General features: G+C 51.2%; 1 protein-coding gene across 1 annotated transcript; it reads left to right on the plus strand.

The window, feature by feature from the left end:
* Nucleotides 1-25,645: 25,645 nt before the first annotated feature.
* On the plus strand, nucleotides 25,646-110,071 carry AGPAT3 (1-acylglycerol-3-phosphate O-acyltransferase 3). The gene is made up of 10 exons (XM_055414879.2): nucleotides 25,646-25,802; nucleotides 46,101-46,162; nucleotides 91,006-91,232; nucleotides 97,192-97,361; nucleotides 97,956-98,117; nucleotides 98,967-99,120; nucleotides 99,599-99,701; nucleotides 102,320-102,395; nucleotides 107,130-107,328; nucleotides 107,927-110,071. The coding sequence occupies exons 3-10, from the start codon at nucleotides 91,055-91,057 to the stop codon at nucleotides 108,013-108,015; spliced, it is 1,131 nt and encodes a 376-aa protein (XP_055270854.1). The 5' UTR covers nucleotides 25,646-25,802; nucleotides 46,101-46,162; nucleotides 91,006-91,054; the 3' UTR covers nucleotides 108,016-110,071.
* The last annotated feature ends 29,441 nt before the right edge of the window (nucleotides 110,072-139,512 follow it).

Consider the following 139,512-nt stretch of genomic DNA (forward strand, 5'->3'; position numbering starts at 1 on the left):
GCCTGCTGGAGCAGGTACTGTTCACAGCTGCCTTTTCAGATAAGGATAAAAATTAAAGCTTGGATTTAAATAGCACCTTCCCAGCTTCCCTTGAAGGAGCATCACATGGAATTAACAAACTAGTTAAACTTTTCTAAGCTGCACAGGAATTTGGGGGAACAGCTTAGAATCATCCCCATGTTTCTGACATATGATCTTCCAAATAGCTGCCCTTTTATAGGAGATGGAATAAAAATGGAAGGTCTGGGTTAAAGAATCCACCAAATCTCTTCTATCCACCAGGATCATCCCAATGTCACTTGAACCTCAGGAGAGCCTACAGACCCCTAGCCAACACAGGAGTGAAGTTCCCCCGTGGGATCTCCCAGGACAGAGAGCAGTGCCCAGTGCCTTATGGTTTGTTCTGAGTCAGGCGCCTTGGGAAGGGCCTGGCCTGGACTCTGGCCCTCAGTCAGGACCGCAGTTGAGGGAGAGACGGAACGTCACAGTGCATCTGAAGAGCTTGTCATCTGTCCCTGGCGGGGTCTTGGTAGACCTCCAGCTGACCTGTCCGTCTGCTGCTGCCAAGGGCTGGCAGCTACTGTGGGCTCAGGGCTGGGATGAGGACATAATGGCTGGTCTGATCTGTCCCTCTGCTTGTCACTTCTTATGGGCTGGAGTTAGGACACGTGATTCAGGAAGCCACTTCGGGGGTAAAAGAAGCAAGTGGAGGCTTCAAGGCCTATGGCTCAGACCACCGTGCCTGGCTCTGCACAGCCCAGTCTCGTAGTGTCCTGTGGACATGAGGACCCAGGCACTCCAGTGCTGAGCCCCAGCTGGAGGGGCCCAGCAGACCTTCTGCAAAGGCCCTGGGCAGTCACCTCCAGAGGCTGGATGGACCTGCACCCCCAATTCAGTTCTGAGGTGGAGACTAGAGATGCCACAGCTGCATCTGAGGTGGGGAAGTTTCATTCCTCACATGCTAGGGCTTCGTTCCTTAAAGGACCAGGTTTTCTGAGCAGAACAGAGCAGGCTCCTTAGCTGGTAGGAACACAGCTCAGAGCCAGGAAGGCGCTGGCTGGGGTTTACTGCAGGTGACGGTGGGGCTGGGGGAGGTCCTGCTTGTGTGTGGACAGGGGCTTGCATGATTTCTATCTCTTGCGTGCAGGGAGAGAGCCCCTGCTTGCCCAGACGTGGGGCCTCCAGGGCAGAGGAGGGGTAGGTGTGGACACCAGCCACAGCCGGAGCCCAGGGACTGTGGCTTGGCCCTGTAGGATCTGAGGGATCGGTTTCCCTTATGTGTTTCAGGCCAAACCATTCACTTCCTGCTGTCTCATTTCCTTTTTAAAGATCTTTCGAAACATGTTAGCAGAAATGAATCACAGTTCCTGTGGGAAACAGTATGGCAGTTCAAAAAAATTAAACATAGAAATACCATGTGATCCAGCAATTCCACTTCTGGGCAGAACCCAGAAGTGAGAGTGGAGCCTCAAACAGATATTTGTATACCCATGCACATAGCAGCCCTACTTTCAACAGCCAAGCAGGGGGCACAGCCCAGCGTCCATCAAGGGACAGATGGACAGAGAGATGTGGTCCACCTTCACAAGGGAACAGTCTCCACTGTAAAAAGGAAGGAGGTTCTGACACGTGCTATGACAAGGGTGAACCTTGAGGACACAATGCTCAGTGACATAGGCCAGACACAAAAGGACAAATACTGTGTGATCCACTTACCTGAGGTCCCTGGAGGAGTCAGATTCATAGAGACAGGAAGCAGGACGGTGGGTGCCAGGGGCTGGGGTGGGGTGGGATGGGGAATCATTGTTTCATGGGGGCAGAGTGTCTGTTGGGGAAGAGGTGGACAGTGGTGATGGTCACATGACAATGTAAATGGAGTTAATGCCGCTGGCCTGGACACACCTCTGAGCAGATAGAATGGTAAAAGTCATGTTAAAGTTGTTTTAACACAGTAATAAAGGAGAAACAAACCCAAACAGAAAGTGTGGGGAAGGGTTTCAGACTTTCAGGGCTGTAGGGTTTATTACCGTCCCCACCCCTACGTTGGGGAGGTCTGGGAGCCCCGACTCCTGCCCTTGGTCACACTAGCCAAGGAGATGACGCCAGGCTTCAGATGCAGGCTGTCTGAGGAAGAAGAGGTCAAAGTGCAGACTTGTACCCTGGCCCTGCCAGCAGGACCGTAGTGTCCTTTGGATGGAATTGACTCTGGGACCCCCTGGAATTGGCTTCCTGGGGTGGAACCAATCAGAGTCCCATTTGGATTGCAACCAAGGTGTAGAGACTGACTCTTGCCTAAACAGTGGCAGAGAAAACAGAACTCCTTTTTAAAAATATCATTTTTTTCCTGTTGTCCTGCTATAATTTTGGCAAGGAGGGAGCTGCACCTTGACTCATGTGGGATCTTATTTCCCAGACCATGGATTGAACCTGCATCCCTTGCAGTGCAAGTGCAAAGTCTTAAAACACTGGACCACCAGGAAAGTTCTGAAAGTAGAACTTTCTCACAGCTGTGCCTCCACTCCATCGTTTAATTTAAGGTTCAGTAGGTGCTTTCCCGCCTGGCACCAGCCCTTCTTACCTTCTTACCTGTCCCCAGACCCTGAGGACACAGCCCCCTGTGCTTGAACCTTCCTGGCCATGAGTGACACGCAGCCCCTGAAGTTTTGGGCAGGAGGAAGGCAGCCACTGGCTGCCTTCTCACCCAGAGCCTGGCCTTCTTCCCAGTTCTCATGGCTGCTGAGGAATTCAGCTCCTCTCGGGCTGGCTGTCGAGTTCTCTACCGAGTGATCCTCTCCCTTCAAAGACAGACGCAGAGCATCTGGCCCTCCTCAAACCCCGCTCACTTGTCCATCTCTACTCCTCTGCTCTGGCCTCTGCATCCAGATTCAAAGGCCTTGAGCTCAGGTCAGGCCCACTGGGTGGATAAACCGTCTCCCACCTTACATCCCCGGATGTCAGGTGGGCAGGCTGGGGTCCCTGGATGTGAGATGGCAGAGGCCCCAGGCTGGGGCTCCTTGGCTCCTAGTACCAGAAGTCCCGGTGCATTCAGATGCAGCTGGTTTGAGGTAGGACCCGGGCATTGGTACCCAGGAAATCCTCAGGGGCCCCAAGAGCCATGCTGGCATTGAGGACTGTGGAAATGAAACAGACAGGTAAGCACATCAGCTGGCCGTGGTTGCTGCAGTGGAGCACACAGCCGGGCAGCTGTAACAGTGGATGCTTATTTCTCACAGTCCCAGAGGCCAGAAGTCCAAGATCAGGGCTGTGCCTGGTAGGTGACCGACTTCTGTCTTTTCACTGGAGGAAGGGGCAGGGACCTCTTGGGGTCTCTTTTATAAGGGCCCATTCCTGAGAGCTCCACCCTCCTGACCTGGTTACCCCCAGAGGGCCCACTGTGACACCATCACCCCGGACCTTGGGGTTAGCCTGTGAATCTGGGGGAGCACAGACCTCCAGCCTGCAGCCCTGCCCAGGAGAGGAGAGCGCGGGAGAGGTGGCTTGTCTCAGTGCTCTGGTCCATCGGGGGCTTTTCAAGAGGACTGGGTATGGGGTCTGTGAGACGCTGCCTTCCCAGCTTAGACAGGGGTCTGAGACGTGCAGGACCTGGGCTGGGGGCTCCTGAAAATGACTGGACTCAGGGCGGCAGTCATTGGGGCTCGATAATTCAGAGCAGGAGGAGGTTACCTCGGGGCTTCTGTGGGGCCGTGGAATCAGGTTTATTTTTATTTTTTTATTTTTAAAAACATTTGTTCATTTGATTGTGCCACGCGGGATCTTCAGTTTCTGCATGTGGGGTCTTAGTTCCCGCACCAGGGATGGAACCCACGTCCCCTGCACTGAGAGCATGAAGTCTTAGCCACTGGCACCAGGGAGGCCCCAGAATCAAGGTTTAAATGCCCTTATCCTTGACCTGAAAATTCTAGAAGACTTGGTGGTGTTGGGAGCCACAAAAGCGAGTGCTGAGAGACATGGATGGGTGTCTGACCGTCCCCATCAGAAGGAAGGTGGACCTTCCTCGTGTTGTCGCCAACCCTCCACTGGACACGCCCAAGATCCCAGGGCTTTGTCAGCCCAGAGGTCAGTCCTGTCCCCAACATCGTCATGACACTTGTGGTCAGACAAGATCCCACATGGTCTCTGGGTGTTTGCCCCACAACTGAGCCCCTCGGCTCTGGTGTCAGCACCGGCCAGTCTCGGGTTAGCTCTGCAGACATCCGGGCATCAGTCCAAGTGCCACGTGCCCTGTGTGCTCCCAGCCAGCAGCCTTGCCAGGACCACACAGGCATCGGACCAGCTTAGCAGCAGTGACCCCCGAGGGGAACCAAGGGGTACATGGTGTAGCCCAGACTCTGCCCTGCCGCAGCCTCTCTGACCCAGGAGCGATGAACCTGCCCTGTCCGGCTCATTCCCTGGACGGACTCTGCTGCCCCTGGGCCCAGGCTCTCCTGCGTCCTCTTGCAGGCTAGGAAGGCCTTTTCCCTGAGAGGAGGTACCTGGCTCCACCTTCCAGAGAACGGCTGATTTTTCTCTGTAAAAGTTTCAGCCACGTGGGCAGAACCACAGCAAACCAGTGAGTCTCCATTCACAGGACTTGGTCCATATCATGGGGTATCCAGACAGGAATATTCCTTGCTGGCCACAGGCATTGCTATGGAAAATCCACAGGGTATTGTCAAACCTACACACAAATCCTGGAGGTTCCAGAACACAATAGCACACGCAAAACTTCACTTAAAAGGTCCGAGGGCTCAGTATCAAGATTAAATTTTATATTGGTCATATTTAGGGGCTGATTTTGGGGTGATTCATGTTATTTTACAAAATTCTACCTTCCTAGAGTTGAGAGCGGTAAGAACTCTTGGCAAGAGCCATCCACTCAAACCGGGTGCTAAGCGCTCTTGCCCCTGCTTATGGCCGCATCCAGGACTGCCACCCCACCCTCCGCAACTCCTGCAACTTGGCTTTGATGAAAGCTCATGGGGTCCTTGCATTTCTTTCTCCCTAAGAAAAAGCCGCCCCAGAGACCTCACCCAGCCTTTGCACCTGAGAACCTTCCCCGTGGGTGTGGACTCGCTCTTGGAGGATTCTGCCCTCAGCTGCCCCCAGGGCTGTCTCTGGAACGCAGAAGGTCTTCTTCCTTCACCTGCGGGATGCTGGTCGCTGGTGTGGACCGCCCCCCGTGAACTGGCCCCGGTCTAGACACAGCCGTGAGGACCTGCCTTCCTGCATCTCCAGTCTGATGGAGGTGGGGTGGCCATGGGGGGAGGTTGACCCCCAGGAGCTGCATGTTTACAAGTGCCCCAAGAACACAGGAGAGAGGCATGTGGGTGTGTGTACTTGTGGAAAATGTACTCTGGGAAGAGCACAGAGCCCTGGCATCAGAGGCCTGGGTTCAAAGGATCCCCGTGTTGGCACTTACTAGCTTCAAGAGGTTAGGCAAGTTATGTCCATGCTTTGGCCTCCGTTTTCTCAGCTGTCAGAAGGGAGTATGAGAGTAATAACTAAGTAATAGCTACTCACAGAGCTTCTGTGAGGGGTGTGTGCTCACGTCCACCCTGCTTGGTGTGTCTGGATCTACGGTCCTGTCCTCACATGTGGCAGGCCCTGAGCTGTGGGAGGGACCCCAGGACCCCTCCCCAGCCTCCTGCTGTCACAGGTTAGAGCACGTGGGGCCCAGGGAGCAGCTTGTCACAGGCACCGGTGGAGGGGGGTCCTCAGCATGTAGTACAGGCGGGACTGAGGTCCCCCTGCGTCACATCCATCTTTCCTCCAAGGACCCTCAAGATAAATTCCTGCTGTTTCAATTCCAGGAAAGAAATTTTTCTCATTAGATGTACCTTTTTCCCTTATGAAGTTAAGAAGCAGAATCCATGCAGCTGTTGGTGTTTCTCTTTCTGTCTTAGCTGCCAGGAAAGGCCCAGCCAAGGAAAATGCCCAATTACTTTAGCTCAGGTCTAGTCTTACTAGAAACACTTCCTTTACATACTTTTTCTTACACTTTTTCTTTTCATTTTTACAGTTGTTGGAGCATTTTCACTGTTGGAAATGATGTGACTTTTTCAAAAAAAGTGATTTTTTTATTACCCAAGTGGTACAGAAATTTGTTCTCCTTGTAAAAGTTTACAAGTGAACAATGACAGATCAGGGAAAGGCACAGAACTCCACACTCAGGGCACTCAGACCTCGTCCTGCGTGCCTTTTCATCTGACTATTCCTTTGTGCCCTTTTAATAAGGTTACAATGAAGGCTGAGTGCCGAAGAACTGATGGTTTGAAGTGTGGTGTTGGAGAAGACTCTTGAGAGTCCCTTGGACTGCAAGGAGTTCAAACCAGTCCATCCTAAAGGAGATCAATCCCGAATATTCAATGGAAGGACTGATGCTGAAGGTGAAGGCTCCAATATTTTGGCCACCTGATGTGAAGAGCTGACTCATTGGACAAGACTCTGATGCTGGGAAAGACTGAAGGTGGGAGGAAAAGGGGGCAGCAGAGGATGAGGTGGTTGGATGGCATCACTGACTCAATGCACAAGAATCTGAGCAAACTCCTGGAGATGGTGACGGATTGGGGAGCCTGGCATGCTGTAGTCCATGAGCTCACAAAGCATCAGACACAACTTAGCAACTGAACAGCAACAACAATAAAGTGAGCAAGATGAAAAAAACCCCGACAGTTACAAAGCAGAGTTCTAGTTCTTCTGTCGCCCCCCAATCCTGGTCTCTCCACTCCATTATTTGAGAGCTTGGGTGTATGTTTCCAGGTCTTTCTCTCAGAACTGATGTAAAGATGGATATGTGGAGTACATACAGTATTCTGCAAGCTGACTTTTCCACCCATAAATGGCATTGTATAACACCTATCATTTGGATATTTGTGGGTTTTTTTTTTCCATTTAACTCCGTGCTTGGAGATCTCTTAAACTGTCAAATTCCAAATGATATCTGAAGTGATGCCAACAGATTCAGCCCAGAGTCAAGCTCCCTTCTGACTTCCTGCTGCTCCATCCCTGCACACATGCTTGGATGCATCTCTAGGGTGATGTCACCCAGCCAGCGTTTCTGTTTTGCCTGTTGCCCTGTGTGCATTCCTGTGGGATCGTACTCTGAGGGCCAGCACTGTGCCTAAATATAACAGCTTTCCTTGAACCTAAAAGAGACGTTCGAGGGAAACAAGATGTTTGGGAGGAGGGCGACGTGCTCGGTGAACTTTAAGCTGAATTTGAGGGCCTCTGTGGTTCCCGAGGAGTGAACACGTGTCCTCAACCAGCTGCGGGGGTCCCTCCTGGGGCCCCGAGTCAGGTGCTCTCGGGCGAGCGCCTGCTGGCCAGCTCTGTGCACCTCACCTGTGTCTCAGCGTGACCCGGGAGGCCCAGACTCCAGGGACTGTGAGCAGACAGGCAGTGCCCAGGGATTGACACTCACCATGGTGGGGACCTGGGGGCTGGAGTCAGAGACCCAGTGGCTGAGGAGCCCTCTGAGAGTGTAGGACGCAGGTGAGGGGGCTGGACCAGGAGAGGGCAGGGGGGAGCCTCTCACCCCAGGGGGACAGTGCTGGGGGAGGTCAGCGGGGATAAGAGGAAGAGTCTGGGACTGGGTGTGACAACCACTCTCTCCAGGGACGCTCAGCACACCCCGTCCTGGGAGCCGGCGGCCTGTGTGTCTTTACTCTGCATCCCTGCGCTGGGACACGCGGAGAAGGGTCTGAATCGCTGGGCCACAGCCAGCCCTGCCCCCGGCTGAGGATTGCTTCAGGTGCTTGGCCAGACATCTGGGCCAGAGGGACTACTGACTAATGACCTCACTGGTTGTCAACCTCGGGCTCTGTGTTCCGTGTGTGCTTGTTGTCACCTATGAGCACAGATGTGCCCTGGAGGCCCTGGAAGCCTAGGCCTGGGGTGAGGCTCACGTGAAGTGCTGAAGGTTGAACTGTGTGCCTGAGAAGGTGGGTCCTGACCTCTGTCCCCATGCCTGTGGCCTTATTTGGAAACTGGGTCATCGCAGGCATGTTAGCTAAGATAAAGGGGGACAGGGTGGGCCCTGATCCAAGACGGACCTCCTTAAAGGGTCGTGAGAAGACGTGGACCCAGGGGGAGGCCACGTGATGATGCGGGTGAACCTGGGAGTGATGCAGCCATGAGCCACGGGATGCCTGGAGCCCCCACACTTGGAGGGCCCCTGGTGGATTTCAGCCCTATGACACGGTGGCTCCAAACTTTGGTTCCAGAACTGGGCAGAATGACCCTAAGCCCCAGCTACTGGTTTTTGCTGCAGCTTCCCCAGGGGATTCAGACCTCAGGTGATCAGCCTCATGGGAAAGGCTTTTCTGGCATTTCCTGAGCTGTCCCCGGGCCCTGAACATTCCTGGGAATGTTGAAGCACCTGATGGGCTTATCCTGTGCAAGCCTGTCCTGTTACCTCAAGGACACCGGAGTTGGAAGAGGCTGAACTGGAGACAGCCAAGGAAACAGGCAGCCAGCGGTGTAGACTTGGACTCATGTCCAAAAGAACCTGCCTGCAGAGGCCTCCTTCCTGCCTTGCCAGCTAGGCTCCACTGGGCCCCTGGTTGGCGACCTTCTCCATCCTCAGCGGGCCTGGGCCCCGCAGACTCAGGGCCCCTATTTCCGCTGCCTTCAGGCTGGTGCCATATGGCTGAGTCTAGCGGAGGGGACAAGCCCTTTGTCTACACGGTGAGGGGGTGGGTCCTGACCCCCAGCACCAAGCTGGGTCACAGGTGTTTTGTCAGGAAACTCTCCTTGGCCTTGAGGGGAGTGTGCTTTCGGCCCATGTCACCCCAAATTGGCTGAGGACTGCAGAGATGAGGGATCTGAGGGCACAAGTGGACTGCCAGTGGGGGAGGGGAGGCAGCATCCACTTGGAGCTGAGACAAGGGGGCCTCTTCCAGGAGCCGCATCCTAGTTGAGGGGGTACCCTGGCCCTGGACGGGGAAGGGGTTTACTTACTGTCTCCCTTGTGAGCCTGGAGCCCTGCCTCTTCCTTTCTGACGCAGACCACATGTGCAACACACAACTCAACTCCCCTCGGGGCTTAGGTGGGACCAGAGGACCATGACCTCAACATGGTCCCGGGATATCTGAGCCGCTCTGACCTTGAACGGGCATCGGGCCAGTCACCCTAGGACTTGAGTCCTCACTCCCTCCAGAGACTGTCCTTCCAGCAGCTCATGTCCACAGATGCCCTGGTGCACACACACACACATATGCACGCACACACACATACACACATGAACGCCCCCCCACATGGACACACACAGACACACAGACACACACACACGGAGGTGAGATCCTGTCCTCTTTATCCAGCTTGAATGTGGTGCAGCTGTAGAGAACTTTTGCACCACAACCTCTCTGTATCAAGTCCTTCTCTGGTTTCACAAGCGGCATTAATTAAACACAAGGGTGTTTGTGAGAGCAGGTATCTAGCAGAGATCTGTCATTTTACTTAGTTAAAAGCCATTTGTAAGTTGTTTGTGTTGTAAGTTCTATAAAATAAACACTATTTCCATGTCGGATTCTGTAATAAAACGAGATAAACACCTCCACAGGCGACACCCACGTGAAGCTTTGAGGCAAGAAGCTGGGGCAGATCAGCGCTGGCTCAGGGAACAGCCCGCGGTGCAAGTGGGCGGGCGAGCTGTGCGCTGCTCACAGGAGGACCAGGTGCGCACTGAGCTCAGGTCGCTCTCAGGTGGCGTGCCTGCGCAGGGCCAGGGTGGGCTTCAAGCCCAGCTTGGGCCCCAGACCCAGGAGTGAAGCCCTTTCTCAACGGGCAGCTCCTCATACTCATCTCCAGGGGCAGAAAGTCTAAACGAGCAGCCTCTGATCCCTCCTGCCAATCAGAATCCTGGAAACTCGATCGTAAAATAATAGACACCTGTGCGTGGTCTCCATCTCAACACCAGTCTGAAGGGTGGTTTCTACTGGGAGTTATTGGCTGAACTGTGTCCTCTGACAACTCACATGCTAGAGTTCTGACTCCCAGACCTCACAAGGGGACCTTTGGAAATAGAGTCATTGCAGATGTAAGGAGTTAATGTGAGGTCAGGCTGGGGTAGGTGACGCTGATCCAACATGACTGGTATCTTTATAAAAGAGGGGAATTTGGACAGAGATAGGAGTGCACACACAGACAAGCCAAGGAACGCCAAGAATTGCCAGCAACCTCCAGAAGCTAAGAGAGCTTGGGAGAGGTCCTTCCCCAGAAATTCCAGAGGGAGCCAACCCTGCTGACACCTTGACCTGGGACTCCAGCGTGCAGACTGTGAGAATAACCTTCTGCTGTCTCTGGGCCCTGTCTAGGGAACTCGGACAGGGCCACCGCAAGACACGTACCCTGGGCTGGGGGCTTGGGCTCAGAGTGAGGCTGAGTGTGGGTGTCTGTGATAATATAGAAATCATCATGTTTAGTGTAGGAAGAGAAAGGACAGACATGTCTGTTTTCTTGTGTGACCTAGGTTATTGAATTCATTTCTATTTACTTTTGAATATACAGCCTTAATAGCAGCAGCTCTCAGAACTTAGGCTTGACCCAGATTCCGTGGAAGACTTGTTGGAACACAGATGGCAAGGCCCCACCCCAGAGTCTCTGCTTCAGTGTGGCTGGGACCACGTCAGAAACTTGCTTAGTGCCCCAGTCTTGCTGTCAGGGCTGGGGCCCAGGGTCCACCTTTTCAGAATGATCAATGCACAAATTATTCAAATCATAAAAATAAGCTCTGGGGGCTTCCCTGGTGGCTCAGAGGTTAAGAATCTGTCGCCAATGCAGGGGACATGGGTTTGATCCCTGATCTGGGACAGTCCCACATGCTGCAGAGCAACCAAGCCAGTGTACAACTTCTGAGCCCGTGCTCTAGAGCCTGCAAGCCTCAACTACTGAGTCCGTGTGCTGAAACTGCTGGAGCCCATGTGCCTAGAGTCTCTGCTCCACAACAAGAGCAGCCACTGCAGTGAGAAGCCCAAGCACCACAATTAAACAAGAGCCCCTCCCTTGTCACAACTAGAGAAAAGCCCACAAAGCAACGAAGACCCAGTGCGGCCAAAAATAAATAAATAAATATTTTTAAAGTGACCCAGGAACTTTCCATAATGAATGGAGGTGGGAAGGGCAGATACGGCTATCAGCCCCACCCCGAGCCTGGTCCACACAGCTAACTTTGTGCAGCACTTACGCCACACCAGGCACTGTGCAAGGCCCTATTGCCTGAAGTCTTCTCACCTTTGCAACGTTCCTACCGGGCTGGTACTTTTATTATCTCCATCTGAAATGAGAACACTAAGGCACAGAGAGTTTAAGAAACCCGCCTAAGGTCACATAGCTGTAAGTTACCACATCAGGACGCAGACCCAAGAAACTGGTCCAGACAAGGCAGAAGCAGGTTGTTCAAGCTCTTGGGAGCACATTTCAGAGATGGTGTGAGTTAATTCTCCCTGGAGCCAGGAGGGAGGAGAGGACGGAGGGCAGAGGTAGCTGGGAGGGGCGGGAAGCAGCCTGTCTGAGTTTGAGGCCAGCTCACCCCTTGGCCGGGTGGCTGGAGAGTGCCATGTTCTTTTTCCAGAGGCCAGGAGAAACTCAGACCAGTATAATAGTGTTGATTATCTTAGTAAATAGATCATAATTATTTATAATTAGCATTTAAATTTCTGTGAGATTGCTTCTAAATTGCTTCAAAATAGTCCTTGAATATTTTAAACATTCCCTCAGCAGTTTTATTTACTCTATTAATCTGTTAATTTGCAGTACTCTGCAACAAGTACATAAAAGTGTGTATAAAGTAGAAGTAATTAGCCCAGTACCCCCAGCGAATGATGACAAGACCCCAAGTCTTCAACCTGGACCATTGGCGTTGGGCTGTAACATGAACAGGAAAGGGCTGGGCTCAGCAGCTGGGGGGCATTTGGGGTTGAGCCATGGGTCAGCGGGTAAACAGTGCGCCTGCAATGCAGGAGACACAGGAGGCGCTGGTTTGATCCCTGGGTTGGGAAGATCCGCTGGAGCAGGAAATGGCAACCCACTCCAATATTATTGCCTGGGAAATCCCACGGACAGAGGAGCCTGGTGGGCTACAGTCCAAAATGTCGCAGAGTCAGACACAACTGAGCGACTTAGTGCATAGCATTTAGGTCACAGAACGAGGATCAGGGAGCGCAGGCCTGGGTCTGTCCCTCTGCCTACCCTGTCCTGGGGTTCTGGCCTTACCTGCTCAACCCCTGCACAGGGACCAGTCCACTGTGGGTGCTCAGCAGAGAAGTGAGGAGGCAGGCCGAGGGCATTGCCCACTGACCACAGTGAGGGGCAGCAGGCTGCCTGCCAGGCTGGGGGCAGGGAGGGTGTGGAGGCGGTCTGCCTGGCCAAGGACCACAGGCTGGGGACTAAGACAGTTAACACTTATTCTCTCATAGTCTGGAGGCTGGAAGAGTGAGATCCAGGGGTTGCAGGGTTGGTTCCCTTGAAGCCTCTCTCCTGGCTGCATGAATGGCCATCCCCTCTCTGTGTCCTGGCACGGTCATCCCTCTGTATGCCTGGGTCCCTGTTTCCTCTTGTCCCCAATCTGGGCCAGGCTGGCCATGCTCACCCCTAATGCCACAGGCCAGGGGCCACTGAGGGCTTTTGTGCATGGAGGGAACCAGCCTTCACCTTGTGAAGATGAACCCAGCAGCAGTGAACTGGCTGAAATGGAAGCTACAAGAGGCCCCATGACCATTACAGGACCAGGCAGGAGCGACAGCAGCAAGAGGGGACGGGGGAAAGTGGGGACGACACTCTGGAGGGAAGTGTCCTGTGATGAATCTGAAGCAGACCCAAGGGGTGCATTTAACTCAGAGCCACTTCCAGCTGGGCTGCCCGGCCGTCCTTGTGGGCCATGCCCTATCTGCCCAAGTCCTCTGTGGCAGAAAACATGTTCGCTGTGTCTTGAGAAGAAGTGATTAGCCCAGTGAGAGCTTATCTGTGGATACAATTCAAGCAGATCAAAGTGCTCACGATTCCCCTCCTTGTCAGCAGCAGCTTTACATTTGAATCTGGCTTTGACTGTAGTGCCCACGTGATGGGAGACGTAGGGTGGCCCTGTGGTCTGTGGGTGGCTCCTGGAGCCACGCTCCATTGTGGGTCCTTCTCAGGGGAGGTGCCTGGCCTCCTCCATCCCAGGCTCCCAGGTGTCAAGTTCTGTGTGGTCCAAGCATGGAGCCCTGCCTGCCAGGGGAGGCTGGTTCAAGCCATGATGGCCGTGGGACTCAGGCCGATCTCCTGAAGCCCGAGAGGATCACGTGAGCCACATGGGAAGCAGATGGCAGCCCTGGCTCTCTTTCATTCCTAAGGGGTTGGCCCAGCAGGTGGGGGCAAGCCCCCTCCTGCAGACATCCCCCCTTCCCAGGAATGAAGGGGATGGACGTGTCCTTGGCTCAGAGCTGAGCCTGAGATTTCAGATGCAAAACAGAGGCTGCAGTTTGTATGAAACATCTGGAATAGGCAAATCTATGGAGCCGGAAAGTGGGTGAAAGTTTGCCCAGGCAGTGGTGGCCGCGGGGAACCAACATGGTCGATAACCAGTGGGCAAGAAGGACGCTCCTGGGGTGGGACAGTTACACACCTCGCTTGAGAAGGTCACCTGCCTCGGGAGATTTATTAAAAAACCACTGAGTTACATATTTGAAATGGGGAAAATTGTATGATACATCACATATGTTTTAAATTTATAATTTTAATAAAATTATAAATAATTTAAAAAATGAGGCTCGTCAGTGCCATCTTTGTAGATTCCATGTATGTGTTAATACACAGTATTGTCTTCCTCTTTCTGACTTACTTCACGCTGCATAAGCAGCTCTAGGTTCACTCACTTCACTAGGCCTCACTCAGATGTGCTCTTTTTTATAGCTGAGTACTATCCCATTGTATGCAGGTACCACGATTTCTGTATCTACTCATCTGTCAGGGGACGTCTAGGCTGTTTCCATGTCCTAGCTGTTGTAAAAAGTGCTGCAATGAGCACTGGGGTCCATGCGTCTTTTTAAATGATGGCCCTGTGCAACCTAGAGGGGTGAGATGCGGGAAGATGGGAGAGGGTTCAGGGTGTGGGGGATACATGTATGCCTGTGGCTGATTCAGGTTGATGTATGGCAGAAACCATCACAATACTGTAAAGCAATTATCCTCCAATATTAAGAAAATCAGACAACAAAAATGAGGCCACAGGCTTCAGTTCCAAACTCTCAGTCACAGGGGCTGGACTCAGGGGGACAATGTTTCCTCTACTTCCTTCTTCATCTCGGTGTTGGCTCCACGTGAAGCCTCACACCCAGTTCTTTAGCTGTAAGGACAGGAGCCTGCCTGTCAGCCTCTGCTGCTCTTAAACTTTCCTCACCTGGGAAAGGGGATTAGTGACACGGTCCTCATGGTCTCATGAAAGTGGACATAATGCAGGCAGTGCAGGGCTGGCCTGGCCCCCAGGACCCGACACAGTCTCAGCACCTCCGGGAACAGCTATTGCTGGTGGTGTGAGCATCAGTGTGGTGGGAGGAGCCCACCTGGACGGGGTCTGGGGCTCTGGTTCCTTGGATGTCCCTGGTCCCCACTGCGAGAGCGGCGTGTGAGTGTGCGGGGGAGGTGTACGTGCATAAGGGAGGCCAGACAGCTGGGGCTGGGGTGATGGACAGGCCCTGAGTTGGCCATCCTTCCCTTTGCTCCTGGCTTACTTCCAACCATCCTTCACGGCCCTCTTACAGGCCACCTTCCCAACAAGACAAGACCTTCTCTGCCCTGTGGACAGTGTCCACCTCTCCCTGCCCTGCTCTGCCACTTCTCTGTGCCCCCTTCTCCACACTTCCTGTATGGATGGATGGTGCATGTGCCCTGGATGGGATCGCACCCTCCATGGGGCAGAAAGCGGATTGAGTTTGCCTCTTACAATTCCTGGCTCAGTGCTGGGTAGCCAGCACACGACCACTGAGGGAGTGCTCCATCCATCTCACTGAGCGGGGGCTGTGTTGGCAGGATTCTGTCTCCCGCCAGTGGGGGTGGAGGCAGTGTGAGCTGGCAGGGACTCTGGGGCCCAGCTACTTTTACAGGAACTAGAAACCCCACCCCGATTCCCCATGTTATTCTCACTGGTACACTGCTGTAAGGGAGTTATGGTCATTTAGTTCCGTGAGTTCTGAAAATCTAGCCCAGTTGGGTCTTTCTAACATTATCTTCCATAAAATTGCGATCCTCAAAGTGAGGATTCAGGCAGCCTCCCTGTGGAGTTAAGATAAATGAACACCACTGGTTTTCATGTCCTTTTAGATCAACATCGTGGGAGCTCCGATGCTTAGAACTCTTTGAAATACTTCAGCTCATCACAGCTGTAAAGTAACAAGGAAACATAAGCAGTAGCTATATCTTCTCCATGGATTTTGGAAGGAGAGTGTGCTGAGACCTCTCTGGTGTGAGCTAGTAGAAATAGGGTGATAAGCTGGTTGTTGATTAGCTACAGCCGTGTAACAAGCCACCACAAAATTTCACAGCTTAACCATTTATTTAGCTCATGATTCTGTGGGTTGGCAGTTAGTCTAGGCTCAGCTGGGCGGTTCTCCTGCCGGTTTTGGCTGAGTTTCACCAGCATCTGAAGTCAGCTGATGGCCAGTGGCCTTGTGACTGGTGGTTGGCTGGTGGTCACCTGGGGGGATGGGAGTGATTTGGTTGCATGTATCTCAGCACCCACAGGTCAGCCGTTTATGTCATGAGATCACAGAGATGCCAAGAGAAGCAAGATAGCCAGCCCCATGTGCAGGTCCTCTTAAAGCCACTTTAAAAAATTTTATTCATTTTCAGTTGTGGTAAAACACACAGGACATCAATTTTATTTTGGCCTCTTTAAGTCTTAGTTCAGTGGTGTTGTTTAGAGACAGTGACCTCACATGCCTTTGCTGTAGTCCTGCTGCCAAAGCAGATCTCAAGAGCAACCCAGGTTTAAGGTCGTGAGGTCATGGAAGGGCTATTGGTGCTAAGGGCCACGGTGGGGCCACAGCAGTGCTAAGTGGAGCAGGGCAGCCAGTTCCCAAGGGGGTGGGTGGGCCAGGGAGCTGAGGGTTGCTTTTGAGGAAAGGTGGCTCAGCATGGCTCTTGTGTCAGGGCAACAGGGGCCCTGGGGAGTGGCAGTAGATGGCAGGCACTTGGCTCCAGTGGCTGGAGGCGTGGACACTGGTCCAGTGTCCTGGGAAGTAGGCCTAGCGAGGCAGGTGGTCAGGGTGCCACTGGCTGGCCTGACACTGGCAGGGTACTGCAGCCTGGCTGTGAGTAGTGGCTTTGTAGGCACTTGGTGAATACCAGCCACAGAGTAGGGCAAAGCCCCCACGTGCTGGGGTGGATGGGAGGGGAGGGGGCAGAGGCAGCCACCGGGCAGAGACCCACCAGGGCGCCCAGGCAGGCGTCAGAGTGTGGGATGGGGGCAGGAGTCCTACCTCGTTGGAAGGCTCTGTGTTCCCTGGTCTGGGGGAGCCGGCAGATGCACAGGCATTTGGTGAGTGCAGGCAGCTGGGCCACAAGAGGGTCTTACACTCCAGACCTAAACTTCATGAAGGCCACCCCCACCCTGCCCCCACCCCCCACACAGGCTGTAGCACAAAGGACCGCAGGGCTTGCTGAGAGATGGCCGGACTCTTAGTTGGTGTTGACGTGGCCCTGGCTGGGTTCGCGCTCACAGTGACAGTCATCCACGCCTGGGGACTGCTGGGCTCCCAAGGGTCTGCCTCTGCAGACAGCCCAGGTGGGGTAGGGCTATTTGCTGGGGTTTCTGGGCAGTGACAGCACAGGATGCTTCCAGTGTTTTTCACCCTCATGACCACTCTGACCCTGCGTTCCCCCAGAGGTCAAACACGCCCAGCTGTGAAACGGGGGTCCTGGCATGGGGGGACGGGCAGAGACCTGTGCCTTGGAGAGACAGGGGTGACAGATCCATACCCCAAACCCGCAGGCATCCTGCTTGCCGACCAAGCCCCAGCTCTGTCTGGAGCCGTGGGGCTGAGAGGGCCGTCGAGACATCCAGGCTGACCCCCACCCCCCAGCGGCTGGGGCTTTTATTCCTGCCCGCTCTGCTTCTCTGTCTGAAGTCTCTGTGACCAGCGAGTGGCCGGCCAGCTCTAACTAGGGGACGTTTTTCTGTCAAAGGGTGGAGGTTCTGTCCCTTCTCCTTTCATTCAAATTATCCACCAGGGGTTGAGCAAACAAGCTCTCCAGCCAAGGGGACTGGTTTTGACACTAGCAGCTGTGTGACCTCAGGCAAGTTACTCAGCCGATCTGCGCCTCACTGTCCTCACATGCAAACAGAGAACGACAATAGTCCCTGCCTCATAGTGATGTTGGGGACAAAGGGAGAGCATCTAGCGCAGTGCTGCACGCGAAGCCTGCCGTCAGCATCAGCGTTGCTATCCTGACACAGCTCTGATTCCTCTCGGCCCCGTCTCTGACTAGCTGGGCCGGAGGGGCCAGGACTCCTCCTGTTGAGGGTGATCCCTGGAGAGTGTTGGAGTAATGCCTTTGGCCTCAAACCATCTTTACTCACGTTCCTGTCTTCTCTTTCCTTCCAGATTCCAAACTCCCTCCAGATTCTGTTCCCCAGAGGGTAGCAGCCCCAGCTGAGTCTGGCTGCAGTGGACCGTGGGGAGGCCATGATGGAGTGGAGGCAAGACTTGACCCGGCTGCAAGCATCTCTGTTTCTCCTGGAGAGCTGCTTCTGCTTTCACAACACCGGCAACAGATCCAGCTTATCTCCTCCAGGCATCTCTGATCGGGTGAGACGTGGGTTACTTTCAAATGCCTTTCAGCATTATATAAGTGATACATGTTTATTGCAGAAAATAAAATTAAAGTGAGAGAGGACATTTATATTTTGGGCTGAGTGTTTGAGAGGGCTATGTCATCCCCAAATTCATACATTAAAGGCATGTATTCAACGCATGCTGAATGTGACAGTCTGGGATCTCTGAAGGGGTGATTCAGGCACAAAGAGGTCAGGAGGGTGGGCCTTATCCAGTACGACAGGGGTCCCATGAGGATAGGAGAGGAGGACGCAACCTGCATGGAGGGACGACCCCGTGGGACCCGGGGTGGAAACAGCCGTCCACATGACAAGGAGACAGGCCTCGGGAGGAACCGGCCTGCCCACACCTGACCTCCAGCCTCTCATTTATGAATTCTGAGACAACACATTTCTGTCGTTTGCGCCGCCAAGGCTGTGCTGTGTCGCTGCAGCGCTAACAAACCCAGGCGAGATGTGAAGTGAACAGAGAGTTGTCCCCATGGACCCCCATCCTGAGGTCTCCGGAGAGGGCCTGCTGCGTGGCCACCCAAGCATGAAGCAGGTTTGCAGCTGTTCACACAGACCAGGCCCAGATGGTGGCTGGAGCTGGGCCCTGTTCCCCAGCTGAGCCGTCCCTGTGACAGCAGACTCAAGGTCCTCCCGGGACCACCACGCCCCTCCCACTGGTTCTGACAGGGCCACTCCATTTTACAGGGCAGGACACCTGAGGACTCAGTGCCCCCCCGCCCTGCCCCCCACCACCTAAAGCCTCCCATCCCTGAAGCCAAAGAACATGAACTGATGGATTTTGCAACTACTCGGTTCCCAGGCTACAACAACCCATTCTGATGCAAAGAGTGGGCTTATTTTTTTTTTTTTTAAGTTTCTTTTTTAGTGTGGGGGGGATGTGGACCATTTTCAAATTCTTTATTGAATTTGTTACAATATTGCTTTTGTTTTATGTTTCATATTTTGGTCTCAAAGTATGTAGATCTTAACTTTCTCCTCGGGGATCTAACCTACACTCCCTGCGTTGGAAGGTGAGGTCTTAGCTGCTGGACCCCAGGGAAGTCCCTGCACTTATTTTTTGCTGAGATGTCGTGACCAATGATGTTAGCAAGTCAGCCGAAAGGGCACTTCCTCCCATGCGTTTCCAGGAAGCTTCCCTGAATTTGTCCTCAAAGCGCTGGGTGCTGCAGAGACCAGCTCCTTTCCTGGGGCCTAGGGCACTATCCGCCTCTCTTCTTATTTCCAGAAATGACTCTTTTGTTATTCTGAATATCTGGGTTTTTAGACTGTTTTGTTCCCAGTCAAGTCATGCCATAATCTTACTTCTGTGCCTAAACCTCTGTGCAGAAGGCATTCCACCCCGGCAAACCCACCCAGGTTTCCCTCCCCTATATGAAGACAGTGGATGGCTTTTTTTGGAACCATTTCCTTGAACCCACTCAAAACATTACTCAAGTGGCCCAGTCCCCCACTTCTCAGGAATCAGGTGCATACTGGGCCTGTGAGATGAATTAGTTTCCCTGTGTATGTTAGAAAACAACCAGTCTGAATAGGTGAATATTTAGAAACAGCATGAACTTAAAAAAAACAAAACAAAACCAAACCTCAGAGAAAAAAATGGAAAACAATTTGATGCACAGAAAAAAATGAGAGTTTTTGATTGAGGGTGTGTATCTGGGTGAGGGTGGGTGTGAGGGGCAGACTGACCTTCCTTGGAGAGGCCCTGCCCACCCACTGTGTGGTCAAACCTGCCCAAGGCAGCAGCTCCCACCTTCACAAGGAGCCCCCAGCTCTGTGTGGATCTGGAGGCCCGTGGCTGCAGGTCAGGAGGATGTGAGTGTGCACAGGATGTTCCCTTTGTCTTGGTCTCAAAAGAAAAATCAATAATCTGTGTGGCCAATAGGCACATCCATGTCACTAATTATTAGAGAAATGAAAATTAAAACGGCAGTGAGGTACCACCTCACACAGGTCAGAATGGCCATCATCAAAATGTCTGCAAACAACAAATGCTGGAGAGGGTGTGGAGAAAAGGAAACCCTCCCGCACTGTTGGTGGGAATGTAAATTAGTGCAGCCTCTATGGAGATCAGCGTAGAGGTTCCTTAAAAAACTAAAAACAGAGCTACCATTTGATTCTGCAATCCCACTCCTGGGCATATATCCAGAGAAAACAAAAATTTGAAAAGATATATGCAACCCAACGTTCATAGAAGCACTATTTACAATAGCCAAGACACAGGGTAGCTCAGACGGTAAAGAGATTACCTGTAATGCAGGAGACCCGGGTTTGATCCCTGAGTCAGGAAGATCCCCTGGAGAAGGAAATGGCAACCCAGTCCAGTATTCTTGCCTGGAAAATCCCATGGACGGAGGAGCCTGGCCAACTACAATCCATGGGTCGCAAAGAGTCAGACACAACTGAGCGACTTCACTTTCACTTTCAAGACACAGAAGCAACCTAAGTGTCCATCAACAGATGAATGGATAAAGAAGATGTGGTGTGTATATGCAGTGGAATATTACTCAGCCATAAAAAAGAATGAAGTAATGTCATTTCCAGCAACAGGGATGGACCTAGAGATTATTATACTAAGCAAAGTCGGACAGAATAAGACAAATATATGATATCGCTTTTATGTAAAACCTAAAAATAATACAAGTGAATCTATATACAAAACAGAAACAGACTCACAGGCATGGAAAACAAACTTATTACTGAAGGGGAAAGAGGGGGAGGGATAAATTAGGAGCATGGGAGGAACACAAATACACTAAGTATATAAAATAGATAAGCAGTCAGGATTTCCTGTATAGCACACAGAATTCTGCTCAGTATCTTGTAATAAGCTATAATGGGAAAGAGTCTTGAAAAGCATAAAGATATTCTTATGTGTGTGTGTCTGAATATCTGAATTACTTTGCTGTACACCTGAAACAAACATAATATTGTAAATCAGCTACAGTTCAATAAAATTAAAAAATAATAAAAATAAATGATAGCTACACAAAAATAAGAAGTCTATAATAAGAAAGGAAGAGAGTTTTATTCAAGTCAGGAATTCTAACCTGGGAGTGTAGTAACCTCCACCGAGGAAGAAAGCATAGCTTCAGGGCTTCCTGTTGGTCCAGTGGCTAAGATTCTGTGCTCCCAATGCAAAGGTCCTGGGTTCAATCACTGGTCAGGGAACTAGATGCCACATGCTGCAACTAAGAGATCCTGTGTGCCAAAATAAATAAATAAATATATATATATAAAAGCATGGTCTTTAGCAGCATTAGATTTTGTAAGAACAGAGAACACACATCAAACATGACAGGGATGGCTTAGTGGTAAAGAATCTGCCTGCCAATGCAGGAGACACAGGTTTGATCCCTGGTCCAGGATATACTCCTTGACATGACAGGAATATACTTTTTCAAGGTTTCAAAGGAGACACATTAGCATATACAGAGCAAGTCAGTACAGCCTTGGCATCTGAGTGGGAACCTTATCTTTAAATGAGGACCAGATTTTATCCCCATCTTCAAAGTGGATATTCTTACTTCTAGGTAATGCGTTGTTTTCTTTAATGGTTAAGGCAGGTGTAAGGCAGGTTGGACAGGTCATAGACAGGTGTTTCAGCACACGTAAAGTCCAGGCCAAGTTCTGTATCAGCCAGATGGCTCCCCCACCCCCCAATCAGTCTGCAGAGCTGGAGTGCACGCCCCGGGGGTGCCCCAGGAAGAAGCACTTCTAAGCAAAATGTGCAGGCAAGGTCTACGCATCGGGTGGAGCCTCCAAGCAAAACACAGAGTAGGGTTAGGGTGCAAGGGGCTTGGGGGCCATTGTAATATCTGTAAAAAGGGGATGGAGCCTCAGACATCAGAGCTGCTGACTGAGGCTTGGATGGCCTGTTTGGGGTGTCTGGCCACCGGCAGACCTGCCCCAGCACCCCGGCTGCTCCCACTGACTCTCTGGTCCAGCTGCCCTGCGCCTGGTCCCCTGACTCTCCCGTGGGACTTGCTACAAGGATGCCCATGACAGTCCATGGCAGGCAGCTCAGCAGGCCCTGTGCTCAAGTCACAGAACCTCAGTCCCCAGGACAGAACGACCACACACAGCAGCCAGTCGGCCCCACTTGGCTGAGCGGCTAGTAGAAGGTGGGACCAGATTCAACGCTGAGGCTTCACCACTGCAGCCAGCTTCCCCGTATGCTGGAGGTTTGCCTGAGGTCTGCCTGGGCTGGGCACTGGCTTCACCACTCTTGTGACCTCGACTTTGACTTGCGGGCTGATCAGGCCAGGTTTCTCCCTGGAGCCCTCTGCATTGTGTTCCCCACTTGTCAACACTCTTTATTTTTTTTATTATTTATTTTTGACTGTGCTGGGTCTTCATTGCTTCACAGACGTTTCTCTAGTTGCAGCGAGCAGGGGCTGCTCTTCGTTGCCATGATCAGGATACTCACTGTAGCGGTTTCTCGTTGCGGAGTATGGACTGCGGGGCATGCAAGTTTCAGTAGTTACGGCACATGGGCTCAATAGTTGGGGTACATGGCCTCTAGAGCACAAGTTCAGTGGTTGTGGTACATGGGCTTACTTGCTCCATGGCAGGTGAGATCTTCCTACACCAGGGATCAAACCTGTGTCTTCTGCAGGCAGATTCTTTACCACTGAGCCACCAGGGAAGCCCAAATACTCTTCTTTAATATTTATGTTTAATTTTATTTATTCAGCTGCACTGGATCTGAGTTGCGGCATGTGGGATCTAGTCCCTCAACCAGGAATTGAACCCAGGACCCCTGTGTTGAGAGCTCTGAGTCTTAGCCACCGAACCACCAGGGAAGTCCTTTGCCTTACAGACTTTCAAAAGTGCGTGAATTAGCCCCAGGGCTTGTGGCTCTCCTGGCACACTGTTGGGATGATGGGAGTCCTGGTGTGGATCTCCTGGTTTTACAGAAAAAGAATACTAAGAGTCTAAACCTCAACTCAGTTCCCCGGCAGTTTGTCCAGCTACTTTAGGAGACACCTGTCAGGGGCTATGGCCCATCTCCAGGCCCGCCTGGCCCCTCACCTTTGCTCCCGGCTCCTGAGCTGGGCTTGACAGGAAGGGTCCCAGTGAGACTGTCTCAGAGCTGGAAAGATCCCTTCTGGGCTTGGGGTGAGCAGCTGTCTGCCATTTGATTTGGGAATCACCTCTCAGGTTCTAGTTTCCTTTTCTGTGACATGGTATGCCAGCAAGTTCGTCCTAAGAATTAGAGCAGATAATGACCAGGACAGTCCTTCTCCCAGAGCCTGGCTCATACCCATTTTCAGTGCTCGGCCCCCACTTTCTTTTGGCTTATTCATGGCAAAAATCCACCCCCCTCTCGCTACATACCTGTGCCAAATAATATTCTAGGTGAGACTTATCCTTTCCCCATTTTAATTCAGTAGGCCAGGGACCTGAGTTTCTTTCCAAGCAAGATAGCATCCTTACTGCGCTCTTGAGAAGCTCCATCCCTGTGGGTGGGTTGGGGCCTGGAGCCAGGCTGCTGGCTCTGCTGCCGGCTGTGCACCTATGGAAAAGCTGTGCAGCTTTGCTGGGCCTCAGTTTTGTGACTGTAAAATGGGATGATAACAGTGGCCTTGTGATAAGGAGGTGAAATAACGGCTCTCAGTAAAAGCGTTGACCACATCTCCCAGTAACGCAAGCAGGAGCTCAGGTCTGCTCCGCTCACTTTCAAGTTCCTTTTCCATGTTTACTTTGTTCATGTGTTCAGCCAAGCTTTTCCAGAGGCAAATTTCTGCTCAGCTGGGGTCTGAGTGATCATAGATTCCCACTGAATATAGATTAGATTGCTGACAATTTATGCTGTTGAGAAAAATACGGTGTTTTGAGTTGATCTAAAATCTCAGAGTAACTATTAAGGGGGCATTAAATGTCTAAGGGCTTCCCAGGTGGCCCTAGTGGTAAAGAACCTGCCTGCCAATGCAGGAGACATAAGACATGCAGCTTTGATCCCTGGGTCGGGAAGATCCCCTGGAGGAGGGCATAGCAACCCACTCCAGTATTCTTGCCTGGAGAATCCCATGAACAGCAGAGCCTGGCGGGCTACGGTCCATAGGGTTTACACGTGACTGAAGCAACTTAGCACACATATGCACAAATGTCCAAATGATGAGGTACATTTTATTCAGTTTTTAAAAAGTAATTATAAAGTGTGTGGGTATGATATATTTAAACTTCACTACCTAGTTCACTGCAGCAGAGCTGACAGTCTGTTTATCCTTCCAGAAGTTTTCTGGATGTGTATATTCAGCTATTGCATTTGATACAGAAAAGGGATGGTCAGATACTCAGTGCTCTGTATCTTCCCTAAATCTCAGAGATTATGTACTATCAGCAGGTATAGAATCGCTGTTACAGTTTTAATGTTTTAAAATAAAAATAGTGCTAAACGAACATTTCAGAGTTTTTTAAATGAGGTGTCTTGTTGGTTGTTTCAGGTTTATTATTAATTTTTTTGTAAATATATGCTGTGTCACAACCTCCTGGGCACACATCTGCAGGTGCCTATGGGGCTTCAACTGCAGCATCCATGTGGCAGGGCAAGGACCCAGGCTTCACAGGTATTAAATTCAAATGAACATTGCAAACATGTCTTCTTTTTCAAGGCTAAGGGACTGTGAGTAGAACAGGTGCAGGTCTGTTTATTTTATTTTAGTTGGTGTTTTCTGAAATAATTTGAGGAGGCTTAAAATAAGGCACAGCGGACAGCAAGAGCACCTGGTATTGTAAGCGGTTTTCAAATGGAGCTCCTCCAAGCTCAGGAGGTCCGCCTTGGACACGGGGACTCAAGCAGAGGGCAGGCCACATGGAGGGACGGAGCGGGGAGGGCACAGCGGTAACGACCCTCTGCCTCTCTGCGGCCTGGCCGCTCCCTTGGGCCAGGTGCCTGAGGGGACGCGGGCAGCCCAGTCCAACTGCTCCGGCGGCTCTCCTCCCGGGAGAGGACAGGGTCAGTGAGCACAGGGGAGGGCTTGGGCTGGCAAGGCCGGTCCGAGGCCCCCCTGGCAAACCCCACCCCCTTTCAGGGAAGCTTCCTCCATTGTCAAAAGCGGATTCAAGGATACAACGTTGCCAGCCGGGAGCCAACTGTCAATAAGTCAAAGGGGCTCCACTTGGGTCTGAAACCAGAGGGAGCGGCGGCTCCCAGGACGTTCCCCACCGCAGCCCCCGTGAGAGGGGGCGGGGGAGTTCATTCTCGGTCACACCCCCGCCGGGCCCTGGGGGAGGGGGCGTCCGCGCGGCCAGCACTGTCCGAGGTGCTGCCCCCCACCCCGTGTGCCCCGCCCCCGCCGCGCAGTCCCCCGCCCCGAGGCCCACCCCGCACGCATGCCCTGTGTGCCCCCCGCGGCTCCCCTCCCTCCACCCCCAGTCCCGCCCTCCGCCCAGCTCGCCGGGTCCGCACCCACGTGCTCCGCCGCCCCGAGGCCGCCGGGTCCTCCAGCCGCGTCCGTTACTGGACCCCGGCCGTCCCTTCACAGCCGGCGCCCGGCCAGGCCGCAGACCCCACGTCCGCCGGCCTCCCTCTGCGTCCCGTGTTCCCCGCGCTGTCCCCTGTGCCCCCCGTCCCCTTGGCTCACCGCCCCCAGTCCCTCCCGCGTGTCCCCGCTCCCTCCCCCCGTATTCCCGCCCCGCCGTCCCTAGTGCTCCCGCGCCCCCCGGGCCGGGCTCCGCCCTGTGTCCCCTCCGCGGGCCCCATGTCCCCTCCCCGCGTGTCCCCCCCGCGTGTCCCCGCGCCCCGCGCGCCGGCGGAACTGTGGGATCGCCGCGCACAGGAAGTGGCGGGGCGGCGCGGCCGAGGGCGGAGGGCGGCGGGCCGGGCGGGGCGGGATGGGGGCCGGGGGCGGCGGGCGCCGCACTCGCTGAGGCCCGACGCAGGGCCGGGCGCGCCCAGGGCCGGAGCGCAGCGACCGAGCGGCCCGGAGCGGAGGCGACGCCGCGGCCACGCGCGCGAGGAGCAGGTGGCGGCGGCTGCAGGTGAGCGGCGCGGCCCCCGAGGTCGGTCCCCTCCCGGCCGCCCGAGATCGGCCCCCCTTGCCTCCCTAGGTCGTCCCCACCCGGGCCCCGCGGCGCAGCAGGCCGGCTGCGCTCCGCCGGGCGCGGGGCCTGCGGGAGGATTGGAGGACCGGGACTGGGGCCGGCGGGCCGTGGGTTCCCTCCCAGCCTCCGGGGCCTCGGCCGGCCAGGCCCAAGCCTGTCCCCGTCGTCGCCGGCCGGCCTGGGGCGCTGCAGCCGGGCGCGCTGGTCGGGGTGGGCGGCGCGCGGCCGGGGCCGGGGCGTCCTAGGAGGGGCGGGCGGGCGGCCGGCCGGGCTGGGCGAGGGAACGACACCACTGCCCCTCGCCCCGCGGACTTCCTTGGGTCCCTCTGCTCCGGGTGGACGCCACGCACCCGCGCCGGGTTTCGGGGAGCTGGCAACCGGGACCCCGCGCGCGCCCCCGACCCTGTGCGCTGCGGCCACGGGTTAGTTTCACTTTTTGCTCGGCCCGGAGGGAGGGCTGCAGGTGGGACCGCGTGGCAGTGGTGGGGCTGAGCTTTCGGATTTGACTTTGGCGTTTGGACCAAAGGCTGACTGTGAATTTCCACGGTTCCAGTCAGGTGATGGGGCCGGTCAATGATCCAAGATCCGTTTGGGAGGAAAACCACCTTCACCCCCAGGGCTGGCCGGAGGGCCCAGGGACGCCTGATACTGCCCTCCCAGGGTCTCAGGAAGGGAGGATGACTAGCAAATGAAGCTGCCTGCAAATAAAGTGCAGGTCCTCTCTGCCTCTCCTTCTTCTCTTTTCCTTTCTTTCAACTTTGAAAGAAGTTGGGTGAAATAGGGAAAATGAATTTATAAATGGCTCCCCAGACTTTTTTTAGGCACAATATAAAACCTCCTCTCAGAGAATACTGGAGCACTTAGCTTCCTTTCTGTAGGAAATTCGATCTTACCAGAAGGAAAAATGACGGCTAGCTGTTGGCCTTGTGACTGACTAGAATGAGAACTGACACCCATATTAAGGCTGGAATCACCAGGAGACCCCAGATTCCGAGGGGTGTGTGGCGGCTGTGTGCTGTGGGAGAGGCCAGGGGACCCCAGGGGCTCTAAATGACAGCTCTGCAGGCTGGTTGTAGTCATTCCCAGGCTGATAATCAACTTCCTCTGCTGTTGAAAAGCTTCCTGGGGGTCTCAGGGAGACTCTGAACTTTTTCTAATTGGATCGTTTCCCCCTTTCTAGACCATCCTGACTCAAATCCTCCTCTCCCTCAAAGTTTCAAAGTTGGCCTGTTACAACTCACTTCTGCATCCTTTCCTCGGTCCTGAGGGAACCTTCTTGATTACACTGTATAGAAAAAGAGGACATGTGATGAGGTTCATACACACCATGTGGCTGACATCCACAGTGCACGCAAGTGTGACTGAGATTCAGCATGTGCAGGCCTCGTGGCCCTCGTGGCCTTGGAGTGGGGCAGGTGCCTGCATGTTCCCTGTGCGTGCAGACTGGCTGTGTTGGGCCCTGCTCAGGCGTCTCTGTCCAGAGGTTTGAGGCTGAGCAGTGTGGCCTGGAGAAAAGTGCGGGAGCAGGTAAAGTGGCAGGAGGTGAAGGAAGAGGCCCCGGGGACACTTGAGTTGCCAGGGTGTGGGTTCTAGGAGCTGCCTCCGGCAAGTACTCTGCACTGCCTGGGCGGGCCAGCTGACTTTCTGTGTGTCTGTCACGAGTCTGGGTGCCAGGGCCAGGGAAGCTAACTAAACATAGTTTATTTTGGAAGTTAGAAAAAGTGTATCCACCAAAGTGATTTTTAAAAACTATTTATTTGTTTATGTGTGATCCGACTGCATCGGATCCTAGTTGTGACACATGGACTACACTGCTCCACGACATCTTAGTGGGATCTCAGTGCCCGACCAGCCATCGAAGCAGAGGCCCCTGTGTTGCAAGGCAGACTTTTAACCACCAGACCAGCAGGGAAGGCCCTGGTCTGTCCGCTTTTACTTCTGCTTCCCATGTTTGCTAGCGTGGCTCCTGATATGCAGGATCAGGCCTTTACATGTGACACCCCTGAATTGCACTTCAGCCTTGGAGAAGAGTGCTCTGGGAAAAGCCCGAGGTTTTGTTACCTTCTGAAGGGTGGGTCACAGATCGGCATGACCAGAATCTAAACTGAGATCCTTGGATGCCCGTCTTCTCAGCCCCATCAGTCTGCTAAACATCTGTGAACACTTTTATCTCTAGTCACATCAGAGATGGGAGGGAAATGTTGAAATCCCTATAAACAGGGAAATGAAAACCAGAAACTGTGTTTGAGAAGAGCTGAATTTACTGGGTTTTCTGGAGTGGGGAGGGTGTTGTTGACATGTCCAATCACATTTGACTCCAAACCACACACCTTCCACCAGCCTTCGGCCTGACCCAGCGGAGCAGACTCAGAGATCAGCTTCAGCGGAGGTTAGTACTCCAACCCCTGCTGTCAGCAGTGAGGCCCTGACTCCATCAGAGTCCACCTGAGGCTTCTGCTTCTGTCTTTTTCTCTCCTCTCTTGGGCCTCATCAAAAACTCTACTATCTCACAAGTTGTGGCTGATTAATATTTATAGAGCAAAGCACTGGATGCAGTTGGCTGCATTTTTCTTTTCCTTTCTTAATGATTTGTACTGTATGACGTGGAATCTTTACTCAGTCTTCTCATAGAGACATGTACAGTTACAGGAAGGTTGGCTGAATTTCGTAAAACAATTGCTTGGAAGTTTCATAGATTTTACTTTTGGTTAACCAAGGAATGCTTGAGGTTTTAAATAAGTTGCTTCATGTTGTAAAGTGAAATGACTTGGACTTAGTCTGTTGTTTCTGAAACCACTTCCTAATAATCTGAAAAGTAATCCTAAATTGTTGCTGTTGTTGTTTAGTTGCTCAGTCATGCTGACTCTTTGTGACCCCATGGACTGTATGTAGCCCGCCAGGCTCCTCTGTCTATGGGATTTTCCAGGCAGGAATACTGGAGTGGGGTGACATTTCCTTCTCCAGGGGATCTTTCTGACCTAGAGACTGAACCTATGTCTCTTGCATTGCCTGTGGATTCTTCACCTCTGAGCCACCTAAGAAGCCCTAAATTGCTCATTTCAAAATGCTGGATTTTAGGCAAACACAGTACTGGTTCAGCCTCCTACAGACTCTTAACTTAGTTATTTAGAAGAATTCACCATGCCCTGATTATCTGTGTCGAGCAAAGTGCCAGAAACTGAAACACAGATAATCTCGCGGTCGTGCCTGTGTTTCTCTTTGGAGGTGGAGAAGCAGATCCCCAGGGAAAGTTGGCCCAAGTTCCCGCTGCAGGGCTGCGGCCTTTGGCCCTGGACGCTGTGCTTTAATTGGCCACATCTTTTCCCAAGCGCAGCTAGAAGGTCATGGATAGGATACACTGTAGATGCTGGTGTTAGCAAATTGAAAGAAATGTTTCCTTTGATAATGTGACAGGCAGAAGTCTTCTTCCAGGCAGGAGAACTTAGCATCACACAGGACTAAAAACTGAAGCTGGGCATTCATGGTAGGGGCTGTCCGCCAGCAGCCTAGAGGCCTGTCCCCAGGTGGCCCAGGGAGGCCATGCATCATTGATGTGGCTCCTTGGTTCGTTTCTGAAAGTGGGCGGGGAATGAAATCAGCAAGAAGAAGGTTAGTAGTGAGTTCTACTGGGAGCAGCAGTAAAAGCAGCAGGAACACCTTTGTCGGTTCTGCTCTCCTGAGGCCTGTGAGGCCATGGGTGCACCCCAGGGTAGGGGAGTGGCCTGTGAGCCCATGGGTGTTGACCCTCAATGTGGAGAATGTGTCGGTGATTGCGTTAATGCTTTTCATACTTTGGTTTCTAAAAGACCGTCATTCCGGGCTAACTGGAGTGATTGGTTGAGTGAATTAATGAATGAATGCACCTTTTCTTAGGAGGATACGTGTAATCTAATCCTTAGGTTCAGAGAGAAAGTAATCATTGGTATACCTTGCAAAATACGATTCACTAGCAGCAATTTTTGCCAAACTAACACAAATCAGATTGTTGGATGAAGACTTCACCTGTCCGGGTTCCGTGAGAGGAGGATGCCAAGATGGGACGTGCAGGAGGTTTGTGGGGGGGCTGCTGTGGCAGCTGTAAGGAGGGGAGGAGGGGTGATCCTGCTCCTGGCCTGTGTGGGGTGGGGTGGGAGACAGGGCAGAGGACTGGGAGGATGGGCCTCAGACGCAGCTCTGAGAAGGTCAGCCTGGGGTCCTCAGCCCCACCCTGTGTCGTGCAGCCAGGAATGGCAGGCACCCCTCCCTCGTACCCCGGGCAGCAGGTTCTCTCTTGAGGGCCGTCTGTGTGTCAGAGCGCCGTTACAGCCTCAGAGACAAAGTTTAGTGACTTGGACTCCACAGAAGTAGAAGGACAGTAAAAATGATCCCTTGGCCCGGGCAAAGTTTTGGTTTAGTTTTAGGAAAAGCCCTGCAGTCTGGTAGGTTCCCTTGAGCTTTTATTTTGGCTCCTTTACTATAAGTAGTGTTGTTGTTGATCAGCAGCTAAATTGTGTCCAACTCTTTATGACCCCATGAACTGCAGCATACCAGGCCCCTGTCCTACACCATCTCTAGGAGTTTGCACAAATTCATGTCTGTTGAGTCAGTGATGCCATTCAACCATCTCACCCTCTGTCATCCCTTTCTCCTCCTGCCTTCGATCTTTCCCAGCATCAGGGTCTTTTCCAATGAGTTGGCTCTTTGAATCAGGTGGCCAAAGTATTGGAGCCTTCACCTTCAGCATCAGTCCTTCTAATGAATATTCAGGACTGATTTCCTTTAGTTTGATCTGGTTTGATCTCCTTGCAGTCCAAGGGACTCTCAAGAGTCTTCTCCAGCACCACAGTTCAAAAGCATCAATTCTTCGGTGCTCAGCCTTCTTTATGGTCCAGCTCTCACATCCATACATGACTGCTGTGTTGAACTGGTACAAAAAGGGAGTGTCCAGCGATGAGAGGAAGCTGACGCTTGCAGATAGATGACAAAGGTCAGAGCACACATGTGAGCATGGGGCAGTGTGTTCAGTTTCCTAAATTGGGCACTTACTAGTGTTACTCAAGTTCTAGAACATTTGGTAGAAAGTGGATCGGTGGCCTGAGGCTCGGTTCCAAGCTCCAAGGCAGCAGGGTGTTTTCCTGGAGCCCCAAGTGCTCTGTACCTGGCATTTTTCTTCTTTAAATTTTAATGAGTTATTGGGTATGTGCTGTGCTTAGTCGCTCAGTCATGTCTGACTCTTTGCAACCCCGTGGACCTCCAGGCTCCTCTGCCCATGGGGAGAACACTGGAGTGGGTTGCCATGCCCTGCTTCAGGGCATCTTGCCAACCCAGGCGTCAAACCCAAGTCTCCTGCATTGCAGGCCGATTCTTTACCATCTGAGCCACCAGGGAAGCCTGTTATCAGGTATAAATGTTTCTATTTTGGTAAGCAAAGCTATATGTGAAAATTCTAAACAGAGATGAGACAAGTGCTAGGCCAGGGTGGCCACGCAAATATGAATGATGACTGTACGCTTCTCTCAGATGTGTCTTGCCTGACCCCCAGCCACTGACCCCATTGACCTCCAGCCAGAGACCTCTAGCCTCTGACTCTCTGTCACGGACCCCCAGCAGACATGCCATACAGCTATGGTACCCAAGTCACTAGCTCTTTGGCTGCTGAAACCAGCCAGAAACCTAGATCTTTATATGCAATTATTTATTTTTAACAAGCTGTGCAGGCAAATGGAAAATGTTCCTGCCTGAATTTAGACTGTGGGCCACTATTTTTACAACCTCTTGTCTAAAATATTTGTGTGATTTTCAAAATAAAGTCAGTGAGCCAATTAAATGAGGACAAAATGCATGCAAAAGACGCAAACAAACAAAAAGATGAATAACAAAACCCCAGGATTTCATGTCCAGATGAAAAGCAAAAGAATTGTCTTTCCTATCTCAAGCATGGCTGCCGGAAACAGGATGGGGGTCCCTGAGGATGGGTGGAGGGAAGGAGGAGCTGGTACCCAGAGAGGTGTCAGTCAGGGAACAAAGGAGCTCTGTGTGTCTCTGGGTGCCTGTTGGAGGCCTCCCAAGGTCCATGTAAAGATGAAGTCTGCAAAACATAATGTTTACTGATACCAAATGCATTTAGTGGAAGGCGCTTCCCATCTTGCTCTATGAAAGTGTTGAAAGTGAAAGTTGCTCAGTTGTGGCCGACTCTTTGCAACCCCATGGATTATGCAGTCCATGGAATTCTCCAGGCCAGAATACTGGAGTGGGTAGCCTTTGCCTTCTCCACGGGATCTTTCCAATCCAGGAATCGAACCCAGGTCTCCCACATTGCAGGCGGATTCTTTACCAGCTGAGCCACAAGGGCAGCCCAAGAATACTGGAGTGGGTAGCCTGTCCCTTCTCCAGCGTATCTTCCCCACCCAGGAATTGGACTGGGGTCTCTTGCTTTGCAGGCAGATTCTTTACCAACTGAGCTATGATCCCCTAAGTATAATCTTGCTCTATGCTTTGATAGGATGTTCTGTGTCCACACGTTTTGGTTATACGTGTGGAGCCATGCAGCCCTCTAGCGTTCTCTGAAGGGGACCACTGGGCGGGGAAGTCCGGGCAGTGATGCCTACACTAGGCTGTTTGCAGAGAGATAGGAGAGGCTCTGACTGCACAGCCACCCACAGGGTGTGCAGTGGCCCCAGCTGCTCTTCAGCACCTGGTGTCGTCGTTAAGTTTTGCAAGTGGAGGGACTTCCCTGGTGGTCCAGTGGCTAAGACTTGGCGGTCCCAATGCAGGGAACCCGTTTCCATCCCTGGTCAAGGAACTAGATCCTGCATGCCCTGACTAAAGATCCCATGTGCCAAATAAGTATGTTTTTTAAAAGTTTTACCAATAGGTTGGACACAGAATGTGACTAGTGGTGGCCTGGATTTGTTTCCTGGTGGATGGAGTTGAGCATCTCCCTGCACTTGCTGCTAGATGCGTTTCCTCCTCTGTGGATTTCTTTACCTGTTTTCCTGCTGGGCGATAGGTTTTCCTTGTGTATTCCTTGCATATGCTTCTGTATGAGGTATTTCCTTGTGTATTGAGGATAATAATCTTTTGTCCTAATGTGTGCTTCAGGTGTCTTGCTTAGCTGGGTCTGGTCTTTTTACTTTGTTTTGATGAATAGAAATTCTTAATGTAATGTAGAGTTTATCCACCTTTTCGGATTTTCGAATGCAGTTGAGAAGTCCTGGGGTCACTTGGGTGTTCTCCTGTGTTTTCTTATGGAAGTTGGACTGTTTGCATCCCATGCTGAAGCCCTCCGTTCCTCGGGAGTGGCTTCTGGGTGGTGGCAGGTGGGGGCTCTGTCCCATGCAGAGTACAGTTGTCCTGATACCCGCTTCTGCCGGCAGTTCTCTTTCCCTGCTGACCCGCGGGGCCACTGCAGCCACGTGTCCAGTTCCCTCCGCTGGGTTCTCTGCCCCTCTGGTCGATGTGTCTGCATAGGTGGCCCCTCAACCTGCCCCTCTTGCTCTCTGGGCATGTGCCCCACTACCCCTGCCACCCGGGGTCTCTAGAGCACCTGGCTGATCTTGCTCTTTGTTTTCCTGTGTATGTGTTAAAAGCAGTATGTCAGGTTTCCTGGAAAACTTTGTCAGGGATTTAGATCAAAACTGCACCAATTCTGTAGATCAGCGGGGGGGTGGGTTTCATCTCTACGGTATGAAGTCTTCCTGCCGTAGAGGTGGTGTGTCTCCATTAATGTCAGTCTTCTTACATGGTTTTTACTGGGGCTCTCTACATACTATTCTGCACACTATCTTATACTTTGTGGTTAAATTTTTTCCCAGATGTCTTTATTTTTGTTACTTTTATAAGTGGTGTTTTCACATTTTATTTATTTACTTAAAAAAATTCTAACTCTTGTTGGTGTTGAGCAGAAAGGGAGTGGATTTTGGATATTGATTGCTATCCAGGCACCTTGCCAATCTCTTTTTCTTATAAAGTATTTGCAGAGGTGGGGATTTTCTGCATGGACAGATATTGTTTGTTTCTTCCTTACACCTTTAGCATTTTCCCATCCTGTTTTGCTGCCTGGGCCAGGGCTGTCAGGACTGTACTGCATGCAAGTGTGATGGGGCATTTTGGTCATTATTCCTGGTTTTCAGGGAACCTGCTCAGTTTTCCCGTTTGGTGTTGGTACAAATATGGAGGCTGCTTAGTTTCGAATCTTCCTGTTGCTCCTTCTGGGAACAAAGGAGCTAACAGATGGAAGGAAATAAAGAGGTGAAGAGATTCGAGACTCACCTTCGCTGGTTATCAGGGAGATGTAAAAATAACGGCTTGGTGAGATGCCGGCCTGCTCCACCGGGGTGGCCAAAATGTAGAGAGAGTGCCTGGGCCAGGTGTGGGCGCAGATGTGAGCCAAGGTGCGCTGGTGTGAGTGTGAGCTGGGGGGGCGTTGGAGAAGCACGCCATGTCGGCAGAGCGGCTTCCACATCTCGGCGCACTTGGTGTGTGGTCCCACATGGGCAGGACGGCCGCAGTGGCAGGCGTGCTCTCTGTGTCCCAGGGACACTGCTGGGGAGAGAGCAGGGTTTAGGGCCACTCATATGGAATGGGCAGGGGGGGTAAGAACCCCTTCCCAGATTTCTTGTAGTGTTGGAGTGAGGACAAACTGGGAAGAGACTCAAGGCTTGGTCAGTGGTTACTTCTTACAGGGGTGGGATAGTATAGCTGGGAGGAGTTACAATGTGTTACTGTATCTCCTCAATTACCTTACCCATTTAAAACAAGTTACAAAAATAAAAATAAAAGCTAGAATGCTTATTTTTCTGTAGATTCCCCTTTCCAGTTAAAAGAGTTGTCTTGTTTATGCAAATATTTGACTTTTTTCTGAAATATACGGACCATACATACTTTTCCCCTTGCTTTCTTCTTAAAATGTCTTGGAGTGTAGCTGATCTACAATGCTCTGTTAGTTTCAGGTGCAGCAAAGTGGGTCAGTTATGCACACACGTAGCACCACACTGTTTAAGCTTCTTCCCCATGCAGGCCGCTACAGGATATAGAGTGGAGTTCCTTGTTCTGTATAGTAGGTGTTATTAGTTATCTATTTTATTAATATATATAATAGTTCATATATGTAAATTCCAATCTTCCAGTTTATCTCGTTACCCCCGGTAAACATATGTTTTCTACATCTGTAACTCTGTTTCTGTTTTGTAAATAAGTTCATTTGTACCATTTTTAAAGATTCCACATGCAGGCGGTATCATATGGTATTTGTCTCTCTCTGACTTACTTCAGTAAGTATGGCAGTCCCTAGGTCTGTCCATGTGGCTACAAATAGCCTTATTTCATTCTTTTTATGGCTGAGTGCTATTCCACTGTATACGTGTACCGCATCTTCTTTATCTGTTCCTCTGTTGATGGATATTTAGGTTGCTTCCGTGTCCTGGCTGTTGTGAACAGTGCTGCTGTGAACATTGAGATGCTTGTGTGTTTTTGAATTATGGTTTTCTCCAGATAGCTGTTGTGAATATTTGACTGAAGATGTTGCTTTATCAAAGACTTTTTTCCGTGTGTGTTGAGTTGATCATATTAAATTTTCTCCTTTTATCAGTTAATGTGGTAAAAGTACATGAGTAGATTTTCCTGCTTTTTAGGAAAATACCATACCCATCTCAACCATGATGTATTTTACTGTATTACTGTACTTGGTAAGATTGAGATTTTGTTTAGAGATTTTGTTTGTTGAGATTTTGTTTAGAATTTGTTGCACCTTTGTTTAGAAGTGTGCTTGACTTGTAACTGTCCTCTGTTGTACTGTCTCAGTGGGTTTGGGGCCGGGTTACACTCATCTCATCATCCAAGTGGGCAGGATTACCTCCCATGTGAGTTTGAGCTGATGTGTTTCTTATGTAGTTTCTTGGCCTGGGCCTGGCTTTTGTGTAGACAGATTTTTACATTTTGATTGATTCCTTTACAGTGTTCTTGCCTGGAGAATCCCAGGGGTGGGGAAGCCTGGTGGGCTTCCATCTATGGGGTCACACAGAGTCGGACACGACTGAAGTGACAGCAGCAGCAGCTACCGATCTGTTCAGCTTTTCTAATCTTTTTGCAATAAGATTTGGTGTTATTTTTCTAAGGAGTGACCTGTATTGTTGCTATGTAACAAGTGACCCCAACACTTCCTGGCTCTCAATAACACTTTCCATCTCACCGTTTCTGTGGTCCAGGAATCCAGGCTTGGCTTAGCTGGCTCCTCAGGCCCAGGTCTCTCATGGGCTGTGACCAGGTGTCCCCGAGGCTGCTGCTGCTGCTAAGTCCCTTCAGTTGTGTCCAACTCTGTGCAACCCCATAGACTGCAGTCTTATCTAAAAGCGAGACAGGGCGAGGGTCCTTCTTTAAGTTCATTCATGCTGTCAACAGGATTCAGGTCTTTGCCAGTTGTTCTGTCCAGCCTGGCAGTTTGTCCGTCAGAGCAAGAGTGGGAGAGAGTGTAAGCCAGCCGAAGACTCAGCATGGTAAACCCCATCTTGGAGGCCGCCTTCCACCACTTTTCTCGCTCTTTTTGTTGAAAGCCAGTCACTGGGTCCAGCCCGCACTCACGGGTGTGAACCCTGGAGTTCTTAGACCTTTCCAGTCCAGGGTCCATGTCAATAACATCGTTAGTTTCTTGGTAAAAAGGTCTTAATATTTTCTTAATTTTTAATCTCCATGGTATCTGACATTAAGCTCCGCCTTTCATTCCTAGAATTGTTTTTGTTTTTCTTTTTTCTCAATTTATCTCAGCAGAGGTTTATCTGTTTCCTTGCTGCTCACAAAGAGCCGACTCTCAGCCAACTCCCATGTCCATCACATTTTTGGTTCTCCTGTCATTAATTTATCCTTCTATTGTCATCATTTCTTTCTACCCTTTCAGGGTTTTTTTCCTGGTGATCTCTTTACAGGTTATTGAGTTGAAAGCTTAACTTCTTTTTTTGTAAGCATAGTTTCTTAATTTTCAAGCTTTATCTCTATCGTAAGAATTTAAAGTTAAACGCTTCTTCCTGGTTCTGTAGTCCTGTGTCTGGTATATTTTGGAGCTTAGCAGTATCATTGGTTTCCCTGGTGGCTCAGAGGGTAAAGCGTCTGCCTGCAATGCAGGAGACCTGGGTTCGATCCCTGGGTCTGGAAGATCCCCTGGAGAAGGAAATGGCAACCCACTCCAGTACTCTTGCCTGGAAAATTCCACGGACAGAGGAGCCTAGTCGGCTACAGTCCATGAGGCCGCAAAGAGTCGTACACAACTGAGCAACTTCACTTTAGTATCATTGTTCAGTTCTTGGGCATTTTTGTTGTTCAGTTGCTAAGTCATGTCTGACTCTTTGTGACCCCATGGACTGCAGCATGCAAGGCCTCCCTGTTCCTCACTGTCTCCTGGAATTTGCCCAAGTTCATGTCCATTGAATCGGTAATGCTATCAACCATCCCATCCTCTGCCAGCCTCTTCTCCTCCTTTGAGCATTTAAATATCTGTTATTACTCTTCTGTGACCAGTGAATGATATGGAAGGTACTTTTATTTTCTAAGTGCATGGGGACTTTAGGTTATATGTTTATTATTGATTTCAGCTCAGAAGGCTTGTGGGCAGGGGCACAGCCGTGGATTGTACCCTGTCACCCGCTGCTGTCTCCAGGGGTCATCTGGTGGCCCCCCTGCCCCTCCTGTGTGGGTGACGTTCCCTCTCCACGGTGTTTGCAGTCCCTTTGCATCCAGTGTTCTGTTTTCATGGTGGCATCTCTAGGGTGGGTTTCTTGTCATTTATCATGCTTTGGAGTCAGTGTTCTTCCTGAGGATAAAGACCACCTCCAGTCCTGCTCCCATCAGATTCCTTCTGTGTGGCCGTCGAGGTTCTGTCTCAGTGGCCCCAGTTCTGTTCCTGTCCTTGCCCGCCCCAGCCGCTGCTGATGGTGGTGACGCTCAGAGGATGCCATCTCCACCGCCTGGCCCTCACTGTCCCCCCTACACCCGGTCTCAGCTTCTCCCCCGAGGCTGAGCCCTGGACCTTTGCCTGGTAGATTCTTGCTCATCCTCCAGCTGTCAGTGTGCCAGGACACCTTCCCCAGCCCGAGACCCAGCTGGGATGCACACGCATGCACTCAGATGCTCACATGTGTGCACACACACACACACACATACACAAGTACACACACCACATCGTGCAGGCTGTCTTTCTGGGCTTCTTTCCTCACTTCACTGCTGACCTTTACCATCTGCCTGCCCCGTCCCTGGGTAGAGACCACAGGGCTGCACTTGGCTCTGTGGTGTGGACAGTGAGGTCAGCAGCCAGCCCTGGAGCTTTTTCCGTTCCCTGTGGTGAGTCCTGTGGACACCACCCTCCCCTGGGTGGCTCGCTGAGCACATCCTGCCCGTCCCAGCACTGCAGACCCACATGGAAGACTTACCATGAAGAGACCTCACCTGTCTCCATACCCACCAGTAATAATGGAGAGAACAACACCATTTTGGGTGCCTGATAGTCTTTTGTTTCCGCTTTATTTCTGGTTTTGAAATCCAGCAAGGAGAGGCTTTGTCCCTGTTCTACGACGAACCTCGGTAGCATCATAACCCACACTGTCCCCTGTTTGTTAACGTCCGCAGTGCGAACTGGGGCTTCCCTGGTGGCTCAGACAGTAAAGAATCTGCCTGCAATGCAGGAGACCCAGGTTCAGTCCCTGGATCAGGAAGATCCCCTGGAGAAGAGAATAGCAACCTACTCCAGTATTCTTGCCTGGAGAATCCCATGGGCAGAGGAGCCTGGAGGGAACAGTTCATGGGGTCGCAAAGAGTTGGACAAGACTGAGCATTTAACACACACAAACATGCGCACACACACAGTGGAAATTGGTGGCAGGTAGATTTTCCCCGTGGAGGTGTGGGATGGGCCACAGGCTTAGGTGACCTCAGCCAGTGACTTCACACTTGCAGGAGTGGCCCTCTGCTCCTCTCTGCTCCCCCGGGGGCTCATGAGGGTTAGAAAACATCACGTGTGAAGACAGTTTGTAAAGTGGTGTCACACGTGAGGTACCACATGTGTGTCAGAGCAGCAATGCCTCATGAGGAGGTGATGGTGAGTTCTGGCGGGGCTGCCGGGGATGACAGCCCGTGGACAAGAGACCCAGGGCCGTGAGTCATGCAGGGAGTACTGAGATGGACACAGCTGAGCCCCACGCCAGCTCCTCCCCAAGCCGGTGCACGCATCCTTGGGTGGCTGACAAGGGTCCCAACCATCTCTCAACCGACGCTTCTCCCCTCTGCCCCTCAGGTGCCAAGCAAGAGGCTGGTGGGTCTTGTTACTGCCGAAGCCACGTCCTGCTGTGTTCAGCCCTTTTCTGGAACATGGGAGAGGCTGCTGCCCACCAGCCTGTGGCCAGCTCGGGTGCCAGTCTGTCCATCTCAGAAGTGCTGGCTTCCGTGCCAGCTTGACAACCCCCCTCACCCTGGTGCTGAATCTTTTCATGGCTCAGCACGTTGCAAGGAGCTTTGTTGCCCTCTAAAGCACCCCCGAGGGCATCAGAGGTGCTGGCGGCCTGCCCCAGGGAGGCACCTGCTGGCTGTGCACCCGGAGCAGACGGGGCGCCTCGTCCATCCATCCTTGTGCAGCTCCGAGGCTGCTCCGCAGGGCGCCAAGTTGTGTTTATGAGTCTTGGGGAGAAGACCAAGCGGGGGCTTTGCAGGGACCCCCCACTGTTTATGCCACGAGTTCAGTCTCTGAGCCACAAGGGAAGCCCAAGAATACTGGAGTGGGTAGCCTATCCATTCTCCGGCGGATCTTCCTGACCTGGAATCAAACCGGGGTCTCCTTCTTTGCAGGCGGATTCTTTACCAACTGAGCTGTCTATGCCGTGGGTTCAGTTTCTGGTTTTGGGTAAACTGGGCCTGTCCTGCTTTGTTCTCAGAGACTGTAGTTGGCTCAGAAGGGATCATCTCCCTGTCTCCGTGGTTTCATTTATTGCTGTGTGTGTGTGTGTGTGACACACGTGCCTGTGGCTGGGCTGAGCTCTGGGGCATCCAGGGCTAACCTTGAGTGCTGGCCTGGCCTGGATCGGCAGCAGCTGCTGGTTGTCCATTTTGGCTTTTGTTCCTCCCCCGGCTCCCCTGTGCCCCTTAACAATTGGCTACAATGATGCCCTGTGTTTCCTTCACAAACATAACCTTCAGCCCCAGACACCTTGTTGGAATGGGAGCTTTGGTCTTCAGATCAAGGATTTGTCCTGACCCGGTTCTGGGCGTGGAAGCGGGACTGGGGTCTGGAGAGTGTCCCCCAGCACCCCCGCAGAGGGGCCCCCATGGGGTGGGGCTCAGACCCAAGCAGGAGCTTCCAGTGTCCGGACACCACGTTCACGCACAGCCCGCTCCCAGTGTCCACTGCACTCAGGTTACCTCTCTGAGTTCACACTTGGTTCTCGAGTAAACGCTTTCAGTTAAATGTCTTCTCCACTTGTGGTGGCCAGTTTCTCACACAAGCCAATTTGAGACAGCTCCAACCAGCCCAGCCCAGGGGTGCTGGGCATCTGCGAGGGTGGCGGTTCCCCCAGGTGAGGGCACAGGCAGGGGCCCTGGTGTCCAGGGTTCCCGGGCTGGCTTGTGACTAATGCTTCAGGGGTATGAAGATTATGGTGCGCTTTGGCTTTTCTGTAGCTCCTTCAGTATTTGGTGGTCAGTTGTTCTAGGAATCCGTCCCGTTAGCTGTGTTTACACATCTGTTGCTTGGAAGCTGCTCCTGATTCCCTCTGGAAGAATCCCGCAGCATCTGCTTGTGCCTCCCCCTCCCTCCTGACGCTGCCCACACGGTCTCTCATTGTGTTCTCATTCTCTTGCCAGAACAGCCAGTTTTATTCATCCTTTCAAAGACCCGTGAAAGGGTCATCTTTCAAAGACCCACTTTTGTGGGTTTCTGCATGTTTTTCATTTCATTAATTTCTGCTTTCTAAGTTATTTCCTTCCTTCCTCTTAATTTACTTTGTTTTTCTAACATGTTTTATGTCATTTGTTTTCAGCCTTCTGAAAATTTCTCCCCCACACTAAAGTATAACCTTTGATCCCTTTAAGAACTTTTAGCTGCAGCCTAAAGTTGCGAAATGGCATGTTTTTGCTACTGTTTCATTCAACAGATTTTTCTAGTATAATATCTTAATTGTTTTTTGATTGTTAATAACTTTTTTAAAATTAATTTTTGTTGGAGTACAATTGCTTTACAATGTTGTATTAGCATCTGCTGTACAGCAAAGCAAACCAGTTATACGTATACACATATCCCCTCTTTTTTGGGTTTCCTTCCCATTTAGGTCACCACAGAGCACTGAGTGGAGTTCCCAGGGCTTAACAGTAGGTTCTCATGGGTGATCTGTTTTACACATAATATCAGTAGTGTATGTATGTCACTCCCAATCTCCCAGTTCCTCCCACCCCCGCTTTCCTTCCTTGGTATCCATACGTCCATATGCAACCATTCTCTACATCTGAATCTCTATTTCTGCTTTGCAAAAAAGTTCATCAGTATCGTTTTTCTAAGTGCTGAAAGCGATATGATATGTTTTTCTCTTTCTGACTTCCTTCACTCGAACAGTCTCTAGGTCCATCCACGCCTCTTCAGGTTGTACAGTTCTGTTCCTTCTTGCGGCTGAGACCCCATCGTGTGTCGGCACCGCGTCTTCTTTATCCCTCTTCTGTCGATGGACGGTCTAAGTGGAGGAGAATTTTCCCACTGTCTTTTTTTGTTGCCTTTTTCTTTTGCATCAGTAAATTTTGGTCAAGGAATATATTATGATTGATGCCTGTCTTTTGAAATTTGTTAAGACCTGTTTTATGGCTAGCATTGTGGTCACATTTTAGAAATGCTCTGTGCATCTTTGAAAAGACTGTATTCTGTGGTTGGTGAGATTAGTTTTGGAAGGTTCATTAATCATGTTGTTTAAACCTTCTATATTAGGTCTTGGCAAAAGTATAGCCCGTAGGCCTAATCTGACTTGCCACCTATTTCTAGAAATAAATTCTTTTTTTTTTTTTTTTTATTTTTTGGTCATGCCATATGGCATGTGGGATCATGGTTCCCTAATTACCAGGAATCAAACCTGCGGCCTCTGCAAAGCACAGAGTCTCAACTACTGGCCTTACAGGGTAGTCCCTAGAGACAAGTTCTTATGGGATCACATCCACACCCATTGGTTTATGTATTGCTCTAGCTGTTTTTGCATTATGACTTGGTTGAGTAGCTTAAATAGACCATTTGCCCTGAACAATCTAAAATATTTACTCTTTGGCCCTTTCCAGAAAAGGTTTGCCAACTCTTGTATCTTCAGTCATTTATTTTGTCTGTTTTATCAAATACAGAGTGAGGGTCTGTTAGAATCTTCAGTGATCACTGTGGCTTTGCCTACTAATTCTTGCATTTCTATCAGTTTTTGTTTTCTATGTTTGGGGCTGTGTTATTACTGATACAGTTTAAAATTGTGGTATCTTCTTCATGCGTGACATGTCTGTCATGTGATGTAATCGTCTGTCTCCACGAGTGTGTCTTGCCTGTAAGTCGGCTTTGTCTGAGATTTGTGAAGCTGAACCTCTGGGTAGTATTTGCCTTGTGTACTCCTTCTATTCTTTTATTTTTAAGTCTTACATGTACCTTGAAACATATACATGTTGGGTCAGTCAGAAAGTTCATTTGGGTTTTTATGTAATATCTTACGGAAAAACCCAAACAAACTTTCTGGCCAACCCAATATAATTAAAAGTGTTTTTTTGTTTTTTTTTTAACATGGTATTTTAAATTGAAGTTTGATATTCTTTTTTAAAAATTCTGACAATTAAGAATTTTTTAACCAGAGCCTGTGTAAATGTAATTACAGATAGACTTGAGTTTAAATCCACCATCTTATATTTTACTATGTTATCTGTGCTATGTTTCTGTTTTCTTTCCTTCTCCTTTCTTTTTTGAGTTGGTTATTAATCCATTCTTTGTTTTGTTTTTTCACCTCTACCACTAGGAAGTTATAGACTTTTTCTGCACCTTTGATGGTTTTCCAGAAATTGCAACATTCTTTCTTATCAAACATCTAAAACTACTTGTACTTTACTCTTGGGGGGAACCCAAGGACCTGAGATCACCCCACTACCCCTTCCGAGTGTTATTCTATATTTAACTTTTTTATCCTCAATATTAGTCTTGTTTAGATTTGTAGATGTAGCTGCCTCTTTCTTTGCTCTTTATTCTTTTTGCATCTCTGACGTTCCATCTGAGCTCACTTCTTCCTGTTCAAGTGTCCATGCATTACACATTCCTTTCACTAGGTTCTGAAGTGGCATGCTTTCTCCACTTTTGTCTGGGTTTCCCTGCTGCTCTGGAGCTGGGCTTGCCGGCTGTAGAATCCAGGTTGGCTGTTGGATCCTTTCAGTACAACATTGTGTACTGAAAGGACACATGGCCTCTGAGATCCTCTGTTTGCTAACAAACCATTGTCAGGCTATTTCTTCTTTGCAGGTAATCTGATTTTTTCTCTGGGTTTTAACATCAAAATTAAAAGTCTTTGTGCTTCAAAGGATGCCATCAAGAAAGTGAAAAGACAACCCACACAATTGAGAGAAAATATGCAGATAACTCATTTGACTAGGGGCCTGTACTAGAAGGTAGAAAGGGCTCTGACGAGGCTTTACAGCCAGTACCTGAGTGCCAGTGGTTCTCTCGAGAAGGGGCAGTGAGTGGGGAGGTCTTACCACCTACCGCTGGTTCTGACTGCACCCTCCTGCCTGTGCTGCCACCCAACCTGGACCACCCCTCCGTCCGCCTGTGTGCAGGAGAATTGCTGGTCATCTCTCCAGACGTCATGAGTGTCACCGTTCTATACAGCTGCAGCCTCTGCCTCCAATATGATCAGCGCAGTGCAGTGGTGCCCACTTGAATGAGCTGAGAAATGGAATGAAAATGCAGGATCCCAACATCCACTTCTAGCCATGATGGGTTGACCCAGACCAGATCTCATATCCCGCGTTGAACAGCAGGAAAAACCAAACAGAAGCATGTGAGGTTGCGACGTCAAACACCACATGGCAGGAGTGCTGGACAGTGACCCCACAGGAGGGGCGCCCCCTTCAGCTCATCCCCTACAGCTGCCAGCTGAGCCCAGGGAGGGCGGTGGAGGCGGAGCCTGGCGACGAGGGCTCTGGGAGGCTGGACTCCATGGGGGAAATGCTAGAGAGGATAGGAGTGCATGAATCAGAAGCTCTACGGAACTGAGCACAGAACCCCACCCCACGCTTAGACTGTGTTGACCATCACACGTGTTGGGGACGCCCTCAAGGTCAGGGGACTTGGCAGGGTGTGGGTGTCACTGTTTCCTCAGTTCACATGGGCTGTGAGGAAGTCGCATACTCAGCAGCCAGGCGAAAAGACCTCACAGTTCAGAGGGCGTTGCGTGGGGTTCTCAAAGGCCGGAGTCTCCTCCCCAGGTGTGAGCCTGCTCAGGACCCATAGACACAAAGCTTGAAGGAAGCCTGGAGAGAGGTGAACAACTCTTAAGTAAGTTAACGACATCCACTAATGAGGCCTGACAATATTTGAGGGATGACAACAAACTCACCCCCAGCACACTGCGTTCACAGTGTCCAGGAGCCAGGCAGGAATTGTTCATCATGCAAACAATGGGAAAATGTAACCCAGAAGTTGAGAAAAATCAATCAGAAACAGATCCAGGTGGATCCACGCTATCCAGATGGTAGAATTAGGATAGAAGGATGTTAAAAATGTCGGTTACAAATACAGCCCATGTGTTCAATGACACAGAGAAGCTATGCACAAGATGAGGAGAAAATGAATGGTGTAAAAAAAGACCCAAGTCTCCTAGAGAGGAAAGCCCCGCGCTGGAGGGTTCACAGCGGGTCAGACACTGCAGACACAAGATCAGTATTGTTGAAGACATAGCACCAGAAACTTTCTAAAATGAAACACAGGAAAGAGGCAGGAAAAAACCCCAACATCATCAGTGTAACCATAAAGAGGGATAATAAATAGGAAATTGAAAAGGATGTATGATGGAAAATATTTTTTTATAAATGGCTAAAATTTTGCAAATTTGATGAAAACTGATTTTCAAGAAGATCAAATCCCAAGCAGAAGAAAACTATGCCACTGCAGTATTCTTGCCTGGAGAATCTGATGGACAGAGGAGCCTGGTGGGCTACTGTCCTTGAGGCTGCAAAGAGTCGGACACGACTAAAGCAGCTTAGCATAAAACAAAATTCTGACACATGCTACAGCATGAATGAGCCTTGAGGACAGAATGCTCCATGACATAAGTCAGACACAAAAGGACAAACACTGGAGTGATCCACTTACGTGAGGTCCCTAGAGGAGTCGAGTCCCAGGGACAGAACGCAGGATGGCGGGGGCTGGGGAGGGGGAGGGGAGTGAGTGAGTGGCGGGGCTGAGGTTCAGTGTGGGAAGATGGACAAGGTCTGTGAATGGACGGTGGTGACAGCAGCTCTACAGTGTGAACACTCTTAAGGCCACCTAGCTGGACACGGCAAAATGATTTAAATGGTTTACACCATTTAATGGTTTACAAAATGATTTACACCATTCATTTTCTCCTCATCTTGTGCATAGCTTCTCTGTGTCATTGAACACATGGGCCATATTTATAACAGACATTTTTAACACACAAATCAAGGACTAAACCTAGCCAGTAGGCCTGGTTTTGGCTTCCTTTATCACGAGCTAAGCCGTACTGGAGGAGGGCGGGGCTGACCTGGAGACTAGACCGCCTGCACAGTTAGTGGGTTCGGAGGAAGGTGAGAGCTGCTGAAGTCAGCACAGTCATTGTCCTGGGAGCCGGAGCCTCGTTGCCCAGAGGCCAGAGACCTGAGGCTGTTCTGCTCCTCTTCCGAGGCAGGAGGTAGCCCACCTTCAGCTGCTCCTGCTAAGCCCCCCACGGAAGTTGAAATTGCTTTGCAGCCATTCCTGGGGTGTGCCCTCTGCCTCTTTCTGGGTATGTTCATTTACGGGCCATCTGTCAGGCCTCCTTAGAAGGCAGAGGGCGGTAGCAGCTCTCAGAAAGGCCCCGCGAGGCTGTGTCCCTGGTGTTTGCCTCAGTTAGCGGACTGTTCAGTTCATCAGGAAATCAGGTTCAATCATAACCGTCCGCCTCCCCGACGTGCAGACATTTTTGATTTCAGGGTAACGGCATGTAGTTCATTCGCTGGGTATTTTTCCAGTCCTGCCTAACTACACTGTGTTGTATCTTTCACTTTCAGGCCTTGAAGTTAGAAACCTCCGGGGACGATTCTCCCGCTGACCCTGCTGCCCGTGGGCCTCGGTGAGTCCAGAGAGGAAGGTGCCTGATGCTTTCGCTGCATGTGTGTGCGCGTGTGCGGCTGTGTGTGTGCTTGTGTTTATTTCTGTCCCCTGGAGCAGTCCCAGCCAGACAGGGTCCCACCCCAGTCCTCTGGACCTGGCTCCGTTGGCAGACACAGAAGTTCCTCGCTTGGAGATGCAGGCTCGCTGGCCCAGCCTCGGTGACACTGAAGGGACTGAGTGGGCACAGTTGGGCCTTAATGCATTGCTGGTTGATTTTCCTAAAGGAGTCCAGCAGGGCTGTGGGAGCACCAAGAGCCTTCTGATCAGTGAAGCACATTGCTCTGTGCACGGCAGCCATGTGTCGTCAGCACTGCTCTGTTTCTGGAGGAGAGTGGCCAAGGGCACCGGGCATTAGCCAGGCCTTTCCCAGAAGGACAGAACTGGGGAGGTCAGAGATGGAAGTCAGTTTGGTCTCCCTCTTTCTGGGTACGGGGCCTCAAGTTCTGTAGCCCCTGAGGGCTGGGAACAGGAGTGGGAAGAGGAGCAGCCAGTCAGAGACTCGGTGCTCTTCAGCTACTGGACAGTTCCCAGATCAGACTGATAATCAAGCACGCAGCAAGATTAACTCAACGTTTACAAAAAGAAACGACTTTCAGTTACCTGTATACAACTTAACAGTTTTTAGAGACAGGAAAGATATAGCAACCCCCTCCACTACCACCACCACCACAATAAGCTAGTAGTCATCAGTATTGAAAGTTAAAGCAAATCGTTTGTTTATGACTCGAACCGGCACCTCTCAAAAGATGCCCAAGTGTCTAATAACAATAAACATCTGAAGAGATGTGCGACTTAGTCATCAGAGAAATGGAAGTTACAGACCACAGTGTGCTGGCGTGATGAGTGGAGAGAGGAGGCAGGTGGACAAAGGTGGGAGCAGGGGCTCATCAGTCACTCTTACCTCTGTGTCTCTGCAAGTCGGCTCCTAGCTGAGCACTTAAAAACCCTCATCATTCAATTCTCTTCCCGTCTGCAAACAGCGCGTCTTACCTGTGTTTTTCTGAGGAGGACACAGGCTCACGATGATCTCTTTGCCCTGAGGGCAGGGTTGTGTGGTCCTGTCCCTGCCGCTCCTGCCCCTGTGCCCTGGTGGACTCTGGTGCTGGTCATGGCGTCCTGCCCCAGCCCTGTAGGAAGCCGGGAGCACGCTCAGACCTTGGCTGCGTGAATTCTGGGGCCCTGGGGCCTGAGTGCTCCTGAGAGGCACCCCGCCTGCCACATGGCCCCGGGCACAATGATGGTCACTGGCTCTGCGCCCCCCTCCCCCGCTGATGAATGGTAAAACAAACAAAACGTCTCTCCTACGTAGCTTACAGCAATTTTAGCTCATACAAGTTTTCCGTTAGCTTTTCTTACAAGTTTTAAGGTGATTAGAAGGTTTTCCTTAGTCTTTCTTAGGCACTGATGCTGAAGCAGTGCCGTTCCCTGCTGCTCCCATGACCCACATGGACCTCAGAACTCAGTCCGGGGTGGGGGGTTGGGGTGCAGAGGGGCCTGTGAGGGCAGATAAGGCGGGAGGCCCCCCGCTCGGCCATGTTTGCGGACGGGTCCTCTTTGTTCCAAAGGTGACACGAGGGGACTCTCAAGGGGCTCAGACCTTGACCGCCAAGTTGTGTCTGGAGGAGGCTGGTGTCCTGCAGGGCAAGCTTTTTCCTTTAAACACAATCTTATCCGGGTTCAGCCTAATTGATTAGGCCTTGTAATGGTTGCAAAGACAGAAGATTGGAACTTTATAAGCCAGCAGGTAATTTTTTGTTAATATTTACCTTTTAATTAAAGAAGTGATGTATGCTTGTAAAAATTAAACACAGAACCAAATCTAATAAGTAATCAAAATTTCATTCTTTCCTCCATCCCAAATCCCACCCTTTTTTTCTGGAGAGAATCGCCACTGTAAATGGTTTGTGGTTTATCCTTCCAGAACTTGTCAAAATACACATGAGAACATTCATGCAGTTTCTGAAAATGTTTATGTGTCGTGACGTCTGTCTGTGGGACTTGATTTTAACCTGCTTGGGGTCTTTTAGCATACACAGACCTACCTTGTTTAAAAAGACGTTGCTTCCTCTTTTATGTATGTTCTAAAGAGCATGATTGGACTTACATACACACATGCATACACGCACACACAAGCTTTGTAAGAAGTCTGGCTGATAATTCCAGAGCATGGTACCTGGTTCTGGTTTTCAGTTTCTTGGAACCAGAGTGTGCTTTCCAGACTTGAGATATGTGTGTCTTCTCAGAAAATGTAACTGGCACACTCATCCTCCTGTTCAGGGGCTGGGTGGAGGGGGTCTGGTGAGCGCAGTGGGGACAATTGGCAGAGAGCAAAGCTCACTCTCAGACACTGCGTTAGTGTGAGCGGCCCTGCCCGGCCCAGGTCTCCCACCTGCTAGGAGGTAGACTTTGCTCCCTGCCCATGTAGAGCCCCTGGATGGTGCAGTTTGTAGTTTGGGGGTGGGGTGGGGTAGGCTCTACAAGAACAGTGGCCTGGGCCGGATTGCCTTGCCACCTAGGAGCGCCTGTTTTCTGGAACATTCCACACTGTGTTCCTCTTGTTGGGACACATGTAAGGGTATGTGCACACGTGGTTACGTTCACCTGGTCACCAAAGTTCAGTAACAGAGCCATGTCCTTCAAGCACATAAAGAGCAAGCACAGCAGAGGCACAAGCAGGGGGGCCTTGGTCTGACTCTGCTCGGCCACGAGGCCCCATGTCCCTGAGACACCGTCTGCCTGACGGCCCCTTGTCTCCTGGTGAACAGAGCCAAGGCTGGAGAGTCCTCTGGAGTCCTCACGGAGCCTGGGCACCCGCATGGCTCACTCTGCTCCAAGGAGTCTGGCTGCCCTAGGGACGGGCGTCTGGTCTGGAGCCGCCTTCCCACACTCGGTTCTGGCCTGCCTGAAGTGGTCTCCCGCTGGCTTGCACGTTAATTTACATTCAGGAGCATGTCCGTGGAAGCACAGGGACCCCAGGGCCGAGCCAGGTGGGTGCTAGAAAGAGGCTGGCCTGTGAGTGCCTGTCGCATCGTCCACGTGTGGCTCCTCAGCTTCAGCGCCACTTTGCTGTCCTCCTGGCCCCCCAGCAAGGTGACCTTCTCTCAAGGGAACCACTGGCCGGGAGGGGGCCCGGGAGGAGGGAGGCCCTGCCCAGCTGCCCTCGCTGTCACCGATAACTTGCCTTAAGAGCGTCTTGGCTTTTGTAGACAATCATATCACCTGCGGCTTATGATTGTCTAAAAGGAAGGAAAGCTGGCTTCCTTCTTTTTCACCCTGATTTCTGTTATTTCTTTCCCTTTCTCATCACTGAGGCTGCAGTGAGCTCTCTGGGGCTTCAGGGCCTCAAGGGTGGACGTCCCTAAACAGTCATGGATGGAGCTGAGTGTCATCAGCTGCTTTTCCTGAATCTCATGGCATAGTCATGTTTTTTTTCTTTTTTAGTCTCTATTGACAGTTGTTACTTCAATTGAATTTCTATGGTAGACCGTTCCTGTGTCCTGCCATAAACCAAATTTGGTCCTGATGTTTTGTTTTCGTTAACTATGTGGTGAAATTGCACATGTCCAGTCTGTGCTCACACATCTGATTGACCTGTTAAGTAACAGGCCATGGATAGAGGAGCCTGGTAGGCTACAGTCCATGGGGCTGCAAAGAGTCTGACACAGCTTAGCAACAAAACAACGAGAGCAAACCATCAAGCCATCCTTGCATTCATGGAGCAGACCCCTCTTGGTCCTGCTGCACTGTCTGTTTAATGTGCTGTTAGATTCTTTGCTCATTTTTAAAGGAAGTTTTGTATTTATTTTCATAAGTAAAGAGCAATGGTTCTCAAAGTTTTGGTCTCTTTACACTCTTAAAAAATTATTGGGGACCGTATAAAGCTTTTGCTTTTGTGAGGTATAGCTTCCCTTGTTCTCAGCTGAGGGTGATCCTTGCTCTACACAGGGGTACATTTGATGATGTCAGGAGAGGCTTTTGGTTGACACAGCTGGTGTGTTGGGTGTTTCTACGGGTATCTAGTGGGTAGAAGGCAGGTGTCCTGTGAGGCACAGAACAGCTCCACAGCAGCCCCACGACAGAGGCCCTAGATGTCAACAGTGCCACAGTAGCACAGAACATTTAAAACTTTTATTTAATGATTCACTTAAAAGAGCAGCAATAAACCCATTACATGTTCAGTTCAGTTCAGTTCAGTCGCTCAGTCGTGTCCAACTCTCTGCGACCCCATGAATCACAGCACGCCAGGCCTCCCTGTCCATCACCAACTCCCGGAGTTCACTTAAACTCATGTCCACAGAGTCGGTGATGCCATCCAGCCATCTCATTCTCTGTCGTCCCCTTCTCCTCCTACCCCCAATCCTTCCCAGCATCAGAGTCTTTTCCAGTGAGTCAACTCTTCGCATGAGGTGGCCAAAGTATTGGAGTTTCAGCTTTAGCATCAGTCCTTCCAATGAACACCCAGGATTGATCTCCTTTAGAATGGACTGGTTGGATCTCCTTGCAGTCCAAGGGACTCTCAAGAGTCTTCTCCAGCACCACAGTTCTAAAGCATCAATTCTTCGGCGATCAGCTTTCTTTACAGTCCAACTTTCACACCCATACATGACCACTGGAAAAAGATAAAGAATATTTTTTAATAAAAACTATGTTTGAGCAAACTCCAGGAGATAGTGAAGGACAAAGAAACCTGGGTATGCTGCAATCTATGGGATCTCAAAGAGTTGGACACTGAAAAAACAACAACATTTTCCAAAACTGAAAAAAAAATATGAGAGAGACATTATTTTATATATTCCTTGTTGTTGGTGTTGTTCAGTCACTAAGTTGTATCTGACTCTCTGTGACCCCGTGGACTGCAGCACGCCAGGCTCCTGTGTCCTCTGCTATCTCCTGGAGCTTGCTCAAACTCATGTCCATTGAGTCGGTGATGCAATCCAGCCATCTCATCCTCTGTTGGCCCTTTCTCCTCCTGCCCTCAGTCTTTCCCGGCATCAGGGTCTTTTCCAGTGAGTCAACTCTGCATCAGGTGGCCAAAGTATTACAGCTTCTGCATCAATCCTTCTAATGAATATTCAGGGTTGATTTCCTTCAGGATTGACTGGTTTGATTTCTTTGCAGTACAGGGAACTCTCAAGAGTCTTCTCCAGCACCACAATTTGAATGCATCAATTCTTCAGCACTCAGCCTTCTTTATGATCCAACTCTCACATCCATACATGACTACTGGAAAACCATAACTTTGACTATATGGACTTTTGTCGGCAAAGCAATATCTCTGTTTTCTAATATGCTGTCTAGGTTTGTCATAGCTTTTCTTCCAAGGAGCAAGGGTCTTCTAATTTCATGGCCGCAGTGACTGTTCACAGTGATTTTGGAGCCCAAGAAAATAAAATCTTGTCACTGCTTCCACTTTTTCCCCCTTCTCTTTGCCATGAAGTGATGGGACTGGATGCCATGATCTCTGTTTTTTGAATGTTAGATTTTAAGCCAGTATTTTTCACTCTCCTCTTTCACTTTCATCAATAGGCTCTTTAGTCCCTCTTCACTTTGTGCCATTCAGTTCAGTTCAGTTCAGTTCAGTCGCTCAGTCGTGTCCGACTCTCCGCAACCCCATGAATCACAGCACGCCAGGCCTCCCTGTCCATCACCAACTCCCGGAGTACACTCAAACTCATGTCCACAGAGTCGGTGATGCCATCCAGCCATCTCATTCTCCGTCGTCCCCTTCTCCTCCCGCCCCCAACCTTTCCCAGCATCAGAGTCTTTTCCAGTGAGTCAACTAGAGTGGTATTATCTACATATCTTAAGTTGTTGATATTTCCCCCAGCAATCTTGATTCCAGCTTGGGATTCATCCAGCCTGGCATTTCACATGATGTACTCTGCATAGAAGTTAGATAACAGGGTGACAACATACAGCCTTGATGTATTCCTCTCCCAATTTTGAACCAGTCCGTTATAACATGTCTGGTTCTAAGTGTTGCTTCTTGACCTGCGTACAGGTTTCTCAGGACACAGGTAAAGGGGAGTTGCTCAGTTAGCGTCTGCCTACAGTGCAGGAGACCTGGGTTCGATCCCTGGGTCAGGAAGATCCTCTGGAGAAGGAAATGGCAACCCACTCCAGTACTCTTGCCTGGGAAATCCCATGGACTGAGGAGCATAGTAGGCTACAGTCCATGGGGTCGCAAAGAGTCAGACATGACTGAGCGACTTCACTTCACTTCTTCGTGACCCCATGGACTGTAGCCTGCCAGTCTTCTCCCATGGAATTTTCCAGGCAAGAATACTGGAGTGGGTTGCCATTTCCTTCTCCAGGGGCTCTTCCGGACCCAGGGATCGAACCCAAGTCACCCGCATTGCAGGCAGATTCTTTACAGTCTGAGCCACCAGGGAAGCCCCTTTACTTTAAAATTTTTCTACAGTTTGTTATGATCCACACAGTCAGAGGCTTTAGCACAATCAATGAAGCAGAAGTAGATGTTTTTCTGGAACTCTCTTGCTTTTTCAATGATCCAACAGATGTTGGCAATTTGATCTCTGGTTTCTCTGCCTTTTCTAAATCCAGCTTGACCACCTGGAAGTTCTTGTTTCTCATACTGTTGAAGCCTGGCATAGAGAATTTTGAGTATTACTTTGCTAGCGTGTGAAATGAGCACAATTATATGGTACTTGAACATTCTTTGGCATTGCCCTTCTTTAAGATTGGAATGAAAACCGACCTCTTCCAATCCTGTAGCCACTGCTGAGTTTTCCAAATTTGCTGGCATATTGAGTGCAACACTTTCACACCATCATCTTTCAGGATTTGAAATAGCTTAGCCGGAATTCCATCACCTCCACTAGCTTTGTTCGTAGTGTTGCTTTCTAAGGTCCGCTTGACTTTGCACTCCAGGATGTCTGGCTCTAGGTGAGTGATCACACCGTCGTGGTTATTTGGGTCATGAAGACCTTTTTTGTATAGTTCTTCTGTGTATTTTTCCCACCTCTTCTTAACCTCTTCTGCCCCCATTAGGTCCTCACTGTTCCTGTCCTTTATCAGGCCCATCCTTGAATGAAATGTTCCCTTGTTACCTCGTTTTCTTGAAGAGATCTCTAGTCTTTCCCATTCTATTTTCTCCTTTTTGGCATTTTTCATTGAAGAAGGCCTTTTTATCTCTCCTTGCTGTTCTCTGGAACTCTGTGTTCAGCTGGGTATACCTTTGCTCTACTCTTGCTCCTTTGCCTTTTGCTTCTCTTCTTTCTTCAGCTATTTGTAAATTTATATTACTACAATGTAGTAAATCTCTCAAACATATGACCCAATAGGAGACCCCTGAAGTGTCTGCAGATGTTGAAGGACACGGAGCCCTGGTGTGCTGCTCTCCATGGAGTTGCAGAGAGTCAGACAGGACTGAGCTATCTGCGTCTGCATTCGGTTTGCTTTACTGTGCAGTTTGGTGGAGCTAGTGATGAAAACGCTGCTTTACCAAGGATGTGCTTGGAAAACAGATGAGTCTGATCCCACGACAGGGTCTGAGGGTCCCCTGGGCTTTTCAAATCACTCCTGAGAACCGTTGGTTTAGACAAATTCCCTTTTCTCTGTGTTCATTCTCACTGTGAATTCAGCGTCACGCTTCCTTCAGAAAAAGGCACTCGGAAATTTCCTTCCTTCTCTGTGTTCTGGAGAAGGTTAAATTATGTTAAGACAATCTGATCTTATAGGGTTGGTGGAATTCTCTTGTGAGTCACCAGGGTATGGTATCTTTCATTAATTTTTAATTCTATAAATTAGGTCTGCTCAGACTTTCTATTTTTTCTGTGGTCACTGTTTTTATAAAAAAAAATTTTTTTTCTCTTAGGGAATTCTCTATTTCATCCAAGTTTTCAAGTTTATTTTCTCAGAGATGTACAATTATTTCCATGATTTTTTAAAAAAACTTTATTTTCCTTGGACGGTTATTCTCTCACACTGTGTATTCTTTGTGTATTCTGCCTCTCCTTCATGTATTTTTCTTGCTATAGGGAACTGGCCTGTTTCATTGATTTTTCCAACACCAGTTTTAAGCTTCAGTCATTCAGTAGAACGCTTTCTTCCTAACTCATTTTTGCTTTTGCTTCTACTAGTTCCTTCGGTTCCTTGTTAGTTTTCTTCTCACTTTCTGAATTGGAGACTTAACTCTCATTTTCATGTTCTCGTTTCTAAAGATTTAAAGTATTTAATGTGATAAAGTTTCCTCTAAGCCCTGCTTTTGGTTTCATTGTGTTTTCTAGGAGTTTTGCAGTTTGGGTCTCTACTTTCCCTGGAGAAGAACGTGTCGGGGGAGAACACTGACGTTTGGGGGCAAGGGAGCAGGCCTTTCCTGTTTCCTGATCTTGTTATTCATTTCTAGGCAATATTGTTTGCATCTTACTTCCTGTTTAGGATTTGTTCAAAATTTCTTTGTTGCTTAATTCATGGGCACTGTTTGTGAGTGCTTCTGTGAGCAGCGGAGAGAAAGTGCGTCCTGTCTTATCAAGTACAGGCCTGCCTGCTGGTCCTCCAGCTGCACTTCAGCAGACGGCATAGTCTGAGGTCTCTCTTAGTTCTGGACCACTGTTCTTTCCTGGATTCAGAGCCATGCACTGACATCTCCTATTACTAGGAGATGCTTTGATTTGTTTCTGTGGTATCCCCGTGATTTCTGCTTCTTGAAACGTGAAGCTGCATTGCTTGGTCTGTATATCTAAACTTAATCTTCCTTGAGAATTTTAGTTTCTAGCATTATAAATAGTCCTGCTTTGTGTCATTTAATTTCACTTGCCTGACACTTTCTTCTCTGATGTCAAGATTTGGACCCTATTTTTTGAGCATTCCTCGTGTATATTTGTTCATTGTTTTCAATCCTGCTGAACTGTTTTGGTTGCGCTATCCTCTAATACCTAGCAGAGCTGAATTTTTGAAAATTTTTATTTTAATTGGAGAATAATTTCAATGTTGTGTCAGCATGAGTCAGCCATAGGTGTATGTATGTCTCCTCCCTCTTGAGCCCCCTCCCCATCCCACTCCTCTAAACTGTCCCAGGGCACCAGATTTGGGTTCTCTGCTTCATACAGCGAATTCCCACTGGCTACCTGTTTTACATATGGTAGTGTGTATGATTCAGTGCTACTCACGAATCAGTGTGAAAATGCGTCCCTCTGGTTACCTGATCTTCGTCCGTCTGTACTGGCCTGATCTGGGTGTTTGGATTCATGCTGTCAGTACTCTGTGTCTTTGGGGGTAAACACAGATAGAACGGTCCCCATACCCAGACTCACTCACCTGTTCTGTCTGTGGTGTCTGCTCCTGGCCTTTCTGGCGTCTTGTTTTGTGTTTGGTGATGCTGACCCGACAGTCCGGAAAGTGTGCTTGGCCTCAGTGGTTACCTAGTATGAGTAGATTTATGTCAGATCCTCAGTCCCCTCCTTTCAGATAATGTCCATTGTTTTTCTCCTAAGAGCGGCAGTAAGATGCCCTGTGGCCTCCCTCCCCGTGCTGTTCCCTTCCCTGGCACCTGCTCCTGACCGCCCTGCACACCCGGGCCCCCTTGGTGTACCTGCTGCTGCTCGTGGAGTGATGGGGTCACCCTGCTTCCACCACGCCTCCTCCACACCCTCCCCTGCCCTGCCTGGTTGTTGAGCGCACAGCATGTCTTGTTGGGCCAGCCCCCTGTGCTTGGGCTCCTCTGTCCCCTGCAGCACATCAGAGCTCCTCACTGGGCCTTCTGGTGGCCCGGGCATGTCCTCCAGTCCTGTCACAGGCACGAGTTTGGGCACAGAGCCACTTGTCCCCACGTACCAACCCTCTTCATGACTCCAGGACCTCTCGGCTCCAAGTCCGTGTCTCGATCTTACTCTGTTAGGCCAGCATTCTTCCTGTGGGTGGGTGTGTGTCTTTCCTTTGCCTGCAGTTTCTGTCTTTCTGTGGTACTGTGCCTTAGCTTTGCTTATCTCCTGTGGTCTGGCACGCGACTGGACCTGTAGACTGCTGTGTATGCTTGTCACGATCACTGACGAGCTTGTACCTCCTGCTTGTAATCATCTCGTTACCATCCTTCTTCTCCTTTGCTTTCCCGTCTGCTCTTGAATTTAGCGTGTTGATCCTGTGCACTCACTCCTCCCTGTGGTACCCACCCTTCTGACTGTGGGATGCCTGCCACGGAGACAGGGTGTATTCATGTCTCAAATAATGTGAAAACCTGAGGGCCAGGGTTTGGGCACACGGTGTGTTCACGCCCTGCTCTCTGGCACGTGCAGTACCATGCCGGGTGTTTGCCCTGTGCTCTCTCAGAGTCCCTGCTGTGACCAGACAGGCTCTGGGCATCATCTGCAAATGAGGGACAGGGAGCCCCGAGGGTGACACTGGAGTGGGCAGCAGGACACGTGGGCCCCAGCTGTGTCGCTTCCCACCTGCTCCTCACTCGCCACCCCTGCCCTCCCAGGACCGTCAGCTGGCGTTTTTATCCCCTTCCTTCTCTGCCACAGATGCTGACAGTTCATATCGCAGCAGCCCAGTGGGTGCTGAAGTCCATGCTGGTCACCGGCCGCAGCCCCCATACTCCTGCCTCCCACACCCCCGAGCACAGGGCCCTTCGTGGGGCAGCTCCTGCAGTGGCTTATGCGTGCGTGTGTGTGTGTGTCTTCCTCTGTGAGGGTGGGGCTCAGGGATGCTGGGGACACCAGGAATCTGGCTTAATCGGGGCGGCGAAGGACCTTGGAGCAGCTCCACTATTTGGCTGTTTGGCAGCTTGTTTTCAGTTGTTGGTTGTGCTTCTGTTTATCAGTAACCGGCCCCAGGTGGTTGATTCTCTGAGTGAGTCTCCAGGGATCTTGCCTATCATCTCCCGACCTCTGGAGTCTCAGGATGGGCCAGTGGGTGTCGGGGGAGGTGGGCGTGTCCCACAGCTACAGTGCTGGGTGGATGTGGTGGGGAGCATCCCGGGAGCGCGGGGCGGGGTGGGGGGCATCTTGGTAGGTCAGCAGAAGGTGCAGGTGTGGGGACGCCTCTGTGTCTCGATGCCGCTCTCGTGAAGGTTTAATGAACACTCGATGGGTCATTGTGAGAAAGTAGTCTTCTTTGTTTGGGGTGAAACGAGAATCCTTCCCCCAGGATCTGGGTGTGAGGAGCTGAAGCCTGAGGAAGGAGGGTGCATTGATGGCTGGTGCCAGTGAGCTGGGAGTCAGGGAGGACCATTTGGATGTTTTCTCTCTGCTGTAGAGACTTCGTGTCATACTCAGTAGAAAAATGCTGTAACCAGAGACACATGTTGTCTATCTTAGAAGTCAGGTTGCTTATAAAGAACCTGCCTCTCAGTGGCTGTGGTCCAGGCCCTGGTCCGGGCTCCTGTGGCTGCTGGGAGGGTCTGCTGCTCTGTGGGTATGGGCCCTCGGTGTCCACTGGGGTTTGTCGGCTTGGAGAGGACCTGGCCACCACGACCGTGGACCTGCCCACCACGACCGTGGACCTGCCCAGGCCGGGCCGTCCCAGCCGGAAGTCAGGTGCCCAGAGGGCATGGTGAAGCACTAAGCCTGGAAACAGGGTCGGCTAAGACGTTATTCGCCAGTCGTTAACTGCACTGAAGCGCCAGCCGCGTCCCGTGTGCGGCTCAGGTTCAGGGGTGGGCGAGCGGCCTGCAGACCTCAGTGTTTGGCGAGGGCAGAGGCTCCTGGGGGCTCAGGAGCTCCTGGGGGGGTCAGAGGCTCCTGGGAGAAACATGAAACATGCTAAACACCCACGTTCAGACCCTCTGTCCTTTGTCAATTTCTAGAGGCCCTTCCTGGCCTCCAGGGCTGCATTCCAGTGGGCAGTGGTGGGATGGGGGCTGAGGCGACAGTAATAAACAGCTGAACACCAAAATGCCAGGTGACAGTTCCTGACAGGAGCCTGACTGGGGGTGTGGCTGGTGGCAGGTGGGGTGATGCTGCGGGAGAACAGAGAGCCCCTCCCAGGGGGTCAGCAGGGGAGAGTGGGCCCCAGCAGGAGTGGGCTGGAGGAGGGTCAGACGGACAGAGGGACAGCTGGGTGGATGTAGTGCAGCTGGTGGGGAGCAGGGGGTGCGTGGACGGCAGGCCCAGCAGCCAGGGGCCGGGGGATTTGTTCTCAGTTCAGCAGGGCCCCCAGCAGATGCCCAGCATGGTCACGGCCTTTGCTGCACATGGAGGCCCCAGCTGACTCAGGCTGGCGGGGGACTCGAGTGAAGGTCGGGAGAGGGGTAGGCTGGGCGGAGAGCAGGGGGTGAGTGTGTGCATGTGTGGTGCACACACGTGTGTGGGGTGCATGTGTGTGTGTGGGGGGATGCACGTGGTTCAAGCATGTGTGCGATGCATCTGTGGGTGTGCTTGTGGTACACACACGTGTGGGGGAGGCAGGTGTGCGGCACGTCAGCCCCATCCCCAGCTGAGTGCCGCGGGAGGTGTGGGGAGGGCACTGTGCCAATCCTGCCTTGTGCTCCAAGCTGGAATGTGTGGGAACATTCCTGGTGCCAGGAGGGTGGCCCAGGGTGGTTGCGTTTCACCAGGATTGGGTTTGGCCTGGCAGGAACCTGTGTAGGAGTGAGAGGCTGGGGGCCTTTTCTCTCAACCCTATCTTCAGACACCACCTGTGATCCTGGTGGGGGGTGTCACAGGCTCTGGGGTCAGGGCCTCGGGGGCGCCCACACCAGCCAGCCATCCTTCTGCAGGTGAGGAGCCGGCGGCTGGGTGTGCGTGTCTGTGTGTGCACGCGTGTCTGCATGTGCGCATGTGTCTGTGTGTGTGGTAGCCTGTCCGAGGCTGACAGTTTGTCTCCTTGGAGCTGCCCTTTGGGATTTGGGGTCTGTCTCAGACCCCACACTGCTTCCTGGCAATGTGGGGACAAGGGTGTCTGAGACGTTGTTTTCTTGCATTTGACTTTTTAGAATCAAAAATCTGTGCAAGTGGTAGAAGTTGTAAAGTGTTGCCCAGAGACTGTAGCTGGGGGCTCCTGTCATTGGGAGTGGGGTTTCAGGGTGAAGGGTAGCCCTGGGGCTCCAGTGAGGGGATAGGGAGACAGTTTCTTGGGTGATCAGTTTCCAACTGTGCATGGATCCCAGGCCTGGTTGGCATGATTGGGACCAGGGTGCTGTGTGCCCACCTGGGCCCTGGTGGGTGAGCTCATCTGTTCCAACCACAAGCCTCTGCTCTCCTCCTAACACTGTGGGGACATCAGGACCCATGATGCAACTGTCCCTGAGAGGATCAGCTGTCATTGGGCATTTATGCTGCGAAAGGACAAGTGAGGCCAGGAGAACACGGGTGTGTGCGCTCGGAAGGGTAGGGTTGAGAACCCGGTGAATGCTGGGCATGGCCTCCACAGCTCCCTGTTCCAGTGTAGACAGGATTGAAATGGGAACGCAGAAGCCAGAGCCACATTTATGAACCTGGAGAGTCATAAACCGCTCAGGTTAATTTGTGACAGTTTCAAGATCTGCCCATTAATCACAGACTTCCACATCTGCTGGGAGCAGGTTCAGCCCCTGTGCAGGTGCTCTAAGAAATCAGCACAGGTCCGTGTTTCTCCTGTTAACAGTAAGACAGTCCACAGCAGGGGTGGTAGCTCCATGGAGCCACAGGGACTCAGGACTCTGACTCCTCAGTCCACAGCTTCTGCCCTCCTGGTTGTGACCTGGTGGTCTCAGGAAGGCTGCTCCCTCCTTGCCATTTCATCTTCATTCCAGGTAGGAAGGAAGAGTGCATATCTGGGCCATTTCCTTTTAAAGGGCTCTCCCCAAGTTTCCTTCAGTGGCCTCTGCCTCCCTCTTCCTGGCCAGACACGGGGTTCCCACTGGTCCCCTCTCCTTCCTGGCTGGGCCTGGGCCTGTGGACAGGATATCTGTCCAGTTGGTACAGAAGCAGCTCCTTCTGCCACTTGGCAGAGTAGTCATTTTCCAGGAACTGTGTGTGTCCTTGACCCTTGGCCTGAATTTGGCTTCTTTATCCTCCCTCCTCACTGCTGTCTGCGTGGGTGGCTCTTGACTGCGGACTTGCACTTCTTTCAGTGTGGGGGCTGGTCAAGTCCCAGCTTCCAGTCTCTGAAATTAAGAAAAAGAAGGAGGCAGCCACAGTCTCTGGCTCCTCTCCACACTTGGGGCCAGGCCAGCAGCCGTGGGTAGCAGGGCACTCTCCCCGGGGCCCTGCAGCAGCCACCCCAGGCCACTCTCCTGGCTGCTTCTGCCTTCCTGGCTCGCACAGAGTCTGAGTCATGGGTGAAAAGCCCCCATCTCCGGGCACAAGCAGGGGGCAGGATCCTTTTTCCCATCCTCCTAGGAGCTCCTGCCTCACCAATGGGGCGGGGCTGAGGGCAGGATAAAAGCCACCTCGTGGGACTTCAGGGCCTTTGGGACTTGTCCTACAAGCTGGCGCCCAGAGCCCAGGTAAGGGTGGCTGAGAGCTGCTCCCCACAGGGCCTCCCTCCTTCCCTCTGGAAGAGGCGCCACGTCCTCCTGGGGAGAGGGGACAGGAGGTCAGGGCCTCGCATCTCAGGTCTCCGAGTCTGCACCCTCTCTGGGCTCACCTCTCCCTGAGCTCCGGCTGAAGGATATGGGGGTGGGTTAGTGGTCTATCCAGTGGCCCTCCCTGCCTCTGCTCGCCTCCAATTTTGAGAACTTGCTCCTCTTTAATGTGCGGAAATTTTTTGTAGTTTGTCTGTCCTCACCCTGAGCTTCAAAAGACAGGCAAGGACTAGGGACCCAGAGGTCTTGTGTTCACCCATCCTGTGCCCACCTCCAGCGCACCGCACTTGCCCCTGCTTCCATCAGGCTGTCACGGCTGAGTGATTCCTGGGTCTGTAGTGTCTCCCAGTCAGGGTGATCAGAAGCTTTCATCTGCCGCAAACATTACGTGAGTAACCGAACGGCAGAGCTGACAGTCCAACGTGCGATGCCTCAGACCTTGAAAACTAAGTAGCCATGAACGCTAAAAACACACAGACTTCAAAGACTTGGATGAAGGGGTAATATAGAACATCTCATTATTGCCTTCTTAATATTGATTGCCTGTTAAAATGATGACATTTTTACTATACTGGGTTAAATAAAATATATCACTAAAGTGAATTTTACCTTTAGCTTTTTAAATGCAGTTTAAGATCCCCCCACCAGGCTCATGGTATCACACTGGGCCAGCCTGCTGGGGTGCCGCCTCCCCGATTTGCCTGGGATGGACTGACTCCAAGTCTGCAGGGGAGGGCCGGGTTGGAGTTGGGGGGGCAGTGATTGGCTGTCACTTCTGCCTTTGCTTTCTCCATGGCCATTTCTTGGGGATTATGTCAGGTTAACATGCAAGTGCTTGGAGAAGGAAATGGCAACCCACTCCAGTGTTCTTGCCTGGAGAATCCCAGGGACGGGGGAGCCTGGTGGGCTTCCGTCTATGGGGTCACACAGAGCTGGACACGACTGAAGTGACTTAGCAACATGCAAGTGCTGGAGGCTGAAGAGTGAGGGTGTGTTCATGCCCCTGGCAGAACCAGGGGTGTGAAGCAGGCAGATGCCAGAGGGTGGTTCCCTGTGCAGGGGCTAGGGTGTGGAGAGGATAAACCTGGACCAGTAAGTACTTAGGTGTGGTGGGTTTTGTGCTACAAAAGAAGCACAGAGACAGTTGAGAGAAGCATTCCCTGTGGTCTCGCTGGTGGCTGAGTTTCCCTGGAGCTGAAATTGGTCGGTGGACAGGGTGGAGGTGAGCATTGGGCGGGGCATCTTGTCGTCCACCCATATGAACTCCCCCTGGCCTCAGTGCCCATGACTTTCTGATCTGATAGTTTCAAGGAGTAGTCAGCTCTTCCAGGTACCCAGCGTCTCTAGGTGCCAGCCGTGGGGAGGGCCAAGGCCTGGGCTGTGGAGGTGCCCCTGGAGGCCCACACTCCCGGATGCAGAAACAGCATGAGTCCCCGTCGAGGTCAGGGTCACTTGAGAAGTCTGCCACTAAGCGCGTGAAGTGTGCGTTTGGAGTCAGATCTTTCTCCTGGTGGAGCTGGTTCTGTGAGCCAGCTTGCGAAGTCTAGAAAACACGCACTGTGTCTGGGTGCTCAGGGCAGCACGAGACTGTAGCTCCCATCGCGACGAGACAAGACACTGTGAAGCGAGAACAGTTGTTCACTAGGGGCTTACGAATGGCAGCCTGTTTTCCCGTCTGGTGTGGAACCAGGGGAGGTCAAAGTGACAGCCGTGTCACTGGTCTGGTGAATGTGACTTAGGTGTCCTCCAAAGCCGGACTTCCTGATTCTAAGCCCCAGGCTTGCCCACCAGCCATAGGCAACTGCAGCCCCCAACTGTAGGGCAGGGCCACTGCAGGACACTCGGGCCGGGCGGGCCTGAGGACAGGCAGTCTGCAGGTCAGGGTGGGAAGGAGAGGCTGACACCAGACCACTAATACTCAGAGGTCAGGGGGATGGGAGCGACTGGAGGGCCTGGCATGTTCTCTCAGTGGTCAGAAAATGCAAGTTCAACTGCACAGGGCCCCAGAGCCTGACCATTAGATCAACAGACACCAGGGTGGCCCCGCAATTAGGGGCACCCAGGTGGGAACCGGCGGGCTCCTATTTGAGCCCCAGAAACTGGGGAGGGGGGTAGTTAGCTTTGTGGGCCATTGATAGCATGTGTGTGCCCATCAGAGAAGATATCTTTTGATCACAGATGGGCAGGAAGGTTCCCGAGAGAAGGCTCCTAGTAGTTGGCGTCTCAGGAAGCAGGCAGGGATGAGCCTGCTCATTGGTGTCCCTCTACCCGCTGTGCCCTAGGTGGCAGCAGGGATTTCATCCACAGCTTGGAGGCTAACACATGGTGGGGTGCAGGAGGCGGGGTCATGACCTCGGAACTGTGGAAGTCTGTCCTTTCCCAGGAGGAGCCAGGGAGTCTGGCTGCGACTCTTAACGGGTGGTGGGATGTTCGCACACCCCCAGTGAAGGATGGGGATCCACTGTTGCCACAGTTGGTCAGCTGGTGAGAGTCAGGTCGGCAGGGGGAAGGCAGGACCAGCTCACCGTCACACCGTCACCCGCAGGGCTCCGGGATGAGGGCAGTAAACCGAGCATGGGACGTTCTGCGGGGCTTAAACAGGAGCGGATTCGGGCCAGAGACAGGCAGGCACCCCAGCAGTGGGGTGCCTCAGGCTCTCCATCCCCCAGGGATGGGAAGAGAGCTGAGAGTCACAGGAGTGCAGGGACGTCCTGGGCACACTGGCAACTGAGCGAATGCAGGCTGGGCTCTGCAGCCAGTGTGGCCGCAGCTCGCGGGGACACCCAGTCCACCGAGGGCCCACGTCTTGCAGAGGCCAGGTTGTGAGCGCACAGAAGTTTGTTCGAAGGTGGTTTCTCTTGTCCCCTTAGACACCCCCACGGAAGGCTTGTGTCAAGTGATTAAAGCACTGTCCGCAACTGGTCTGAGTGGGAACTGCTGCGGCTTTTTTGAGGACTAAGATGGCAGTACCTTTTAAAATATACTCTGTTTACGCTTTGACCAGCCTTTTTTTATGGGGACTCTATCTAACCAAAATATTCAACAAGGGCTCCAGGATCCTTGTAAGGAGGCTCAATGTAGCATTGCTTGTAAAGGAGAAACTTTGGAGGTGACCCAAGTGTCCTCAGGAGGAGAAGGGTGACGTGGTTACCGCATCCGTACAATGAAATACCCTGCAGCTGACTTTACCAGACTGAACGCAGTGACGCTGACACCAGCAGTACTGGGCCCTGGGCTCCCCACCCCCACCACCTTCCCGGTCAAAGTGCTTTGCACGAGTCGCTCATTTTGCCCCCGAAACCTGGTGACATAGGAACTGCCATCCCCGTTGCGTAGATGTGGACACGGAGGCACAGGGAGGCACGTGCCCTTCTCAGGGGCACGCAGCGCAGTGGGGACAAGACCAGGTTTGAACCCAGATGTGCTGTCCACAGTCTCCACTGCTTTTGAAGAAGAGGAGAGGTTTGTACTGACCCGAGAGTCTCCTGCTACCATGCTCAGGCCACTCAGCTGCTGTCACAGACTCCCCTAGCCTGGGTTCAGACACAAGCAAGCCTTCATCTCTCACAGTTCTAGAGGCTGGAAGTTCAAGATCAAGGTGCCGGCAGGTTCGGTGTCTGGTGAGAACCCACTTCCTGGTTCCTTCCCCACTGGGTTTCCAGCCCCTGGTGCTGCCTGGGGAGGTGGGAGGTCCGGGTCCAGCCTGGCACCCTCATCCTCTTCCTGAGACGCTGCCCTGTCCTGGGGCGGGCATCCTGCCACGAGGAGCAGAGCATCTGTGTGATGCTGTTGCCTGCTTGCTCTGTTCTCACTCAGCACACCTAGGGGTGAGCGCCCTGCCCAGCTGCTGCTCTGTCTCTGTCTACTTGTCATTTGAATGGATGCAAACTATTCGGTCACTTGGGCAGGTCCTTGGTGTAGACACCTGGCTTGTTCCTGTGCTCTGACATCTGTAAGTATCACAGGAAGAACCTTGATACTCACGGCGTCGTGGCTTTCACAGCCTCCCATGTCTGTTTTCTTGCATCAGGAGATCACGAAGACCAGAGTGAGGGTCGTGTGCACGCCTGCCTGGGAATGGCTATGGTATACATGTGGCAATCACTTAGCTGAGGTTAGAAATGTTAACAGCAGGTTTTAGTTGAAATGGTTAGGAACAAAGCAAGCTGATTCATATGAGTTTTTAAAAAGTCATGATAATTGTTCAAACAGATTTCAAGATTGAAACTATATTTTGTTTAAAAATTGCCTTCATCCTAGGAGCTTTCTTTCTGGGTGAGTGTCCAGCGGGTGGTACTCGTTCCTGGAAACCAAGAGATTCACTAAGAGGAGTGTGCACGTGTGTTTCAACTCCATGCAGGATACTGAGCTGCTTAAAGTTATCTCCTAATGAACCGAAGTTGTCCACATGCCGGTTTCCTTTTTTCCTGTGCTGTCATCTTGCTTCAAGGACCAGCAGGTAGTTTTACAGGTGCTTCCAAGCACTGGACTCTTAAGTGCCTCTTGAAGCCCTGACAAATAGTCCCCCCGAAAAATAAGTGTGTTCTCATTGTCTGAATGCCCGAGGTGGCCAGGGGCTGCCAGAGAGCCTGGTCCCAAGTCTTTGGAAGGCTTTGCAGGTGGACCTCACGTTATCCTGGGCCACCTACCGCACATGCCCCTCTGCTCACGGTCACCCGATTAGCCTGTGCAGACACCGACGGGTCACTGCCACTGTGTGGATGGCGCTGGTGGAGGCCCCAGGAGGCAGGAGGTAGAGGTCCCGGGCTCCTCCAAGGCCCTGGAGACTTGGCCATGGGTTTTCCTGAGCTTGCACCTCAGGCTGTTTACTCGTGTTTGGTTTATATAGTAACCTGTGTTCTCCAAGGTCCCTGCATGGTTTGGAAGGACGTTGTGTCAGCTGGTCCCCGAGAGTACTGGCCGCCTTCCTGGGGCCTCCGCCACCGCTGGCTCGTTTACGCGGGAGCTTTTCACGTGTGGGGGTTATTTTTGTTATTTACGTATTTATTCACATTATTTAAAGCTGTGGGAGGGCGGATCAGGTTGAAGAGTGAAACACAAAACCTCCTGGTGTGGGGGTGGGAGGTGGCCTGCCGCAGGCGCCACCGTGTGCGTCCGAGGCCGGTTCCCAGCAGAACATGGCCGTGGGCCCTCCGGGCACGCAGACTGGAGCTGGTGAGAGCATCCTCTCTGGGGATGCTGGGGCTGCAGACACCACCCCTCCCTGCTTCCTCCGGGACCCGTGGAGAAGGCCCCAGAAACGCACGCCCTTTCCAGTTTCGTGCTGCAGGAAAGCACCAGGAGCTCCATGTCTAAGCGGTCAGTGGGGAGGTCGCCCTGGGTGGGGAATGAGGTGCGGGTAGGGGTGCCCTGTGAGGAGGGAGCCCAGAGAGGCCTTCAGGGCTGGGGAGTTGCGGGTGAGCACTTCTGGCAACATGTCCCTTGTTGAGGGTGCTCCCCCAGCTCTGGTGCTGAGCTCACTGGATAAACAGGCTGCTGTTTATAAACAGCCAGGCCTCCCCAGTGGGCGGGTGGCCTCTCCTCAACCCGTTAACCCGATAAATGCAGCCACTCGGTGAGCGAGAGACCCTCCTGGGGCAGAGGTGTCTGGCCAGCCGAGAACTGGAGGCAGGGCAGAGAACCTGGAGTGCCTCTCCTCCAAGGCCAGTGCCTGTTGCTGCCCACTGCCCTGAGCCCAGGGCACTGCGGTTGACAGTGTCTTTGGGGAACCAGGGTAGAGGGTGGTGGGCTGAGATTTCGTAAACGTCTGAGGCATGGAGCTGTGTGGACCGGCTCCAGGACACCCGGCCCCTGGGGACTGCTGGACAGGACAAGCTCAGCTCCTCCCTGGGCATCCGGAGTACAGCCAGCAGCTGGGGGCAGCGACCGGCTCAGAGGCCACGTTAGCCAAACTGATTTCCAATCCTGGCTCTGCCAGTAACGTGGAGCCCTGGGACAGTGTTCTGTGGAGTCAGCAGCAGCATGCTGGTCCTTCAGTAAGTAATGCCTGTTCAGGGCCCAGCACTTAGCCTGACCCCTCCGCCACCGCGTGTCTCCACGCACCCACTTTCCGCTTGACTCTTGGCTCCTAGTTTCCAGGGTGGGACCTCGTGGGCTTGTGGATGCCAGGGAAGGGGCCTAATTCTTGTGAGGGTTCTATCTCACCTCCTGCCTTACGGGCCCTGTTGCCGTCCTCAGGGGCTGCTGCCAGACCCCGTGTGTGCAGGGACACCCCTCCCCCGCCCAGCTGCCCACCCACCCTCCAAGCTTGGCTCCAGCCCTGTGACTGTGGCAGGAGGCTGGGGACAGGCCAGGACTTGGGAGTGTATCCAAGGCCTGGAATCGAAGGTGACCATTGGGATGCTGGCAGTGGTAATTTGGGGGCCATGGCCTGATTTGTGTTTCACATGCGTGGTTAGTTCTGGCTGCACGTGTAGAGGCCTGGGAAGCCTTTCTGGAGCAGGGAAGAACCAACTGAGGCTCAGAAGGTCCTCACAAATAGCTTTTTAAACAAGAACAGGTTTTAGGGCAAAGGTCAAATCCAGGTGCTGCTGGTCAAGGGTCAAGGCAGGGCTGCCTGCACCCTTCCTGGAGGTCTGAGGGAGACCTCAGCTCAGTGATGGGTCACAGTCACACGAGCAAATGCACCGGGGGCCCTGCCAGAGGCTGGGGGCTTGCTCTGTGGCCACAGGTCAGCGCACAGCTCTGGGGGAGGGGCTGGGCATCCTCATCAGGAGGGCGGAGGCCGTGTCCTCTCCTGAGGCTCCGAGCCTCTCCCGAGAAGCCAGCCTCCCAGGTCAGCAGTTCCTCTGTCTTGGTGGGGATTAAGGGCTGGAAAGCCTTAGCCGGTGGGGACGGTGCTGGGCAGAGCTTGCAGCCCCGCCCACGCGCTCAGCGGACGAGTGATGACCGCTTTCTCCCCTGAAGCTCCTTGGGCCGGGAGCCCAAGGCTGGACTGGCAGAGCGCTGCGTCTAGAAGGAGCCGTACAGTAGTCCGTTCAGAGGCCCAGGACAGCCGCTTTGGTTCACTTGGGGCTGCTCAGACCGATGAGGCTTCTCCAGCTGTGTGTTTACCAAGCAGGACACAGGGCTGCGAGGGGGCCAGGCAGGCAGCCAGAGCGGCTGGGACAACGGCTGGTTCAGGAGACAGTCTTTTATGCTGAGTGCCGCAGAGATGTGGAAAGCGATGACTGTCCTTCCATCCCAGCACAGCGTGAAGAGCCCTCTGGAAGCCCCTTGTCCGCACCCGTGTCTGTGCAGGCCCTGTGTTGCAGGGCCGCCTCTGTCCCCGGGTCACCCCGTCTCACCTTGGCTGCTCGCAGCAGGTTCAGCCGTCTCAGGCTGGGGAGGCATCAGCCTCAGAAGACAGGCCCCCACATTTGCTTGTTCAGGGGTCAGGTTCACTCTGCACCCCTCCCAAGGGTAAGAGGAGCATCTTCCCCCATGGTTCTTTACAGGGACCCGCACCCACAGCAGCGCTGGAGTAGCTGTGCCCACCCAGCACCCGGGCTTGACACTGGGCAGTGCGTGTGGTCTCTGGGCCCTGCCTGGAGTTCAGGGCTCAGCCCCACACAGAGGACGTCGGCCCAAGGGCCAAGCCTGACCGGCTCGCTCACCGCACAACCCACCCCAGGCTGAGTGGGGTTGGGGCTGTCGTGCCACCGGGGTTCCTGAGTGTGCCCTCCATCCACAGTCCAGGTGGGGGGCTGGATGGGGCCCGCTGACCTGTCTCCTGGCCAAGCCCCGTGACACCACCTGCTTACTGCGGCTCCAGGTTGCAAGCCGCTTACTGGATTAGTGGGCACCCACAAAGCCCCCACGGTGGCCGAGGAGAGGCCTGAGTTTTCTGTGGGGCTCCAATTTGTCTCTGAGTTGGCTGCTGAGACCTGCAGGCTGTTTTGGACGGCGCGACCCAGAAGCCGTGTGCCCTCTTTGCTGGGCAGATGGTTCCGGTGGCCGCAGCCCGACAGACCCCGGCAGAGCGGTCCTGGCCTTGATCCCTCTGGTTAACCTCGGGTCAGAGGCTGACCCACCCCGGCTGCCAGGCTTCTCTCACCAACTCTCAAGAAGGACCCAAAGATGCTGACCAGCTACTCGGCCTGCCTGTTCTGGGGTGTCTGCACCGCCCTGCTGGCCGTGGCTCTGGCCTACTACTTCTACTGGTGAGCGTGGCTGGTGCTCGGGCCAGGCTGTCAGGGTGGTGGACGGGGGGGCCACACTTACTTCTGCTTTCGCTGTGACTCTGCACACTCTGTTCTCCAGGCTGACAAGCAGTCCCTCGCGGCAAACAAAGGGAAACAAGTCGGCAGAGTGTCTCCCTGAGGAGGGAGCTATGCACACGTGGTCTGTAAATTAAGTGGGAAAACCATGGTTTCCATCAAAGGGACGCCACTTGTTGCAGCCATAAATGTTGAGCTGGTTTGTGGCGGATCACCTACACCCTGGGCACAGCTGCAACGGGCGTGCCCACCAGTTCTTGAGGTGAACACCGGGAGGTTCTGGGTGCCCCCTTCCAGTCTGGCCCCTCACAAGGCTGGGGGCCTGGGAGCTCCGAGCCCCGTTTCCGTCTGTAGAGGTAGGACACACTGATGTCCTGTCCCTGCAGGCAACGACCTCATAGTACATGGGGCTGATGGTAATGGCACCTCCAGCGGGGAGCGACCCAACCAGGACAGCACTCGCCTGATGGTGGGAGCTGTCAGGGCGGCCGTGCGGAAGACCAGACCCCAGATCCAGAGCTAACTTTACGTGCTAGATCTGAGAATGGGGTAACACCCCATGGAGAGATGTTGCCCCTCTGAAGGTTTCATCCTGGGTTGGTTTCCTCACGACACCCTTAGTCTGGTTTGGAATGGGGTTTCCTGGTTTGGAAGGTCTCTTTCCTGTAGATCCGATTAGTGCTGCTTCTGTTTCTGGGGAGGAGAAGGGGCTGGGACTGCAGCCAGGTAGTCGTGACCCCAGCCCTCCAGGCCCCCGCCCTCCCCTCCCAAACTTAGGGTGAATTCATGCATGGAGGTGTTTGCACTCAGAGCTTCTGCAGACAGGGCTGGTGCTGTTTACAGGTGAGGATTACACGGAACCAAAAGATAAACACATTAGTGCGGGGAGGAATTAGCCCTAATTCCTCATTAGACTTGTGTCCCTTATTAAATGGGTTTCTGGCCTCTTTGAGGGTGAGCAGCAGCAGTCGCTGGTCTGGTGTGGCCCCCGTAGGAGCAGCGGCCACTTACTTTATCACAGACTCCGGGACACTTGAGGGTGAAGAGCCACAGCGCAGGCGTGCAGTACCACTGCCCAGGGAGCCTCCGCGTGGGCCGTCCACGTGCTCCAGGGGTGGGGGTGAACGTGTCTGTCACCCCATGGCGTTCAGTGGTGAGTCCAGGTAGGGACGGAGCAGCCAATGCGGATTCAGTGGCCGCAGGCCTGCTGGGCATGGGACTGGGCTGGGGGTAGGGTTTGGTGGCTGCCCTGGTCAGAGGCTGCACAGGCAGGGGAGGAGCTGGCTGCCTTCTAGTCTGGTTTGTCCTCCGACCTGCCTTCCTCTGACGCTTTTCCCGGTCACCAAAAGGTCGCTTGATCCATAAACAGGCAGAGACACTGTTCCAGGAACATTCCTGAAGCAGCAGTGATCTGACCAGAGAGTCCGACAGCCCCCTGCGAGTCCCTGAGGCTCAGAACTGGGAGGGATGTCAAGGTTTTCCTTCTCCGGGTCTACGGAACTGTCCTTCCTGGTCAGTACTGGACAGGAGCACCGCCTTTTCCTTGGCTGTTCTCCCCAGTGACCTTGCGTCCTGCTCCAGGCAGGCACTGGCTCAGGCCCACTGCAGAAGGGTGACTGGGGCCCACAGCTCACTGTTCAGAGAGACACAGCTCAGCTCCATGTCAGAGGGTGTTAGGGAGGGGGTCCCACTCAACGAGAGGGTGCTGCATCTTTGTGGGTGGGTGCGATCTCCAAGGGCAGGGTGGCGGCCTCCATGCTCATCTTGGACCCCTCCTGGGAACAGCACAGGGAGTCCAGCGGGAGGCCCTATCCCTGGTGGGACCTGGGTGGTGCAGTCACAGCAGGCCCTGCCACATCCCAGCGCCCAGGACAGAGGCCTCGCTTCATCTCATCCTCTCCATGGGCTAGGACTCTGGTCGTAGCGGGCTCCGACTCGAGCCGGGTGTGAGCCCATCACTGACAAGGGTGCTGGATGTGGCCAGCATGGTCTGGGGAAGAAGGGGCCCCCGCCCCAGGAGGGGGCCCCTTTATGAGGGGAGTCTGGTCTGGCAGCACAGTGCAGTCATGGGAAGTGCTACATGGAACCTCTGACCGGGGAGTGAGGTGGGGGACAGTTGCCACGTCTGGGCTCTGTGGCCAGGATGGAACCTGCTTTTCTCAGGAAGCCTTGCTTCACACCCAGGTGGAAGATCCTAGGACCCCACTACAATGTATAAGAAAATGCTGGGTCGGCCCGATTAATCCATTTAGACTATGTCCCACTGCCCAGGAGCAGATCACACAGGGGACACTGCGGGAACAGGGAGGCTCTGGTGGAGGCAGAGGCGGGGGCAACCTCATTGTCTTCAGAGGAAAATAGGAAGACTGTGTTGCCCTTCTCTTGTATTGAAAATATTTTTTGAGTTCCTTGACCTTACTGCGAAAGCTGTTTGATCCATCAGCTCAGGAATTTTCCTCATTTTTAAAGAAAAAAGTTCCTGCCACTGAGAAATACCCTAAGAGGAGAAAGACATTTTAGCATCTTGTGTATAGCATATGCAGACTCACAGTGATTGCCCTGGAGGAAATCTTACTTTTTGTTCTCAGTCCCACAATCCCACTGGTCCCGTCTGGACAGGTGTAGTTGGAAGCCTCCCAAACCTGGCTTGGTGGTAAATTTCCCTCCTTGCCATCTTAGCTGAAGTGTGGTTATCACTCTGGGGTTTTGGGGTGTTTCAGGGAGGAAAAACCCTAGCACCAAAAACCTTGTTTGAACTTAGAAATGATTTTTCATGTTGGTGATTTATAACCATGTCAAATAATCAGATTTCAACCATACTCTTTGAAATGAAATGTGTAAATAATAATTAAAACCCCACTAATACAGAGTGAAAAGACCCTGATGCAGAGAAGATTGAAGGCAAAAGGAGCAGGGGGCAGCAGAGGATGGAACAGTTGAATGGCATCACCAGCTCAGTGGACATGAATCTGAGCAGACTCTGGGAGGTGGTGGAGGTCAGAGCGCCTGGTGTGCTGCAGTCCATGGGGTTGCACAGAGACACGACTTGGCCACTGAACAAGAACAGCAAATGTAGAGTGAGGAGGGAAAGTGAGTCTGAATTAGTGAAACTTGTAAGCAAGAGGCTCTTAAAGGTTCCATGAGCTCACAGTTTGGGAAAGTAACCGGCCAGACCGTTTCTTCCCTGCCCAGCTCCTCAGAGTGCATATCAGTTATGTTCCAGAGGGAGTGGGGCACAGACTTTCCCAAAGTAATGTGACAGTGAGACCCTGTTGTACAAGCTGTTTCTTGGGATTAGCAGTTGAAGTATGCGGTTTTACAAGTGCTCAAAATGATTCAAATATCTGCTGTTTGTAGGGAAAATAGCACCTTTGTTTGCTCACCTGGGACCCTGAATACCCTTTAAAATTTGGCTTACAAAGGATCTTTCAGATCTCAGCTATTTATAAGCGTGAGAGGGACCCTTCTCAACCCTCAGAGCCACCATATGCTACTGGGCTAAAGGTTGCCTTCTTTTCTTTTTTTTTTTTTTTCTTGTTTTAATTTTATTTATTTATTTATTTATTTGCATTACAATAGTTTAATATGAACAATCAGAACTAATTAACAGTATAACAATATTTTACAACTGAAATAATTAAAATAAACTATAAAATTACTACATAAAACAGGTCTGATCTAGCTTATTTACTTTCTATAATCTCTTCAGTGCTGCAAAACCATTTATTTCTTTTTTTTTTCATGTTTTAATAAACACTTCGTCTTTTTGTATTGCTTTTTTTTTTCATCACAATAATAGAAATATAACATCATATATCACTGTAAAACACATTTCCACATAAATGCTGATAAGCACAAAATATTTTTCATCATTTACATTTTAACTGTAATAATATATGGCAGGATTAAAGATGCATCCATCATGTGTCTAACTCACCTTGCTGTAATGAATTTTTAAATGTAATGGTTTCTGTCGCAAAGTAAAATCGTACATAATGTCTAGTGACACAGTACGCTGGTGGATGGGTGGATTTGGAAAATGGAAATGCAACTTCATTTTTAATTAGATTTATAAACTTCACCACCTCCACCTCCAGCCAGCTTCCCAACCCTCCCTCCCTCCACCATTATTTATTTATTTATTTATTTTTTTAAAATGAGGCTTTTAATTAATGTTTGACAGAGCTGATTCAGGTTGAATAGACTAAATTTCTGTAAACAAACTTACTTATACTCCAGAGTCCTTTAAAAACTTAATAGCATTTATACATTGAAGGTATTTGATTTTCTTGTAACTAGCACTTCAAATGCAACAAGCATTTGAAGCAACAAGCATTTGACCCAACAAGTAAAACTTTCTACAGTTCATAACTTTTATAAATAAAATAAATTAAATGTACAGTGAATAAGTTCTCTGAAATATTTCAATATTTCTGCAGGTTTAGTAACATCGTAAAATACATTTCAACTAAAATTCACAAATCTAAAAATCTGTTAGGCATTTTTAGGCGTTTTAAGTTGGAAATGAAGACCAAAGTTACATCGTAATATGCCAATTACAAATAGTACTTCAAATAGCAAATACTACAGTTTGTCCCAAACTTTAAAAACTATTCATGAACTCAACACTGAACTATTGATGGCTATGAGAATTGTTTCCTAGCCTTTTTGAAAATTTCAACCCATTTACGTTTAAGGTAATTATTGATAAGTACGATCCCGTAGCCATTTTCTTTATTACTTTGGTTTCAAGTTTATACACTCTTTCTGTGTATCCTCTCCAACAAATGCTAAAGGATCTTGCCTTATTTTCATCTTCAGACCAGAAACTGATATCCAAAATGACCATGTCATGTGCCAAGGCCACAGACAGGGGAGACAGTGGGCAAGGGTGCAGTGTCAGGAGCCCTGGGCCCAGCACATTGGCCACCAGCACAGGCTCCTCCTTTTTGGTGGAAAAAACCTCAGCAGGCGTGTGGGGTCCTGGGCGCTGAGGGTGGACTCTGAGACACTGGTGGGATTATAACTCTCTTCAGGTCCTCTTTGCCTGACAAAGTGCCAAGAGGATCTGATTTTCATCTTTAAAGATGTTATCATTTCATTATTGTTCAGTCATTCAGTCGTATCTGACTCTTTTCGACCCCAATCAGTTCAGTTCAGTTCAGTCGCTCAGTCGTGTCTGACTCTCCGCGACCCCATGAACCACAGCACGCCAGGCCTCCCTGTCCATCACCACCTCCCGGAGTTCACTCAAACTCATGTCCATCGAGTCGGTGATGCCATCCAGCCGTCTCATTCTCTGTCGTCCCCCTCTCTTCCCGCCCCCAATCCCTCCCAGCATCAGACTCTTTTCCAGTGAGTCAACTCGTCGCATGAGGTGGCCCAGGTATTGGAGTTTCAGCTTTAGCATCAGTCCTTCCAGTGAACACCCAGGACTGATCTCCTCTAGAATGCACTGGTTGGATCTATGTTAATTTATGCACTGAGATTTCTTTGCTTTTTACGGTGATAAGAATAGCAGCGTACACTGGTTTAAAAGAGATCGAGCAGCAGAAAGGACTGAAGGGACAGGTGGTTCTGCCGCCTCCCGGCGGCTCTGCTGCTCGAGTCCTGGGGCTCGCTCCACAGTGTGCATGTACCTCTGTTGCTTCACTTAAATTTCGTTCAGTTCTCTGACAGATTTCCACTGAGTACCCACCATGTCCCAGGCACTGTTCGAGACTTCTGGTTCTCAGTGTGTGAGACAGATCACGCCCCACCCTCAGCAGCAGGACCTGTCCAGTCCTCGCTGCGAGTGATGAGGGATTTAGTCAGCTTACACGCCTCCTGTCTTCTGTCCATTGCTGTCACTAAGTTCTGTTAGTTACACTGTTATTTTTAGTTATTTTACTGTTCCCTTAAAACTTTAATATACTCAACTTACCACTTTTTGTTGGATCAACTTAGAAATCTCTTGACCTCCATTATGTAAAAAATTTGGTTTTAGGATGTTCATATTCTGTTGTATAATTGTAATGTAATTCTTCATGTTTCTTTTATGGGTTGATTATAAACATTAAAGGTCCAGAAATAGAATTCACAGTAAAATTTTAAAGTTTTTTGTTCCTGCAAGTGCCACAAAGGAGAAACTAGAAATCTAAGCCATTAAATCTTTGTTGCTTGGAAGAGGAAGTTTTAGGTACCTTGTGAAGTGATTGTGGGAAATTGTGCCCCCTGTTAATTCGATTTACATTTGGGTCACAGTTGCCTTGCACAGCATTTTTTATTACTTGAAAATCTTAATTGCTTTTTTTTTTTTTTTTTGAGAAAAGAAACATTCCTTCTTCAATAGCCAAAACTTCCAGCTCCTCAATTATATTCTTTGTTGAATAAATTCTATTTTCTTCTTGAAAGATTTCCTATGTTAATTTTGACCAGTTTATTTCCAGGCCATCTATAAAGGTGTTTTCCTGCATTTCTTTTCATTGCATAACTGGTCTGTTTTTTTGTTTTTCTTAAAAAAGGAATCTTCATTAGATTCCTTCTTGTTTTGCTGGACTACATCCTCAAGTAATCTTTTCCCAAAGGATGAGTAGATGTTAAGTTTTCTGAAACCTTGCCTATCACGAGGTTACCATAATCTTTGTCTTCATTCTTTGTATGAGTCAGCATCCCACTAGAAAACAAATGTGTGAAACCAGGATTAGTAACGGGGGTGTTTACAACAGTGTAGGCAGAGATTAAGGAAAGCAATAAGGAGGTCAAAAATAGCTTGAGTTAACAAGTTCTTGCAAATAGTGTGACTTTTTTCAGCCTTTTCTGTGTGTGTGCAGGGGGTGGGGGGAGTAAATGGTCCAGGGGACAATAGGAGGAGAATCATGGAATTAAAGTTTGCTGTTCTTGGTCCCAGGATTCAAATTCTGTGAAATTTGTAAAGTGACCACATTTTGGATTGTGCTTAAGCTTCAAATCCTAGAGGAAAAACCTGTCGTGTTCCATTGCTATGGACCTAAATAAAGGTTTCAACCTGAAAGCACTCAGGAAGAGAATGCTGCTGGTGGCGAAGTGACCGTTTCAGTACGTTTAATATGAAAATACTGTGTCTGTAGCACGAATGCATGATTATTTCTTGGCGTAGTCAATAGGCCTGTCATTGGTCTGTATGTTACAATTTAGAGAAATCCGTAGACTAGGAGTGAGACAGTCATGCAGGAAAGAAGAAAGAGCAACTCAGGAGGATAATCACTCCTGGTCCTTTCCCCAAAGGGAGCAGGACAGAGTGTGGGGCCATTCATGAGAGGTGGGCAGCGTTCCAACCCCATCAGGACTTTCCATCGGCAGTGCCAAACGTCGAGGGCTGGGAGTTTCTATGCTGACCAGAAGAGGCTAAAACTTCATAAGCAATTTGACAGTTTAACTGTTGCGAACTCGCTGCCACTGTAATAGAGGTCACTTAATGGATTCATCCTTGGTGAATCTTTGCCATTTCGTGAACTTAATTTTCTTTTCTTCCACTCGGTTCATTTTCTATTTTGAGACCTGGTCTCTGTGTCACGTAGAGCGTCGCGTCCTGACGTAGCGGGTCTGTGACGTCCTCTCAGGATACAGAAACAGTGACTGTCCACAGCAGGCGCTTCGTAAGCGTCTACTGAAAAAGGAGAGAAGGCCAGCCCTAGAAAGAGCTAGAGAGGTCATCACGTGTCCTCTTGTTCAGGTATCAGTGTTAACTCTGTCACTGCTGGGCAGATCTGTACTGCCCACCAGACTCCCTGGGCACTCTTTCCACGGCTATATTAACAGTCAACCCAGGAAATGCTTGTCTGGCATGCCTTTTAAATAAAAGCAGGTGTTGTTATATCACGCATCTTTGGAAGCAGATGTTGCTCACACAATGGGGCTGTCAGTAGGAGACGTGGCTGGTACCTTCACCTACTGGATTTGTTGTCCGTTCCTGTGCCATTTCCATTGAGTGCTGGCTGCTGGGTGGGGACGGGGCAGTCAGGCTGCTGCCTCTGGTTTGCCCCGACATTTAGGGAAGGATGTTGTGGAACAAGGTCTGCCCTGGAGGCAGCGCCTCCCTCAGCCCCTGACCTGTCCTCCCTAAGCAGGATGATCTGAAAGGGATCACAGAAAGAACTTGGTTCCCCTAGAAGAACAGAAAGCAAGGCCTGTTCCTCAGACACAGTCCTGGTCTTTCTGGAGTGCCCAGCAAGCCTCTGATGGCATCTCGTCCAAGGTCTCAGAGTCTCCTTGCCGCCAAGGATGTACCTGTGGATCCATCCTTGGACACTGCTGTCGATCTTGCAGGCTACAGAGAGGTATCCTGAGGGGTAAACTGGAGACCAAAGGGATGTGGTGTAAACCTAGGTGGATTTGAGAAAAACGAGGAAGACAAAGCCAGCAGAGGTGGGACCCCCCCCCCATAAAATCTCATCAGACTCCACAAGCATTTCACATTTTACTGGAAAAGCTGACTTCAGGGTGAGAAGCTCATTGTAGGGGTGCAGCAAGGAAGGGACGGCCGGCCATCGGTTCTCAGCACCTGCCCTCCCAACATGCACACACAGGAGAGGTCTCCCCAGCATCCAGCACCCCCAGCCCTCCCCTACACAGCCACTTGACACCGGATCTTCCCAGTGGGGCTACTGTGCTTGAAACCCCAACCCCAGTGATGCATGGGATGGAGCCACCCTGGGGGTGAGGAGTGTGCTACGGCCTTGAAGGCAGCGTGTCCACTCCCACCCACACCTCTCTTACCATTTTCCAGTTGGGCTACCGGTGGGAAAGTAAGGAGCAGCGTACCACTTGCCCTCCGGGGTCCTAATGTCCCAGGGTGGCACCTTGGCTCTGCACCAGACCAGGAGGCACCTCAGGGCCCCGACCCCCCATGGGAAGTGGGCACGCAGTGTTCGTGGCAGTCTTTGTTTCACCTTCTACCTAACGTTTCCCGGGTGTGATTACGTCCTTTGAAGTACGTGTGTATCGGAGATGCTCTGAGTTGGTGTTCAGGCAGGAAACTCAAGTAAGAGGCAGCTGCTGAGCGACAGGTGGCCCTCCTCCTCTGACTTGGGGTGAGTCCAGCCTTTTCCAAACCATCCTGGATCTGGGCTGCCTGGGAACCTGGGAGTGGGCTCTTCCACCGCCCTGGACAGAGGCCCAGGTGGACATTTGAAACCCATTGAGTTTACCTCTTGTTGGAGTCACAGTGTGTCTTTAATGGGAAGCATGACAGGATTTGTTATCTTTATAAATGACCTCGTTCATCCTTTGAAGTTTGTGTTCTGCTTACTAAAAATCTCTTGTTAATGACCTGCAGACTCTAGAGTGTGTAGGAGAAGCTTTCCCAGGCTGGCTGTATGGGGTTCGCTGGCATCATGGAGGAAAAGTCTGCAGAAGGGGAGACGTTCCCACACTCCCCAGCTGAGCAGCCTTTGCTGACCAGCTCCTCCCGTGTCTGCCCTGAGGGCTGGGTCTCAGTCTTGCCCCTGGCAGGCACCCACCTCGCTCCACATTTTTTGTTAATTGGTTGTCCTATAACCTCACATTTCTGATGGGGTCGAGAAAAGTCGTGAACTTGCAGTTTGTCTGACATTATCTTGTGGCAGGGTGGGAGTGACGAGCTCTCTGCATTCCTAAGGGGACACCAAGACTCCATATAACTTTTTAAATTATGAAATATATTGTCCATGTAGAAAAGTGAATTAACAGCCAATTCATTGAATAATGGGCTCCCTTTGTGGCTCAACTGGTAAAGAATCGCCTGTAATGCAGGAGACTTGGGTTCGATCCCTGGGTTGGGAAGATCCCCTGGAGAAGGGAAAGGCTACCCACTCCAGTATTCTGGCCTGGAGAATCCCATGGACTGTATCGTACATGGGGTCGCAGTAATTATAAAGCAAACACCTGTTTCTCTAAGAGTAAAATGTTGTTACTATAAAGGGCAGATCATTATCACAAAGTGATATCCAAGATGGCTTCGCTTGTTTTGTGTGTGTGCGTGTGTGTGTGCATGCAGGCGGGCAGCTGCCTTGGTGTGTGGGGGGCCTGCAGTGTCCTCAGGCCCAGAGGTTTGTCACAGGCCTATTGTGCAGTCATCAAGCTGGGAACTCTTCACCTCCCTCCCACCTCCTGCCCCAAAAGTCACCACTGCCCAGACCAATAAGACCATCAGGACACCCTAGGAAAGACGATCGATTCTGGAGCTCAAAGAGTGGGGTAGGCAGGTTGTAGGGGGGCCCGGAGGTCTCTCTCAGGCCTCTGTCCCTGGGCATCTGTCCCAGCCTCTCTCCTCAGCCAGCCACCCTGCTTCCTGGCTGGGGGCACTGTTTCCACAGTGGAAGCCCCCCTGGGGACATGACAACACTTCCCCCACCACCACCTTGTCCTTGGGGTGAGGTTTGCAGGCCCTTCTCCTAGGGCCTGGCGGGAGCTTCTGTCCTCCTTCAGCGGTGGCCCAGGGGCACAGGGACCCTTTAGTCCATGTGACTCCTCCAGCCTGTGGTCAAGAGGGCACCTGCCTCCATCCTGGGCAGCCAGAGTTGCCTGTCCAGTCTTCACCGGCTGCAGTGATGCCCCAGACATCTCTCACAGGGGCTGCAAACTTGACAGTTTCCTCTTCCTGCATCCCAAGCCCTCACCCTCCAGCCTGCACAGCCCCTCCCCAGCCAGCAGCACCTGCCCATCCAGAGTGTGGCAGTGCGTTGAGAGTCTCCGATGAGACTGTCAGGTGAAGGGCTTCATCGGCTGTCCCATGACATTGTTCTTTCAGGAAGCTTTTCCTGAGGCGGCTCGTAATGATATGTGAGTGGTGCAAGCTTCAGGAGTCATGCTGCCGCACGTCACACATGTATGTAATAAACACAGGCGTCCCTTAGTCAGCCTCGCTGGAGCACCGTGTGTGGTATGCCAGACCTGCGTGCACAGCAGGAACGGACGTGGTGAGGGTGCGAACACAGGGGTTTGGATCACAGGGAACGGGAATACCCACTGAAATGCTGTGACTTGTGTCCCCTCTGCCTCTTGGAATGGTGGCTGCTGGCGGAGTCTCAGCTGCTCACCAATGCCACTGCCCACAGCATGCGTCCTTCCTCTTCACGTGGATCCCTTCATGCTCCTGAGATGGCCTCATGCCCATCCCTGGAGCAGTCGCTTGAACTGGGGGTGAGGTTACCTTTATGGCTTAGATCTGGAGCTGGGGGTCCCCTCCTGGGCCCAAGGATGGGTACTGCTGCCTCGGCAGAGCTCTCAGGTTGGGGAGGATTGTTATGGAGGCCTGAAGGAGCCATTCAGTATATCCTTTATTGGTACTTTTCTTACCCCTTTGGTTGAGAGATACAGAATACCAAGAGTCTCATGAGCCCAGGGGTGGTTTTAGGTTAACTTTGTATCCTCTTTATTGTACATGCAGTAGAAATACAATTTGCCTAAAGGCAAGTGCAAAGGAAAGTCCGCCATGTGAGACGTCATGTGAGACATGTCGTGTGTCATCTGCTTAGTCGGTAGCAACACTCAGGACACTCGACTGTCTGGTCTCCCCCTGGCAACTGCAGGGTCACCTGGTCCAGCTGCCTAGGGACTCTGGGAGGCCCCCTCCTGGTTAGCCGACTGTCCACCACAGACTGTTGGTCTGTGTCATTGGCCTGCATGTCTGGTCACAGGCCAGGAACACACCCTTAAGAGCAGAGGCTTCGTCATATGTGATGGTATCTTGCTGCTGTTCCAGGTTCTTTTTCATGGTTGTTTGGTTTTCTTTCCTGTTTGTTTTCCCATGTGGACTATAGAGTCAGCATTTCCAGTTCCAGGGGTGAGGGACAGAGGACCTCTAGATATTTTATTTAAGGTTTGATTACATCTATAAATTAACTTAGAAAGCATGGCTTGTGTATTATTTATGTGTTACTATCTAACAAACCACCTCAAAAGGTCATGATTGAAAACAACCACCATTTTCTCATCTCACAATTCTGTGGGCCAGCACTTTGGGCTGTGCTCAGCAGGGCAGTTTTCTGCTGGTCTCACCTGGGGTCTCATGTGTGGCTGCAGTCAGCTGGCAGCCTGCCTGGGGCCGTGGGTCCATCTTTGCCCCCTGTGAGGCCACCTTCTAGCTGGCTAGATGAAGTCTCTTCCCCTGGTGCCTGGAGGGTACAGGGGAAGCTGCAAGGCCTCTGAAGGCCCAGGCTCAGGAGCCATGGGATGTCACCCCATTCTATTTAGGGGTGAGCCTTGAAGCCAGCTAAGGCTCCAGGGCCCGGGAGCAGACCCTCACATCTTGATGGGGGAGCAGTGCTGGTTTACTGGGGTGTGAGCACAGGGGGCAGTGTTGCCCCTACTGCACGGTGTCTTCCCGTTTGCTTAGTTTTGCTTTCGTCTCCTTCTGGTCCTAAGGTTTGCTCATATGAGCTCTGTTTATTTCTTCTGAAGTTTGTGAGTAGGTATTTTCATCTTTTTTTATCACAAAGGTACCCAGGGTCTTCTCCACTGTGTCTTTTGTTTTTGTGTGTTCATCTGGAGGTGTGCCCACTGGGCCATGCTCTCTGGCAGCCTGGACGTACAGCAGGGCTCTGTGTCCTTCTGGTCACTGAACACTTGTTGCCACCCGTCTTGCTTTAGAGGGAATCCCTGGTACTGAAATTTCAATTTTATTCCTTTCTGCTAGAGAGGAACCACAGAGCAGCCCAGAGAGTCATACATTGAAGATTGAAGAGCTCCCAACAGCCTGGGCCCCAGATGACCACAGTGGGTGGAGCTGCCAGGCTCCCTGAGCCCTAGATGACCACAGTGGGTGGAGCTGCCAGACTCCCTGGGCCCCAGATGACCTCAGGGGGTGGAGCTGCCAGGCTACCTGAGCCCCAGATGACCTCAGGGAGTGGAGCTGTCAGGCTCCCTGGGCCCCAGATGACCTTGAGGGGAGGAGCTGCCAGGTTCCCTGGGCCCTGGATGACCACAGGGTTGGAGCTGCCGGGCTGCATCCTCAGTGCATGGCTTCCTAGGTTGCTCCATTGTCCCAAATGACCATCTGGGACCAGTGGCCTGAATCTGTTAAGTCAGAAATAAACAAGCTTCTGTACTAGGGCTCTTAATTACTTCAGTTATAGCAGGTTATTGAACACTATTATCAGTAGAACATTGACTTCTGGCATTGTATTGGTTTTATTCCTTTCAGTGTGACCGTAACCACTTATTGGTTCCAGCAGCACTTTGGTTACAGTGGGTTCTCTTGAGTCTACACAGCATATACCTTCCACCTGCAGACACTGCTGGTTTCACTCCTCCTTTTCAGTTCTTAGGTGTCTTGGTGATTTCATATCCTGATGAGGGCTGGACCAGCAACAGACGATTATTAGCAAAGAAATAAGTCAAATTTCTCAGCCTTACTGAAACAAAGTTGGTCCCTGTAAGTGGATTTACCCAAGAACTGAAACCAGCCTCATTAAATCTCAAAACTAGGATTAATCTAAAATTTGTGTTGGACTTCTGAAAATGCCTTCTCTGATCCCCAGCTGCCTTCAGTGTCATGGTGACCATGACACAGCCCCCGGCGCCAGGGCAAGGTCACCATGGACAACAGTTGCTGCATTATGTTCTCATCCGTGATGTCACCGTGGGTCCGCTGGGTCTGCGAGCTGGCCCAGCACCGGACGCCCTCCAAGGTGTGCCGTCTCAGGTCGTGGGCTTGCCTCTGCCCTCGTGCTGCCGTCAGCAGGATGCCTGCCCCCAGCGCCCCCTGTCCCTCCTTTTCTCATCTGGCACTTCAGCTTGGCTGTGGGCCAGGAGACCGCCCAGTCCTGTGTATCCGAGCTGTGTTACAAGCGAGAGTGAGGAGGAGCCCATCCAGGAGCTAAGGCGTCTGTTGTGAGTGAGGGTTCTGCCTCCCTGGTGCCCTGGCCAGCTGCAAAGAAAGCAATGGGGTTTATTCTTGGTTTTGGTTGTGTTCAGAACAGTAAATAATTGAGATTATTTTCCAGGTTAAGATAAAATTAGTTGGCAAATTTGCCACCTAAATTATCTTCAGATACCTTAAAAATATCTGAGATGATATCTCTCTACTGTCCTCTGTCTCCAATAGTCGGTCCGGTTCATGGACTTTTTCCTCCAGTATTTCCTGACTGGAAACAACAGAACTATTGACATGCAAAACAAAACTGTAAGACTTGCCCCAGCATAACCCACCCCTCATGCAGTCAGCCAGCATGGCCTTTCTGTCCCACAGCCTCATAGCAGACCAGGTCTGCTCTGCTTGCTGTGCATATAGGCACTCAAATGTGGGACCAATGGATAGGTGAATGGATGGATGAGTGGGTGGGTGGGTGGCAGGATGGATGGGTGGATGGCAGGGTGGATGGATGGATGGATGGGTGGGTGGGTGGATGGATGAGTGGATGGGTGGGGTGGGTAGATGGATGTATGGGTGGATGAGTGGGTAGGTGGATGGATTGGTAAATGGGTGGGTGGATGGATGAGTGGGTAGGTGGATGGATTAGTAGATGAATGGGTGGATGGCAGGGTGGGTGGGTGGACGAATGGGTGGGTGGGGGGGTGGGGGGGTGGATGGATTAGTAGATGAATGGGTGGATGGACGAATGGGTGGGTGGGTGGACGGATGAGTGGATGGGTGGCGTGGGTAGAGGGATGTATGGGTGGATGAGTGGGTAGGTGGATGGATTGGTAAATGGGTGGGTGGATGGATGAGTGGGTAGGTGGATAGGTGGATGGGTGGATGACTGGGTGGGTGGATGGATGAAGGGATGGATAATAGATAGATGGGTGACTGAGTGGGTAGATGGTAAGTGAGTGGATGGGACAGAGGAAGAGAAAGAAGGAAGAAGGGAAGGTAACAGCTTTGGTTCCTTTTCACTGTGGGCTTTGAATTGTAATTGCCTATAACTAACTGTAATCCAGACTTCCTATCTAGAACCACAAAAATGGGCACTTTTGGTGTGTTTAATGTCTTTTCCCTTTACTAACCACTGTGCTCAGGGTCATCCCTGCTTAAGAGAGACTGCCCCAGCAGGGCAGGATGAGGCTGCCAGCCTTTGACCACAGCTCCGAGGGGTAGTTGGTCCAGGGTGGTTATCAGGAATGGGGCAGCAGGGCAGCTGAAGTGGTGCCCCAGCGCTGGCCAGTTCCTGCCCCCACACAGAGCCAGATGCCTGCCCGTGGGGCGGCACTGGATGTTTGAGGCTGGGGGTGCAGTTTCCTATCGGGCACCACTCTTCCGGCTGTCTGAGTAGACTGCATTGGCAGAGGCTGGAGGGCTGGCATGGTCCTGTGTGTGAGTAGAAAAGTGGTCATCCACATTCAGAGAAGCATCCACCTCCCTGCACGGAGCAGAGCAGCTGTCTGGGTGGTGTGGGAGAGAGCAGGCCCTGGACTTCAACTTCAGTTTCTGTGGGAAGGGTTTGTTGGAAAGATGGTGGCGGCGGGGGTGGGGTGGGGGAGGTGCCTGGGAGGGAAATCTGAAGGCCGCGCTGTCTGACTGGCTAGTTCGTGAGGAAGAGAGACAAAGGGACCAGTACCAGCCTGAGAAGCATCTGGTGGTGCCTGAGGCCAGTGCAGGGGATGTGAGCAGGGTGAGGCTGGGCCTCCTGGGCAGCAGGGCATGGGCATTGCAGGATTTGAGAATGAGGCCTGAATGTTTGTCATGGGTGTGTTCCTCTGCTGGGGGGACCGTGACACTCACCACAGGCCAGGGGCTTAGACAGCAGTCATCAGCTCTCCTTCCTGGAGGCTGGAAGGCCAAGGCCAGGGTGTTGGAGACTATGAAGGGAGAAGCTGCGTGTGGAGGCCGCCTCCCCTGTTTCCTCTTGTGGTCATTCTTCTTATAAGGATGCTGGTCGGATTGGATTAGGACCCAGCCTAGTGACCTCACTTAACTTGATTGCCTTTGTTGAGACCATATTTCCAAACACAGCCACTTTCTGGGGTGCTTGGGGGCGGTTAGGACCCCAACACACCCTTGTGAGGTGATGCAGTTCACTCGTAACAGAGTGCCGAGGTCAGGCCTGGCAGTGGTCAGCGGACCGGGCCCTTCTGGGCAGGGTGGTGAGCTGGTCCCGGGGCTCCTGGCTCTGGCTCTCACCCTCACCACCCTGAGCCCTGAGCAACGTGGCCACGGGAACCTTAGGCTCAGAAATAGCAGGACAACCCTGGAGGGGTGGTGTCAGAACCGCAAAGGTCATGCTTGTGAGCCAGGGGCCTGGGGCGGGGCAGGGGCTGGGAGGAGAGTCTGGTTCGGCTTCCAGCCCTCCCTGCTGTATCAGAGCTCCAGCAGCTCCTGGGTGTCCAGGGTCAGCGTCTATCTGGGATTCACCTGCCCTGGAAGCATGTGAGCGCGGCCCCGCTGAGCCCCTGGCCCCGCCCCCTCCCCACCTGGCCGCCTCTGCTCTGTGCCCCTTCTCCCGAGTGAGGGGCAGTACCACCCTCTGTCTCCCCGTTGGGGAGCGTGAATGCAGCCCCTCCCCTGCCCTGAGAAGGTGGGGTCCCGGCGGCTTGGACGGGACCACAGACCTCTCAGGACTGGGCTGTGCAGGTGGCCAGGCTTCTGGAGCAACCTAAACTCTTATCCAGTGAAGGACTTAGGCTCAGGTTTCTTCTCCAGCTCAGCAACAGCATCTGAGAATTAATGAAAAGGTGCCAATATATTCTAATGGAGGGTAGTTGCTTTACAGTGTTGTGTTGATCTCTGCCGTTCATCAGCGTGACTCTGCCATAGGTACACATATGTCCCCTCTCTCTTAAACCTCCCTCCCACCTCCCACTACAGCTTATCTTAAAACTTTATGGAATAATAGTGGTTACCTTGGTCGGGAAGATCCCCTGGAGAAGGAAATGGCAACCCACTCCAGTACTCTTGCCTGGAAAATCCCGTGGATGGAGGAGCCTGGTAGCCTACAGTCTATGGGGTCAAAAATAGTCGGACACAACTGAGCGACTTTACTTTCTTTCTTTCTGGGGGCATTAGGGGATGAGTGGATACCTATCATACCTCATGATCTCTACCTTACATGCATTCTTTTATTCCAGAACATACTGTGTGTTTTCTAAGAGCACGTACCAGCCTCAGTGAAAGAGCTGTGCATTGCTGGTTTTGAAGCATCTCATTTGTGTCATTAGGCTAAGCACATCACATAGGCAGGCATGGTCCCCACAGCATCTATTACAGGGGCTGGTTCTGGATCAGAACAAGCTTGGCCCATGACATGAGAGCTAGGCGGGAGGAGGTGTTGACTGAAACTGTGGGGTCAGAGGCGGTTGGAGATGGATATTAACTCAACATCTCCTGTCAGATGGTGGGCTCATCCCAGCAAGCTGAACTTCTACCTACAAACTCCTAGTGACCCTACCTTTACCAGGTGGTAACTGGGACAGGACAAGGTGCAGTGCCCTGGTGGGTGCAGCCAGAAGCCCCCAACGACACTCTGAACCTGAATCAGTCACGAGGAAACAGCCAGACGTCCTGTAGAGGGATGTCTTATAGACATCAGGACAGCTAGCCTTGGCTCTCAAGTGGGTGGGCAAGGGTGTTAGGTCAGAGAACAGGGGCGTGTGGTCGAACGCCATGCCGCCCCTCAACCAGGGCCTGGATGGAAAGAAGAGGTACAGGTGGTTTGGGGACAGTGGGTGAAACTGGACTACAGATGGGATATTTGACAATATGCTTATGTCGGGGTTGAATTTGTCAGATACAATCATGGTATTTTATGGTCAGATTCTGACGAGACATAGACTGAACTGTTTCAGAGTACATTTTCATCAAATATTCCAGAAGAAAACTTTAAATTTATCCCATAAACATGAAATGTAAAAATTAAATTTAAATATTCATATGTATTTTTGTTATATAATGTTAGGTTAATGTGATTGATAAAAGACTTTCCATCATAATAAATTATATTCTAATGAGCTTCTGTAGAGGAGGTATAGTGGAAATACAAAATCAAGGAGAAAATGGAATGCATTTCTTGACTTTTAAAGAAAAGCTTGCATTTGAATTTTGAAAATGGATGGTGGTGGGGGCTATCAAGTCACGATGGCATTTAGATCCCACTGTCTACACGTATAAGAAAAAAGTCCCTAACTTATGGTGATTCAGATCATGATTTTTGGACTTTCCAATACACATTCGGTGAAAACCATGCTTCAGATCGTGAACTTTAACCTTCTCCTAGGCTGGTGGCTGCGGCCAAGTCCTCTGCCCTCTCTCTGATGCTGGACAGTGGTGGCCACAGCCCCATCAGTCCCACCGTCATGAGGGTGAACAACCCATGCTGGACCCAGATGGCCGTCTTGTTCTTTACTTTTAGTACAGTATTCAGTAAATTACAAGAAATATTCAGCACTTTGTTATGAAATAGGCTTTGTGTCAGGTGATTTTGCCCACGGTAGGCGAATGTGAGTGTTTCAAGCAGTTAAGGTGGGTGGGGCTCAGCTGTGATGTTTGGGAAGTTAGGTGTATTAAACATATTTCAACTTAATGACAGAGAAGGCAATGGCAACCCACTCCAGTGCTCTTGCCTGGAAAATCCCATGGGTGGAGGAGCCTGGTAGGCTGCAGTCCATGGGGTCGCAAAGAGTCGCACACGACTGAGCGACTTCACTTTCAGTGTTCACTTTCTTGCATTGGAGAAGGAAATGGCAACCCACTCCAGTGTTCTTGCCTGGAGAATCCCAGGGACGGGGAGGCCTGGTGGGCTGCCGTCTCTGGGGTCGCACAGAGTCGGACACGACTGAAGCAACTTAGCAATAGCAGCAGCAGCAACTTAATGATATTTTCAACTTATGGTGGGTTTATTGAAATGTAATCCTGTTGTAAGTTAAGGAAGATCTGTATTATTTAGGCTTTCCTTTAAGTGTATTTCTTTATTTATTCGTTTGGCTGAGCTGGGTCTTTGTTGCTGTGTGTAGGCTTTCTTTAGCTGCGGCAAGCAGGGCCTCTGCACCAGTTGCGGTGTGCAGGCTTCTCTTTGTGGGGGCTTCTCTTGTTGTGGAGCACAGGTTCTAGGCCCACAGGCTTCAGGAGTTGTGGCCTTTGGGCTTAGTTGCGCCGTGCTGTATGGGATCTTCCTGGACCAGGGATTGAGCCTGAGTCCCCTGCATTGGCAGGAGGAGTCTTAACCACTGGACCACCGGGGAAGTCCAGATCTGTATATTTAAAAAGTGAAACTTCTCAATATACCAGAATTTATACCCCTTGCATATTTAAACTTGGGTTTAAAAATGTAGAAATCAACTTACAATTTGTCTGGTGATATATGTTTTTTTTTTATTTAATATTTTTGATGTGGAACATTTTTAAAGTCTTTATTGAATTTGTTACAACATTGTTTCTGGCTTATGTTTTGGTTTTTCGACCGTGAGTCATGTGAGGTCTTAACTCCTTGATCGGGGATCGAACCCACAGCCCCTTCATTGGAAGGTGAAGTCTTAACCACCAGATCACCAGGGAAGTCTTGTGATATATATAGTTTTGAAAATATTTTCAAGGGGTAGGCACAAGCCAGTGCTCTTGGAGGCTGCTGAGTTGATGCTTTCCCCCTTGCCAGTCTGTAGGCCTTGTGGGGAGCTGGGGAGGGTATGAGCTGAATGGACAGCAGGGTTTCTTCTGCAGGGGGCTGGGCCAGTAAGCCCACTGTCATTGAAGGACCCCCAAGTTAGCATGTGTGACTAATGTGTTATTAAAGCATTCAGGCCCGGGTGGCCCAGAGGTGGTGGGCTAGAGGCAGGGATGCCTAAAAGATGGTGGCCACTGTGTGCTCTCATGGGGAGTAGGTAGGTAGGGGGCCTGAACTGCAACTGCTGATGCTCCTTAGAACAGGGTCTGGCCCACATCCAGGCACTGGGAACAGACTAACAGTCTAGGTCAGTGGCCAGCAGCAGTGGGGACGGTCAACTCCTGGTCAACTAGGAGTCCCGGGTGGGGGTGAGTGGCCATTCCAGACAGGGGTGTGTACTTGCAGCAGCCGGTCCAAGAAAAAGGTGTGGTTCATAGGGCCTCTGTGGATGGACGTCCTTGACCAGAGATTCAGGGGCTGACCTGGGCCTGGCAGGTGTTAAATGGATTCCTGAGCAGAGGGCTGTGTCCACACAGAGGCCTGTAGGGAAAGTGTGGGGCCAGAGATTGCACACCTGCTGCTGTCAGCAGGCGCACAGGTGAGCAGACAGAGTGGAGACAGTGCTCCCGTCAGAGGCTGGACGGCAGCCGGGCTGGGCCCGCAGATGGACACCACGTGAGCCTCTTTATGTGAACCTTTAGAAAAGGAAGATTGATCCAGTGCCTGAATGCCAAGAGGTCCTGGCAGGAGTCGGGGAGCACTGACTGGGAGGCGGGGCGTTGACGGGGAAGGGGGCGTCAGGCCTCGGCTCCTTCCTTGTCCTCCTAGCGTCCCGCCACATGGCTGCAGACTTCACCCCCCACACACACCCCCACGCAGCCACTTGGGACCCAAGGGCAGATGGAGGGCACCTTCTAGAGTCATGTGGCCTGGTCTCCCACACAGCAGGGGGGCCCCTTGTGCCCTGGAGAGCCTGGCATGGCCCACCCTGGAGGCCTCCTGAGCCTGCTCCACCCTCACCCCAGAGTGTGGGCACCTCTCTGGAGGACCTGGAGCGGCAGCCAGCGGCTGCCAGCCTGTCATGTGCCCAGCTCTGTTGTTTCTGTCCACAGGGGGATTTCAGGGCTGCTCACAGAACAAGTACAGCTGTGAAATGTGAGCTTCTGGCTTCACGTTTGAAACCAAGAAACCAAACTGGTGTTAAAGGGAAGTGGGGGAGAAGCAGACTGGGTCCCTGGGGGTCACCCCTTCCCCCTTAGACCAAAACAAAAGCTTTTTAGCTAAAAAAGTCCACAACAGCTTGTGAGTTAAAAGGGATTAGTTGAATGTTTTATAGTGATTTCATGTGTAGTTTTGATTTTTTAAGTAAGATGCTAAAACAAGAAAAGAAAAATTACCTGTCATGCCTTTACCTAGAGATAACATGCTGTGCTATGCTGTGCTGAGTCGTTTTAGCCGTGTCCAGCTCTTTGTGGCCCCATGGACTGTAGCCTGCCAGGGTTCTCTGTGGAATTCTCCAGGCAAGAATAACTGGAGTGGGCTGCCATTTCCTCCTCCAGGGGTTCCCGACCCAGGGATCGAACCTGTGTCTCTTACATCTCCTGTATGGGCAGGCAGGTTCTTTACCACTAGTGCCACCCGGGAAGCCAATCACTATTGATATTTGTATGCATTTTTCTAGTCTTTTCTTTCTTGTATATATGAGGGTGTGTGCATGGTGTGTGTGTATGTGGTATGTGTATATGCTGTGTACATAGTATGTGTGTGAGGTGTGTGTGTATGTGCTGTGTGCATGGTATGTGCGTGGTTATGTGTGAGTGTGTGTGTGTGTATATGGTGTGTGTGTATTTGGTATGTATGTGGTGTGTACATGGTATTTGTGTATGTGGTGTGTGGGTATACATGGTGTGTACGTGGTGTGTGTGTATTTGGTATGTGTGGCATGTGTATGTGGTGTGTGGTGTGTGTGTGTGGTGTGTGGGTGTGTACATGGTATGTGTGTATGTGGTGTTTGTGTGTGTACATGGTGTGTGTGTATATATGTACATGGTATGTGTGTGTATGTGGTGTGTGTATATGTGGTATGTGCATGGTGTGTGTGTGTGGTGTGTGTGGTGTATGTGTGTGTACGTGCTGTATGTGCATGGGGTGTGTGTACATGTACATGGTATGTATGTGTATGTGGTGTGTATGTGTGCATGGTGTGTGTGTATATGTACATGGTATGTGTGTGTGTACGTGGTGTGTGTATATGTGGTATGTGCATGGTGTGTGTGTGGTGTGTGTGTGTACGTGGGGTGTGTGTGTGTGTATATGTGGTGTGTGTACCTGGTGTTGGTGTGTGTGTGTACATGGTGTGTGTGTACTCGGGGTGTGTGTGTGTGTGGTGTGCGTGATGCCTGTGTGAACCATGTATCAGCTCCCCCTCCGCCCCATCCATCCGTCCATCACTCTCAGGAGGGAAGGACATGAGGGCGCTGTGGGAGCTGCGGATCTGGGCTCTGGCAGGACCACTGCGGCCCCCTTCTCCACTCACCGCCCCTCAGCCTGGGGTCCCTGCACCCTCCTGACCGCTGCCCTGTCTTTGCAGGACGGCCGTTCTCAGTGAAGGGCCCTGCACTCGCTACTGAGCTGTGGCCATGGGCCTGCTCGCCTTCCTGAAGACGCAGTTCGCCGTGCACCTGCTCATCGGCTTCGTCTTCGTGGTGAGCGGGCTGGTCATCAACTCCGTCCAGCTCTGCACGCTGGTCCTGTGGCCCGTGAGCAAGCAGCTGTACCGCCGGCTGAACTGCCGCCTCGCCTACTCGCTCTGGAGCCGTGAGTACTGCCTGCACTGGGCATGGCATGGCAGGGGGGGCTCTGGCGACAACAAGGATAGCCACTTTTCTGCTGGATGACCCCAAACAAGCCGGTGCAGGGGCCCATGGGGGTCGATGAGACAAGATGGCTGTGGGCTCCACAGCTGGGAACTCGGGGGCCTCTCCTGGCTGCGAGGAAAGTGTGGGGTGATCAGCCTGAGCTCTTCACTGGGCTGAACCACGCAATGTCCCAATACCCGAGCCTCTGGACCCACAGAGATGGTGGTTCCATGTGGTCACACGGTACTCTGGATACCTGGAAACAAGCACCGTGTCAGCGCACCATGACAGGCCTGATGCCTGCCAGCACGTGGCCAGTCACGGGCCTCTAGACCCCAGCACTGGAGCCCTCCCCTCAAGTGGCCTGTTATCACATGTAAATACGTCAGCATCTCTCTCTGAAGGAAAAGGACCTACCTGCCTCTTAATTAAATGTTTAGGCCTGCACAGGTGTTACCTGTGTGCACTCGTGATGTGCATGCGTTTGTGTGTGTAGAGCCACCCACACCTGTCAGAGACTAGGGAGCTTGGTGACGACCCACCTCTGGTAAGGGGAACACCCTGTGGGTTGGGGTTCCCAGGCACTTCTTTGGACCCGTAACAATCAGCAACTTAAACAGTTCTATTTGTTGACCCTAATTATTCCACCAAATAAGGATGTAACCTAGAAAGATATCTAATAAAGTACATATATGCCCAGATATATTCATTTTGCCAGTTTTATATTAACTAATATAAAATTATTTTTATATGAACTAATATAAAAATGAGCAGCCAAAATGCCCAGTGGTGTGTCCACTGGATGGAGGCCCACACGGCCACTAAGGCCAGCAGGGGATCTCTCTTTCCTGGTATAGAGAACCAAGTTCAAGATACATTTTTAGGTGAAAACAGAAGCTAAAAAACAAAAACATAGAGGTGCTACCATGATTTACTTTTAGACACGTGTGATGTGCTTTTAAAAGAGAGAAGGCACGGAGAAGGCAATGGCATCCCACTCCAGTACTCTTGCCTGGAAAATCCCATGGCTGGAGGAGCCTGGTAGGCTGCAGTCCATGGGGTCGCTAAGAGTCAGACACGACTGAGCGACTTCACTTTTGCTTTTCATTTTCATGCATTGGAGAAGGAAATGGCAATCCACTCCAGTGTTCTTGCCTGGAGAATCCCAGGGACAGGGGAGCCTGGTGGGCTGCTATCTCTGGGGTCGCACAGAGTCGGACACGACTGAAGCGACTTAGCAGCAGCAGCAGCAGGGATGTGTCTGCACTGGCGTGTGGCCGTCCCTCCTTAGAAAATGTGGAAGGCAGAACAGAAAATGTGGCTGTCCTGGGAGTGGGGGTGGGAGGGATTCCTGCTGCTTTTTCATGCTGTGTGTCGTTTCCTTAGCATAAGAACACCTTTCTTTTACAGTGAAGAGAAGGTAGGACACGTTTTATGTCCTATGGGAAGCGGTGAGTCTGGGCACCTGTCCCCGGAGACCTCCCCTTCCCCAGTGTAGGAGGGCAGCTGAGCAGGCAGTGACGTGTCCAAGGCCAAGTGTGCGTGCCCCCTACAGGGGACAGCAGCCCCGCCCATGCTTCCAGCCATAAACATGCAAAGGTTTCAGTTCCCAGCGGCTTTTCTCGTAAATAAAAGGCCACCTTCCTGTGTGTGAGAAGGAGAATTAGAAATGCTACCACGCAGAGTGCGCAGGTGAGTTATTCACCAGCGTCACCAGGGCAGGTGAGTGCATGCCTGAAGGGCAAATGCTGACCTGTGAAGGTCACAGCCTCCACTGGCGGTAGCGTTCTGAAGTTAAAGCACTTCCGCACAGCCAGACTCTGAGTAAAGCTGGCTTTTTTAAGGCCGTAAATAAAGGAATTCCCTTAGCCACGCCCCCGCCTCTCCGCAGAAGAGGGCACTAGGATGGGGTATCAGCACTGCTTCCCAGGGCCCCGCCTTGGCAGCTCCAAGAGACGGGCTGCGTCTCAGCCAGGACCTTGAAAGTGTGCTGAAATGAGCAGACTGGCAGTGCCCATGGGTCAACAGAGGCAAATAGAAATGTGCTCTTGGCCTGAATTAATCTCTAATTCAGTAGAATCACATAGATTGAAACAAGTCACATATGAACTCAGAAAACAGTAAATACACAATGGAAGATTTAGACAAAAGACTACCTAAAGTTCCCAGAATTGAAGAAGAACCAAGGAGCACACCTATGCATGAAAATTGTAATTATAATAATTTTTTTAAAGTAAAAGCTTAGTGAATCTTACACCAGACACAGCCAGTGAGTGAGTGGGTGAACTGAGCAGTAATGTGAAGAGCTCACCCAACAGCAGTGGAGCGACAAGATAAAGAACATGAGCCAGCATCCAAAGGGGGTGAAAGAGCACGCAGGTCTATGGGCCGGGCGTCGGACTCCTGTCCCTGAGGAGTGAATAAGGAGAAGCGCTGTTGGAGCAGATGGTGGCTGAGAACTTTCCTGAAGGGAAAATTCAATGGTAAGGACTCAGCACTTTAACTACTGTGCCCCAGGTTCAATCCCTGGTCGAGGAAATAGATTTTGCAAGCCCCACGGCACAGCTGAAAATTTAAAAAATTGTCCAAATTGACCATGAGCAGAATCATGTCTTCAGTCCTGTCTGCGTATGTAGTCATCTGCCATCCACGGGGAGATGATATATCTCAAAATGGGCCAAGCCACCCTCAGGCCATGCTGGCCATTGGGGGGACAGAGCATCCTCAACACGCCGCCTTTCCACAGGCAGCTCTGCTAGACCCAATCTCCAGGGGGCTTGGAATGTCTGCAGAGGGCTGCCTGTGTGTGTCTGTCTAAAAGTTGGTTCCTCTTCGTGGGCCCCCACCTGGGCCAGACCTCTTGTGCTGGGCCAGAAAGGCCCGGGTCCAGAGTGCTGCCAGCTGAGGGTGTGCACTCACCGTGGCTCTGTTCACAGTAGCCAGGATGTGGAGATGGCATCCATGTCCATCAACAGACCAACAGACAAGCAAAATGCCGTCCATATGGGCAATGGAGTACTTAAGAGGAAGGAAATCCTGCTGTTTGTGACAGTATGGGTGAACCTGGAAGGCGTGACACGGAGGGAAACCAGGCAGTCACGGAAGGACCAGCACTGCCTGATCCCTCCTTCGAGGGATCCACATGACCAAGCTCAGGGAAGCGGAGCAGAGAACGGTGGTGGCAGGGCTGGAGGAGGGGAAGTGGCCAGCTGCGGTCGGATGGGTGTGAAGTGTCTGTTACCCAAGAGGAGTGAGTTCTAGAGCCCGCTTAGGGCCTGGAGCCCACAGTTAACAGGACTGCGCTGTGCACTTGGACATCTGTGCAGAGGGAGGCCTCAGGTTGAATGTCCTACTGTGATAACGAAGGACGCCGCCTCGTTCCCAGGCAGACTGCTCTAGAGGCAGCAGCCTCAGCCACTGGCTCTTCCTTGACCAGCTGACACATGGAGGCTTCCCAGAAGGAAGCCGAGGAGGCGCAGGAGCAGGCCGTCACCAGGCTGCTCATGGGTCTGTCCCAGCCCCGGGTCCCCGCCGCCTGGGGTGGGGGTGTGGGTGGGGGCGTTGGCAAGTCCCCAGCAGCCACCCATGCTTTCAGATGGACAGGTCAGCCTAGCCTCAGGCCTCTTTTCTCTTAAACAGCAATAAGGAGGTGAAATTCACCCACTGAGAGCGTGGAGTAGTCCTCCCCACGTTCCGCCCCCCCGCCATCTCTCCCTGACCAAGCCCCGCAGTCGCTGATCTGCTTTCTGTCCACATGGCTGTGCCTGTTCTGCGTGGTTCCCGTGATGGAATCACGCACTGCGTGGTCGTCATCTGACTCCCCACACTCAGAGCTCCGTGTTCCCCAGGTTCCTCTGTGTCCTTCTGTGTGTCAGGCCCACGTTCCCGCTTCGGCTGAATGGTGCTGCCCTGTATGGATGTGCACAGCCCGTTCCTTCATCAGTTGTCACCCTTCTGAGCTGTTTCCACTCTCTGGCTTTGTGACTAACACTGCCACGAACATCCATGTTCAAGTTTCTATGCCAACATCTGCTCTCATTTCTACTGGGCATCTCTCTGGTGGTGGAATTGCTGGGTCATCCGGTTACTCTGTTTGGAGGATAGACGCAGCTGCCCTGTTTACATCCCCACCTGCAGCATTGGGCGTCCCAGTCCCTCTGATCCTCACTGGCACATGCTATTTGTCATCCATCTGTTGGATGAAGCCGTCCTGTGAGTGTGACGCAGTGCCTGGCTATGGCTTTGGCCTGCACTTGCCTGATGACCAGAGATGCCAAGCAGCTTCTCCTGCTGGCCACCTGTAAATCATCCTTGAACAACATCTGTTGAGGACCTTTTGTCTTTCCATTCCTGGACCTTTATTCACAACTTGAATGTTGGATGGAAGTGGCCAGGCTATCCCAGGGGCATAGTTTGCCCCTGTTGATGGGCCTCCATCTCCTCAGGGTCCTGGTCCCTTGATGGAGCTTATGGCGAGTGTGTCCTGGAGCTGACCCCTTCATGGCCCCTCCTCTCCATGGTTTGAGTGTGCGGGTGTCGTCTCAGAGCTGGCCTTCCATCTGGTCCTACCTCATGTAAAAGAGGAATTTGAGACCCCAGCACATGGGGGGAGCTGTGTGTCTTCCCACTTCTGTCTGGGCTGGTGGGGACCTCATCGGGAAGGAGAAGCCAGCCCCCATGCCAAGTCCCATCTGGTCCCCCGGCATCCTCTGAGGAAGCCACAGTTGTCTCCTGCCAACAGGGAAGCAGGCCAGGAGCCCACTGTCTAAGTGCTGGGCTGTCCTGCCTCGTCAGCCTTCCCAGGGCTGGTCCTCTCCAAAAACCGATGAGTTGGTGTCCAGCATGCAAAAGACAGGCTCTCTGAAATCCATCCTGAGCCTGGGAGCTCCACTTCGTGGCCTGAGGCCACCCTTCTCAGGATGCCTGGCCATGGTGGCTGTGACACTGCCTGGCTGGGTGCCCACCGCCTCGTCTGGGGACAGAATGTGTGCTGCCCCACGGGTCCAGAGCACGTGTGAAGACCGTAGTCATACGTGATGATACAGGTGTCCACCTCAACTCTTCGTTAAGAGTAGTGTGGATAAGAGTAACAGAGCTTAACACATGTCAACCAAAGACCCATCTGGTCCCCTCTGGGGACCCCGGTTTTATTCACTTACTTCTATATTTTGGAGCTTCCTCTGAAACTTTCCACAGAGCCCCGGACTTAGTTTTGGGGGGCTGAGATTGGAGCTCCACCACTTTTTCTCTGAGCTTTGGGAATAATAATAACAATAATCAAGTTGTCTGCTAGAATCTGATGTCATCTACAGGCAGAGTGCCTGGTATGTAGTTGGTATTCAGTACCTGTAATAAAATAGTAATAATATAATTATGATGTTGTATTCTCTTAATAAGTGAATGTCTTGTTCACCATCTCATCCAATGGGTTATTTGATTTTTAAGAAAAGTGAAGATCTGATTTTTAAAAATATATATTTTAAATTAAGTCCTTTAGATATGTTGATTACAAAAAAAAAAATCCACCTAGAATGGGTTTCCTCTTCCATTTCTTCTGGTTTTTTTTTTTTGTTTTTGGCTGCACGGGGTCCTCGCTGGGGTACACGGGCTTCCTCTAGTTGCTGTGTGCCAGGGCCGTGTCCTCTGCATTGCAAGGTGGATTTTTAACCACTAGACCACCAGGGAAATCCCCCATTCTTTCTGCTTCCATTTGACTTCTCCCCTGACTTTTGCTGAGAGGTAATTATAGGTTTAGAAAACTTAATTTATTACACACAAACCATCAAAACTCATTTCTAGCAGAAAATCCCAACCTGGGTGATCCCGTACAAGCCCCGTCCACGTCAGGGAGCAGGGAGGGAGGGCTGGCCGGAGTGTGGCAGTCTGCACCTGGCCGACGTCCCCGCATGTGTCCACAGAGCTGGTCATGCTACTGGAGTGGTGGTCGTGCACGGAGTGCACCCTGTTCACCGACCAGGCCACGGTGGACACCTTTGGGAAGGAGCATGCAGTCATCATCCTCAACCACAACTTTGAAATCGACTTCCTCTGTGGGTGGACCATGTGCGAGCGCTTCGGCGTGCTGGGGGTGAGCAACGTAGGGGTCCCAGGAGGGTGTGGGGTGAGCGACACGGGGTCCCAGGGAGGGGCTGGCATGGCTCCCTGGGGGGTCTGGAGTCTCCAGGGCTCTGAGTTTTTGTTTGCTCTGTGTTTAGCCCAAGGTCCCTCTGAGCTAGGTGTGTGAGCATGGCTGACCACATGGGTTCTGGGACTGCAGGCTGCCCCAGGGCTCCCTCCTGAGATCAGGTGTTTTGCAATCCCCCTCCCACCCCCGTCGGCTCAGCTGCCTCAGATGAGAAAGGCTGAGGGGTCCCCTGCAGGGAAGCCCAGTAGGTGGTGGCCCTGGCATCATCTTCAGCAAGCCCCCAGCCTGGCAGCCGGAGCAGCCCTGAAGGCCCAGTATACCCTCTAGGCTCCCCTCCTGCCCGCGCATCCGCCTACCAGCATCGGCCAGATCTGCCCATGGATTCTCATCTAGTGGCATCCTCATCCTGCCCGTCCCAGTGGCATCATGCTCAGTGTCAGGGTCTCCCAATGACAGCCAGTCCTGAGGGCTGCCTGCAGGGTGCTTCCCGTGGGGACTTCGTGGCCATGATGCACCAGCTGCTCCCCCTCCCTTCAGAGTTCAAAAGTCCTGGCGAAAAGGGAGCTGCTCTACGTGCCCCTCATCGGCTGGACGTGGTACTTCCTGGAGATTGTGTTCTGCAAACGGAAGTGGGAGGAAGACCGGGATACCGTCATCAAAGGCCTGGAGTCCTTGGCCGACTACCCCGAGCACATGTGGGTGAGCGAGGCGGCGGGGCGAGGCCATTCGTTGTAAAGCCACCAAGAGCCTCTGAGCTCCAGGGAGGCCGTGTGAGCAGGGCCATGGCCCCGCCTCATGCACCCGCGGGCTTGGGACCGCTCTTAGACCACCTGCTTCCACCTGCCCCAGGTGGGCCCCGCACGCCTGGGCCCACACAGGAGATCCTGCTGGGCTGAGCTGGGAGCACCCCTGGGATGTTAGCGGAGAGTCTGCCCAGGCACCCCGGCTGTTCTGTGGAGTCAGGTGTCAGGACAAGCCCTTGTGAGCCACAGTTCTGTGGGTCAACGTGGACTTCAATTCCTAGAAGGTTTGCACTGCACTTAAAGCAGCCACCCTTCAAGGGCAGAGCGGGGCCTGGGGGTCCTTTCTGAGCCCCTTGGTTGGAGTTTGACGGACAGCCATCTGAAATGATGGGTATCAGTTGGTTTGGAATCAGTTCTTTCTGATTCTTCTTTCTGGTCTCTGACGGCAATTCTTTGTGAACCGGCCGTTTATGTATTTGGGTTTGTAACTCACGCTGAGGCAGAGGGATGGAAGATTTTGTTTTCCATGAGCCACCCAGAGGCTGGTGCCCAGGGACACCGAGGCTCACTTCTCTCCAGGAAGTGTCTTTTCACCCCCTGGGAATAGCGCAAATGGCAGCCCACTCCAGTGTTGTTGCCTGGGGAATCCCAGGGACGGGGGAGCCTGGTGGGCTGCCGTCTATGGGGTCACAGAGAGTCGGACACGACTGAAGTGACTTAGCAGCAGCAGCCACCGTCTGTGAGGCGTCATTACAGAATGTGACGGCAGCATCTCTAACTGGCCTTTGTCCCCCACGTGTCCTAGTTCCTCCTGTACTGTGAGGGCACACGCTTCACAGAGAAGAAGCACCGCGTCAGCATGGAGGTGGCCGCCTCCAAGGGGCTGCCCGTCCTCAAGTACCACCTGCTGCCTCGGACCAAGGGCTTCACCACCGCAGTCCAGTGTCTCCGCGGGACAGGTAAGAGCTGCCCGCCCTGCCCACCACCACCCCAGACGCCCAGCAAAGTGAGAAGGATATCAGTGACTTGCCAGAAACCAAATCAGTGAGTTCTGTGTAAAATACAGAATGCCAGTGGCATTAAAAGGACATCTGAGTTCGTGGATTTACATGTTGTAAGATTCTTGTGTCATTTTTTGAGGTGATAAAATACTAGTTAATGGAAAACAACTAAAGAGATAATTTTTAAAATTTATATAACTGAAAACCTTATAAAGGAAAAAATATATATCCAATTAATCCAAAAGGATGGCAAAATCAAAGAAAGGGACAAAGCACAGGATGGACAGGAAACAGCCAGACAGTAGCTTTAAACACAAGTGACTCAACTAAATGCCCCAATAAGAGATGGGAACCCTCACAACGGGCATTCAGCTGAAGAGCCATGGTGGGCCAAGCTGCCTGATGTCACCTGTCACCTTCTGTGCCCTCCCTGCAGTCACAGCTGTGTACGATGTCACACTGAATTTCCGAGGAAACAAGAACCCGTCTTTGCTGGGGATCCTCTATGGGAAGAAGTACGAGGCGGACATGTGTGTCAGGTGAGCTACCCACGGGGGCGGGACCGGCGGGGACGGGGCCGGGACACAGCCAGCAGTGCACCTTCTGCGCTGCTCCTCCCCTCTCCCGGATGCCCCCATGTGGAGGTGCTGGGGTATTCCACCCTCCAGGACCCGCACACAGTGGGGACCGTAGAGAGCAAAGGAGGCTGTCCAAGGTGCAGGCAGAAGGTTCCAGAAGCTCCAAGGGAGGCATGACCCCTCCCGCTGGAGGGAGCAGAGGCTTTTGGGAAGAGGTTTTAGAGAGCTAAAACTTGGGCAGTGAGTAGGCTTTTCATAGGCAGGAGAAGGATAAGCTGTCCCATCCTGAGCGGCATGCCCATGTGGTCCCTTTTCATGGTGTGCAGCCATCTAGACCACCTGGGAGTGATGGTGGGGTCAGGGCCATGTCCTCTGCCTCCCTCTCCTGGTGACCGCAGGCTGAGTCGGCAGGTTCTACCCTAGCCAGCCTGAACCCCCTTGGCTTAGAGGCAGCCAATACCGAGGCACATCAAGCTGGTAACACAGGGCTGCTTGGGATGGTGGGATCCATGTCTGTAACAAAAGATCAAGGTCTGGGATTAGAGTTGTGTTGCAAGGTCATTCCTGTCTCACAGCCACACTCTGACCTCCACATTTCTCTGCCTCAGGAAGAGGAGATAAACCACCCAAAAAGTCTGGCGGGGGTGTTGACACCGTAGTGGCCACCAGGGGCTGGTGATTTTTCTGGGGCCCTGGCAGGTCCCAGTCCTCCTCAGGGAGCCCTTGAGGCAGATCTTGGTCTAGCCCCTGGGTAGTAAGGGGCTTCGGGCATCCCAGATGCTCATGGTCAGAGCCGGCAGGTGCCAAAGCGGTTGGTGGAGGGGACCTACCTGGTCCAGCTCCAGGCTGGTGCTCACGCCTGCCTGCATGGACATTCAGCTCTAGTGGGAGAGGACTGGTGCTGTAATCTGCTGTTTTTCTCCTTTGTTGCAGAAAACGAGGGGCTGTATTCGGTATCTTAATAGATATAGTCTTAGAATTTCAGAAAGTTTCAACTTACTGCTTTGTATTGTGTACCGTTTGGGTGTTTTGGGCAAAAGCAATATTCCAGTGAGTCCAGCACATACCTGTAATCAAACAAGTCAAGGTTCGCATGACCCAGTGGAGTTTTGCTTCATTTTCCCATCCCCTACTGAAGAAGATGCCAGAGGAGCCTGTGATTCGGCAGGGCCAGGGCCATGGGGATGGTGGCTTGAGGCTGTCCTGTGTCCATGCTGGCTGTTGGGGCCAGCGTCCTCAAAGTGGCTTGAGTCAACTCTAGGAGATAGTATTTGTATTTGTCGCATCATTTAAAATTTGTTTATATTTCATGCTTCATACAGCAGACATACAACAGAACCTGTTTGTGGTATCTGTGCAGTTAGGGGAGAACAGTCACTTGAGTTTGACACTGTGGGCAGTCATCTCTCTGTAGACAAACCTCTCCTGACGTCCTTTCCTTCCCGAGATGGTACCTGTGATGAGTCCTTCAAGTGGTACCTCTCTCGGTGTGGTCTGGGGACTCCTGCAGGGTCCACAGAGCTAAACCGTTTTGTTTACTAGGGGTTAGCAATCTTCTGTCCTCTGAGTGCAAAGCGGAGTCTCCCGGAGGCTGCATGATGTGTGCTCAGATGTCTGATTGCATGTGCTTGTAAAAATCCTGTTTTCATTTTGAATATGGTAAAATGGATAGGTACAACCCACCAAAACCAAAGTTCTCAACTTTTAGAGGAAAAAAAAAAAACAAAACCAGTTTGATATTCCTTAAACATAGGAGGTTTGCCTCTGGCTGTGGAAATTTCTCCTGTCTCTTCTCTCACCCTGGGCCCTCCGAGATAGGCTGTCAGGCGCCGCAGTGACTGCGGTCCGCTGGTTAAGTTACTCTTGCTCCTGCGTGCGCTCGGCGGCCCCTGCTGGCGATCTTGAGGTATTGCAGGGCCCTGGAAAGAGGTCCCGGTCTTATCAGGTAGACACGTCCCGTCCTGGGACTGGTAATTCAGCTGGTGATACGGTTTATACATAAGCCACTGTCCCAGTTGAAGTCAGCAGTTTGTTAGGTGAGATTAAATTTTCAAAATCTCTTCAGCTTTTCAGGCAAGTAGATTTCATTTGTGAAAGATGACGTTTTCTTTGCCTCATGAAAGACACTATCAGCAATGATCACATCCAAAGACAAACTGAAAGACCAAACCTGCTGCAGAGGCTAATGAAGGGTCAGCCTTCCCAGTGGAGCTAACTGCTCCAGTCCAAGGGGACGCTCCTGAAGCGTCCCCGTGCAATGCTTCAGCGCTCCTGGACATTTGAAGTGCCTGCCGGGGCCCTCCGTGATTCCCTGCAGTCCTCCGAGGCACAGGACACTGCTTGAGGAAAAGTTACTTTGATGTTTGTGTGTTCTTAGAAACTGAGAGTCAGATTTGAATAGAAAAGGCAGGACCTCATAAACTGTACCAGGAGAAGGTAGAGGTGCCTGGCTCTCCCCACCTCCACCCCTACCCCTGGGGTCTTACAGAGGTTCCTGATGCATAAGAAATTATTTTTCCCTGTTTCAGTTTGATGTCATCTGATAATTCACTTTGCTTTCAATCTTCTTAATGAAACAGGAGATTTCCTCTGGAAGAGATTCCACTGGATGAGAAGGAAGCAGCTCAGTGGCTTCATAAACTGTACCAGGAGAAGGTAAAGGCGCCCAGCTCCCCCCACCTCCACCCCTACCCTTGGGGTCTCACAGAGGTTCCCAAGGGGCAGCTAACAGGGCAGGAAGGTGGTGCGCTGACTGTCTCTAGAGACAGGCGTGCTGTGCCACTCTCAAATTCTTCTTTCAATCCTTTCTTCTTTCCAATCCTTTCTGCATCTTTCATTTTTCCTAACTTTCAAGAAATGAACAAACTAGAGAAAAGTGTACTGGATATCACAGTGCTGGTATAACCATTGCCAATAATATCACATTTGTTTCATTTTTTGTGTGTAAAAGAAATTGTAGGTATGCAACACACATTGTGTGTGTGTGTGTGTGTGTGTGTGTGTGTGTGTGTGATTTAATATGTAAGAGACACACTGTAGATGACACGACAGTCTTCTTGGTGACCGCACCCAGTCCCTCCTCTGTTCCCCTGGCATGTCTCACCTCCGACTCTTCGGTTTGTTTTATACACATACAGGGCACTAGGTTCTCATCTTCAGCAACAGAGAGGCTCAGATAATCAGAAAGTCCTTCTAGTATAAAACACATACCCTTTTATAAGGGTTTTAACCAAGTAGCAGGAACTTCCCAGGTGGTGCAAGGGTAGAGTCCACCTGCCAATTCAAGAGACACAGGTTCTATCCCTGGGTCGGGAAGATCCCCTGGAGTAGGAAATGCAACCCACTCAAGTATTCTTGCCTGGAGAATTCCATGGGCAAAGGAGCCTGGGTGTCGGAAAGAGTCAGACATGACTAAGCACACATGCAGCAGCAACCAAGTAATGTATGGCACATAAATCTGAAGAGGAATTTAAGCAAACTTTTAAAATTAAAAAAAAAATAAAATGCATATCCTTTTAAATGCACTGACAAGTGCTTAAAAAAAGTAAGGGACCTCTCTCAGGAGCAAAAGAGGAAGTGGGACTGGAAGTCAGCTGGGAAGGCTGTGAGTGGAAGCTCGTGGAGTCTGTTGGTCTGCCCACCCTGTGGTCTTGAGTTTTGATGCCTACATGGAAACAAAAGACATGGATTTGACCTCACTTGGGGCTGGAAGTTAGAACTGAAGACCCTAATGAAGCTGGCACCCTGTTGAACTTTCATCTTCATGGAGGCTAAACTGGAAAATGTACCTGCCAACACAGGGAGTGACTTTGAAGCTTACCTTTCCCCTCTGAGTCTTGAAACATCTCCCTGGTGATTCATAATCACAGTACTGTCCTTAAACAGGTGGGGGATTGAAGTTATACTAACAGCATAGTTCAAGAACAAAATGAAAATATCAGCATTAAAAAGGTAGTTCCAGGTGAGTCTCTGTAGCGTTCCTGAGAGAAGCACATGTAAAGCTAGAAGAGCAGGACTCCAGACTCAGCTGCCGAGATTTCTGCTGAAGGCATGCTTGCAACCGAGACCTGCCATGGGCAAGTATGACAAGCAGACAGAAAATTAAACCCTCCTGAAACTTCAGCTATAGAATTACTACTAGGCAGAGACTCAAATCAGTTTGCTTGAAATGACTAAGCAAAAAAGCAGGGATTGAGGACTTCCCTGGTGGTCCAGGGGGTAAGAATAGGCCTGCCAATGCAGGGGTCATGAGTTCAATCCCTGGTCCAATAAGATTCCACATGCCTTGGGGCCGCTAAGCCCATGTGCCACTACTGAGCTCGTGTGCCACAACTACCGAAGCCCGTGCACCCTAGAGCCCATGCTCTGCAACAAGCCACCGCAGTGAGAAGCCAGCACCCCACAACCAGAGAGTCGCCCCCACTCACACAGCCAGAGAAAGACCCAGCGCAGCCAAAAAGAAGAAGGGACTGAAAACCAAAGAATAAGACCTATTAAAAATGGAACAGATGGGAAACCTAGTAATTGACAGTAAAATCTTAGTAAACAGATTAGATAGAAGATTTGATACAGCTGAAGAGAGAATTAGAAGCTGGAATCAAGACCGCTAGGAGAAATATCAACAACCCAGATATGCAGATAACACCACCCTCACAGCAGAAAGTGAAAAGGGACTAAAGAGCCTCTTGATGAAAGTCAAAGAGGAGAGTGAAAAAGCTGATTTGAAATTCAACATTCAAAAAATTAAGATCATGGCATGTGGTCCCATCAGTTCATAGCATATAGAAGGGGGAAAGGTGGAAGCAGTGACAGATTTTATTTTCTTGGACTCCCAAATCACTGTGGATGGTGACTGCAGCCATGAAATTAAAAGATGCTTGTTCCTTGAAAAGAAGGCTATGATAAACCTAGACAGTGCAGAGACATCACTTGGCCGACAAAGGTCCATATAGTCAAAACTACGGTTTTTCCAGTTGTCATGTAAGGATGTGAAAGTCGGGACCATAAAGAAGGCTGAGCACTGAAGAATTGATACTTTCGAGTTGTGGTGCTGCAAAAGACCCTTGAAGAGTCCCTTGGACTGCAAGGAGATCAAACCAGTCAATCCTAAAGGAAATCAGTCCTGACTATTCATTGGAAGGACTGATGCTGAAGCTGAAACTCCAATACTTTGGCCACCTGATGTGAAGAGCCAACTCATTGGAAAAGACCCTGATGTTAGGAAGGACTGAAGACAAAAGGAGAAGAGGGTGGCAGAGGATGAGATGGCTAGATAGTACTACCGACTCAATGGACACGAGGGTAAACTCCAGGAGATAGTGAAGGACAGAGGAACTTGGTATGCTGCAGTCCATGAGGTGTCCCAAAGAGTTGAATACAACTTAGCAACTAAACAACAATGAAGGTTTTGAGGAAATTACTCAGCATGTAGCACAGACGAAGTGAAAACATAAAAGGAAAGTTAAAAGATCCAGAGGCTAAACAGATGTCCAGAATGTAACCTTCAGACCATCCAGGGGTGGGAAGGATGAGGAAGAGCAGTTGTCAGGGATAACCATAGAACTTCCAGAGTTGAAGAACACCGGTTTTGTCGGGTTCAAGAAACACAAGTCAGGGATGGGATATATAAAAAGAATGTATGTACATACACATGCATACACATGCACACAAACATACATTACAGAAATATACATGAAACAGAATAAACAGAGAACAAGGAAAATAATAACAGCATAAACTATTTAAGCAGAAAACAAAGCTACAAAAGAGGAACCCAGTGCACCGAAAGATTTTCTCTAAACATATTAATAAAATGGAAACCTCGGACAAGGCTGACCAGTTAAAAGAGAGAAGGAATACGGTGTGTGTGCATCCCATGGTGGATGGGCAGAAAGACGTGTGTGCGAGGGTACAAAGGAGAGCATGTCTCTGGATCAGGGTTAGTTTTTAAAAGTTGGAACCTCTTACAAAGAGTGACATCTCCCAGCAACAGTATTTGCTTATTTAGCAGGAAGTGAGGAATAACCTCAAAGTGCATTATTAGAAAATAGATACATTATGTTTATTCACTTGCTGGGATTCAGTTACAATGAATGAACTGCGTGCATGTTCTCAGTCTAACTGAATCTTGAGAAAGTAGGTGTATGAGACAGCAGACTGCGGTAGGCGTATGGTGTGATGCTATTCACAGAGAAGCACACAGCATGGAGCGGTCCCAGACATTGTCACAGAGGTGCCCGTGCACGGGGTGCAGGCGCAAACCCTCCTGGGGAAGGAGGCCACACTGGACTTTGGGTGTGTGGGGAATGGCTGACAGGTCGGGACACAGACTGCCACCATCTGCATTGTCTGCTCAGGGGCAGGCGGGGCAGAGTGGAGCGGGCTGAAGGAACGGGCTTGAAAATGTTCTGGAACCCCACAGGAAGGGCCCTCAGGGTGGAGGGGCACGTGTGGGCACCCTGCGGTATACTCACAGATGTAAGGGTCGCAGCTTCTCCTGAGCTCTCAGGCCTCTGGCACCCACCCCATACCCCCTGGGTTGGCAGGGGCAGCTGGCGTCTGACCACACATTGGAAGAGGCTGTGACACTGGGTATTTGTCAAGACCCCTGCCCTGTTTTTAATGTAATGCCAAACACAGCTGAAGAAGCTAAATGCAGAAAATAAAACAGAAAAAGGTGAGAAGAGGTGAGACCCAAGCCCCTGAGGTGATTAAGATCACGTGGGTGTTCATCTTTCCAGACTTGGTCCCAGACACATACCTTGTCATACATAATTTTATTTATATGGAATTGTATGGCACTTAGTTTCTTCAGAAAACTCAGACTATCGTGAGCGTATCCTTGCTGGCACATGACGTGTCATAGCTGCAGAGAAGTCTGTCTCGGCATCTCAGCTGCTCAGTCAGGCAACTGCCGCTCAGTGTTTAGTGTGGCCCCATTTCCCTGTCGAGGGTGCTTTCACATCCTCACCTGCTCCTCTGTCCTGCCATCATTAGCCGCCAGGACATGGAGGAAGGAAAGGTTAAGCAGCTTTTTGTGGGTGACCCAGCCGGCAGGCCATGGACTCCCAGCAGCGGTGGCTGCCACCCTCGCTCTGGAGGTGTCGCCAGAGATGGTGCTGGGCTCAGCAGACGCTGCAGTCCTGGGGCTTGGAGGTGCCTATTGTGTGCCAGGCACTGGCTGATCATGTTCCTAGGAAACTTGCCTGATCGAAGGGTTTATGCTTTTCAAGCTTTTGATATAAGCCAACCACAGATGAAGGTCATGTCAGCTTCATCCCATGGCCCGTGTCGTGTGGTCCATCCTCTTTGTGTATAGGTCAAGTCATTTCTTGCTTTTGAGTTATGACAGCAGCACATGAAGGCCACTGTTCCGGTTGACTCTTTCAGGATGCGCTGCAGGAGATATATAACCAGAAGGGTGTGTTTCCGGGGCAGCAGTTCAAACCCGCCCGCCGGCCGTGGACGCTCCTCAACTTCCTCTTCTGGGCCACGCTCCTCCTGTCTCCTCTCTTCAGTTTTGTCCTGGGCGTCTTCGCCAGTGGATCCCCCCTCCTGATCCTGACATTCCTGGGGTTTGTCGGGGCAGGTAATGAAGGGGAAAGATGGCGCGGCTCAAGGGTGGGAGCCTTTCGTGTGCTGGTGGCCATGCCCAGGCCTGGAGACAGTCACCCAGCAGCCGGGATCCAGCCCGAGCCTTGCCAGCCTCAGAGAGCAGCTCTGATCACTGAGCCATGGGGCCGTGACGACCTCCACCAGATTCCAGGGCCATCTCTCCAGAAAGCTGGCCAGCCGGCCTGCCGCCTGCCTGGCATCTCAGGCCAAGAGCTGCATGGGGAGGGTCCTGGCCACTGGGTTTGCACTTGGGCAGTTGGGGGCGTGGGCTGGCATTCTGGCCTGAGGTTCCCCAGGACACTGCCATTGCTTGTGCTGTAGCAGATGCAGGGGCACCAAGTGTTGGGCACTGGAGCCCCTCAGCCCTTGCTGAGAACTGCAGCCCTCAATGGGCCCACACCTACTGCTGCTCCCTGCTACCCAACCCCACAGGCTGACTGGGTGGGAGAAGGGCAGAGGACCCGCCCCTCGCCCCCAGGAAAGTCTGAGGTCAAAGGCAGGTCCTCCCATAACTACTTTTCCAGCCTGATGGCAAGGCGGTCAGCTAACCTAGCCTTTTTCCTGTTTTAAAGCTTCCTTTGGAGTCCGCCGACTAATAGGAGTGACTGAAATAGAAAAAGGCTCCAGCTATGGAAACCAAGAATTTAAGAAAAAGGAATAATTAATGGCTGTGATTGAACACACATAACCTGACGGTGGTATCCAATTAACGCAATTAAAAACAGAACAACACACCTAGAGCGGGGGAAAAAAAGACACTTAGAAACTATTTTTCTTATTAACTGGTGACTAATACCAATAAAACTTGAGCCAAGAGTAAAGCGGTCGGCAGACCTGCAGATGGAGACGCCAGCCTCGCCCCTGCGCAGAAGAGCCGGGCTGGGCACCTGCTCTGGGGGGCGGCCGCTCCCGCCCCCGGGATATGGGGGCTCACCCAGCCCGAGAGAGGCTTTGGAAACGTTCTCTTCTCGCGCTTAGATCCCGTTTTCGGTTTTTATCAATTTTCTTGGGAATTTCCCCTGGCCCTCGCCTCTTCCCCTGCACCCCCTGCGGACTCTCTACCCTGCTCCCACTGAGAACTGTGTGCCTGGGTCCCCAGGCCCCCAGAGCACCTACCGGCCGCTACCAGCCCGCACCCGGCCTCCGGGAAGCTGGGGGTGGGCAGGGAACGTGGCCTGGCGAAAAGCACACTGGGCGGGGCTGCGGCGGGACACGCCCCCTCCCCCGGAGCGCCTGCCTAAGCCTGCCTGCTGACACCTTGAATCCATTTTAAAGGGAGTGGAACCAGAGAAAACGCGGTGAGATGTCGAATTCTGCCCATGCCCGGAGCTTAGCTCCTCTGTCCCCCTCGCTCCCGGCAGACAGCGGCCTTTCATCCCGCTGGGGGCAGGGCTGCAGGGGGCCGGCCCCCCACCCCCAGCACGGCCGGTGCGCCAGGGGCGCTTTGCGCTGGGGAGACCTCGGCCGCAGGACTAGCAGATGCTTTGAAAAGGCGGTGTCACCATCACCGTGTCTTCTCAAGGTGATTGGAGACTGTTAACGCGGAGCTTTTAAGAGGTTTTGTTTTCACAGTTGACCTGATGGAAACCAGAAGTGGGGAGCCTTCCCCGCTCCACCACCTCCCTTCCGAGCAGGTGCGAGGATGCTGGCCTCTGGGGGAGGCAGGGGAGTCCCTAGTGTCCGAGCAGCATCCCCTTCAGCCTGCAGCCACGGGGAGGTGTTTCGTGCCCTCTCGGGCCTCTTGGCCTTGCCGGGTTGGAAGCCTTGTGGTTGCCCGGCAGGGTGGGCCTGGGCCGCCCCTCCAACTCCACCATGTCATTCCGCCTCCCGCCTGCATCCGACTTTCTTCTTAAACTTTCAACTTGCTTTTTTAAAGTCACACTCCCCTCATCTTTTTTAGCAAGGGAAAGAAAAATAATGGGTGTTATCTCTGCTGTCCTGTAACCAGCATTTAGAATAGAGGCAGGTTGAATTTTCTAGTGGGGGAGGGGGATGAAAGAGGAATGGGCAAAATTATAAACCAAATTGGAAAAAATAATTATGCATTGGCCCTAAGTCTGAATTCTGGGGAGACCTGTGGAAACAGCAGATTGCCTTTATAGTGACACTACTGAATTCTGCGTCGGTGACCTTGGTGATGGCACCAAGGTCGCGGGGACGTGACCCGCAGTTCTGTGCTCGCTCACAGTGACCGTGAAGGCACACACATCCTCTCGAGGCTGGGCACTGAGTGTGGAAGCCAGCTGCCCTCTGCCACAAAGCTTGCCTCCCGCTTCCCTTCAGGCGTGGAGCCTGGCACGCAGTAAGGCCACTTGCACTTGGGTGAGCGGCTCCCTTAGATCTTGTTTCTCTTCACACAACCTGCTGCTCACCTCTGTGTGTGTGTCATTTGCTAATCCACTCATCCCTGAAGAGCTTAAAGGAAGAAGTTGAAGGGCACTACTGTGAAGATACATTACCTGGAAAGTGCAAATTTAGATCTTTTACCATTTAATTAATAGTTCTTGCTTCCCAGCTAAGTTCCCTCCCCTTGAAATTGATATACAATATGTAAATTCTATACTGAGTCAGTAACCAGCTGTGAAGACTCCTGGGTGAATGGAGGTTGAGACCACGTGTAGGTTTTAAATCTCAGTGACTTCCTTCTGATTTAACGAAGATTAGCTTGTGCATTTGAATACCAAGCCCTTTGAGAGCAATAAAAATTACACCATGAATGTTTGCTTTTTTTTTTTTTTTTCTTTTTTGGAGGGGTGGATCTTGCTTCTCATCCACTTCGGAGGGAAAAGGGGGAGGCTCCTTCAGTTTTTAAATTAATAAATCTCAGAACAATGCTTTTCTTATTTCTTCTCCTTGACCCTCTTTGTTACTGATGCTGTCATTGTCCAAAATCAGGCTGAGTGTTGGGACGGTCCTCCTGGTCACCACCAGGGAGGGTGCACTCCAGATTCAACACACTAGGCCCCAGGTCAGGTTGGGCAGGACCAGGAATCCATGGTGTTAGCTGAGCACTCTGCCAGGGGAGGGGTTTGCTGAGCCTCTCTGCAGGGAAGGGGTCTGCTGAGCCTCTGGGGGTGTAGCTTTGTTGCAGCAGCTTCCAGAGCCAGCTCCACTCCCACTGGAGAGACAAAAGGCAGCAGCTCCAGGCCTTGGGTCCCTCCCGTGGGTGCCCAGTGAAGGCCGAGTCCTGAGTCCAGGCCACTGGATGGTGTATTTCTCAGCTCAGGCCCTGGTGCTGTGTCTTCTGTCGCCGACACACGTGTCCTAGTGCCACCTGGCATGTAGAGTCTGGGTCCTGGGCCCTCCTTGTGTGTCCAGCAGTCCCTCAGGGATGTTCCAGGGGCATCTAGGGTGCCTGCACCACGGCAGCACTGTGGCCTTGTGACAGGTGCCCCTCTCAAGGTCCTGTGACAGCCCTGGAGCAGGTGAGCAGACTCTGGGGAAAGGCTTACCTGCTCAGGAGAGACCACTGACAGGATTTTTAACCCCACAGAAGTGACCCTGGTCATCGGCTCCTTGGTGACAGCATGCTGGATGCACAGCCCTGTCTGAGCCGCGGTCCCCCGCCCCCCAAGAAGCAGAGTCAGATTGAAGAGATGGTCTCTGTATGAACTGCTCAGTCAGGACATGAGTAGTACTTGCTTGTAGAGGTGACACAGGCGTGACCGCCTGCCGGGGCAGTTGGGAATCTCCACCTTGTTTGCCCGGTCACCCGCTCCCCTGTGTGTGCCGTGGCACGAGCTCTTTCTCAGTCTTAACTCAGTTGCTGAGCACAGACGTCCACCTGCAGAAGAGTGGTGCATGCAGTTACGTGCAGGTCAGGAGCTGTCTCCAAGCTGTCCACACCCATGTGACCCCCATTCGTGTCAGATTTGAAGTGAAGAACAAGTCCCTCTGCACGTTGCTTTGTCTCTGCCTGAGACACCTAGAGACAAGCCACATAGAATCTTCGGAGCCCGACTGATTTTCAGCTGAGCTGACTGACCCTTGTGTAACGTGTGCTGTGACTTTCTCACCACAGCTGCATGCAACCCTGGCATGCAACATGGCAGGCAGTGGCATCATGTGGTTTCCACCCCCTGGCAGTGTAACCAGGCTTAGGGGTTAAAACTGTCAGCCCAACATGCCCACCTGCTTCCCTCTGAAGACAGCATGTTCCCCCTCCACATGCCTGTCCCTCTCCAGCAAGTTAGCTCCCAGGCAAAGGCAAGCCTGTCCCCAGTGCCCTTGGGGTCAGCCACACCCCTGACACCCCCAGACTTGTCCTGGGCCATGAGTGGTGCTGCAGGCAGGCAGACTTTCCTGTGGGTTCCACATCCTTGCATGTCAGGGCCAGGACACAAATACACTGGGACCTTTTTTGGGTAGGTGATGTCACACTGCATTCTGCTTGATGCAGGGGTGGACATGCATGAATTGAGTTCACCCCCAGCACTGGCCACTAGCTAAATCAGTGCAATGGAGGCATTCCCACAAACATCCAGGAAGGAAATAAGAGCCCTCGGGGGAACCCAGGAACTCAGGGCAGTTGATTCCAGTCAGGCTGGCGGCAGCTGCACCCTTCTTTCAAAGACAATTGAATTGCTTTAAAATTTGAAGCTTTGTGATGACAAGTTCACTTGGAGTTTTCTTTTCCTATAAACTTTTCAGTTTCTTTTTGTTTGCAAAAGTATTTTGGACAAAAGTTGAACTGTGAATGAGATACTGAAATGCACTAAATTGTATTAAACTGGAGTTACTTGATGCCATGAAGAATTGCATCTGATCTACTTGTATTTATTGTCTCAGAATTGTACGTGCTGACAATCAAATGTTACTTGCCTACATACCAGGAAATTCAACTGGCTTCTGAATCATAACGATCCTCAGCAAGTACTGTAACTGTAAATGAAAATCTCTCTTTGGAAAACAACACAAACCATCGACCAAAATGTGTGGGACAGATGTCGGCGTTCTTTTCCAATATTGATTCTCTGCCGTACCTGACCGTTGGCCAGCTTCAAAGGGTGATAAATTGTATACAGGGTGCAAATGTATTATATGGATGCTTCCTTTTGTACACTTCGTTTTTACAATTTTGCTACAGCTTTGTGTAGTGGAGGAGAGCCGTATTTTTGGTCTATGGGAGCCTGTCGGGGGTGGGGGGTGGGGGTGGGAGCTAACTTCGACTCTAAACGCCTGTATACCAGAGAACTGGCTGCACTTGCGGTGTGCGGCAATGGTCGCTTTGTACTCGGATGTGCTCGAGCCTGCCTGAGTGGCGGTATTTTCTAGCTAGAATGCTGTGGGCGTCATGCTTGTTTATTAAAGTTGCTGCTGTGAAAGAGAGGGATAATATATCCACACTATGAGACAGTGACTGCCTGCCTCCTCCTCTCCCTGTGCTGCTGGCCCGCGGAGGGTTTTCCCTGGGCACTTCCTGGCCCTTGGGTTCCCCGCCTGCAGGCACCCTGAGGCTTGGACTGTTTCTCAAGACCGTCCTGTGATGACACTCTCTGAGCCTCCCCATCTCGTGAAAGTTGCTTTCAGAAGGGAACTCGAGCAGAGCGATGGTCAGGTGAAAGCAAGGCAAAAAGATCAGCTGGTGCCTAAAGCATGCTCACTGACCCCTCTGCCTAAAAACCAGTCTGAAAAGCCATCTAGGACAAAAGGGTTTCCAAAGTAGGCATGTATATATCAAAAACTATTTTTTTGTAAAAGCAAATTCACTCTGTGGAGAAAACCCAGGAACCCTTCTTTATAAAGAAAAAAACTCTTGTCAGAACCAAGAGCTATTCCAGGGTCTGATTTGTGTGTCTTGTGAAAATAAATCAAGCTAAAAGACTCATGGTGTCACTTATGCTCTGGGCAAGGCCCCTGAAGACATGCCTCTGCTCTGGGGCCGGTGCCGGCAGTGGGGCATCCACCCCGAGACCTGGGAAAATCAGGCTCCAACAGGCTCTCCTGACCCACACACGTCTACCCATGACTTGGCTTTGCAAGTATATCCTGAACTCAGAGCATGTGTGGACCAGCGCATGCCTACAGGCCCCCCATACACATGTGTACTGCTGTGCACGCACGCACACACACACACACACAGGTACGCACATACCCCAGACAGCAAGAGGAGAGCTTGAGGTGGTCATGGAGGAACAGCCCCATTAGGAAATGGGATGAAACTCCAAGCCTACCCTCGGGGCTCCCCTGCCCCGTATCTCCTCCCTCCATGGAGCCTGAGCACAGCCTGGTCCAGGCAGTTGCACAGGAGTGGGTTTGAAAGTGTTCCCTGGAGGCTGCAAGCTCAGTGGAGAGTTGGAAGTGTCCTGTGGTAGCTTGGAGGAAGGGGGCGAGGGCAGGCGGTCTCGGCTCTCTCCAGCGACTGGCAGGGTGTTCCACTCACAGGAGCCAGACCTACTGCCAAGGCTTGGAGACTTAGAGGGACTCTGGGTACTGTGGGTCTGAGAGCCCCAGGGAGGGGAACGCTGTCCGGGAAGGCGTGACACACCTGCCCTGAGGGCTTTCCACCTTCCCCGGGGTCTGGGTCACCATTCGGGACTGAGGGCTCTCCACCTCCCCCGGGGTCTGGGTCACCACTCAGGACTAGGAAGCTCTGGATCATAGCCCCCTCAGACTATGCTAAAATGTTACCACTTACTGGTAAAAGACTTCAATGACATCTCTGATTAAACGGTCAGTCCCTCCTGCCCAGTACAATGTAAGAAAACCTGACCCACTGGGCCAACCCACGGCCATGGATGTGCTGTCAACCCTATGAATGGCAGGGCGGGAGCTGCCACCTCAGGCCACTGCCTTCTGGATGCCACACGGTGCTGTGCAACTGTCTCAGGATGGCCCTTCCGTGCCCAAAGCCAGCCGGACAGGTAGGAGTTGTCGGCCCCTCCTCCTGCTCAACCCCTTTTCTGTGGCTTTCAACCAGAACAGAGGCTGAGACCAACCTGCCTTCACCACTCTCCAGTGAGAGACTTGGCACAGAGGGAGGTGGGTGCTGTGCGCCCTGGTGAGGCTCAAGGTCTGGGGGAGTGTGCCCTGCATGGAGCCAGCCGCTCCTGGGGTCAGGGGGTTGGAGAGGCGCCCACCTTCAGGTGTGGGAGGTACGTAGTCCAGACACCCCTCCTCGGCCTCGCTGGCCTGTCTCCTGGGGACAGCCCGGCACATCTGTGGTGTCCTCAGCCTGAGGGTGAGTGCTCCCTGCGCTGAGCCAGGACAGCTGTGAGCAATGCACTGGCGAGAACTGTTTCTTCCTGGTGGCTCAGGTTCCTGCACACACCCCAGGATCTGATGAGCACAGGGTTGCTGCGGGTGGGAGGTGAAGGCACCTGTGTGCACATTCCTGCCAGGCCACATGGCAGATGGGCCGCAGAGCCCGGCATGGCAACTGAAGCTGAGCTGCCCCTTGCGGTATTCCCATGTCCTGTCCCCAATGAGGGGAAATTCCTTTTACTATTCTGAACGCTGTTCCCACTTTGACTTTTTTTTTCTTTTCCACACTGCTTGGCTGATGGGATCTTAGTTTCCCGAGCCTGGATTGAACCCAGGCCCTTGGCTGTGAGAGCTCAGAGTCTTGACCACTGGGTCTGTTGTCACAACCATGTGTTAACAGGTCAGCTTGGGGGATCTCCTCAGGAGACTCCCAGAAGACTGGAAGATGTAAGTGACCCACGAGGCATCACTGGGCCTTCCTCCTGCTTGTCCCTCATCCCAGAATGAGCACCCAGAATACCCAGGCGGGCATTGGAGAGCAGTCTGAAGATCGAAGGATGCCGTCCCTCAACACAGGACAGCAGCCAGCAGAGCGGATGCCTCTCGGCTGGGACAGCCAGGTCTCCAGACTTAGGGGAGGTGGGGAACTGGAAGCTGGACCTAGGGTCTCAGCCAACAAAGGGTTTCCAGGTCCCCCAGGCCTGCTGAGCTCAGCTGGCCACCCCTCCCCATGCCCACCAGTGCCCTGAGAAGCAAGAGAGCTGACCTTGCACTGGGCACACTTGCCGAGTCCCGTGTTGTCAGCTCCCTCCCAGAGGGAGAGACAGAGGCCAGCTCACCCAGTTAGGAAGGGTAAATAAGGGCTAGTCACCAGTCAAAGGCAGGTTTTCCTGCTGTAGGAGGGAGGAGATCCAGGGAGGATTGAGCCCTAATCCTCATGCCAAGGCAGGGGCTCTGGAAGACTGGGTGCCCTGAAGGAAGGAAACAGGGCAGGGGTGCAGGCCATGGGCCGGGCCACCAGGGTGAGGTAGCTGGATGTGCCAAGGCCCCCCGAGGTGGTGTGTACATTGGAGCAAGGGGTCCAAAGGTATCGACAAAAAAAGTCACAGCCTAAAAACTTAGAGTTATGTTTTATTTATGGGAATGTTTAGGGCTTCAAGCCTGGGAGATAGGTCTCATATTGTCCCAAGAAACTGCTCCAAGGAAGCGGAGGAAAGAGTCAGCTTATACAGAAGCTTGCAACAAAGGGAGGCAGGCAATCCGAACGTAAGAGGCCATTTTAATTAAGGAAAACCAGATACGTCAAGTTAAGGCATTTAGTAGCACTTTTCTACGTATTGGAAGATGCAAGCATCTCAACTCAGTTCAGTTCAGTCGCTCAGTCGTGCCCAACTCTTTGCGACCCCATGGACTGCAGCACACCAGGCCTCCCTGTCCATCACCAACTCCCAGAGTTTGCTCAAACTCATGCATTGAATTGGTGATATCATTCAACCATCTCATCTTCTGTCTTCCCTTCTCTCCTGCCTTCAATCGTTCCCAGCATCAGGGGCTTTTCTAATAAGTCAGTTCTTTGCGTCAGGAGGCCAAAGTAGTGGAGTTTCAGCTTCAACATTAGTCTTTCCAATGAATAGCCATGACTGATTTCCTTGGATCTTCTTGCAGTCCAAAGGACTCTCAAGAGTCTTCTCCAACACCACAGTTCAAAAGCATCAATTCTTCGGCACCCAGCATTCTTTATAGTCCAACTCTCACATCCATACCTGACAACTGAAAAAACCGTAGCCTTGATTAGATGGACCTTTGTTGGCAAAGTAATGTCTCTGCTTTTTAATATGCTGTCTAGGTTGGTCATAACTTTTCTTCCAAGAAGCAAGTGTCTTTTAATTTCATGGCTGCAGTAAATATCTGCAGTGATTTTGGAGCCCCCAAAAATAAAGTTTGTCACTGTTTCCACTGTTTCCACATCTATTTGCCATGAAGTGATGGGGCTGGATGCCATGATCTTAGTTTTCTGAATGTTGAGCTTTAAGCCAACCTTTTCACTTTCCTCTTTCACGTTCATCAAGAAGCTCTTTTGTTCTTCACTTTCTGCCATAAGGGTGGTGTCATCTGAATATCTGAGGTTATTGATATTTCTCCCTGCAGTCTTAATTCGAGCTTGTGTTTCATCCAGCCCGGCATTTCTCATGATGTACTCTGCATATAAGTTAAATAAGCACGTGACAATATACAGCCTTGATGTACTCCTTTCCCAATTTGAACCAGTCCGTTGTTCCATGTCCAGTTCTAACTGTTGCTTCCTGACCTGTGCACAGATTTCTCAAGAGGCAGGTCAGGTGGTCTGGTGTTCCCATATCTGGAAGAATTTTCCACAATTTGTGGTGATCCACACAGTCAAAGGTTTTGGCATAGTCAATAAAGAAGAAATAGATATTTTTCTGGAGCTCTCTTGCTTTTTCAATAATCCAAAGGATGTTGACAATTTGATCTCTGGTTCTTCTGCCTTTTCTCAATCCAGCTTAAACATGTGGAAGTTAATGTACTGTTGAAGCCTGGCTTGGAGAATTTTGAGCATGACTTCACTAGCGTGTGAGATGAGTGCAACTCTGCAGTAGTTTGAGCATTCTTTGACATTGCCTTTCTTTGGGATTGGAATGAAAACTGACCTTTTCCAGTCCTGTGGCCACTGCTGAGTTTTCCAAATTTGCTGGCGTATTGAGTGTGGCACTTTCACAGCATCAGCTTTTAGGATTTGAAATAGCTCAGCTGAAATTTCATCACCTCCACTAGCTTTGTTTGTAGTGATGCTTCCTAAGGCCCACCTGATTTCTCATTTCAGGATGTCTGGCTCTAGGTGAGTGATTATACCTGATTATCTGGGTTGTGAAGATCTTTTTTGTATAGTTTTCCTGTGTATTCTTGCCACCTCTTCTTAATCTCTTCTGCTTCTGTTAGGTCCCCACCATTGCTGTCCTTTATTGAGCCCATCTTTGCAAGCATCTGGGCTTACTGAAATCATGTGTTTCTTATATACCTCATCCATCTGGGACCAGCATTCTGTTTCTTGAATTTATTACTTCCTTAGCTCCTTGTTCATGCTTCCCTGGTGGCTCAGACTTAACAGTCTGCCTGTAATGCAGGAGATCCAGCTTCCACCCCTGGTCCAGGAAGATCCCCTGGAGGAGGAAATGGCAACCCACTCCAGTATTCTTGGCTGAAGAATCCCATGGACAGAGAAGCCTGGCGGGATACAGTCCATGGGATCGCAAAGAATCAGACACAACTTAACGGAACAACAACTTAGTTTCTGGTTCACCAGTGGGTTCACTAAAGGGAGGGGCGACAGGTGACAGCTGCTGCATCGCAGGCATTGTCCTCCCATTTGGGCACCCTCTGGGCTCAGAAATTCACATTTGGAGGCCTGAAGTCACTGATGGCTGTGACATCCTCGTTTACTGATATGGCAGGAGAATACTTCATTGCACAGTGGTAGGCCCTGACCTCCCCTGGGTACAGGGTAGGGAGAATGGAGAGGCTCATCGAACGTTTGCTCCCCGGTCCTTTGGGCATGGGAGGTTTACATTTAAGGGCAGAGGAGAATTTGCCTAAGCAAACTGTCCTGAGGGGGCTCCAGGAGTCACCTGTCTAGCACCAGGTGGAGCTGGAACTGGCAGGACATTCTCCTGGCAGAGCTGAGCATTTTAAGTTGGGGTTTTTGCCCTTCCTTGGTAGCTCAGATAATAAAGCATCTGCCTGCAATGCGCGAGACACAGGTTCAATCCCTGGGTCAGGAAGATCCCTGAGTCAGGAAGAGCCTCTGGAAAAGGAACTGGCAACCCACTCCAGTATTCTTGCCTGGAAAATCCTATAGACGGTGGAGCCTGGCAGGCTACAGTCAATGGGGTCGCAAAGAGTCAGACATAACTGAGTGACTAACATTTTCGACTTTGCTTCAGGGCAGGACCCCGAGCTGTCAGAAGCTGCCAGAATCAGATCAGTTTCAGTGAAAGGTCTGGACAGTTCTCAGCACCCAGCAGAGAGGGGTCAAGGGCCAACCTCCCTGCCCTCATCCCCTTGCCATTATGCTGGCTCTCCCCTGGTGTGGACTGGAGGAGCCTGGAGTTTCTGCAGCAAGGGTCATGAGAACTTGAGAGCAAAGGAAAGTCAACCTGCACAGAAGCTGCTGGAAGGAACTTGGGAAGGTCAAGGCTGAATGGTGGGGGGCAGGGAATTTCCAAGAGGAGTCCTGTGGTGACACTGCAAGTCTCCACGCAGCGCTTGATCAGAACCCCTGGGTTCTTCTCTCTGAGGCCTGGAAGCAATGGGGGTGGGTGGTGAGGGAGGGATGGGGTTGTTTGGAAAGGAAGCCCCAAGATGAACTCTTCGAAGGAAAAAGAGCTGAAATGAAAAAGCACCACCAACAAAGCAACTGTCAATCAGAAAAGGTACAACGTGAGAGCTAAGAGTGGAGTTGTACTTGGGGCCAAATGAGGACTGCAGCCTGGGAGACAGCACCTCAGAGAGCTCTGAGACACTGCTCCAAAGAGGTAGTAGGGAAGGTCAGTATATAAGATTTTGGTGAAGGGAGAGTTCAGTGCAATCAAGCACTTCCTTTACAAAAGGTTCTCTGCTAGTCACGAGGAGCTGATGTCACCAAGAAGGGATTTAGTGCTTTTCTAGATATGAAGAGATGGAAAGATTGGGATTGTTAGGGGAAGCACACTGACAGAAACCGCCCACCCTGGCCAGGCACCATAGTAACCATTTGTGTGAGTTATTTTACGACAGGAAAATGCTAGTAAGGAACACGGAACTAACAAGCTACCACTCACCAAAAGAGTCATATCTTTTTGCCATTTCGTTCTGTTCATGGGGTTCTCAAGGCAAGAATACTGAAGTGATTTGCCATTCCCTTCCCCATTAGATGGAAGTTTGTAACACTGTATAGGAGGTGGTGATCAAAACCATCCCCAAGAAAAAGAAATGCAAAAAGGTAAAGTGGTTGTCTGAGAAGGCCTTACAAATAGCTGAGAAAAGAAAAGAAGCTAAAGGCAAAGAAGAAAAGGAAAGATATACCCATCTGAATGCAGAGTTCCAGAGAATAGCAAGGAGAGATAAGAAAGCCTTCCTAAATAAGTGATGAATGCAAAGAAACAGAGGAAAAAAATAGAAGGGAAAAGACTAGAGATCTCTCCAATAAAACTAGAGATACCAAGGGAACATTTCATGCAAAGATGAGCACAATAAAGGACAGAAATGGAATGGACCTGACAGAAGCAGAAGATATTAAGAAGAGGTGGCAAGAATACACAGAAGAACTGTACAAAAAAGATCTTCACGACCCAAATAACCATTATGGTGTGATCACTCACCTAGAGTCAGACATCCTGGAATGTGAAGTCAAGTGGGCCTTAGAAAGCATCACTACGAACAAAGCTAGTGGAGGTGATGGAATTCCAGCTGAGCTATTTCAAATCCTAAAAGCTGATGCTGTGAAAGTGCCACACTCAATACGCCAGCAAATTTGGAAAACTCAGCAGTGGCCACAGGACTGGAAAAGGTCAGTTTTCATTCCAATCCCAAAGAAAGGCAATGCCAAAGAATGCTCAAACTACTGCAGAGTTGCACTCATCTCACACGCTAGTAAAGTCATGCTCAAAATTCTCCAAGCCAGGCTTCAACAGTACATTAACTTCCAGATGTTCAAGCTGGATTGAGAAAAGGCAGAGAAACCAGAGATCAAACTGCCAACATCCACTGGATCATCCAAAAAGCAAGAGAATTCCAGAAAAGCATCTACTTCTGCTTCATTGACTACACTAAAGCCTTTGACTGTGTGGATCATCACAAACTGGAAAATTCTTCCAGACATGGGAATACCAGACCACTTTACCTGCCTCCTGAGAAACCTGCACGCAGGTCAAGAAGCAATAGTTAGAACCAGACATGGAACAACGGACTGGTTCAAATTGGGAAAGGAGTACATCAAGGCTGTATATTGTCACCCTGCTTATTTAACTTATATGCAGAGTACATCATGAGGAACACTGGGCTGGATGAAGCACAAGCTGGAATCAGGATTGCAGGGAGAAATATCCATAACCTAAACGGGTAAGGACTGATGCTGAAGCTCCAATACTTTGGCCACCTGATGCGAAGAGTCGACTTATCAGAAAAGACCCTAAAGGTGGGAAAGATTGAAGGCAGGAGGAGAAGGGGACAACAGAAGGTAAGGCGGTTGGATGTCATCACCGACTGGATGGACATGAGTTTGAGCAAGCTCCAGGAGTTGGTGAGGGACAGGAAGCCTGATGTGCTGCAGTTCTTGGGGTTGCAAAGAGTCAGACACGACTGAGTGACTGAACTGAACTGGCCATTTCCAATATTGATTCTTCCTGTGTGGGACATCCCATTCCTCCTCTCATATAGTCCTTTTTCATTTTATGATTTTCTTCCTTATAGATTATACACATCTGCTCATAAGTACCAGCCACCCATTCTGGGCTTAGATCCTTCTGTGTGTGCATTAAATCAAGCTAATCCTAACCCTAACCCTACTTTGATTTTCCCAAACCTCTATCAGTTCAGTTCAGTCACTCAGTCGTGTCCGATTCTTTGCGACCCCATGAACCGCAGCACGCCAGGCCTCCCTGTCCATCACCAACTCCTGGAGTCCACCCAAACCCATGTCCATTGTATCGGTGATGCCATCCAACCATCTCATCCTCTGTTGTCCCCTTCGCCTCCTATCCTCAATCTTTCCCAGCATCAGGGTCTTTTCAAATGAGTCCGCTCTGCGCTTCAGGTGGCCAAAGGATTGGAGTTTCAGCTTCACCATCAGTCCCTCCAATCAACACCCAGGACTGATCTCCTTTAGGATGGACTGGTTGGATCTCCATGCAGTCCAAGGGACTCTCAAGAGTCTTCTCCAACACCACAGTTCAAAAGCATCAATTCTATGGCACTTAGTTTTCTAGTCCAACTCTCACATCCATACATGACCACTGGAAAAACCATAACCTTGACTAGATGGACCATACCTCTATATCCTTAGTTATTTCTTTCTGCTCAAACTACCATAGAACTGTGCTCATTTCACATGCTAACAAGGTAATGCTCAAAATCCTTCAAGCTAGGCTTCACAAACTGAGAATGGTTCCTATTTTTATTAGTAAAGATTTGTTTGAGCAGAATTATAATGTTTTAAAATTCACGATCTGAAACTGCAGTTACTTTTGTACCAACCTGATAGTTCCCTGTGCTGTACTGTAGGACCTTGTTGTTAATCTGTTCTCTATATAATACCATCATCTACTAACTTCAAACTCCAGTCCGTCCCTCCCCTACTCCCCACCCCTTGGCCACCACAAGTCTGTTCTCTGTATATGTGAGTCTGTTTCTGTTTCAAAGATAAGTCCATTTGTGCTGTGTTTGATTTTATTTTAAATATTCATTGATTGCCTTGATTTGGCTGCTTCAGGTCTTAGATGTGGCACGAGGAATCTGGGTTGCTTCACGCTGCACCTTTTGCTGGGGGCTCCTTGGTTCTGTCACACAGATTTAGGTGCTTTTCAGCATGTGGGATCTTGGTTCCCAACCAGGGATCAAATCCCTGTCCCCTGCATTGCAAGGCAGATTCTTTGCCACTGGACCAGCAGGGAAGTCCCCTACTGTGTTATATTTTAGATTTCACCTACATTCCCAGGTGGCACTGGTGGTAAAGAATCCACCTGCCAGTACAGAAGACATGGGAGACATCGGTTTGATCCCTGGATCAGGAAGATCCCCCCGGAGGAGGAAGTGGCAACCTGCTCCAGTATTCTTGCTTGGAGAATCACATGGACAGAGAAGCCTATAGCCTACACTCCGTGAGGTCACAAACAGCTGGACATGACTGAAGCAACTTAGCACGCACATAAGTTATATCTTATGATCTTTCTCCTTCTGACTTACTTGGTGTGATAATCTCTAGGTTCGCCCATGCTGCTGCAAATGGCACTGTTTCATTCTTTTTAATGGCTGAGTAATATTCCACTGTTTATATGTACCACATCTTCTTTATCGATTCATCTGTCGGTGGACATTTAAGTTGCTTCCATTAACATCCTTTATGAAAGCAATGACCCCTGAGATCATGGACATTTTTCACTTTCCTTCCTACGGTGCATATGCTTAGGGCAGTGTTCACATCTGTGCCCCCCACTCCTGACCACCCCCAGATATTTCCCAGCACCTGCAATTCCTTCTCATTTTCACCCCCAATGTCACTATCGCTGTTTTCACAGAGAGTCCCCATTTGCCTGGATCCCCATGTCTGAACTTCTGGGCTTGATAGGCCTCTTCCATTTTAGAACCCCCCTGCTAGGCTCATTGTTCTCAGAACAAACGTTTGGGAACTTCCTCAAGTAGGTCTGTTGGTGGTAAACCACTGTAGCTTTTCTGCAAATGTCTTTGTCTTGTCCTGGTTTTGAAATGAAGTTTGGCTGTGTGACTAGTTATAAGCCATCATTGCTTTATCTTAGCATTTTCAGACAATTTCCGCTCCTCTTGCTCGGAGGTCTGTGGACAGGATCTCAGGCCTGGTGGCGAATTCGTCCTTTCTCTCTGCCTGTTCAGAAATCCTTCCTCCTCTTTGTCTTCACTGTCTGCAGCCACACTAGAATGTCTGAGCATGAATTTATTTTTATCTGGCTTGAGGTCTGATTTGCCCCCTGCCTCTGAGAGTACAGTCTTTCATCAGTTCTAGAAATTTCTCCGCCATCATTGTGCTTCACATTTTGTCTTTGCCCTGTTCCTTCTTGTGTTCCCTCTATAACCCCAGCCAGGTATGTGCTGTACCTGCCTTTCCATCCCCAGGTCTCAGACCCTTTTTCCTGGGCCCCGCCTCTATGTCTCTCTGCAGGGCATTATGGGCAATTCTGTCCATCTGCCAGCTGGTGCATTCTTTCAGCAGCCACATCTAATCCGCCCTCTAAACTGTCCATCAAGTCTTTTTAAGAAGTTATTCACTCATTCATTTTTGGTTGCACTGGGTCTTCGATGCTGCATGCAGGTTTTCTCTGGTTGTGGTGAGCAAGGGCCTCTCATTGCTGTGGCTTCTCTTGCTGCTGAGCACAGGCTGTAGGCTGTGTGGGCTTCGGTAGCTATGGCACATGAGCTTTTTGCTCCATGGCATGTGGGATCCTCCTGGACCGGGGATTGAACTGGCGCCCCCTGCATTGGCAGACCAGTTCTTAACCACTGGACCCCAGGGAAGTGTCCCCGTCCACTGAGTCTCAAGCTTAAGTTTTACACTGTTACCACGATGTTTTTAAAAAAGCACACCCCTCTTTTTCACACAGTGTCATGTTCCTGCCCCACGCTTTTGATCCCCTTTCAATACTTGAAACACTCTGGATGCACAAAACCATGAATGGCTAAGCCCCAAAGAGCCTTCGGTCCTGGAAATACTCCTCCTCACCCAGCACAGTCAGGGCCAAGCAGCTCTCCAGGGAGGTACCTCTTTCTTGGATTATGAGGCCATTCGCATAAGGGGGCGTGAGGTGACGGGAGGTGTCCATAGCTTTATTTCTGTGCAGAACTTAGTGGATCCCCCGTGGAGCATCCCCTACATTTCCCCCAAACCAGAGCCGCTAGTCCAACAGGATCTAAGTTTGCAGGCATGAGAAGCATACATTTTGCAGGTGGTTTCTGGAATTAATGGGGAGAGGAGCCAACTGCACCCCTCCCCGTGGGGAGTCTGATTATGAGGGGACATTACTGTACATTCTGCTGTTGGCTAAATACGTAGACAGTGTCCTGGAGCTAACACCCCACCCCCGAGGACACTGAGCCTTGGCCCCACTCAGGGGTTTTCCGAGGGTGGGCTCCCAGCAGCGTGGGGACCCAGTGACAGAGCGGTGGCCTCTGTGGCCACAGCTGTTCTGCTACGATGTGAGTCCCCGATCTGTGGCTGTGATGTGTGAGGTCTCCTGATCATGGACTGGGCACTGCCAGGACCCTTGGAGATCAGTGTGGGCTCAGGTCCTGGGGTCCAGGGAGCAACCCCTGGCTGGAGCTGACATCACCTCCGGTGGTGATGACTCACTGCCCCCTCCAGGGAGGATGGGGGTCTCCTGTCACCAGTCTTCCCCCTCCAGGGAGGATGGGGGTCTCCTGTCACCAGTCTGCCTCCTCCAGGGAGGATGGGGGGTCTCCTCTCACCAGTCTGCCCCCAGCTGGCTGGTTGAGCTCCTTGAGAAAGGAACCCTTGTCACGGACTCAGCGGCACTGCCTTCTGCAGGCAGCTTGGACATTCAACCACATCACCCTTGGAGAGCTGGAGTGGGAGTCGCCTTGCAAGTAAGTGGCCGGTGAGTGAGGTGCTGACTCCTGCCCATGGGCCATCTGGCCACCTGCTGTCCTCTGTGCGGATGTTCTCTGTGGACGTAGGTGGCATACAAAGATGCGCACACTTTGGGCCACCCCCTTAGACCCTAAGGCAGCGTACCAAGGCCTTTCCCCAGACCTTCTGGTTCTGGTTCCAATCTGGTGCTCCCAGGCCATTCGCCGCTGCCCAGAAGTCCTCTCGTGGCATGTCCTCAAGCCACCTCTCCCTCCATCCAAAGGCAGGGCACCATGACCTCTGTAATCTCTGCTCACTGGCCCTCAGGGCCGCCTGTGTGGGCTGGGGTGCAGCCGTGTGTATGTTCCTTTGCACCATCACGTCAGGCTGAGCCACTCACGAATCGGATCTAGGCTGCCCCCCTAGTAGCGTCTTAGGACTTGGGGGACACCCCCAAGTGGCCAAGGTGAGACTGAGGGGGAGGTGTCAGGGTGACACAGGTGACAGGAAGGCCTGGACCGCAGTCTGGGTAACTTCCTCATCCCTAGGCTTGAACCCAAACGTCTCATTTCCATCCCAGGACAGAGGGTGTTGCACCCGCCCAACCTTATGACAGCAGTTTGAGAGCCCCTAGCTTGGGAGGCGGAGACGGCAATGGCAAGCCACTCCAGTACTATTGCCTAGAAAATCCCATGATGGAGGAGCCTGGTAGGCTGCAGTCCATGGAGTCGCCAAGAGTCGGACACAACTGAGCAACTTCACTTTCACTTTTCCTTTCATGCATTGGAGAAGGCAATGGCAACCCACTCCAGTGTTCTTGCCTGGAGAATCCCAGGGATGGTGGAGCCTGGTGGGCTGCCGTCTCTGGGGTTGCACAGAGTCAGACACGACTGAAGTGACTTAGCAGCAGCAGCAGCAGCTTGGGAGGCACTCCAGTACTCTTGCCTGGAAAATCCCATGGACAGAGGAGCCTGGGAGGCTGCCGTCTATGGGGTCACACACAGTCGGACACGACTGAAGTGACTTAGCTTAGCTTAGCTCGGGAGGGGCAGTTCCAGTCACACCCAACGTCAGTGCTGAGTCCTCAGGACCTGCCAGAACCCAGAAACTGGAACAGTGTCTAGTTCCCTGAGCCAGAAGGACTGGCATCACACTACAACCCAAAGGGGCCCTTCCTGCTACCCTCGGGGAGCCCAACTTGGCGTCCGCATCCTGGACCACGACACTGGCCATAGAATGTGGCCGCCGGAGCGCCTGAGCAGTGGCAGTGCCCATGCTGGTGCCCGCCCTCCGCTTAGTGGAGAGCGGGGGACTTCTGGCCTTCCCAGGACACTGGTCAGACAGAGGACTCTCTGACCACACAGGTGCATCTGCTCCAAGTCTCCACCCCCTGAGCCTCGCACCCCTCATCCACACCCTGGCCAGGCAGTGCCGGCATCTCCATGGGCTACAGGGAATCACCATGGCCATGACCCCTGGCCGGCCCCTTCACAGCTCATCAGGGTCACCCAGATACCTGCCCAGCACATTAGGGATCCTGAGTTCTGGGGCACAGTGCCCAGGCTCACACCCTCTTCCTTGCCCAGCCTTACACTCTGCACCACCATCTGCCCCCTACCATCCAGTCCCCCAAAGACCGTGCCTTCCTAGGTCATCCTAAGTCACTTCAGTCGTATCTGATTCTATGCAACCCTACCCCATGAACTTAGTCCCCAGACTCCCCTGTCCATGCGATTCTCCAGGCAAGAATACTGGGGTGGGTTGTCATGCCCTCCTGCAGGGGCTCTTCCCCACCCAGGGATCCGACCTGCATCTCTTACATCTCCTGCTTTGGCAGGCGGGTTCTTTACCACTAGCGCCACCTGGGAAACCCTCTTAGGAGCCAGACCCTGCACTAAAGTGAACAAAACCCACGTTCCTTTGCTCAGGCTAGGTTCAGGCCTGGCTCTCTCCTGACTGTTCTGGAATGAGGGACTGGTGTCACCTGTGACACCTGACTCAGGTGGGGGCCCTGCAGGTCTCCAGGGAAAGGGGGGTGCTCCCCTTGTAAGCGAGAGGGAGGCTCCTTTGCTGGCCCAGAGCTGGGGGGAGTTAGTTCAAGTTTTGCAGGCTGGTCTAGTAAGATTTTCCCTCCCAGGTCTCAGGATCCCATCCCCACCTCATGCCTAGTCCTCAGCACAGTAAACTTGTCACATGGCCAGGTCCATGGCCAGAATGCCTGTGGCTCTGCCTTCTTTGTGTGACTGGCCATCCCAGTGATCCTGAGACTGTCCTGAAACTCCCACAGCCTCGGACACAAGCTCTTTTGTCTCCCAGAGTTAGTCACCTGCTTATGGTCAGATCCTGGGTCCAGTTTAGGACAGGCCAATTACCAGTGACTGGGGGTCCAGGGACAGAAACTGGGACCCTTGCTGAGGGCACAGGTCAGGGCGCTAGAACCACGGTCATTTAAATCAGGGAACTATCTCATAACTAATACTAGGTTCAGTCAAGGGGAATTGAAGGCCCCAAGAGTAAGCAATAGGTGGTTTCATTTATTTCAAAAATGCAGAATTAAGAATGAACACATGTAGTAATGTACAGTGGAGTCATGTGTAACTTTGTTCTGTATTTTCCAAGTCTCCTGTAAATGTGTTATCATACTTTCATAATTTAAAACACAAAAAAGAAAGAGAAAAAAAAGAATTAACAAATTTACAGGAAGTGAGACTAGTTAGCTCAGGGACTGAGGTTGAATTCATCTGGGGGACTCAACTGGCCCAGCGCTCCTCTCAGACTTTCCAGCTAAGATTGAAGGGTTGTCTGGGGACACAGCCAGAGTGAGGATGAGCACAGTGGCCAGCTCTTGGTGGGCACGCCAGGACCCTGCCTGCAGGCTTTCGTGGGTGGAGGGGTCACCACCTCCTGCAGCCATCCCAGGGCCTTTCTGCCACCCGGCTGGAGCCTCTGTGGCCACACAACTCACTTAGAGAGTGGCCTAGACTAATGGCCACTTAAAAATGCATGACCTCGGCTCCGGCCAGGTCCTGGGCAGCATTGGGAAGATTGATCCTGAGTCTCTCCCACAGGGCCCCAGGGGCCCTGGAACCAGCATCAGCTTCACCTCCCGCCCACCTTCCCTTTGCCCCTCACTCACCCTTCCTGTGGCAAATACTGCTGCCCTGAGCTTTGTCACCAGCTGTTCTTGTCTCATGGTTGTCTGCCCAGTGGGTTCAGAGATTGCGCATGTTCACGGCACCAGGACGGACCTCAGGCTACAAGGGCCGAGGCTGCTGAGTGGCCCATTTCCCACGCAAAGGCACCAGAGGATCAACAACCCCCATGGGTGGGTTTCCCGTCCCCCGTCCCCCATGGCTCCCAGCGTGTCCCAGCCTTGCTCAGGCTGCAGGATCTGGTTCTGGCAACCCAGCAAGGCACTAGATTATGGATTTGGACCACAGCTCCCCAGCCAGGAGGGAGGCTTCTCCCAGGAAGTGCTGTCTCTGCCTTCGGATCTGAAGGCCCCTCTGATCTGAGTCCAGCCTCACTTGCAGGACTTTGCAGTGATCAGCATGGCCTGGAGTGCCCTTATGTCACCTCGGGGCACCAGTGAGCCAGGCTTTGCACTCAAGCCCAGTGGGTAGAACTTTGTCTGAGTACTTAGTCATCCCACTCCAGGGTCTGTGACTCATGGCATTAGCTGCAAGTGATCAGGACCCTGCTCAGTTCAGTTCAGTTCAGTCGCTCAGTCATGTCCGACTCTTTGCGACCCCATGAATCACAGCACGCCAGGCCTCCCTGTCCATCACCAACTCCCGGAGTTCACTCAAACTCATGTCCATCGAGTTGGTGATGCCATCCAGCCATCTCATTCTCTGTCGTCCCCATCTCCTCCCACCCCCAATCCCTCCTAGCATCAGACTCTTTTCCAGTGAGTCAACTCGTCGCATGAGATGGCCAAAGTATTGGAGTTTCAGCTTTAGCATCAGTCCTTCCAATGAACACCCAGGATTGATCTCCTTTAGAATGGACTGGTTGGATCTCCTTGCAGTCCAAGGGACTCTCAAGAGTCTTCTCCAGCACCACAGTTCAAAAGCATCAATTCTTTGGCGATCAGCTTTCTTCACAGTCCAACTCTCACATCCATACATGACCACTGGAAAAACTATAGCCTTGACTAGACGGACCTTTGTTGGCAAAGTAATGTCTCTGCTTTTTAATATGCTATCTAGGTTGGTCATAACTTTCCTTCCAAGGAGTAAGCGTCTTTTAATTTCATGGCTGCAATCACCCTGCTAACAGTGCCCTAAACCAGAGTCATGCCGAAATATAGCCAGGTCCGTGCTGACCTGCTCTGCAGCTTGAAGAAGTCAGTGCCAGTATGTTGTCTGTGCAGCCAGCCCAGGCTGAAGGGTAGCTGGGCCTGAACACGCCTGGCCTGGCAGCATCCACGGTGGAGGCCGTGACAGACCCTGAGGTGTCAGTTGGCTGTCTTCGAAACGTGCATGGCCTCCCAGCACCTGTGTTCTCAGAACGGCTGTCCCGAGGAAGCTTTAAGAGCCCGGTGGCCCAGGGCTGAACCTCCACTTGTGGAAGTGCTGCTGCTGCTAAGTCGCTTTAGTCATGTTCGACTCTGTGCGACCCCATAGACGGCAGCCCACCAGGCTCCCCGGCCCCTGGATTCTCCAGGCAAGAATACTGGAGTGGGTTGCCATTTCCTTCTCCAATGCATGCATGCATGCTAAGTCGCTTCAGTCATGTCCGACTCTGTGAGAACCTATGGACAGCAGCCCTCTAGGCTCCTCTGTCCACAGGAAGTGAGTCCTGAGCAAACTGGCTAACAAGGAATTTGGAGAGGGCGTCGGCTCAGGACCCTCCAGGAAGTTACAGCAGTTAGTGACAGCTGCTGGAGAAAGGTGGGTGTGCAGCAGTTGCTGTGGTTTCTGTTTCCATATTTTGTTATCAATTTCTGGTGCGTGTGTGATAAGTTGCTTCAGTTGTTTCCTACTCTTTGTGACCCCACAGACTGTAGCCTGCCAGTCTCCTCTGTCCGTGGGATTTCCCAGGCATGAATACTGGAGTGAGTAGCCATTTTCTCCTCCAGGGGATCTTCCCAACCAGGGGATCAGACTTGTGTCTCTTAACATCTCCTGCATTGGCAGGCAGGTTCTTTACCACTAGTGCCACCTGAGAAGCCAATCAATTTCTGGTATTATTGCATTATGATCAGAAAATCTCATCTTTTCCTATAGTTTGGAAATTATTGAAACTCTGTGGCTCAACGTGTTGTCAATGTCTAAGAATGTTCCGAGGCCACATGGAGAGGTGGTGCTGTCCCTGAGAGGCACCAGCAACGTCTCCCTCAGTTCTATTTCCTAGTAATCTTGTTGGGCTGTGAGTACAGTTTCTTTAGTGCTGGTTCTGCTGTGGACGCAGAGGAGAGTAAAGGCCCCTCTTACCAATGGGCCAGCTTTCTCTCTGTGTCTCCTGGCATGAGGATGTGTCTTAAACAACATCCATTCCTTTCCTCCACACAGTAGCCTCGAAGAAAACATGTTCTGTCTGAGCTTTCTGGGAGGATGGCGTATCTTCCCCCAACCCTTGCTATCTTGTCAGTCTGCCCGAGTCTGTAGAACTCTCTGCAAAGGGAGGGTAGGAGCGAGGAGGAGCCTGGGGCAAGAAGGGGCAGCTGGGCCTGGAGAAGCAGCCCTGGGGGCCAGACCAGAGACAGTGGTGAGCCCCTCACTCACCTGCGGCCTCAGTGCCAGCTGCAGCCAGAGCAGGGCAGAGAGACACTGGCAAGCTCGCCACCCGCACCAGGTGGGCCCAGCTCTATTGCCTTCTGTCAGTTTTGGTCTGGGGCTCCTGGCCTGGCCAGTCAGTGACAGCTGGCCAAGGCCTCAGGGCAGCCAGGCCTCCTTCAGGGTCATGGTCCTCAAACATTCATTAAAAGATTTGGGGAGAAAATGAGTTTCCTATTTATAAGTAGAAAGTGAAAGAGAAGAGTGAAAAAGTTGGCTTAAAGCTCAACATTCAGAAAACTAAGTTCATGGCATCCAGTCCCATCACTTCATGGCAAATAAATGGGGAAACAGTGGCTGCCTTTATTTTTCTGGGCTCCAAAATCACTGCAGATGGTGATTGCAGCCATGAAATTAAAAGACGCTTGCTCCTTGGAAGGAGTTATGACCAACCTAGATAGCATATTAAAAAGCAGAGAGATTACTTTGCCAACAAAGGTCCGTCTAGTCAAGGTTATGGTTTTTCTAGTGGTCATGTATGGATGTGAGAGTTGGACTGTGAAGAAAGCTGATCGCCGAAGAATTGATGCTTTTGAACTGTGGTGTTGGAGAAGACTCTCTTGAGAGTCCCTTGGACTGCAAGGAGATCCAACCAGTCCATCCTAAAGATCAGTCATGAGTGTTCATTGGAGGGACTGATGTTGAAGCTGAAACTCAAGTACTTTGGCCACCTGATGCAGAGAGCTGACTCATTTGAAAAGACCCTGATGCTGGGAAAGATTGAGGGCAGGAGGAGAAGGGGACGACAGAGGATGAGACGGTTGGATGGCATCACCGACTCAATGGACATGGGTTTGGGTGAACTCCGAGAGTTGGTGATGGACAGGGAGGCCTGGCGTGCTGTGGTTCATGGGGTCGCAAAGAGTCGGACACAACTGAGCAACTGAACTGATGGACTGACTGAAGTACTCTTGATGTTCAAAACAAAGCATTCGGGGACTTCCCTGGCTGTCCAGTGGTTAGGAATCCTTGCTTCCACTGCAGGGGGCCTGGTAGGGGAACTAAGATCCGACCTGCCGCTTGGTGTGACCTCCCCTCCCCCCAGAAAGTAAAGTTCAAAAAGGAAGCATTTATTACGTGTGATTTTCTGAGCTAGCCAATTTCCTGGTCAGCATACTAAACATGTAGCATTTGCGTAGTCAGCGAGTCACTGAATTTCAGAGGCCAGGCTGTGGGTGTGTCTTGAGGGCAGCATACCTCCTTTGTGATACGATCAGGCTGCGTCTCAGAACAGGTGTGTGCAAGACTTGGGTGCAGATGGGATTTTTTGTCAGTCCCAAAAAGAGGAGGAAGGATGTGAGGGAGGGTGAGGTGGGGAAGGATGAGGAGTGAGACAGTGACCGTCACTGAACTGGTTGTCTCTGCGGGCCCCCTGTGCATCCCACACTCCGGGGTGTGATCCCACCACTCACTGAGGGAGTGCTCAGTGGTGTCCATGCCCCACCACAACCTACTTGCCTGCTCCAGAGCCCCCAGCAGGTCCTGGAGGTGGGACCCTGCCAATGTCCGCCCAGTAGCAGCTGATCAGAGTGAACTGCCGGCGTGGGGTCTGGGGTACCCTGCGTGTCTGCTGAAGTCTGGGTCACCACACAGGCCACTGTGACTGGACAGTTGTGGGGAAGAGACACACAAGATCGGGGTTAGCTGACCACCCCGCCTTCCCGTTTGTGCCCACGGAACTCTAGGGCCTTTGGAGTTTCGCATTCTGGGCGGCTCAGTCCATAACATTCTCTTCTGCCCCTGAACCGGATATTAGATGTGCCCGGTGCTGGCATCAGAGGCACTAGGCCTGCCCTAGCTTCTGCCCCCCAGGGAAGGCGGTCTCCTGGGCTAGAAAAACAGCCCGAGCAGGTGGATTGAGGGCCGCCTGCAGTGCAGGGTGGTCGCTTCTGCCCCTGCCCCACCCCCAACCCATCTGGCAGGACCCCAGGTGAGGGACAGGTGGTTTGGGCATGGAAAGACCTCTCGGGGGATAACTTCAGCTTGAAAAGGGAGAGCGAGAATCCAGGCTGTCAGAAAGCCAAGGAAAAAGGCAGCAGAGCTAAAAATAGGAGCGCTGAACAGAATGTCCGGAAACGCCAACCACAGCGCCAGGTTTGATTTCATTATTGCTAATTATTTAAGTCACAGTATGCAGAATAAAGCCCGGGGAGAGGATCCTGTTTCTGTACAAATGAATGCAGAAAGTACTTCACTGAGACGGTGACCGCGGCCGCCCCTGAGACCAGGCGGGAGGCAGGCCCCGCTAGTCCAAGACAGCCACCCTGGCATTCCGATGCGTTTCCTTCCGATCTCTTTTTTTTTCCTTCCAATAGTTCATTGTCTCATAAAAGCCAAATAACATATATGATAAATATTAGGTCAAACGGGTGATTCCTCCATTGCATTATATTATCAATTATTATGATTATTGATGAATGGTTGTTTGGGAGTGAAGTATTCTCATTGCCATAACTGACAGTTTTTAAAATGCTTCTGTATTTCTTTGAGTTGGCGCATGTTGTGGCACGCAGGATAGTGGATCTTTTCAGTGTGGCCCTGACAGTTACAGAGTACAGTATTGTGGTGGTGCTGGGGCGGCTGTGAGGCTGGAGATGGCTCAGGCCCAGCACGAGGACTCACCTCCAGAGAAATGAGGCCCCATCACCTTCTCGTCCGCACTCTTCAACCCAAGCAGCAGGTACCTTCCTTGTATCTTTATCATAAAAAATGGTTTCTATATATCCTGTGATTTTGGTTCTGAGAAATCAAAGATGAAGATTCCTTCATGTTTTGAAGGCCCTGTTGTTTAGTCACCAAGTCGTGTCCGACTCTTCGTGGCCCCCTAGACTGTAGCCCGCCAGGCTCCGCTGTCCATGGGCTCCTCCTTCTCCAGAGTCACTCTCTTTTAAAGTAGTTTTTTTTTTTTAACTTTTATGTAGTTGTGATCATATCACTCCTTCACGTTGATTCATTTTTAAACGCTCAGGGGAGACTTGCCTGGTGGCCCAGTGGTTATGACTCTGTGCTTCTAATTCATGGGGCCTGAATTCAATCCCTGGCCAAGGAATTAATATCCTGCATACCATACGGTGTGGCCAAAAACAATAAGAATAAATAAAATGCTCAAGAGACTCTGAAAAGATTCGAAGGCCTAAAGATAGTCAGGTTTCAGATTAGATGACAGGCAGGTCTGACTGTTGGTTTTCCTCTTGCTCAAGCCTCATCTCAACTAGCTCAGTTCTGTACCTCCATGATTCTTATAGTTAGGGGGTGACAAATTCCTCTGACTTCAGCATACTTCATCAAAGGTACCACTCCAAAAAGGAGGAGAAAAACAGTGCAAGTAGCAATCACTGTCATGGCAAGGAGGAAAGTTTTATGATCTGGGAATCCACTTTAACAATGAACATTTTAAGGCTTTCTAGACTATCACAAACCCTTTCTAAACACTATTTTGATGGTGACATAATAGTTCATCAATAAACATAGTGTAACTGTACACGGATCAACAGACTGGTTCCAAATAGGAAAAGGAGTACGTCAAGGCTGTATATTGTTACCTTGCTTATTAAACTTATATGCAGAGTACATCATGAGGAACACTGGGTTGGAAGAAGCACAAGCTGGAATCAAGATTGCTGGGAGAAATATCAATAACCTCAGATATGCAGATGACACTATCCTTATGGCAGAAAGTGAAGAGGAACTCAAAAGCCTCTTGATGAAAGTGAAAGAGGAGAGTGAAAAGGTTGGCTTGAAGCTCAACATTCAGAAAACAAAGATCATGGCATCTGGTCCCATCACTTCATGGGAAATAGATGGAAAAACAGTGGAAACAGTGTCAGACTTTATTTTTTTGGGCTCCAAAATCACTGCGGATGCTGATTGCAGCCATGAAATTAAAAGACGCTTACTCCTTGGAAGGAAAGTTATGACCAACCTAGATAGCATATTAAAAAGCAGAGACATTACTTTGCCAACCAAGGTCCGTCTAGTCAAGGCTGTGGTTTTTTCCGTGGTCATGTATGGATGTGAGAATTGGACTGTGAAGAAAGCTGATCGCCGAAGAATTGATGCTTTTGAACTGTGGTGTTGGAGAAGACTCTTGAGAGTCCCTTGGACTGCAAGGAGATCCAACCAGTCCATTCTAAAGATCAATCCTGGGTGTTCATTGGAAGGATTGATGCTAAAGCTGAAACTGCAATACTTTGGCCACCTCATGAGATGAGTTGACTCACTGGAAAAGACTCTGATGCTGGGAAAGGTTGGGGGCGGGAGGAGAAGTGGACGACAGAGAATGAGATGGCTGGATGGCATCACCGACTCTGTGGACATGAGTTTGAGTGAACTCCGGGAGTTGGTGATGGACAGGGAGGCCTGGCGTGCTGTGATTCATGGGGTTGCGGAGAGTCAGACACGACTGAGCGACTGAACTGAACTGAACTGAATTGTTACATAAATTACATAACAGCCATTGACGTTTTTGCTCTTTTCAATTTTTGGCCATCGATGCTGCAACATGAATTTTATCTATAAAGTTCTGGGAGAGGCTGTTTCCTTAAAGAGATCTAGAAGTGGAATTGCTGCATCAGAGGATGAAAGGGTGTAACTGCTTTTTAAAAAGCTTGCATCTTAGAGAAACCACTGAAGCAGAGAAACCACCATGCAGGTGTGCTGAGCTGCTTGCTTCCCCACACCCTCACCTCTCTCATTTCCCACTGCCTGTTTTTTTTTTATTATTATTATTGATTTAGTCGAAAAAAAGTTTACATGGCATTTCCTCTAACTCACAACGGAAATTATTTCTCCACAGAGCTATTCAGTTCAGTTGCTAAGTTGTGTCCGACTCTTTGCAACCCATGGACTGTAGCACACCAGGCTCCCCTGTCCTTCACCATCTCCCGGAGGCTGCTCAAACTCATGTCCATTGAACTGATGATGCCATCCAACCATCTCATCCTCCGTCATCCCCTCCTTCTCCTGCCTTCAATCTTTCCCAGCATCAGGGCTTTTTTCCAGTGAGTCAGCTCTTCCCATCAGGTGGCCAAAGTATTGGAGCTTCAGCTTCAGCATCAGTCCTTCCGATGAATATTCAGAGTTGATTTCCTTTAGGATTGACTGGTTTGATCTCCTTGTAGTCCAAGGGACTCTCAATAGTCTTCTCCAGCACCATAATTCAAAAGCATCAATTCTTTGACACTTGGTCTTCGTTATGATCCAACTCTCACATCTGTACATGACTACTGGGAAAACCACAGCTTTGACTCTATGGACCTTTGTTGACAGAGTGATGTCTCTGCATTTTATTATGCTGTCTAGGTTTGTCATAGCGTTTCTACTTCTATTTCCCTCTGTGGACCATGTGTCCCCTGAGGCTGGATTAAGTATAAGGGAACACTTGCCCTGAGATCAGGACCACCCTGCCTCACTCCTCAGAGCGCTACAGGCGACAATGCTCCTGCACGCCGGGTGAGGGAAGGAAGTGCAGTGAGAAGCACCGGAGTGCCACGAAATGGCACTGTTCACCGGCTGGGTTCTCTGTGTGTTATGGCTTCAGAGTCCGGTGAGTTTATTAAGATTCCACTTTGAGATCATGCAGAGTCATATGCCGGAGAAGGCAATGGCAAGCCACTCCAGTACTCTTGCCTAGAAAATCGCATGGACAGAGGAGCCTGGTGGGCTGCAGTCCATGGCGTCGCTACTAGTCGGACACGACTAAGCGACTTCACTTTCACTTTTCACTTTCACACATTGGAGAAGGAAATGGCAACCCACTCCAGTGTTCTTGCCTGGAGAATCCCAGGGATGGGGGAGCCTGGTGGGCTGCCGTCTATGGCACTGCACAGAGTCGGACACGACTGAAGCGACTTAGCAGCAGTAGCAGCAGCAGAGTCATATGCTGTTGTAGAGAGGTCCCACACACCCTTTACATAATAGGGAAAACAGGGGAAACCCAACCTGACTCTGTGCTGGATCTCCTTCTTTTCCTTTAGCCTGTGTGTTTTATTTCTTTTGCTACAAGTTAAGTCACTAAAGCGGGGAAGGCAATGGCAAGCCACTCCAGTACTCTTGCCTAGAAAATCCCATGGATGGAGGAGCCTGGTAGGCTGCAGTCCGTGGGGTCGCTAAGGGTCGGACACGACTGAGCGACTTCACTTTCACTTTTCACTTTCACACATTGGAGAAGGAAATAGCAACCCACTCCGGTGTTCTTGCCTGGAGAATCCCAGGGATGGGGGAGCCTGGTGGGCTTCTGTCTGTGGGGTCGCACAGAGTCGGACACGACTGAAGTGACTTAGCAGCAGCAGTCACTAAAGGGATGCCACCTATAGCTTGAAGTACACATAATTGCCCAACTCCAGGAGCCCTGCCTCCCATGCCTGAGGTTAAACTGAAATACCGTTGTTGTTGTTTTTTTCAGCTCACGGGAAACACGCTGACCAAGACCACCTGTAAAAGGCTGCAGAAAAGAAGAAATGAACACATCCGCTCTGGGAGTCTAGTGGGAAGCAGGAAATAGTTGCAACAACTTAGGGCCTTTTTAAAAATCTTTTCTTCTCCACCTCCCCATTTTGCTCTTTGAAAGAAACTAGCATCTAAACCTGGGCAACGGGACTTCCCTATGGTCCAATAGCTTGGACTCCATGCTCCCAATGCCGGGGAGTGGGGGGCGGGCCTGGGTTCAATCCCTGGTCAGGAAACTAGATCCTACATGCTGAAACTACAATCAAAGATCCCGAGTACCTCAACTAAGACCTGGCACAGTGAAATAAATAAGTAAATATTAACAAAAAAGAGATAAAGCTGGGCAAGATGGTTCTTTGGGACACCAGTCCACCCTGTCCTTGGCCTGCTGGCTTTCTGCTGGTCTTTCGATCTATTGGGTTGTCGAGTGGTACATAGTGCAAGCCTGGACTGCGTAAAATTTACCAAGTTTCTGCCAGTGGCAGTGTCTTGTAAAACTCGAACACAGTATCACAGCAGGGTGCTGACACCAGTGCTGTCCAGACGCAGGACACTGCATGCCCACAGGGTCCCTCCTGCTGCCCTTCTGTAGCCATATCCATTTCCTCCTTACCCCCACCCCCTTAACTCTCAGCAGTCACTAGACTGTTCTCCATGTCTGCAATTTTGTCACTCTCACGCGTGTTCCCAAACGGGATTATATGATGCATAACCTGTGGGGACTGGGGCTCTTTCATTCAGGGTAATTCTGTCAGGATCCATCCCGGCGGTTGTGTATATCAACACCTTAGTCTTTCTGCTGCTGGGTCTTCCTCGGCGCCAATGGACCATGCATTGTTAGATTAGTCACCCATCAAAGGACACCTGGGTGGCTTTGTTTCCAGCTACTAGGAATAAACCTGCTGTGAGCAGTTGCTGCCTGGACTTCGGGTTTGGTGCAGCCCTCTGAGGTGAGGGCCCGAGTGGTGGGGCAGAGCAAACTCTGTGAGGCCTCCCTTTAGATGAAGCATCTTCAATATCCCAATACATAATTGATCAGGCTCTCTGCAGCCTGGAGATGGTGTAATGGGCTACCAGGAAAGACTGTTTGGGCTTCAGTTCCAGCAGCCTTTGAAAAAGCAAATGCTATCTCAGGAGAAAAGGATTCAGGGAAAAAACAAACATTCAGTGGCCATCAATTAATAGGAGTAGCATCATTTTCACCAGTATTAAAAGGGCTCCCTAAACCAAAATGTGTGCTAAATTCAAGCGTTTTCTGAATTCCCATGTGAAAAAGAAAACCTCCGATATGTCTGCTTAGGGGAAAAATAGCTCACTTACCGCCCATGAGCTGGAGTGTTGCCTGGTAGAGTTTGGAAGAACTTTGACCTCCCCTTCCCTCTGTCCAGAAAGAAAATTCTTCCAAACAAGGGTTGGCCAGTGAGGCCAGGACACAGCATTGCCATGAAGGAAGAATTTTTCGTGTCTGTCTTTTCAGAGTCTCAGCACTTACTTCTCTGTTAGAATAGACGAAGACGTGGAGACCTGGCCTTGGAGTCTACGTTTGGTGTCATCTGTTTCATTTTATTTCTATGTTTCTTATTTGAGTAGATGTGAAGTGATAGGTTGTCACTTTAATTTGCATTTCCCTGATACCTAATGGATGTTGAGCATCTTTTCATGTGATAATTGGCTGTTTGTGTTGAATCTCTTTCATTTTTTTTAAAGTTTTGGTCGTGCTGCAAGACTTGCAGAATCTCAGTTCCTTGACCAGGCACTGAACGTGGGCCCCAGCACTGAAAGCACCGAGTCCTAACCGCTAGACCATCAGGGAGCTCCCTGAGTTGGTCTCTGATTTTTCTTCTTCTGCTGTTCCTTTCCTGCCTCCTTTTGGATTGGACAAATATTTTATGTTATTCCATTTTACTTCGTCTGGAGAAGGAAATGGCAACCCACTCCAGCATTCTTGCCTGGGAAATCCCGTGGACGGAGGAGCCTGGTGGGCTGCAGTCCAGGGGGGTGTAAAGAGTCAGACAGAACAGAGCACACAGACACCTCTTCATACACACATTTCTCACCTCCCACTCATCACCTGAAGTTTCTCGCTTCACAATGTAACCCACTCACAAACGTGTGATGTCCTTTATCCACCCCATCCTTTGTATTGTCATTGTCATATCATTTACTTTTTTAAAAAAATATTTATTTATTTGGCTGTGCCGGATCTTAGTTGTGGCATGTGGGATCTAGCTTTCTGACCAGGGATCGAACCCATGTCCCTTACACTGGGAGTACAGAGTCTTAGCCACTGGACCATGAGGGAAGTCCTTCATTTACTTCTATGTACACTTTAAAACCATCACACAAAGTTATTAAGCATGCTTTAAACAGTCAGTTATCTGTTAAGGAACCTATGGGACGA

The sequence above is a fragment of the Moschus berezovskii genome, chromosome 1, assembly GCF_049115385.1.
Source record: "Moschus berezovskii isolate FMDL1 chromosome 1, NW_MosBer_1.0, whole genome shotgun sequence".
Taxonomy (NCBI): Eukaryota; Metazoa; Chordata; class Mammalia; order Artiodactyla; family Moschidae; genus Moschus; species Moschus berezovskii.

Bases quoted from the DNA above. Each gene is read 5' to 3' on its own strand.
- AGPAT3 (XM_055414879.2), top strand. From the start codon at position 91,055: ATGGGCCTGCTCGCCTTCCTGAAGACGCAGTTCGCCGTGCACCTGCTC. The intron at 91,233-97,191 runs GTGAGTACTGCC...ATGTGTCCACAG, and splicing joins CGCCTACTCGCTCTGGAGCC to AGCTGGTCATGCTACTGGAG. The intron at 99,702-102,319 runs GTGAGCTACCCA...TTAATGAAACAG, and splicing joins GAGGCGGACATGTGTGTCAG to GAGATTTCCTCTGGAAGAGA.